The 117,589-nt window shown below is 47.6% G+C and overlaps 4 protein-coding genes across 14 annotated transcripts; all 4 read left to right on the top strand.

Annotated features, from left to right (window-relative positions):
• The first annotated feature begins 492 nt into the window (after nt 1–492).
• DDRGK1 (DDRGK domain containing 1) lies at nt 493–30,004 on the top strand. 2 transcript variants are annotated; one of them, XM_031588153.2, is made up of 9 exons: nt 493–633; nt 5,954–6,106; nt 12,587–12,693; nt 13,698–13,799; nt 21,264–21,386; nt 23,443–23,481; nt 26,226–26,282; nt 27,290–27,338; nt 28,633–30,004. In XM_031588153.2, exons 1-9 carry the CDS (start codon nt 546–548, stop codon nt 28,803–28,805), a joined length of 891 nt encoding a protein of 296 aa, XP_031444013.2. In that variant the 5' UTR covers nt 493–545; the 3' UTR covers nt 28,806–30,004. The 2 variants fall into 2 exon arrangements, with proteins under 2 accessions (XP_031444013.2, XP_031444014.2); XM_031588154.2 differs by lacking the exon at nt 493–633 and adding an exon at nt 731–927.
• Nucleotides 30,005–54,149: 24,145 nt separating this feature from the next.
• Nucleotides 54,150–98,991, top strand: LZTS3 (leucine zipper tumor suppressor family member 3). Of its 7 annotated transcripts, none has more exons than XM_090139897.1 (4): nt 54,150–54,279; nt 85,649–86,137; nt 87,730–88,560; nt 91,333–98,991. In XM_090139897.1, exons 2-4 carry the CDS (start codon nt 85,688–85,690, stop codon nt 92,044–92,046), a joined length of 1,995 nt encoding a protein of 664 aa, XP_089996023.1. In that variant the 5' UTR covers nt 54,150–54,279; nt 85,649–85,687; the 3' UTR covers nt 92,047–98,991. The 7 variants fall into 7 exon arrangements, with proteins under 7 accessions (XP_089996023.1, XP_089996021.1, XP_089996026.1 ...); XM_090139895.1 differs by lacking the exon at nt 54,150–54,279 and adding an exon at nt 54,509–54,696; XM_090139900.1 differs by lacking the exon at nt 54,150–54,279 and adding an exon at nt 54,509–54,732 and having other exon boundaries at nt 87,799–88,560.
• Nucleotides 98,992–101,449: 2,458 nt separating this feature from the next.
• On the top strand, nt 101,450–108,090 carry FASTKD5 (FASTK mitochondrial RNA regulator 5). 2 transcript variants are annotated; one of them, XM_031588161.2, is made up of 2 exons: nt 101,450–101,537; nt 105,370–108,090. In XM_031588161.2, the coding sequence occupies exon 2, from the start codon at nt 105,408–105,410 to the stop codon at nt 107,859–107,861; it is 2,454 nt and encodes an 817-aa protein (XP_031444021.2). In that variant the 5' UTR covers nt 101,450–101,537; nt 105,370–105,407; the 3' UTR covers nt 107,862–108,090. The 2 variants fall into 2 exon arrangements, with proteins under 2 accessions (XP_031444021.2, XP_031444020.2); XM_031588160.2 differs by lacking the exon at nt 101,450–101,537 and adding an exon at nt 102,295–102,378.
• Nucleotides 101,457–116,553, top strand: UBOX5 (U-box domain containing 5). Of its 3 annotated transcripts, none has more exons than XM_031588164.2 (5): nt 101,457–101,537; nt 110,244–110,340; nt 111,267–112,446; nt 114,366–114,518; nt 115,714–116,553. In XM_031588164.2, the coding sequence occupies exons 2-5, from the start codon at nt 110,287–110,289 to the stop codon at nt 115,920–115,922; spliced, it is 1,596 nt and encodes a 531-aa protein (XP_031444024.2). In that variant the 5' UTR covers nt 101,457–101,537; nt 110,244–110,286; the 3' UTR covers nt 115,923–116,553. The 3 variants fall into 3 exon arrangements, with proteins under 3 accessions (XP_031444024.2, XP_031444023.2, XP_031444022.2); XM_031588163.2 differs by lacking the exon at nt 101,457–101,537 and adding an exon at nt 102,296–102,378; XM_031588162.2 differs by lacking the exon at nt 101,457–101,537 and adding an exon at nt 108,709–108,819.
• Nucleotides 116,554–117,589: the final 1,036 nt, after the last annotated feature.

Below are 117,589 nucleotides of genomic sequence, written 5' to 3'. Positions count from 1 at the left end.
GAGGTGCTGCAGCCCCCTCATCATCTCCATGGCCCTCATCTGGACCCTCTCCAACAGCTCCCTGTCTGATAAGGGCTAGATAGAAATAAGACAAGCGGGGAATGGTTTTAAGCTTTAAGGAGGGAAGGTTTCGATTGGATATCAGGGCAAAATTCTTCACAGAAAGCAGTGAGGTGCTGGAACAGCTGCCCTGAGAAGCTATGGGTGCTCCATCCCATTGCGCTGCTCAATCACCAGGTTGGATGGAGCATTAGGCAGCCTGGGCGAGTGCCAGATGCGGAGGTTGGTGGCCCTGCATATGGAAATTCATGATCCTTGGGGTCTATTCCAACCCAAGGCACGGTTAGCTTAGAACAGAGCAACGATCGCCACACGCAGCCTCACGACCGCGCGCCCGCCCTCCGCCTGAGGCGCCTCCCCCCCTCGCGGGGCGGGGCGGGGCGGGGCGGAACGTACCAAGAGCCGCCCCCCCCCCCTTCCCTTCTCCCTCCCCCCTCTGCCCGGACGCAGTGGTTGCGGCGGGGCGGGCCGTGCCGGCGCTCGGGATGGACGCGGTGCTTCTCGCCGTTGCGGCCGCGTTTCTCGCCGTCCTTCTCTTCTTCGCCACCCGCTTCAGCCGCTCGGCTCCTGCAGGTGGGTTGGCGGCGGTACGGTCGGGATCGCAGCCCCGAGTTCTGCTTCTCCTCTGCGCTGGGGGCGAGGGGCATCTCTATGGTTACGGTGTGTGTATGGGGGGGTGAGGCCTCGCCTCGGGCCTTCCCCTGCAATAGGCACGGTTCCTCTCCCGGCCATCCCAGCGCTGAGCACGCAGCTCCGTTTGGGGATGGGATGATGCAGCATTTCCACCTCGGTGTGGCTGGAGATACCCTCGGTCCAACCCCCCCATACAGCACTTCCCCATAGCAGGGCGCACAGGAAAGCATCCAGGTGGGTTTGGGTACCTCCCCACCGCCCCCTTCGTAGCGAGGAAGCTCTTCCTCGTACTTCTGTAGAGCTTCCTGGGCTTTGTTTTGTGCCCGCTGCCCCCTGTCCTGATGCTGGGCACTGCTGAGAACAGCCTGGCCCCATCTGCTTGGCAGCCACTCGTTTATTATTGATAAGCACGGATCAGATCCCTCTCAGCCTTCTCTTCTCCAGGTGAACGCCCCCAGGGCTCTCAGCTTTTTCCCTGTTCCAGCTGCCCATCATCACAGTCAGCGCTGTGCTGGGCTCTCTCCAGTGGTTTTCTGCCTGCCTGCACTGGGGAGCCTGGCACTGTGGCATTGGTTGTTTGTCTTTCTGCTGTGGGCAGTAAGGTAGCTTTACTATTGTTGCTTGTTTTTTTCCATAGGGAGAAAATACCTTTAGTGCAAGCACAGAGTCATAAGAGTCTATACTGATCAGTTAAAAGCAGGGTCACCAACCAGCAGACCAGGCTGCCCAAAGCCACATCCAGCCTGGCCTTGGATGCCTCCAGGGATGGGGCATCCACAACTTCCTTGGGCAACCTGTTCCAGTGCTTCACCGCCCTCTGAGTGAAAAAATTCCTCCTAATATCTAACCTAAACCTCCCCTGTCTCAGTTTAAAACCATTCCCTCTTGTCTTATCACTATCCACCTCATAAACAGCCGTTCCCCCTCCTGTTTATACACTCCCTTCAAATACTGGAAGGCCACAATGAGGTCTTCCCAGAGCCTTCTCTTTTCCAAGCTAAACAAGCCCAGTTCCTTCAATCTTTCCTCACAGGAGAGGTGCTCACACCCCTGATCATTTTGATTCCTCATTGCTTAGAGCTGATCTTCTGGGAAAACTGTGTGATTCCTGCCCCAGAGAGATGAGACTGCTGGAAATGAATTATTTCCTGAGCTTGACTTGTGTAGTAACTTACACGAATCATAAGCTGTGAGGCTGGGGAGGATTTCTCTTTCTCTCCCTCTCAAGCCTATAAAATCCTAACTAAATTGAAGCCCAAATTGTTGTTTTAAATTATCTGGCTCCTCAGGAAGCTTCCATGCTATTTTTGAGCAGTCTGGTTACAATTAGTTTATACTGAGAATAATGTAATTGTTTTGAAGTCACTTCTTCAGCGTCATCTCTGTGACACTTCCTTATTGGTCTCGCCTCATTTTACTGTCTGCCTGAAGAAAATGGACAGCCTGTTTTCTATCAGTAAGAACTCCTCTATGGCATTTCAGTGTGTGGGGATGATTTCATTCTCCTTGCACAACAGAAATTATTTCTCACAACTGCTGAGGTTACAGTGTATTTGGATTTCTGCTAGATTAAGTCTTCAAGGGGAATTTGTTTTCCTTTGTCTTAGATAGAAAAGGAAGCTGCTGTGGTCCTGCTACTGAATGTATCCTATTACATGGAAAGAACTTGAAACAAGGGAAGCTTGACCTTAGGGAAGTGGTGGTAGCCCTCCTTAGAATGTTTGAGACTTGGGGAATGACAGCTCTTTGTGCTCTCACTCGCGGAATTACCCTTTAACATCATCAAAAATAGGCTGCTCATCATTTCAGGGGCCAGTGACCAGGTAACTGCTGTGACTTTGTATTTCCTGAGAAAGGTCACTTCAAGCAGCAAGGTTCCAGCAAGCTCATGCCTGGGCTTGTTCTGCTGAGGGTAGAAAAAAGGCAGCCTTGCTGGGTTTGACACACGTGTGGCATATCTGTTTGGAAACGGGCCCTTGTAGGATAAGCAGCACCGTGCAAAAGTGCTGCTTCAGGAACACCAAGTCAACTTCCACCTGTTGCATTTTGAGTCACTTTCACATTGAATTTCACAGGATGGGTTTGCAGGAAGGTGAAGGATGCTGTAAACGTCGAGGAAAGCATAGCTGGTGCTTAAGGGTGCAGCAGGTGGAGCTCTGCTCTCCCTGCTGTCTTGAGGACTGCCTCGAAACTTGTCAGCCCAGGTGTTACACTGATGGACTTGCTTATCTGATAGAACTGAATATAACGTGCTGTGATAGGCAAAAGATTGCTTATCAGGGAGAAATTATTTGCTCTGAGCAAGTGGAAATTTGCATAGTTTCAGAAAGGAGCAGGTTTCTACTTGGAGGTTGTAAAATTAGGTCCTAGAAAGCCGAGGTGCTGAAAGATTTCACAGTATTCATTGTAATGATATGATAGTGGTGCTTCATATCCAGATTAGGAAAGAGTTCTGTTTTCTGAGCAAAGTTCTGCTCTGTTTCTCTGAGAGCTCTGATAGCATAAGTGCAGACTCACAGCTACTGTGTGAAATTATTTTACTGCCTCTGCACTGTGCTGATGTCTCTGAAAATGCAGAGCTTTAAGTGTGGCAGCAAACCTGTCCCCTGAAATGAGGTTTTTGCTCCTGTTTTTTGGTTCCTTGGCCTTTTGGAAAGCTGAGAGCAGAGATCTTGAAGCTTGGAATAAAAGCTAAACCAAGCTTTGAAGCCTCATCCGTTTTCCAGACGTCTCTTTAATTTTTTGTTTGTATTGCCTGTTAATTGAAGGCTTTATCTAATTAATTTCTTCTGGCCTGCCATTCTGCAAACCATCAAGCAACTCCCGGATCAATTTGTCTGACCTATATAATGTTGGTCATTGAGTTTCACTTGGATGGCTCTGTATCAAGCCTAATTAGTTCTTGTGTGACTAATCTATGCATGAACTGGCTAGCCTGGGGTGCCGCTCAGTCTGAGACCTCTGCAGCTACAGGAAAATGAACTGAGATATATCCAGATAATCACAGCAGCTGAACCACACCCTGTGCTGCAGAAGGGGGTGAAAAACACCCTGACCTGACAGAAAATCATGCTTGACCCCAAATCTGACAGTCAATCCGGTTCTGAGAATATGAGTAAGGTGGTTTTTAAGTGTATTCTCTGTGCTGTTTGCAACCACCAGTCATAGCCCTGCTCAGTCTGTTATTTCCAGAGCAGGGGGGAGTGAAAAGAGAAGGAGAGCACATTAAATTCCTAGATCTTGGAAGGAGCAGGTGAGTCCTGAGCTGCACAGACACTTCTTTGACCCCTGACAAACTGCAGGTATAGGCACGTTGCACATAGATGATTCTTTTCTCCTCCCTTTCATGAAGGATGGATGGATTTGCAAGGAATAAACATCACGTTTCCCAGATGATTTCCAGCTGAACGCTTTGCAAAGCAAAGCTGAGGGCAGTGGGAAAGAAAGAGATGCAGTAAAGTGTATCTTTTTCTGCTGAATTACAACCTATTATGTCTAAGTGTCTTCTGTTGCTTGCCTGAATACTTTGGAGATCTGAAAAGATAAGTATTGTCCAACAGCTGCCTCATGGATTTGACCATTGTATAGGTCAGGTTTTGGGTTTTTTCTTTACTATTTTCTGAGCCCCATTAAAAGCGGTCAGCTTTTGAGATATTGCCGTGTCACTCGGAGAGAATTAATCTGAGGAAACAGGATAGCTTCATTCACACGTGCTTCTCTGTGAAGGGTTAAAAATGTCAGCTTGAAATGAATACGTGGCTCATAAATAGATTCCTCTTTCATAAAATGCAAAGCAGTCTCTGTTTCACAGGACGATAGAAACCAAAACCAAGCCTCAGAATGAATGGACATTAGAGCTTCACAGGTGATGTGCTGTGCAGAACCACCTCTGGAAAATACTGAGGTAGACACATCGAAGCTTGCAGCTGGACAGATGCCAAGGTTTGAATTGCAGGGTATCTCAATAATTTATGGAGAGGAATATTGCATCTGTATAAAAAGTCTTTTTGCAGATTAAGAATATTTCTGGCACTTAGTAACGTTCTCAGTAAGTGAACTGCTATTGTGCAGTACAGTGCTTCCCTCTCTGCTGAATAGCCTTCAGAATAAGCATCATCATGCTACAAATAAGCCTGAGCAAGTCCTGAAGCAGTTATCTGATTGCTAGAGCCTATGTGCTGTCATTTATTACAGCTCTGGTTTGGTCCCCAGTCAGAAGGAGTGGATGAGAACAGGAGGGTGACAGCAGTGACTCAATTCAAAATGTCACTGTGTGTGTTTGTGCTCAGAGCTTCCTGGGGGTCTGCTAACAGCATTGTTGCAGCAGGCCTGAACTGCAAATAGCTTTGCTGGTCTAATACTTCCCCTGCTCGCTCTGAGCTCGGTGCTGTTGCAGCTACGTTGTTATTAGCACTGAAGTTGGCTGCTTTGTAGCTAATTGAAGTATATTGGGATGAGCTGCAAGCACACCTTTGATCGTCATGTAGATGTAGTCATAATGAATGTTATTTTCTGATGACAGATATGCTAATGGTAGTTTTATTTAGGAAGGCATTGTTTGGATCAGAGGCTGCTGGAGGTTTGGCAGAGTGTAGAAAGCACTTTGTGCTCCTGCTGGGACACCACATAATCCAGCAAAGCCCAAAAATGTGGCCTCAGTTTAAATAAATGAGGAGTTCTGTGGTTTTCAGAGACATTTTGAATACTGAGCTGTATGAGGGTCAGAGCGTTCAGTACTTTGCAGGATTGAGCAAGTAACAACATACACAAATACAAGTTTCTCTTATCAACAGAATGTGCAATTATCAACGGAATACGCAAAGCAGCTGTCAAGGATAATCTGGGATTATCACTGTTCTGGCATGACTGCTGTAGTTAATAACAGTGGGATCGTGGAGGTCTCAAGGAGAAACTGGGGGGAGGGGAGTTCTGAGAAGAACTTCTGAACCAGGCCTACAGTCCATTGTTTTCTCTTGTACCATCTTTCAACTCTTCCTGTTATATTGCTCCAGTCTTAATTAACAGCAAGTATATGCAGAGAGTTTGGCAATGAGTGACCTTTGAAGATGTAGACAGACTTCTGCTCTCTTTCTGTATGCAGATTTATTGGCAGACCTGTAGTCTGAATCAATGTGGTAGAACAGAGACAACGCCGTATATATCATGTCATTAGTACTATGCTTCTGATTGCAAAAACTGACTGGACAACTGTAGCAAGCAAGGATAACAGCTCTCATTGGTTTTATTTCCCTTTTTGCAGCTGATGAGGAGCACCAGCAAGATGTGGCTGCAGCGGTCAGACCTCGGCCCTATGTTGAAGAGCGGGGCGATGGGATGCCGAGGCGCCGGAGGAACCTGGGAAACCGGATGATGGCCCAGAGGAGAGCACAACAGGCAGAGGAATGGGTGGAAGGTAATCCTTGGTGCAGTTCAGCTTCCAGGCATTAGACTGGGCCTCAGCAGCAGAATGCTGTTGTACAATTGGCTCCTGAAGAAAAGCGTTCATTTTAATGGATTGGGAACCATATGCAGCTTGACTGTGTTCTGTTTGTCTTTGCAGCTTCTCTTTTTGCTTCGTAGAAGCTGCCTTTTGTATTTCCTCTTAGACGTGCAGGTTAAATTGAGGTAAATAGAATCGTCACCTTGCTTTACAATATCAGTGTTTATTGTAAATTGGTGGGAAGCATTAATTCCGTAATGTAACCTTTGCAAAATCTGGAGTTTAGTTTCTGAGAAACCATCTGGTTAGTGATCAGGATCAAACCCAATTAGCTGAGATCGCTGCTGACTGCAGCATTTTTCTGCCTGCCAGCAGATTGTTGGCAACGAGTCCATTGGTCCTGTGCAGGATCTACAGTTAATAGCTGTACTTCTTTAGTGTGGTTATAGGCAAGAAAATGGTGACGAATAACACTTTTCTATACCACACGCATCCCACTCACTCTTCTGGTGAAACTTCACACATCTGTTACTCCACAAAGATGGTATCACCATGATTCTAACTGAATTCCTTTTGTGTCAGATAGCAAGTTAAATTTTTAAGGTTTCTACTCAAGTATTAATAGAAGTGGACCTTGCTTCACTTGAGTTTGGAGAGGGGATCCAGGTAATGGCTTTGGCCCAGACTGGTGAGAAGTGGTGAGCACTCATCTGAGCAATGCCATAATTGGGGGATAATTGCACTTTCTCTTGGTTTTCTTGTCATGCAGTTTATAGGAAGCATTTTCCACTTATGTTAGCAGGTAAACATGCTCTCCAAGTTAATTATGTCCAACAATTGTGCAAATGGAAAACTGACAGGCCTGAACTCTTCAACTTTGGTTCTTTCTTTCCATGTGATAACATCCTGCAAAGAAAATGAAATTGAAAAAGCTTTTTCCTTAAACTCCAGACATCAAAAGTTTTGATGCCAAAGGCTGAAAGTGAGCTGTCAAAGCAAATGACTTCTCTTACTTTTGTCACTGTGAGGCTGTCTCATTGGGCTTTATAATTGATTCTTTTGCGGCCTTCTGTATATCAGATGCAAGTGTTGCAGCCCTTGCATGAAGTTTTCTTTGAAATGACATTTCTTCTATTTTTTAATCTTTTTCATATTGAAACAACTTCTTGCTCTTCTGTTTTGTACTTCCACATATTTTTGGCTTGTTTTCCATTCATATGCTGGGATGGCTTTTCCAAGTACCTGAGCACTACTATGAAGCAGTAACAGCCATTGGAGACTGCATAAAGGCATTAATAGTATAGCTGTGGAAAGAAGCATCTGTCCCTAGTTCCCCCCTAGCTGCTTCTTCCCTTGAAGAAGAATGAATGACATGTTTTGAAGCCCACTCTGTGGCCATGTGGCATAAGTCTGGAATATCCTCTAGGATTTGTCTCGTAGAGGCCACGTGCTTTTTAGCTGTGTCACTGCTGCCTCCCTTTAACCTACTGAAATAGCAGATTGTCCCAACAACCACAGCTCAGTCTTGTGTTACAAAAATGAGTTGACTCGCATGAGAAAAGTGCCCAGAATGCATGCAGAGCTGTGCATTGCAGGACCAGTTGTGGCACTCGTGGCTGAAGAGTGAAGTTACTTGGTGGTGTAGAGAGACATACTGAGAACAAGCCAGTCTGGTTTCTTCACTCTTGACTTGTAAGTGTTCTTGTTGCTTTAGAAGTCTTCTAGACATCTACAGCTGAAGAGGTTTTTTTTCACTGCCAGTGTTACTGCCACAGACATAGAAATGGTGTCAGGTAGGAACTGCTGTTACCACTGAAGTACTTTGCCTGCCAGGAGCCAGTTCTGCTGACGTTAAGAAATGGGCTCAAAGCAAGCTTTGCAGGCTTTGGAGCTGTGGTTAGCATGAAGGTTTTCTGTTTTCCATCTAACCTGAGCTTCAAGGGTAAAATAGTAGCCCACAATTTGTGCTGCCTGTGCTGAGTTGTCATATTGTGCCAGTATCGAAATCTCTTACAGAGTAATGGGGGGAGGAAGGAGGGAAGCAAAAACTGTGGCACTAGGTTCAGAACCTTGGTAGCCTTTAATTATCCTTTCTGTAGTTGTTAGGCTTAGCTTTATTTCCTTGCATGTCCAAGTAGGGAGGAGGCATTTAATATAGACAGGGATAGTAACTGATTGAATATTCAAATCTCCACCCATTGCAAGTGGATCTAAGTCAGACTAATTTCTTCCTATAGCTTGGGTGGGGTAATGCACCTAAATTACTAAATTACTTGCAGGTTGGTACAGACAGAAAGTAAAGAGGAAAGCAATAAATGCCTTGACTTTCCTACCAGAATTGCAGCCCACGCTGTGTATGTAGGTCCTTTATTCATGGGTTCCATGTGGGCTGCACTGCACTGTGGGGACAGAGCTGCTAGCCGGCTGCCTACGCTGGCTCGGTTTGGCTGAGTAATGATTCTCAGTGGTTAGTGGAATACTCAAAGGAGGTCATCTCCTTTGAGAAAGTCAACATCTATTAATATTTTCTGATGACCAAAGATTGCTGGGGAGATAATTTTCATGGGTTACAAAGTAATTCTCCAAATGACTGAAGCCCCCGAACTGTGTTCCTTCGACGTGACTTAGAACAGAAGAGTTTGGCTTGTGATGCACAACTTCAAACTAGTCATAATGCTGCTGTCTTGCAGCCCACTGCAATGGAGGCAGCTGCCATTCAAACCTGCGTGCCTCAAAATGTATCTGTGCTGCATGCTTGTAGCTCAGTGCATGTGCCTTTCCCAATGGAAAATGAGTCTGGAAGGAGAGTTCTGTATTTGTGTGATTAGCTTGCTCCTGATAGCCCAGTTTGATAGCAGATTTGACTGCCTCTGTTGCATCTTAATTTAAACTAAACCCAAACAGAGGTGGCTTTGTGGGGCTAGCTATGGCAAAGACAGCAATTTACTGCAAGAGATGAATGTGTAGATTTCCAATATTAATAATTGGAGCAGGAGAGGCCAAGCAGTGGAATGAAGGGAAGGAAAAGGGACAAATTAGAGTCAGGTTGTGGATTGTTTGTGGCATGGAATAATGAGAATAAGTAGTGTTAATTTCAGATCCCATTTGTTTGTTGTCAGAGGGCAATGATGGGGCGTCCACAGCCTCTTTGGACAGGTTATTCTTTGCCTTTCTCAGTAGTTAGTCCAATATTCTTTGCCTTTCTCTCAGTAGTTAGGCTTGTAAATCTGAGAACAGATATTGGAATGTGCAGTGAAAGCTTGGTTAAATGTAAATGACTTCTACACAATGGATATTGATAAAGCCAAGAGCTTTTAATAATCCTGTTGTAGCCTCTAGCTTATAAATTAAAATATAAGGTAAAGCTAATGGTTACAACATAAATTAAATCATAGATTCCTCTCTTCCTTTGCATGGCAAGACATTGAGGGGGTTAGGATTGCATGTTTTCCTCTACAAGTATTAATCACAACTGAGAAACAAAGCACAAAATCAAATTTATGTATGTTTATAATCTGTAGTAATTGGCCATGTTAAAATGCCCATTATTGCTTTTTAAATCCAGCATTCAAATCTTACATGAAAAAATCTTACGTAAAAAGGTCTTGCATGAGTATCTGGGGGGGAGGAATAATATCTAAAATGGATTGCAATCGTTATCTCCACTTCGTGGTGCATAAATGCTGATGTGATCCCATGGTGTTCTTGTGAAACAGTTGGAAATAGAGTAATATTAATACACATAATTGGAATAATTTTAGAGCTTAATCAGTAGGAAAACCTTTTTAGTACAGTTAAATTTTGACTACTAATATCTTAACTAGTGAATCAGAAGTGACTTTTGACTTGCTACTCTTCATATAGAGACTCAGTGATATCAAAGTATCCACAGTGTTCTTCCTGCCCTTGAGACAAGTGCAGATGGTGTGTAGAAGAGGTAGGTGTGTGGTTTCTCAGTTATGCCATATGGCTTGGTTCAAGGAAGAGCATGAAGTTGTTTGACTTCTGCTCAAAGGGGCTCATGTCCTTTGTTTGCTGTCCTTTTTCTATCCGTAGCAGAGGCTGATCTTGTGGCTACAGATTAATAAGCATAATGTCTCATTTATTTCCTAAACTGGGTAGCTACCAGACTTCAAAAATAAAAAATAAAAAAGTCATTATTATGCCATTGCAGTGCTGTGTTGCTCATGAATGCCCACACCTTTCCATATGGTGGACTGATTCCTTTCCAGTAGCTGGTGTCATATTCAGTCTCGATAGCATGCATATGTCTGCTGTCTTCAGGATTAATTTTGTTTTGCCTGGCACCTTCCCTTCTTTTTCCTACCCTTTTTGTGAGGTGCTGTGTAAATAGTAAATCAAGCAGCAGTGTGAGTAGCCATATCTACTGCTTGCACTTTTTTGGGGGGGGGATGGGAATAATCGAATTATGGTATTTAATTTAATGACATTGGAAGATATTTTTAAAATGAACCGTTTAAATTTCAAGGGGTTCAAACATCTGCATGACTACTAAATGCTGCTTTGCTTCTAAAACACTAAGGGAAAGCTGAGGTTCTCTGAAAGCCATATTTGTGTAAACCAGATTGTCACATCACATCTGAAGCACACCAGCAGTTACGGTGCGTGGTACAGTGGACTGTTGTCAGCTACATATAAGTATGTGAAAAGCACTTTCATGTGGCTGAAATTATAGCTTCCAGTAGCTTCTTTCTATTGAAGAAAACAAAACAATCTGCTTTTGTGCAACATCCTCTCTGCTTTTGGTGCAGCTATTCTTGCACTGTAATAACTGATTGATTCAGCAAACTCTCATACCAAGTGCTTATCCTCTTGTCAGCGTATTCAAGTTTATTTAGCAGATGTTAATTGCACCCAGGTTGAGTGCATTGTTGACCTTTAATGCTTTGCTGAATCACGGGTTGCATCTGCATCACTGTCTCTTGGCTTTTGTTAGATGTAACTCCATGCGCTAGAAGAAGCTTGGAAGGAAGCAGGACTTAAGGGATCGCATCAGGTGCTTTAAATTGAAGGAAAGTAGACATTACTGAACATAGACATGCTTGATGCAGGACTGGAAAAATGCTTTAAAAGCTTCTGCCTGACCTCTGGCTCAGGTATCTTCAGTGTAGATGAAATCCAGGAAGCACTCAGAGCTTCCAGTTGAATTGTCTTAGAGGTGGTGTTTCATGTTTGTGGTTTTTTCCAGAAATAATCTTCTAGGGGATAATGCCAACATGAGAATCATAGAATGGCCTGGGTTGTGAAAAGGACCACAATGATCATCTAGTTTCAACCCCCTGCTATGTGCAGGGTCACCAACCAGCAGACCAGGCTGCCCAGAGCCACATCCAGCCTGGCCTTGAATGCCTCCAGGGATGGGGCATCCACAGCCTCCTTGGTTAAACTGTGAATTGGGAGTAGTCACTGCTAATGCTGTGCTGCTCACCTATTGCATTTGGACCTCCTCTTGGCATAGGGTTAAAAATTAATATTTTTTTTAAGGTTCAGTAAAATTATAGAAGCAACTGTGTGTTGGGGACACTCAGATTAGGCGATGTTTCTTTGAGATGGAGGAAAGGCATCAGTGATCACATGCCAGAGTTTCTGAAGACCAAACTAGCAAGCCTGTCTCATCTTTACTTCCATATCCTGAAAACAGCTAAATTACTTGAGAGCCACCTACACAGATCTCAATTACATTTGGTTCTGTTGATGTGTCTCAGTGGCTTAACCATAGTACCATACTGTGTATTGAAATTAGTAAAACAAGTGTTTCAGAGGTAGGTCTGTATATAAAAGAAGGGTGAGCACTTTTCATCCACGTGCTTCTTAAACAGCCATTTCCTTGGGTTCCTTCAAAGCAATAGAAAGGAATCACTTTCTCTGGAGAGAGTTCTCTATGGGGGAATATCCTGCTGCCACGCTGCCAAACTCACTTTGGCAATTGCCACACCACAGTCATCTCCAGGTGAGGTTTGATGGAGTGAGCTGATGACCTCTCTTTTAAGGCCATAGTCAGTCTGTGTTAAGATGGAGGGCTAACTTTGTTTAGGAAATAAATTGGCCAAATACTTGTGAAATACGTGAAGGAGGAGGAGGGAAAGGAAATGACAATCTTTAAAAGCTCTTCTTTCATATTCCACATTTACAGAGATCATCTTTATAAACAACCATTTGTCATACAACAGTGAAATACTTATGTGTGGTTTTGTTGCAATTAAACCCAGGATTTAAATATCAACTACATTTTCACCTCTGAGTTGAGTTTGTGTTGCCTTGTTACTCCTGCTTTGTGGAGGTTTTTTGCTTTTTTCCATCCATCTTGTCTGAAATACACGTCTGTATCCTTTCCATGTGCTGCTGCTTTCCTAGGAAGCAGTCATGTTTCCTGAATGGACTTTTTACATACGATTTACAACTTGTTGTTTGCCCTTTAATACAATCTTACAGAGGAAGATGATGCTGAGGAGGTGCCAGAAGTTCAGGTGACAGGGAAAATCGGAGCAAAAAAGCAGAGGAAATTAGAAGAGAAACAAGCCAGAAAAGCTCAGAGAGAGGTAAGCATTCCTGCCTCGTACAAAGCTCAGAGCAAAACCTAAACAGTCATACTCAGCAAAAACTGATGGTGACAGATACCCAGGAGAATTTTGAGGTACCTGAGGTGTGCATGCATGCAGTTCCTGCTTTACACCATCCTATAGAAAGGATGGCTGGTTAGCAACAAATCTGATTAGTGTTGTATACATTTACCATCCTTTTCTCACTTGCTCCCTTTGAAGCATTTTATCGTTGCTTTCCATAGTCATTCTGTTTAATTAGCTTTTTTTTTTTGGTGGAAAATGTGAGCAAAGTTGAATGATAAGCATCACTTGGTTGAGCGAGGAATCTTTTTGTTTCATTTTAAAACATGCTGATTTTTATTTTCCCGTGTAGACAAATAAATTTTTCGGTTAAGTCATCTTTGCTGAAACATTCAAAACCACAAATCCACTAAAGCACAACTTAAGAAACAAAAGAATTCTAAACAATACACAAAATATCTTTATTTTTACTGTTCTGGGAAACCTCCCTTTGCTGAGTTTGGTTAGATACAATAGGAATTTGTAGATTTGAAGAGACAAGTACAACATTCTCTTAAAGAGATTCTCCCCACGTTAATATTCATCTATTTGCTTTTAGAGATTTTTTCTCCTTTTTTTTTCCTTTTCTCCCTTTACCTTAGAGTAATTATGATATTCCATAATATCACTCTAATTATAAGGTATGTGCACATACAAAGCTTGCTTTGTCTGCTTCTCAATAAGCATTTTCAAGTCAGAAGAGTAATTTTTAAACTTACCACGATGTTAAGTATTCTGAAGGTTTTGGGGGATGAAAAAGTTGAATCATAATGACTTGTTGTATTAGGTTATTATTTCTGAACATGCATACAGGAAGGTAGTAAGGAACGTCCCCCTTAGTCTTTACAATATAAAGGTAAAAGATGCATATTGAGGGAGATTAAAGCCTGTCTTGCATTTCTTTTGTTGGTTGTTGAAGGGTTTCTTTGTTTGTGTTTAAGGCTGAGGAAGCAGAGCGAGAAGAACGGAAAAAACTTGAGTCAAAGAGAGAGGAGGAGAGGAGGAAAGAAGAGGAGAGAATCCGCCTTGAAGAAGAACGACAGGTTTGGTTGCACTTATAGGTGGAAATTTTGAACCAAGTTTATCTTGGAGATTGCTTCTCTGTAAGTTCTGTGATAGCAAAACTCTTTGGTATTCAATGCTATTACATCTTTTGTTTGTTTTGTTGCTCCATTTCTATATGAATTACAGCAATACTCAGTGCAGGACCCAGTTTTGTTTCCCCAGGTGCTTGGCAGAAGTGAAAGCTCTTGCTCCAAACATCAGCATACGTCTTAGCAGCAAGCACCAACCCACAGCTGAGGCCAGGGCTAAATGAAACCTCTCCTGCAGTGGATTCAGTAGTCTGTCTGTGAGCCTTCTATTCCATAGTGACAGATTGTTTGGTCAGTTTATGTTAATAAACATAGCTTTTAAATTTGGCCCTTAGTCTGATGGAGTCTATTTCAGTGCAAGTTTATGAAGGAGTTGTACTCAACTGCAGGAGAAGTTGGCTTGATGTCTGATAGAAGTTTAGTTCTCAGAACCATAGAATGGCATAGGTTAGAAGGGATCTCTGGAGGTTGCTCAAAACCTTGTCCAGATAAGCTTTCAGTGTCTCCAGGGGTAGCAAATGTTTCAATTGTGCTGAGATCCAGTTCCAATAGTTGATCATTTTTCATGTTGCAACTTGTGTCTCTTGCTGATGCTCATTAGGTCTGCCTGCCTGACAGCTGTAACCAGCAGGGCAGAAAGCGAAAGACATTATCAACCACTTCTGCAACTGCATGTAAATTTGTGTAATTAGAACAAAATAGCATAATTTTACATGTGCTTTATAATTAAAGATTTTCAACCTGTATATAGGAAGGTGCACGTTAGGAGTGACCCAGAAAAACAGATCCTGTGCAACTGAAGTGTCTTTGTGAAAAACCTTTCGTCAGTGGAGGTGGCAAACTGATTTCAAAGCTGCTTTGTGTGTTCCAGGAGTCGGTGCTACTAGCTAAGAACTGGAGCTTCGTGCTCTTTGGTGCTTGAGGAATTTGTGTGGTAGCTTTGCAGTGTGCTTTGAGAGGCAAGGAGCAAGGTGTTTTGTGCAATCCTGTGTTGAGTAATTGCAGTCCCAGGGGAGTGTAGCCCCCAGCATTCAGCATGAATTTTCCATGATGCTTAAATGTGCAAATCTGTGCATTGTGGTGAGCAAATATATTTTAATTCGTTGTAAGCACAGATTGTGCAAGTGAGGTGTTCTGCTGATAACGTCTTGAAAGAAGAAAAGACATTTCTCCCTTCTTCTGTTGAGAGTATGAAGTCTAATTTTGGCTAGTCAGAGCTGTTTCACAGCAGCAAAACTATCAGACCTGGCTTCCTATGGATCTCTGACTAAAGCTTTCCCCCTGCCCATGCACTTTAATAGCACCAGCTTCTGCCTTGCAGTTCGCTCCCCTTCTAAACATTTCTCATTTCTCTTCCTATACTTCCAGCTCAGAAAGAAGCCAGATGAACTGTGGCTGCCTTTAAAGCACACATCTGTTGTCCGTCCTGCTTACTGGGGGACTTCTCCACCCTTCAGGTCAAAGCATAAGAGAGAACGCAGATGGCATGTTTTCTTCTAGTTGTGTATTCTTTTAATAAGTGTATTGTCTGCACCCAGTTCCTTGACTTTTCAAATACTTCTTTCTTAAGATTTTTAGAAATGTAATATCCTTGAAACCCTGAGGAGTTGGTTGAAATGTACTAGAACAGTTTGTTACTCTAAGGGAGATAAGGAGGGCACCCTGGCTGGATGATAGCATTGCTTTGGTGTCAGTTCCTTTAGACAAGGCTAAGAGCAGTTCAGTTCTGGAGTGGCAGTCCGTAAGACATGTGGATTGCTGATCAGCAGCTGAGCTGGGCCAACTTGCTCAAAGTGAGCTATAACCCAGGACAAAGCTGTTGTCCTATTGGTTACCTCCAACTTTGTCCTGGGGCTTAGCAGTACAGCTGGCTAATAAGGATCACCAGCACACAGTTGAAGACCTGGGTAGCAAATAAGGGTATAATTCCACCCAGACAGAGATCTCTTTCACGAAGAAAGTGCTTATTAACATGTTTAACTTTTTTTTAATCATCACCTTCTTTTCAATTTAGAGCTGAATAATTTATTTTGGTTGAATGAGGGAAATCTCATTTGGTTTCATTTTGATCTTCGGTATACCTAATGAAGACTGTACTACAATGCTTTCACCTTCATTTTGCAAGGCCAAATGAAAATGAGGAATGTGAATTAAGGCTTTGATTTACCTCAATTTTGTGCCTGGCAATCCAAAGGACAGCTAGAAGCTCGAGTATTACTCAGATGCATAAATCTATCTTGCTATTCATATTTGCTTTAGTCATGCCTGAGCAATAGTAGGGGAGACTTCAGTTGCATGTTTTTTCTTTTTTTTTCCCCTGCTCCCTTTTCCAAGAAGTGCTCCCAGAATTGTGCTGACTTCCATGAATGCTGAGACTGGCTCTGTGTCAAGGAGAGCTGCTTTGCAGCCTTTCAACAGCTGAGTCCTATTCAACAGCTCTGGATGATTCCTGCTCTGTTAAATGCTCTCTGAAAGTCCCTCAAATAATGGGGGAAGCCAAACAGAAGAAGATACAAAATTGTGTTGTGGATCCTGTAGAAATCATAGAATCATAGAATGGGCTGGGTTGAAAAGGACCACAATGATCATTTAGTTTCAACTTCCCTGCTGTGTGCAGGGTCACCAACCAGCAGACCAGGCTGCCCAGAGCCACATCCAGCCTGGCCTTGAATGCCTGCAGGGATGGGGCATCCACAACCTCCTTGGGCAACCTGTTCCAGTGCTTCACCACCTGTTCCTGATCTTTACTAAAGTCACTGGGGCTGCTAAGCCTTTCACACGCATCCCTGCAAGTAGTTTGAGACAGGGAGACTAGTGGAAACGATGAATTTTGAGTCACATGAAAACCCTCTTTCTTCTATAGGCAAAGATAGCTCTCTGCAGTTATTTTTGGGCAGCTCTGTACTGTGATTCAGTATAAGTGGGAACTCTCCCTTCCAGGGGGACTGCAAGGGCTAAAATCTTTTATATTCTTGAGAAAAACACCCCCCTGGTTCTGTCTAAACATATTTGTATGCACGTATAAATAAAATGTGGTTGCCCCTTGGCTCCTGTGTTGCAAACCAAATAATATATATTTTTAAATTCAAGTTTCCTTTCCAGAGTTCAGATGACCTGATTGGCTACGCATGTGAGGAAGCTCCTTTATAACTGGCATTTGCTTCGGCTCTGCTTTACCCTGGGGATTTCCCTTTCACTCTTGGAGTTTTTTAGTGGTGAGATGGTTTACCAACCGACACCTTATCAATGAGAGCGAACTTCCTCTGATGTTGCAAAACAGTGTCTTCATCAAAAAGTCTTGCAGGTTGCTAGCCAGAAAGTTTTTTTTCACCCTGCACAGGGATTTTTGTAGATTTTAGTTCCTTAGCCTACCTCTGCTGTGCTAAGGAAACTGCGTATGGTTTTTCTTTTTGCAGATGCAGAGCTCACAGTGATTCTCTCTCTCTTCTATACTAAAATGCAGGGTTGAACAGCGTGTGTTGCCTGCAAATCCACTGCAGTGTGAGCTGCTCTTAAAACATAGTTTGATGTAGTAGAGAAACTACTGATCTTCAACTGAGCGAGCTTTCAGTGGTTGTGAAATAAAAAGCCACAGTGGGAGTGGGGGCTGGCATTTGTTCACTGCTATATTAGAACAAGGTTTGTATTGCTCAAGGACAGCTGTGCCCAAAGTTTCCAAAGTCAGGAAATGTCACTTAGGCTTTTGGCTTTGCATTTCAGTACCTGAGTTTGATGGTCTGGATCTTTAAAACTTCAGGAGTGAAGGAGTGGCTCATGGTCCTCAGGGTGTTATTGAACTTGTTGTAAACTGAGACCCTAAAGTTTTGGTTATTTGATATTTAACTGTGCAATACATGCTTTCCCAAAAGTTAACTTTAAGGAAGTACAGTTGAAAAGGTTGCAGAAGGCTCATCCTACTCAGATCTTGGTGAGATGAGAACTGGTAGGAAACACTACGTCTTCCTAAAGGTTTTATTTCTATCTGAACAGTGATGGGGAAGGAACGTCTACTCTAATTCATAATAGAATCATACAAAGGCTTGGCTTGAAAAGGACCACAATGATCATCTAGTTTGAACCCCCCTGCTATGTGCAGGGTCACCAGAAACCAGACCAGGCTGCCCAGAGCCACATCCAGCCTAGATTCAGTCTACTCTGTGTCATATTAGTTATTTGAGAAGTCCCTATTTGGTTCCTGCAGATGCTGTACTAACAGCACAAAAGCTGGGTGTGGTATCATAGGATGGTTATGAGGAGGATTTCTTTGGTCTGTGAACCTCAAAGTGTTTGGCATAGGAACTGCCATACTTTTCCTACAAGCTACAGGCAAGGAATGACTGCAAGCAGGTTGGTGGTTGTAGAGAGCCTGGTCTTTGCTCTCCTTTCCTCTTGCAGTGAGATCTCTTCCACTGCACAGTGCAATAAGCTGCCTATAAATGATTTGTTTGTCAGCAAGTTGGTCCTTTATCTGATTTGGAGGAGAGATGGCAGAGCACACAACTAGCAGTTTGCTCTCTGGGAAAGCTGCTTAGGCAAAGCTCCCACAAGAGCTGCTTAGTGTATAGGCCAATACTACCCTGTGTCAGTGTCACCTTAAATGGGTTACTGCATGGAAAGCTAGGAACAGTAGCTTGCTGTCTTCTGGCTAAATGGTGCTGTAAGTGTCCTCACCCTTTGTTAAAAGTAGTGATGCATGATAAGCCTTCAAAGACTGTAATCTCTCAGTTACTCAGCAGCATCTCAGGGCTCCAGAAGGCTCTGTAGTTCCAAGAGTCAAGGTCTGCTTCCAGCTATAAATCTGAGAGAGTTTTCAGGTCCCTCTGGGTTTGAGCTGATGAAAGATTGGGATTTTGTGCTGTTGACACAATTAATGTTTTTGATGGCATGGAAATAATCATTGCATTCAAGGTAAGCAATGAGCAGTGGAAAGGTACATTCATAGGTACGGCCTGGGTTGAAAAGGACCATAATGATCATCTAGTTTCAACCCCCCTGCCATGGGCAGGGTTGCCAACCACCAGACCAGGCTGTCCAGATCCACATTCCTCAAGTGTGGTGTAGAAAGCTGTTAGAAAACAAATGTATATGCTGTATCAAGCCCCTGGTTTTGGTAAGGTTGAAGTGGGTGAGGAGAGCAGGGGACCCATTACAAAGTTTAGGGAAAAAAAAAAGCAGTTGAAGGTGAACATCAGCACTTAGCAAATTTCCATAGAGCTGGGATTTCCCCACCACCACACCCATTGCTGAAGGGAGGTGGCCCAACTATTCTCTCTCCTCTAAGCAGACATGCATTACCACTTAACTCCACAGCAGTTAATGTGAAATTAGAATGGGGATAGGCAAAAAAAAACATAAATCCTGACTGATAAAAAATACAGGCTTCATAAAAATCATGTTTGAGCTATGTGCCCTCTGTGTGACTCGTAGGCAGTGAGTATTGGGCTTTGTTTAATTAGTAGTCCCTGGGGTGCTGAGAGTGTTTCCATGTGTGGGTTATGCATAACTCACAGGGTGTTTTTCATGGGAACCTGACTACGTCTGACTCTGCACCTTCCATGCAGCTGCTGCATGACTTGGGCATGTGAAAGAGTGTTGGTGTGGTGGTGGAACACCAGCTGAAAATGAGTGTTAACAAACAAGGTGACTTCAGCAGGGCTCCCCCCTGCCCAGCTTCTCCTGCTGTTGCTGGTTCTTTTTACTCTGAATCACTTTGCAGCTTCCCTAAATCCTTTTCCTGTAGCTTAAATTGTGGTTGAATTTAGGTGGGTGAAGCGTGTGCAACGAGTGGCTACATTGTTTTTTTTTTCTTCTAGGTGGTTGATGAAAAAGCTTCTGGAAATGCTTAGCTAAGTGCCTTACTCTTGTATTTCCAGGATCAAGATTAAATTTGATGTACTTTCATGCAAAGACCAGTTGAACACTTCTGAATGATCTATGGCTGTGTTGTTCTTGGCACCTGTAACTCAAGGACAGAAATTACTGCTGAGCTTTTGTTAATAATCGTTATGGTGATGAATGACCTAGAAAATGGTCTCATTTTGTCTCAAGTGCTTCCTCAGATCTGCAGGATTTCTTCATGAGATAATGGTTAAAAATGGCTTTGACTCTTCACATGCAGTAAGATCCTTTCAGCTCTGGTTTTCTGATGTTTGAATGTCACTATGGAAAATGCTTCCTCCTTGGGACTTGCTCAGAGTTTGGCTGAATGCAATTAAGGCTGAATAGACTTTTTCTGTGATTTTAATTAAGAGCAATACTGCTGCACCTGTTTCTGGCAGCTCAGTACCTTACATGATGTCTTTACTGAAAACCATTCATATTATACTTAATGACTTGTTCCTGTCTCCCCCTGTTTTAATAGAACAAGTGTTTGCTTTCGAGCCATTTAAGGAAGCAATTACCATATTAGTGCTGAAGATGTAGCATGGCAAGCATGTAAGAATCAATAGAGTTGTTCTTTAGGAGATCGATTCCTGTGCTAATAGTAAAGGAAAAGGACAGAGGCTGACAATAAAATCCGAAGAACTCATGTTTCTAAGTACTAATCAATCCTTTGTGTTGTAATAGCAAGCAGAGGTTTGTGAAGTTGGAATCTCATTATATCAGGTGCTATACAAGCATAGTTTCTCTGCCCCACTGATGCTGGGCTCAGGGTTTTCTGGGTCAGCAATTTTTCATTGCTTTTTGGCACGTGGTTTTGAAAACCATTTCTTTCAGCATAGGTAACTGATGCTATTCTTGTTGTGCTTAACTAAGAGTGGAACTTTCGTTTGACCATTCATCAAAACCTACAAAATAAACTCCTTTTAATGTAATAATACATTTTCCCTAAGCATAAAGCAGTTTGCACAGTTCTTTACATTCAGCGTGGATGTATTTTGCTGTATGACAAAAGTGATTTACTTGAGGCTCTTGCAGTCCAGCTTACTCACATACGCAGATGGAGACCAGTGTAATTCCAGTTCTCTTTGTCTTCATTCCCATTGGACACAAGTGCATGTCAGAGCAGAATTGGGGCTGGATACAGAAATGTGGGTGTTGCATCTAAGTGCAGTTAGGGGCAGGAACTTCCTGTCGCTTGGTCTTCAGAAGAAGCACATTCATGCAAATTACAAAAGCAGCTTGCTATATAAGAGTGGTTTTCTCCCCTGTGTCAGACCTGTTAAGAACCAGCCTAGGTGTCTTGTGCAGGCTTAGAACACCATGTTAGGATGACTGCGATCTTAAGAGCATCAGAGCAGCTTCTGAAATGAATGATACCATCAAGGGAGAACTCAGACATGTTTTAGAAGCTTTTTATCTGCAGTCTGCCACAGTAGGACCAGACTGCAGATAGAGAAAATCCAACTGTACTTAAAACTAAACCCCCTTTGGGGAGGAGCATACTGACCACATGTCATCTTTTCTCTCTAGGAAGAGGAGAAAAGGAAGGCAAAGGAAGAAGAGGAGAAGAGAGAGTATGAAGAGTACCTGAAGCTGAAGGAGAGTTTTGTAGTTGAAGAGGAAGGGGTTGAAGAATCATTGACAGAGGAAGAGGTATGTACATTAGTCTGTTATTGTAGCTTCCTTGATCACTGTTAAATTCAGATTGTCCTTACTGCGTTCTGTCTCTTGTAAAATGGACTTCAAAATGGGATCCAGACAAATGGTTTTGCTTTGAAGAGATGTGTATGTAGTGTGTATTAACTTGAGTAATTTCTTGGGGAATGCTACAGACTCTCTCACTTAGTTCAGAGTGCTCAGGCAAGTGCACGTCTCTGAGAACGAGTTCTGTATTCCCTATGTTAAGGACTGAAATAAAACTAATTTGAGGAGGCAGATTCTCTTCTACTGTCCCCAACTCTACCCTGCTCTGGTCCCGTGTGGTTGCAAGACAGATGAAAGCAAGTCTAGATTTGGAGTTATGTGGTGTGAAATCAAATGAAAAATCGAGCTGAGAGAAAGCTTGAGAAATCACAGGACACAATCAAGGTGCTTGTGGACTTTCCACTGGAAAACTGTTCAGTGTTGTAAATGACTACAAGTCACTGATAGGGTTTCAAACTCTGTAATATTCTAGTGTGCTCCTCCTGTGGCTGCCTCCAGGCAAGCTGCTGGGGATGGTGGTTGAAATGTGATGCTGACATAATAGCACAGCAAACTTGAAAAGGTTCTCTTGTGGGAGGTAGAACCCTTAATTTGCTGAGGAGAAAGCATGTTAAATTAATTTTAATTGCTGTCAAATGTTGAAATGGCTCTGGAGTTTCAGCTGCCAAATTTGGGCTGTCCAGTAGATTACATGATAGGTACTTTTTTGGGGAGAGCCATGTAGATTTGTTCCACCTTAAGTTCCTTGCTTAAGTGACCCTCTTGAAATAAATTTGCACTCAGCATCACTGAGCGTGGGCTGAGGGGCTTGCAATTAGTCAGTATACACTGACCTTGGGTACAGATTCTCACCATGGAACCCTTTCTATTAACAGAAATTCCTCTACTGTGCCAGGGTTAGCACCAAGAGAAGTTGTATGTGATGATGGGAAACTTCTTAAGATGCAGAGAAGAATGAAACAAGTACTTGCTTTTGAAAACCCATTTTATATTGTCTGTTCTGTTAGAAGATCATATAGCTAAAACATTATATTCTCCACTTCAGACTCCCTTGAAAGGTAGAGAGTATTTATTGACAGACAGCAGTGGAAACACAGATGAAGAGAAATTAATTTTTCTGTATGTGGGAAGAGGGAAGGGTGTTCCTCACTCAAAAAGAGCCTGGGAGGCAATGGATGGTGCATGGATCTCAACACAGATATCTTTGGTAGGGGTGGGGAAGTAAAACTTTAATTGCAGGCAATTTGAAAGTCATGTTCAGAAATGATCACAGGTATGTAGTTATTTGGAGGCATCAGCCTTGCAAAAATGCCAAGCCATCCTTCTGTCTCAGGGTGGGTAATGCACTTGAAGCATTTTGGTATCCTGGTACAATGGTATCCTGCCATGTGGTGTTGAGAGCAGCGTGCTGAAACTCCTGCTTGAAGTTAAGGGTGCAGAGTTAAGCAGTTAATTAAGGCTGATTGATTTTCAGGGTTGCAGAGTAACTCGACCTCCTGTTCACTTCAATGCATGTTTTTTGCATGGCCTTTGAAAACTGAGCTGCTTACATTAAAATGCAGGATTTCAGGTGCATAGCTTTGAGAAGGGCTTGAGCTGCCACATGTGTTGTGCAGCTGTGTGCTGCACTTCACCATCTGCACGAGCTGCCTCCTGAATCACTCTGTACTTTCCCTCCATACAAAATGTCCTCAGTGAACGTACTTAATACACAGACTCACCCAGATGTGATTGTTTCAGGGTACGTATGATTTGAAGAAAAAGAAAAGATTCAACCATCTCCTTTCAGAAAACAAATTGTGCTTGAGCCATATTCTGACTTAGAAAATACCTATTGGAAATTCCTAGTTAAGATTAAATCTAGATGCTTATTTTCCCCACTTCAGAGTCTTCTCTATGCGTGTATATAAATTTCAGGGGTGGACAGGCTAAATGCTTATACTGTGCAAGTTTGTGATGCATTTAATATTTATAAATTTAAAATAACATTTGTTTTCCTTTCCAGACTCGCAGCTTTCTGAAGGAATTTATCGAATACATTCAGGTAAGTTATCATTTTATTCTCCTCTTTCCATGTTGTTAGAGTAAATAACTTTGAGTGATAGAAAGAAGGGAAATCTTTTCTACTTCAATTTACTTAAATACTCAGCAAGTAAAAAAAAGGAATACCTGAGATGAAGTCCGCATTATTTACTTGATTGTGCATGAATATGTTAATCATTGCTGAAGTTATTTGTAGTTACAGCTTTATCTTAGCTACTGGGGGGTGAAATTGTAGCCCATAGCCTAATTCATAAGGATAGACGTGTGAAACTCATCGTCAGGGCTTCTGATCAGAAATGTTGGCTGCAGTGTGGGATTTGGGACATTTGAGCTTTTTGTTTGTTGCCTAAATCGTAGCTGATATTCACAGTCTCTGCATCTGAGCTCAGCACGAATGAGAAATGCTGTACCAGCATGTGGCCTGCCATGCAGGGTGTGTGTGTTTGAAACATGGGCGTTGTAAAGATCATTCAGACTTCGTGTGATTTCTTTCATTTGTGCCATTTACAGCACTGATGTTTTATAGGGATATTTAAAGAAAAAATCACATTTTTAACAGGGGATATTTGCCTTTCATGATGTGCTTGGCTACCTAAATCCTGTGGCGTGTTCATGAAGATTTCTACTTGTGATCTGGAACAACAAATGCTTCTTTAACCACTGTTGTTATATCAAAGTTGAAATGTAATTTCTTACCCTTAGCCTAAAACATACCTATGTGGTGATTTTTTTTGTCCTAATTTAATCCCTTTTGGCCTTTATTGGAAATTGGACTCTGTGAACATACTGTATGTGTGTGAAAGGCTTCATTAGTAAGCACATCTTCCACACATTTAGTGACTTTCTAATCATTTTCTTAGTTCAGAATGTCAAATTCTGGACTCATTTTGCATCTCCACTACCCCACCAAGAGCTTAGAGATGCACACACTTCTGGCTCTTTGGTAGCTCTCCGTAAGGAATCAAGTTGCTAATTGCTGTCTAGTTCTGGAAAACAGGAACAGCATTCCAGGGTTACTGCAAAGCTGCACTGCAAGCATCTTTTGCTGTGCTCTTCTCTGTCTCGTGTGCCACTGGGACTTGATGCATCCAGTTGCCATTGGGCTGCAGTGAGGCTACGTTCACTTTTGTCAAGTGCTTTCAGATCATATGGGCTCTCTGGAGGTAATTTGGAAATGTTTGAGCTGGTAGTGGGCTGTATATTCTTTGTTGCAGCCCAAGCAAAAATATTTCTTGATCACTGAGTCGTCAGCTTAAGGCAATCAATTTGGATCAGAAACACCACCCAAGGCAGATGAAACAGCTGAGACTAGATTGGAAGAGCAATAGGTAACATGTTTGAAGAGCTTAAGAAAAGCCATAGAGTGAAGACAAACCATCAGGTGGCACATCTTATTTTGGAGTCATGCAGAGATTTCAATATTCTGCTTTCCATAGAACCAGAGAGGTTTTCTTGGAAAAAGGGAGGACTTTACTGTCACTGTGTCTGTTAAGACCATCCTCTGTTTTGATTGCTAACTGCACATTCCTATCTATAGCACTGTCTTGAAAGCCAAGTTCTGGACTCAGGAAAATATGCTGCTCTTTATTAATAAACATGACTTATATCAGTGTCCCTTGAGATCTTCCACTAAAATTGGAAGGGTTTCCAAGGGCTGATACAATAGGCTCTGGTTCTGCACGTTGCCCTGGTGGTTGTGGTGGACGGAACAGATTAGTCACACAATCTCAGTTCAGTGTTTAAGCACATATATAGTTGTATATTAGTCACTTTGACTTGACGTCAGAGAAATTAAGCACAGGCTGAAGAACCAAATTCAGAAGTGCTTTGACACCTGGCTTCCTATGTAGAAATAAGAGAAAAGGTTCTGTTTGTCTTAATTCTGGGAGCTCTTGCTCTGTTTAAAGCCTTGTTGGAGACAGCTGCAGAAAAAAATATGTGAAGTGAAATGAATTTGGTAAAGTGTGAATGTATGTATATTGCTCTGTGAGAGTTAAGCCTGTCTTTAAAACATGAAATCTGTGGTGTTTTGCTGAGCTGGGACCTCACAGTGTTGCTATATTTCAGAGTGGGTGGAGACTGGATCCCCATTCCATCCCATTCTCTGGTCTGCTATCCACAGCAGGAGCTGTATTAGAAAGCTTCCACTAAGGGCAAACATCTTGAAGCAAAGGTGTAAAGCCTGGTTTTCTCATGTAATGACTTTGCATCCCCTCTCCTTTTAAAAGAAGATGTGACGAATCTTGGCAGTTCCCAGCTCTGAGAACTGAATTCCATGGACTGGTTTCAATTCCATGCGTTCAGTCCATGGTATTCAGTTCTCTAGCTTGGCTGCATCAAACTTCACAACTGCTAAGTCTGTGTGGCTTTTGATTTTGCTGATGAAAAAGATTCTTCTGTTGCAGCCTCTGTTAATTCTTCAGTGTACTCTCAAGATCAGAAACAAATGCGTTTATCACTTGTAGTATGACATCCAATAATGTAAATATGGCCATACATGTAAGGCTTTTGGGGATGTACTCAAGGATGTTAGCTCATGTTATTTGAGCCTTCACTTAAATGGGTCAGAGCATCTGGTCTTTCCACTGAGCAGATTGGTTTAAGTAATGTAAATTAAAGGGTGTTTTTTTTTTTTTAACACAGAAAAGTGCCTATCAGGATAAGTTGGAAGGGCAGGTTCTATTTTGTATGTTTTGCTAACCCTCTAATTCATCAGCTGCACGTAACTGTTGTTTGTTTCCATAGAAAACAAAGGTAATTCAGCTGGAGGACTTAGCTTCACATATGGGCTTAAGAACTCAGGTAAGTGCTACCTTTTGGGGTACAGTACAAACAATGACTTTAAAAGGGTAAGAGAGAGAAAGTAGTTAGTTAAGGGTACTTTTGTGTTACTATTCTGGCATTACTTTGGTGGAGTTCAGTGGATTCAGCCCTAGAAAGTGGATATTCATCAGAGAGCCATAGAAGATTGCTGGCTCACAGGGATGTTAGTGAAAAGGGCACAGTCTGGCTCTTGAGTGGCTGCTTGTTGGCTAATGGATTGTACAGATTTTTGCAAATCTTTTAATAGAACAATTCATGATAATTGGGAATCAAGAGCTGTACATCCAGGCTGTGCTGCCCCCTGCCTCTCTGCTTTGCTAGAACTTAATTTGCATGCAGTGAGCCCAGTTAAAGTTGAAATCCAAGCCCTAGCTTGTTTCTGCAGTCCTGTAAATGCTGGTGGGAGAGAGAGGCAGAACTGCAGAAACCAAAGTTATTGGCACACAGATACCAGTTGTAGGTGCAGCAGAACAACGTGCTTGGAGTAACCATAGAGTTAACTCAGCAATAAATTCAACAAGCTGCTCTTTGGCTCGGTAAGAAGCTCTTTGCTCAGAAATGGAGCAGGAAAAACTAAAAAGCTCTGCAATGTGTTGAGTGTAGCCAGATTCTTGGAGAAGTGCATCACAGTATTTCATGGAACTGGTGTGTTGCATTGGCACAGTACAGCCTTTTCTTGGGAAAATGTGTTTAGCTCCCCCTCCATGATTCAGTCAGATAATTTAATAATGAAAACTCCTCGCTGGCAAGGAAGTTATTTGAACACCCCAAGCTGCAGAAGCTCACTTTGACTTTCTAAGACCAAACCATTTCTAAAAAGGGCTTACTACATCCATCTGTGTGGAACCACCAATGTATATCCTTCACTGAAGTGTTTAACACTGAGGATTTAAATGTAAGCATCATCCTGTTGTTTGTCTGAGCATGCAGAATGTTCTGTACCTTCCTCTTGATGGGTTTGTTATTCTTTTTTCCTTTTTGAACAGGATGCAATTAACAGAATCCAGGACCTGATGGCAGATGGCACTCTAACAGGTGACAGCCATAACACCTATTCTTCAGCTGGTGCAGAAAATGTCTCTCTCCTCTGTGGTAGAGAGACATCCAGTCTAATTTTCATTTTAAACTGGAGAGGACCCTTGTAGGATTTGAATAAAAGCTGTATTATTTCTGTTTTGGCAGATGTGAAACTGCTGTTGAAAGCAATATAATTGCTTCAGTGATATATTTTACAGAAGTTGGGGGGTAAATGCTCCCAATGGTTCAGTGGCCAGCACGAGGCTTCAGCATGTTGTTAACCCTGCTGGAGGCCTTTGGGTTGACTAGCAAGTTACATCCTCTGAAATCTGAATTTGAAGGAGTTGTTTGGGTATCTTGGGGCTTGTTTGCACACCTGTTTTAAAATTGCAGTGGCTAAAGCTAATATGGGGTGTCATAGAGTCATAGAATATCCTGAGATAAAAGGGACCCAGAAGGATTGAGGTATGGCACACTCTGGGAGGAGCAAACATCCCAGAGCACTCCAAAACTAGGAGCTGGAGTAAGTGAAGTGCTTGTTTCTAGCTATGTACCCATGCACTCGAGGTTGGAATGTAAGCAGAGACTGAGCAATTAGGTAGCTCCCTGTCTGAACAAGGCTGTTTTATTGCTGGTCAGTCTTTTTCTTTCCAAGGATGAAGCAGGGGAAGGTGCCAGTGCAAACATTTGCTGACCTGATAGTTGTTTGCCAACCGTGACAGCTGTGTCTGAATGGGTACATGTGGATACCCACTTGAATGACCTAAAAGTGATCTGAATCAAAAATGTGTACTGTCCTAGCTAAAAGATGTGCTAGTAAGGCTCCCTGCTTTACATTTGATCCTATAAGACACTGAGAACAAAGAGGTCAGTTCTCACTCCTGTTGGAGCTACTAAAATGTGCAAGTTGAGCTTCATTATCTGCCAGAGGGGCTCCAGATTTCATTGCCTGGGTCCTTCTGCTCTTCCTTTCTCAGCTGGCTGTCTGACCCTGGAATATCAACACTAATGCAACGTACCTGAATGCACTGCTGTGATACTCCCAACTAGCTACACACAGTGGGGGGAAAAAATGCATTACTTGTTGAACAAAATTAGTCTTACCCAGGCACTCAGGTATTGTCAAAACCTTATTCAGAAGCTCAACAGTAGAGATGTTACCTGACTGCTAGCACATTATTCTGCCTGCCCTAGATACGAGATGCAGCCTCAGCAGTTCAAACGTCCCTTCCAAAAAGAAGTAACTAATGTCTGTTGGGAAGTGAGAGGAGCCAAAGTGCTGACTTGAAGGTCCTTTCTTTTTCCCCTGTAGGTGTAATTGATGACAGAGGAAAGTTCATCTATATCACACCAGAGGAGATGGCTGCCGTGGCTCAGTTTATCAAACAGAGAGGACGAGTATCCATTACAGAGCTGGTCCAAGCAAGCAATTCCCTGATCAACCTCCAGCCTGACAGCCAAGCTGTTGCTCCATCTGTGGCATGAAATTGTGGCGTGAGAAAATGCAGGAGTTTAACTTCTTAATGAATAAACCACATAACGAAAAGCAAACAAGAACCCTTCCTGTCTCTGTGCAGTGTTTGGAGATAGGACACTTTGTTTAAGCATTAACTGCAAGAATTGATCAGAAGTTTTGCTTTTGGCTCTTTTAGGGCTGATAAAAAATTTGTACAAGATAAGCTAGTCAAGAACACAGAGCTTAAGCACTCTGATGTATGTGTACACCAGGAATATCAGTAATTGGCACCCAGTTACTTTATCTAGGCAGGCACTCTCACGTGACTGTACCTGTACTTCTTGTTTCCAAATTCTAATCTGTATCAAATAAATTTGGTTCAGACCCCGTTCTGAATTTGCCAGGCTTGCTCTGCACTTGCAGAGTATCATGATGTGGCAGTGATAAATACAGCCTGGAACAGTAGGTCTTAGGGAATGAGGCTTTTGGGTTTTGTCTTCTGTCAAGGGACAACACACCCCTCCAGGGAAAGGCTAGCTTGCTTCATGTATTGTGCAGGACAATTCTACTGATAGCAACCAGGTTCTGATGATTCATCCTGTGAAGTACGATCTGGCTCAGTGTGTCTGGGGACCCCAAACACCTCCACTTCATGGCCTTTGTTTTTTTTGATGTATTAAAAAAGTCTGGCAGTATGAATCATGCAATTAAAGTTGCAAGTAAATGATTACTAATATCTTAATTCTAGGGGGTCAGTGTGTTTCCTGCATAAGAATATTTATTTTTAATAACCTAATTGATGCTTGCTAATTCTCTTTTCTGAATTCAACTGAATCTCTGTATCCACACAATAATTGGGGAGGACAAGGAGTTGGTTTTGTCTGTGCTAAAGTTAGAGATAAATTAAGTAGGCTGAAAGCTGTGTTATGAGTGAGATGAGATAGCAAAAAAACAATGGAAGAACGCATATTTCCTGTCTAATCTCTGCACTGCTGCTCAATGTGATGCTATGCAGGAGTGCTGGGTTACAGCACGGCACCATGCATTGGTATGAAAGATCAGCAAGTCATTATTACTGGGTTGCACCACTTAGCTCAACGAGGTTACTTGATGGGAGGCTTCTGAAGTCTCTTAATTACTCAAAATTTGGTTTTGCCATGATGTTTTTTGTTCTGTCCTAAACTATTTTTGCAGTAAAATAAATTCTGTTGAAAGAATTGGAGAAATGTGCATTTGTTTCAGTGTGTTTGTGTGTGTGTGTGTGTTAAAGGAGCCAGCCACCATAGACTTCAGTGTGCTGGTGGAGGGCTGGAGGATTCCATTAAATCCCCTGGAATCACTCCAAAGTGCACTCAGTTTCTTTGAGTGCAACAGAAGAAAGTTTGTAGCTTTTTCTTCATTAAATCTAATATGCTGTCTGGGATTGTGGGAGATGAGTTTGGACTTGTGTGTCCCTTAAGTACTGTGCTTATGTCTCTTGAGATTCTGTACTTGAATGTAGCTGTGATTCCCTGGTAGTGACTACTCTTCCATTGTTGTATCTGCATGCTGGACCCTAACCCTTTCCATCTCGTTTCTAAGGTTGTGGAGTTGTACAGAAACTGGAGCACAGGTCTTGGGATGGTCTGTGAAAGAGCTGGTGCCATTTAGCTTGACCATATTATCTCAGATGAATCATCGGGGTAAGATGTCACTCTGTGCCAGCTGCCAATCTGTCTTGCAGTTCTTATCCACTATTTCTATTTTGTAGTTTTTTGGACCTAAGCACATCATATCAGCATTCAGTCTCACTCTCTTTGTTGTTTTTTTGTGTGTGTGTGTGCAATTTGATCTTTACTGCGTGTGAATTGAGAGGCCAACCACTTGGATGAGCCAGGGCAAAGAAATCCAGTTGATGTCAGCATGTCTGTGCTGTGCTGGCAGCAAGGCACCCTCTGTGCTTTCCTCTCCTTCCTTGGCATTCAGAACAAGCCCCGACCTCTGCTGTCCTGCAGGAGAACCTGAGGCTGACTCATCCAGACCATTTCTGACTCACCTGGAGCACTGATCTTGAATCCTGTTCGTGTACATGGAAAATTTTATGGGGTCAAGCACAGAACCCAGCCACCGCACTCATCTGTGTCGACCTGGTCCTCCTGTCGTGTCTGGTACAGTAAGCAGTAAAATACCATTAACAGGAAAATTCAGGTGTTCAAATAATTCATTCTCCAATTTCCTGTTACTGTTAGGAGGTGTTGGAACATTATTTCTTTCTGCAGAAAATATTCCTCTTTTCTGTTAAACTTCAGCCATGCATTATGCAGCATTTGTCACCATGCTCCTTTCTGAATTAGTACAAGAGCTCCAAGGTACTTTGGTTGTACATGGAAGGAATAATAATAATTACTAGCTCATTTGAGCTTGTCCTAATTTTGCCATTCCACCTGAAGGCAAAGGCCAAAAAAATTCAATTCAGAACCTGTTTTCATTTCACATTATGAGAGATCTAATCAAGGAGAACTCTTCTTTTTCATGCATCTCAATGTAAGAACAGAGCAGCTGCCCACAATACAGGTTATGTGAAGCATCATAAAAATTTAAAAGCAACAAATGTCACAACTTTCTGTTTAGTTTGTTTATGATGTGAGTTTTAGAGCCCGTCAGCCTCGTAGCTTCCAACTGTTCTCTGTAACTATGGATATCAGGGAGATTCTGGGGGATTTTGGCTGATGTTTTTAATTGATACTTTGTGTTGTTCCTTTTAGGAAAATGCTAACTATCACAAGCTGGCAGTGAGTCACAATGCTGCAATATTCCCCTCTGCACAGAAGCAGCCACGTTCTGGGCTCTCAGATCTATTATTTTTTTAACCCCAGAAGCAAACTACTAAGCATTACTGCCAATCTTAGGCTTGAATGCAGGGATTCCCACCAGCAGACCAGAATAGCTGCTATCCAGGCAAGTTTTGTGCTTGAGGTACTTCAGAGTTTATTCTTATCATCTTTTCTGAATTCTCTTAAAATAAGGGACAGTTATCCTGCCCCAATGCTTTATAACCCCTATGAATGCATCTGTATCCATAGAAGAGTCTGTGCCCCAGCACTTCTCAGCCTTCCCAGTCCATATTTATCTGTGTCATCACAGATAAGCCTTCAAAAGACTTCTCACTACAAAGCAGAGACAGAGGAACAAACACAGATCCATGGGTTGTGCTCAGGACTGCTCCTATGGATCTGATCCAGCAACTTGAGCAGCCTCAAGTTGCACCAGGAGAGGTTTAGATTGGATATCAGAAGAACTTGTTCATGGAGGGGGTGGACAAGCATTGGAACGTGCTGCCCAGAGCAGTGGTGGAATCACCATTCCTGTCCTTGCAGGTATCTAAGAGATGTGTGGACATGGCACTAATGGACATGATTTAGTGGTGGGACTCAGCAGGTCAAGTTGATGATTGGGTTTGATGATCCTGAAGCTTGGATCTGATGGAGATTCAGGGCTCAGACCTTATTTTTGCTGCATGGTTCTGCAATGTGGGCCTCAGACTTCCCCTTGGTCACCCATGTCAGTGGCCTGACACTGCACAGTGACAAATCAGACCAGAGCTGCAGGAGGGACTGATGTCTCTTCCCAGTCACCTGCATCCAGGGCCACCACAGATGACAGATTTCTGCTTTGTCCACCAGGAAAACTTCTGCCAGCATCAAATGAAGGTCAGAGAATGGAGCAGAGAGATGGCCTCATTTCAGCCTGGCAAGGGGATCTGCAGCCAGGAGCGTGGGTGCATTTTGCAGGACATGGGTGCTCTGCTTCTGCTGGTACCTTTGGGCTATCTCCTGCACCAGAAGAACTAGGGAAGGGTTTGCATTATTATTATTATTTTCTCTAACTCTTCCTGCTAACAAGATATTCCTCTGGACAATCTGAAAGCTCACGCTCCATCTCTGGAGGTTTTCAAGGCTAGGCTGGGTGGGGTGTGGATGGTCTGATCTGGTCAGGGGCAAGCAGCCACAGCAGGGGCTTAGGATCAGATGGGATTTAAGGTCCTTGCCAACCAAAGGCATTCTATGATCCCACTTTGTCTCAGCTCTTTGAGGAAGGCACAGTGGGAGTAGGGCACTGGTGGAGATGGAAGGAAGGCTGTGAGCATAGAGAGCCTGCAGTAAGGCAACCACTGGAGAAAATCCAAGCTTTTCTCATCTCCTTCCAGTGACCTGGTGCAGTCAGTGTGTCACGTTCCTCCATTCAGGCATTTAACATTGCCACCATGACTTTGGCCGTTGGCACGAGCCACATGAACCCATAAGGTTGGCCACAGAACACCAACGTTATGAGTTCATATGGTTGGGCTAAAGGCAGGCACACCCAAAGCAGGATGCCAACGCTCAGGTGGCTTTTGGAGGGTTCCACAGCCCCTCTCTGTGAGTTTCTATCCCTTTACAAGGAGTAAAGGATGAGTGGTAGAAATGCTTATGGGTTCCATCCAGGAGATGGCAGCAGCATCCCTCACACATTCCTATGGCAACGGGAGCGGTGCATCCCTGGGCTGGGGGGGGTTGATCGTAAGGGTTGGGAAAGGCATCACCTCCCAGCAAGTAGCCCTTCTCCCTGCTTGTCTTTGCTCTGCTCCTCGCCTGGCAGCACGGTGACGTGATGGAGGTGACAAGCAGGGTGTTTCTGCTGAATCAGTCTCTTTTCTTTTTGCAGGAGGGAAAAGCTGCTGCAAAACTTGCAAGCCGTAGCTTGGATCCCTTCGTGCTGCTCGCAGACAGCTGATGTGCAGAGCTCGGTAAGCTGGCTGCTTTCTCTGCTCCCTGCTTCCCCGAGAGCTGCCACCCAAACTAAGCTGCTTAGTGCATATGGCATAATCCATCCTCCAGCTTGTGGCAGGAGCAGCGGTGGGAGCTAATTAGCGTTCACTAATAGGCATGTTAACAACATCTTGCTGCTACAGCATCGTGGCCGTTGCCGGAGATTTGCACGCTGAATTTTTGGCAGTTAGCACCATGAAATGCTGGCTGTCACTAGGGACCTGTCCTTCAGTGGCTGAGGGCACACGCATCGGGGTGAAGCTCTGGGACCTCAGCCTGCACCAAGAGGCTGCAATGAAATCATCTTGAGAGTAACCAAGTCACCGTGGGCATGGCCCAAAGAGTTCCTCCAGGAAGGCAAAGGAGCATTGGGAAGATGTTCTTAAAGTTGGTTGCTCTCTTAATGCTTTACGTTTGGCCATTCAACCTGATGCTCTCTAAAGCCCTTTTCTAATGTTATTTAGCAAATTGCTCTCTGAGCTGTTTGCCAGCTCTAAGCCTGGAGCCGATGAGTGACACAGGTCCCGCCCCAGCTCTTCTCTCTGGATCATTCCCTTTGGGATTGCAGCTCCAGCAAGAGGTGCTGACAGTGCTGTGATACCCCACGACCTGATGCAGCACAACCCTATGTTTCCCTTCTGCTGAGCTGCTCTGGCTGCTGAATTGCTGTGCTTTCACGTCCCAACTATGGCCTAGCACAGCAAATACAGCTCTGTAGGGAAAAAAAAACAGCACATCATGAGCTATGGGGATCTATGGATATCTTTCAGGTGACTCCAACTCTTTATAGGTTTGAGTTCCTTCAGTACAAGCATTTTATTCCTTGGAGAGGAAGCATTGGGGAGGTCCCACCTTATTTCCTTTTATAATTACAAAAGCTTTTGTCAGCAGTGATTTGCCCTATCCCTAAGGAGTGGGAGAGGGTGCCTGTCAAACACAGCCCTGGGGAAAGCTGCTCCTCAGCCCCACGTGGGATCCAGTGCAAAGCTGTGCCAACCTCTGCTCTGGCTGTGGGGAGACGGTGGTGATGGGTTGAGGGTCGGACTTGATGATCTTAGCACTCTTTTCCAACCTTAATGATTTGATAGGAGCTGGAGCCAGCATTTCATGCTCACAGCTCTCACCTCAGAGACCTCACAACACGGTGGGCACGTGGCCCAAATGACCCCATAACTCCAGGCCCATTCCTGTGAGATGCTGCATGGCTTCACGTTTTTTCCTCTTCTCATTTTCCCCACTGTTATTATTTGCCTGACTGGCAGAAAGGACTCATGCTGAGTTTATGCAGTCATCCCAGAGAACTGTCTCTCTCCTGCATACCAAGGCATTTTGGATAAATAGAAAGCTAGAATAAAAAGTAAACTGCTTATGCAGGCAGCAGAAAACAATATTTGCAGAACACAATGACATCACTGTGGAACATTAAGGTTGGAATAGGCCTCTGAGATCCACGTTTCCAACCCCAACCCATCCCACTGTGTCTACGTCCCTCAGTGCCACATCCCCATAGTCCTGGAACAGCCCTAGGGATGGTGATCCCACCACTCCCTGGGCAGCTGTGCCAGTGCCTGATCACTTTTGGAGAACAAATGTTGCCTAATATCCAACCTCAACCTCTTCTGGCTCAACTTAACCTCTTCTCCTATCACTGTTACGTGGGTGAAGAGGTGAGGAGAAGTAATAGTCCATGCTGCTGTCTGAAGCAACGTAAGAGAGAGCCTGAGTGTCTAAACTGTGACAGGCTGCATGAAAGACCCCAGGTCATAGAACTATAGAGTCATAGGTCATATGATCATATTATAGGTCAGCCCAGCATTTCCAAGAACACGATGCTGTTCCTGAACCCCAGGCACTGCTCCACTGATCCAGGGCTACTGGGATCCAGATCCCTCTCTCATGTTATGCTGTGTTGAAGGACAACATTTTGGCTTGGATTCAGGAAGCCTGTTAAGGATTGCAGCCTGGAGAGGTTGGAGGCTGGTATGGGCGAGATGGAGCTGGGCTGGGAACAGCACTGTGGTGAGGTTGCAGGAGGCTGCAGGACCTTCCCAGCAGGACAACCACCGTGTCTGTCCAGTCTTCCATCCAGCCCCGCCGTGTCCCGAGGGCTGCAGGAGACATGAGCTCACTGCTGAGACGTGCCAAACCAAGCCTGCTGGGTGAGGCTGCTCCCAGCTCCACGCTGACATCTGCCAGAGATTTCCAGCACTGCTGTCTCGCTGCTTCTCTGCAGAGCGCAGCCCCTGAGCATCCCAACATCCCAGTCCTCCTCTGGACCGGAGGCATCCACATCCCCATCCCCATCGTGTCCCCATCCCCACCCACATCAGCATCCTAACACCTGAATTGGTTGCCATAGAAACCACAGGTCTGTCTGTCTGCCCGTGCCAGTGGATGATGCTCTGCTACCCCTGGCACAGCTATTTGTGGTCCACGAGGGAAACAAGGGCAGATTGGAGGCATGAAACATCCCCACAAGGAGGATGGTGCGTGCTGGGAGGGGATGGGAAAGTGTAGCTCTGATAGAAGTTATAGCATTTGGGACATCAACGTGAGCAGAGGATGAAAGCTGGGAATCATTACATGGCACGACAGAAGGCAAAATGTTCACCTGGAGAACACAATTAGCTCAGCAGGTCTTTTAGTACCATTAAGGGATTATTGTCCTGTTATTACGTGCCCCATCATTAAGGGATTATTGTCTCAGTGGTCCCTTGACCTCCTGGACTTGGCTGGATGGTGCCACATCAGACCTCAAAGAAGGTGTTGTTAGGGTGGGTGGGGTGGTGAGAGTTGTCCTCTCCTCCAGGGACCACCAGCAGCACTGGGAGGCATTTTTAGGAGGCAAACCTTCCTGTCCAGCTGGAGAAGTGGAAATCTTTTCTCATCACCCCTCCTAAATGAGGCTTTTTTGGCTGTGCTTTAATGAAAAGCTGAAACTTCATGCAGCAAGAAAACGCCTCCTCCTAACTATCTATTCTTCTTCCCATCTGAGTTGTTTCTGCACATTTTTCAGCGTGCCTTATTTCAAAGCAGGGGAAACTGAGGCACACAGCAGCTCTGAGAAACTCCCATGAGACCTCTCCTGTGCTGAGATTCCCACAAAGAGAAATCAAGTTAAATCATTAGGGATGTGATCGACTGATTTGGTGTTCAAGGCCAAAGTTGAATGGGGGGCTCTAGGAGGCCTCATCCAGTGCTTGATCTAGCAGTCTGCAACCCTGCCTACAGCATGGAGATTGGAAGTGGACAACCTTTGGGGTCCCTTCCAACACAAGCCATTCTATGATTTCCTGCCCGCATGGTCCTATGGGCACCCTGGTGACCATATATAGCCAACTCTCTGCTCTCAACCTCCTATAAAAGATGCTGGCTGCTGGTTTCCTTGCTGCCAGCCCTCCTGCAGCTACACGTTCTGCATTTCCCTTTTAGGAAGCAAGATTCCTGGACATAGGGCAGTAAAAAGAAAACATCTCTCAGCTCTTATTTATCACCTCTCTTTATAACTGACCACTCTCCAAATAGAGGGACAGCTTGCAGCCCGGGAGTGCTGCACAACAAAGCCAGAGGTGCCTTTGGCCCCTGCTATCCTGGATGGATTTCCATGCAGATCTCCCCACCTCACTGCTATTTATGGGGTCAGCTCCAGGCAAGCAACCCAGCTGAAGTCCTGGTGCTTACTGCTCACTGGCCAAGCCAAACAGCGGAGTGATGCAATATTGCACAAACTTTCCAGCCAGGGAAATTAATCTTTGCAATAGGAAAAAAAAAAAAGAAAAGAAAAGAAAAAGACAGCTCAGGGTGTCTGTCTTGGAGGTTATGTCTGCTAAATGGGCTCAGCACATGTTGTTCTGGCTGCTTCCGCTGAACTCTGCTGCTGGTGAGATCAGTGTTGCTGTGGGTTTGCTCAAGTCCTGGTGCTTCTCCCTGAGCTGCAGGAGCTCAGGCATTGCTCTGGGACATTGCTCTCAGCCATGGGGTTTGGGTGGTGCTGTGTGGAGCCAGGGATTGGACTCTGATCCTTGTGGGTCCCTTCCAATTTGGGATATTCTGTGGTTGTGTGTTTCTATTGTTCTATGATTCTAAGGTAGAGGTGGGATCTTCAGGTGGAAGAGTCTTTTTTGGACAATCGTGTGCTACAGTTTTGGGATCCATGTGAACTCCTTTTGTACTGCAGCAGTGATTCCTCAGTTTAATCTCAGTGTACGTGATGAGGATCTGCTCCCTTTTCAGCCTGGACCTGCCCTACTCTCACCCCTCTTGGTGGAGCATTGGGTTCCTAGCTCTGGCTGTCTCAGTGGATGGACGGGATACTGAAGAGATGTCCCTGCAGGTTGGATGGGACCCTGGGCAACCTGATCTGGTGGCTGACAGCCCTTCTTGCAGCAGGAGGTTGGAGCTCAATGATTTTCAAGGTCCTTTCCAACCCAAGCCGTTCTATGACTCCCAACCAAACCATTCTATAATTCCAACCACTCCTAATTTTGTAGCTCCATTCAAGCCCCACTCTGTCATCACTCTAACACGAGCTGTCACCTATCTTTAAACCTTCTTTCACCCTTCTCTGCATCTTCCCCTAAATCCTTAATGGGCCAAAAGAGCACTCGTGCGTTATCAGCACTTTGGAAAACCCCGGGCAGCGCACGTGGCTGCCGGCTGACGCTTCAGTGCCTCTCTGATCCCTTACGTAACCAGTGACACTGTTTGTTTTTCCTTGCTGACTTTTTTTTTGTGTGTGTGTGTGACTCCCCTAAGAGCGTTCACTGCTCTTAAAGCCGCTTATAATCCCTCTAAAGCCCCAGCTCAGCCAGGCACCGCTCTGGGTCCTGAGCGACTTGCTGAGCTGCCTCCTTCACTCCCTTGCATGAAGGTTTCTTTCCCTCTTGCTGGTTCCAGGTCCAGCATTTTTATGGCTTCTCCCCTATACAGCAGTTCTGATTTGGGATCTGCTGCTCATAAGGTGGCCCAAAGCCTCTTCAGTGGGTTGGCCAATGTCTTGCTCATCTTCTGGTGGGGCGCCTGACTTATTACGTGATCTGACAGCGATAGGACAAAGGGAAATGGCTTTAAGCTAAAAGAGGGGAGATTTAGATTAGATGTTATGAAGAAATTCTTTACTCAGAGGGCGGTGAGGCCGTGGCACTGCTGATCAGATAGCTGTGGGTACTCCATCCCTGGAGGTGCCCAAGTTCTGGTTAGATGGGGCCCTGGGCAACCTGTGCTGACGAGAGGCAACCAGCCCACTCATCTTCATAGTGTTATTTTGATAAGGAATAACCTGTGCTGTTCTTGTTTTGTACAGCATTGTTCTCTAAAACCTCTGTTGCATTCTGTATGTACACACACACTCAACAGATGCACACATCTGCCATCAGATTTCCTGCTGAAATACCCCCAGCTAAAATCCCAGCTATTTCTCAGTCTGATTTCACTCTTGCTAAGCCAGATTAGGAGTTTATGGGTCTTGTTGAAACTTCTTCACTTCACGGGGTGAATTTTTATCCCTGGCAGAAGACTGCCCTGCTCTCTGTGTTGATTCTGGCGTCTGCACTGGAAAGCAAATAAAGTAAGTCAGGTTGGATATTAGGAAAAACGTCTTCCCTGAATGAGTGATATTGGAACAGACAACCCCAGGGCAGTGGTGGAGTCACTGTCCATGGAGGTTTTCTAGAAAAGGGCAGATGGAACTTAGGGATATGGTGGGTATGGTGGTGGTTGCTTGATGGTTGGGCTTAATGATCTTAGTGGCCTTTTCCAGCCTTAATGATCCTATGAACTTCCATCAGCCCTGAGGCAAAAGTCGTGCCTGGGCTTTGCATTTTCTCCAGAAGAGCCCAACCTCTTTGTTTCAGGGGCAGCACATCTGGGATCCAGCAACAGCCATTGATTGTTCTCTAGTGAGTGAGGACCAACACAGTTTATGGCAGCTGAGGTGTTCTTTCAGTGCCCTGCTGCTCCTGAACATCTCCAACAGCACTGATTGGAGGAGCCATCCAAATTTGCTTTGTTTTCTCATTGATTGGTGGTAAGGACAGGCTGGTAAGCCTCTGTGCAGCCTTCAGGTGGTCCAGGTTGATGCCCACACTGTGCCACAAGCAACCCAAGTTTATCCCTATATAATTCAACAAAGCACGAGGTGAAACAAGGGAAGCTTTTTTCCCCAGACCACTCTGACAGTGGTGGCTCCACAGGCTCATCTTGGAGGGCAGCTTTCCCCTTTGTGATGCTAAACAACTAGGAAGGGATAATCAAATTATATCCACACAATTACCTGAATGAGGCCATCAAGTATCCCGTAGAGAGTTGTCCCTTGCTGCTTTGTGAAGGCCATCACATTCATTCAGGCTGGCAAAACTCCTCTCTGGGTTTCAGACAAAGCCATATGAGGACTGGTGATGCTTGGGCACAGGATGCCCAGAGAAGTGATGGATGCCCCATCCCTGGAGACATTCAGGTCAGACTGGAAGGGGCTCTGAGCACTGATGGAGCTGTGGGTGTCCCTGTTCATTGCAGGGAATGGGAACAGATGGCCTTTAAGGGTCCCTTCCAACTGAATGATTCTATGACTTTTGGGAGATGGGATGGGGTGCTCCTTCCCCACAATGCTATCCTGAGGAGCGCATCTCCCCAGTGCCACTGCAGCTGAACACAAATAGAGCAACAAGAAGGAAACAGATGCTTCCCCGCTGGATGAATCAGCAGCACATCTGGGCTCTGATGAGGCTGCACTGTAAGATTTTCCCCTCTATCCCATGCCGGTGGAAAGGCAGCGGGCCAACCTCGCTGCTTGGCTGGAAGCAGGAGGGAGAGGAAGCTGGGTTGACTCTCCTTGCAGGGGAAATATTAAATTTTGCCATTGAAAACTAGGTCATGTCCCTTGCCCTGTGTCTTCTTGATTCGGGGGTGAGAAATCAGGTCTGTTTTCTGCAGCTGGCGTTTTCAGACCCTGCACTGAACTTGGGTATGAAGTGGAAACATAGAGGCTTTGCTTTTTTCACAGACCTTGGTGTCTCACAGAGCTGGGATGTATGCAGCCAAATCAAGCTCATGGAAAATGAGTAGAGTGAGGTAGCTAACAGTCTTTCCCAAGCACAGGGTTAACAGAAGGAACCAGGAGGCTGACACTGAGGAATAAGAGGCTATGGCTAGAGAAGAAAAGGTCTGGGGATGAAAAAGGGGAGGCTGAGAATGGGGAAATGGAGGATGGGGATGGAAAAGGAGAGGCTGAGAATGAAGAAGAGGAGGCTGAGGATGGAGAAATTGAGGTTGGCAATGGAGAGGGGAAGGATGGGGATGGAGAAGGCAAGGATGGGGATGGAGAAGGGGAGACTGAGGATGGAGGAAGGGAGAACAGGGATGGAGAAGAGGAGGATGGAATGGGGAATGGATGGCGGGTGTGGATAAAAAGAGGCTGGGGATGGAGGCTGGGTCACCTTTAGCCCTCAGCTGTTGGCTACATCTCCCATAGCCCATCACCCAAATCTGCAAGCCACGTCAGCCCAAGCCTCAGGAGTCCTTCTGCCCTCCAGCACCTCAAAGGATGATCTTCACCAGCAGATGCGCAGGAGCATTTTCCCAGCCCTACTCCTTCCCCCTCTGCCATGCCCCACATCTTGGGGACCCCACTGGGGGCAGTGAGGTGCCGACCACCACCCTGCCAAGGGGTCAGCTCCCCAAGCAATGTTGGCTGCAGGAGGGGGAGCGCTGGCAGGGGCTGCCCTCTCCCTGCATGGCGCGGTCGAGTGTCACTCCACATCAGCATCACCCTGCACAGCGAAGGGATCGGCCACAAGCAGACACGACCGGAGGCAGGAGAGGCGGCGCGGAGAGCATCCCTTCCCCCACAACCCTGAAATTCAGACCTTTCTCAACAAGCCAGGGGAAGGGCAAGCAGGGGGGGGTGAAGGAAAACATTCGCCAGCCGAAACAAAGCCTGGGGGAGTTCCTGACTTAGTAATTCCCATCCTGGGGTATGTCATTTCCTCTTGTTTCCCCTCGAAAAGAATTGGGAGATCAGCTGTAAAATCGTGGGATCTTGCCCGAAAGGGGAAAGAAGCGTGTCCATCTTGTGCTACTGCAGCACAGCCTGGCTCTTCTGCCAAAAAACGGGCAGCTGGGGCAGCACAGGGAGATGTGTCTGGAAATGAAGATCTGGTTCCTCCAGGCTGTGCAACCCGATGGTGGGTACCGCATCCTTCCTTCTGCCAAATGGCATCAGCCCATGGCAGCAGCCCAAATGGGGCCCTCTGACCTCCCCAGCAGAATGCAGCCCCATGGCAGCACACAGGCTGCCACTCGTGTCTCCCAGGGCCACCATGACCATGGGTAGTGGTGGGGAAAGGAGCACCTGCAGGACCCTCACACTCATCCTGTTATTAATCCTTATTGCCCTCCTGCAAAACCCGGGCTTGGAGAGGGCAGGAGGGTTTCTGTGGCCAGCTGCGGTTGTGAGTGCCCTGATTTTTCCTTGCACAGATGCCTTTTCCAGATTATTATCTTTGAAGTTTAGTGGCAGGCAAAAGGGACAGACCTTATGCACAGAGTGGGGAGCGTGGTGTTAGTCTCATTAACAACCACATCGAGATAAAGCAAGTAATTTTTGTTAGCCTTGTTGCAATGAGGCCAACGTGTAGCATTCAAATTATCCAATTAGTGCAAATTCCCATTAATAATGCAATTACAACCGTTATACTCAGACTTCCTGCCATCCATCCCTTCCTGCATCACTGTGCTTACCCCTCCTTTGTTGTCACAGCAAGTCACCAGCACCCCAAAATTTTAGGAATTGTCACCCTTGGTGCTGGGATCACTGCTGATAACTTCACACCAGCGCTGACACTTCTTTCCAATCAGCCAGTAGACTGGGTTATAATATGATCACTTATTTCTGCTTTACCTTTGCCATCTGGCAGGGTATTTTAGGGTGAAACCACCCTGTTGCAAAAAAACTTGGCTAAAGCTGCATGCAAGCAAGATGCCAGTAGCATGACCGCATTGACAGCACTCATCTGAGCATTGGGCAATGTGCTGGTGGGGCTGAGAGCATTGAAAGGACTCCGACTTCACAAGACCTTTGGCCTTGTCTTACTAAAATCAATAAGGCTTCTAACCTGAGGCAATGTCCATACCTTATTTTCTACACTACGAGGTTCCCCAAACAAGAATCACAGAATCACTGAGGTTGGAAAAGACCTCTAAGTCCAAAAGTCGTTCACCATCGTGCCCACGAACCATGATCCTGGAAATGTTCAAGGAGAAGGTAGATGTGGCACTGAGGAGCACGGTCTAGTGGCATGCTGGGGATGGATTGGTGTTGGACTTGATCTCAGAGGTCTTTCCACCTTTAATGACTCTTTGATTCATGCAGAACTTTGGTGTTTAACAGTTCATGGTTGGATTAAATACGGGTTCAGCTAGCAAAAAATCCTGGAACAACATGGAACACGGTAGTGTTTTGTTACCTGCATTCTTTTGGAGCCAAGAGGAACATAGAGGACTCAGCCCCCAAGAAGATCTTCCTCTTAAGGACACTTAAGGACACAGAATCATAGAGTCATTAAGGTTAGAAAAGACCATTCAGATCATCAAGCCCAACCATCAACCCATCACTACCATGCCCAGTAAGCAATGTCCCCCAGTACAACACTGACCCTTTTCTTGAACACCTCCAAGGACAGGAACTCCACCACCTCTCTGTTCACAAATGCTTTGTGCAGGGTGTGAATGCCCACCCATCTTCTCACCAGCAGAGCTCAGTGCGCCCTCAGCCAGCCCTGCTGAGGTAGAGGCTACAGGTTCAGAGTACAGCCAAGCACGGATGGTTGGGGAGGAAGGGCAGAAGAGTTTGGTCCCAGTGTTGAGTTGGAGGAGGATAAAACACCATAAGCAGTGTGAGCTAATGGCAAGGAGAGATTTTTTTTTTTGAGCTTTTCAGTAGGAAGCATATGGCTGCCACTGAGCTCTCAGGCTTATTTAGGATTTAGTGCCTATTTGATCTATTTTAATCCAGATGTTCAGTTCATCACATAATGAGATCCCACCAGAGGAACAACATTAGGATGCCTCCCAGACAGCCAAGGCCTTCAAAATGCATCGAGGAAGAGGAGCAGTTCCATCAAGGCCATGCATAGCTGAGCATCCCAGAGGGGGGAAGGTGAGGACACTGGGTGAGACCATAGCTTCCCCAAGGTCAGACCAACCTGTGAGCTTTCCATGTCCTTCTGGCATCCTACCAAAGCAACGCATAAAAATCTCAAATGTCTGTGCATCTCAAAGGCAGAGATGCACAAACATTTTGAAGCGTTCCACCACAGTTTGGATGTTCTTCTCTTTGGTTTTCTTTTCCAAGGGTCCAGACAGAAGCACTGTTCTCCCTATTTTGTTGAAGGGAGTGACTAAGTCCTCCTCCTGCCTCCTGCCCACAAAGTGGGCTATCACTCTTGTCACTGGCATCAAAAAATGTCACTTGGCATCAAAAATAGAATGGGACTGTGAATTGAAGAGCTCTGGGAGGGAGGGTGAGAAGCACCAGAAACTGTGGTGCAATAGGAAAATGTCCCCATTGCCGCACATAACAGAATCCAGCCTCTCCTATCCTCAGGTTCATGCTGGAATGATGGGGCCATGATTGAGGGCTTTGATGGGCAGAGGAGATGACAGAGATGTCATGGAGATCACCTCCCCTGGGTTCTGGGCTAGGTGCAGATGGGTCATAGAAACAGAATCATTAAGGTTGGAAAAGACCTCTAAGATCCCCAACCCCAACCCCAACCCATCCCTTATCATGCCCACTGACCACATCCCTCTGTGCCACAACTCCATGGTTCTTCAGCTTCTCCAGGGACAGTGACTCCAACACTTCCTCCCACTGCAACCTAGGGATGGAGAGGAGTTCAGCCTGCAGTAAATTGCCTGCTCAAAGGGACCAAGTGCTAGCCAAAAAGTGCTAGCTCGCTAAGTGATTTTCAGGAGAAATTATGATTGTTTTGGAACACTGAATTTCCCTGTCTTCCAACTTGGCTCATATTTTGGGCTCCCAAGAAGCTGGCAAAAAGGTGTCACATCCCATCAGGGCACTTCCACAATCCCATTGTCATCACTGCAAGATTTATGTTGGGATCGGAAAGTTTATCAAGATTAAAGAGGCTTTTCCCACCTTTTGTGCTCTGCAAAAACCAGATCAAGCTCACAGCTCTGCCACCAAAAACAAGACATTACACAGGCACTGAGAGATTCTTCATTGGGGAAAAGCTATTGAGGGCATCCTCTGACCCAAGGCAGCAGCCCTGGGGCAGAAGTTGGCTACATGTAGCATTAGCAATGGCCTATGGGAAGATGATGGATGTGTCCTACCTTCAATCCTCCATCCTGTCTGCCTGTCTCCTGTGCCACCTCCAGGTCTCCTTGGGAGAACAAATTGTCCTGAAACGTCTGAAACTCCTTTGGGAGTGCCAGCACTTGGCATTCAGCTCTGCATAAGCTGCAAGAAAGCTCATCTGGCATCTCTCCAAATCAGTCAGTGCACCTTTTATGGCCCAACCTTAATGGGGAGGTAGTCAAGACAGGGAGGAGATTTCAGTGGACTTGGCATGGAGAAAATGCAAGACTGGTGGCACCTACCCACACCTCTAAGGGTCGTGCATTAGGAAGCACTCCCACATTCCTCAGTTTTCCTGTTCCAGGGGTGGGAAACACAGAACAGAACTGAATACAGTGAATTTCACCACCATCACTTCCCCCCTGCCCACCTCCTCCTTGCGCCATAATTGAGCTCTCCATGAATCTTTCTGATCACAGGGCTCTTAAAAACCCTGCATAACTTGACATTTAATTAAAGGCATGTGAGCAGTTCTCTTGGGATACAGAATGCACAGCATGGGGCCAGGAAAGCAGTTAGCCAGGTGCCCTTGAACAAGCTGATGGGCATGGCAGGAGAATGGAAAACCCATTTACAACATACAGTGATAACATTTGGAAGCCCACTGGGTCCTGTGCCCTGCACCAAAGCTTCCCCACTGCTCCCATGCAAACAGATGTGGTTGATCCTAGAGCACATCTGGAACCCCAAGAGCTATGAGCATGTTGGCCATTCATCTCCTCCACGTATCCAAACACATGGCAGCCCACAACAACCACACTCATTGGGATTCCCAAGGCTGATTTGTCTGCATGCTCACCCACACACAGCAGAGATCATAGAATCATAGAATGGTTGGGTTGGAAGGGACCTTAAAGCCCATCCAGCCCCAAACCCTGCTGTGGGCTGGTTGTCCTCCACCAGATCAGGATCCCTCATCCATGGCCTGGGGCACCTTCAACTGTCCTCACTGAGCTTTTAAAAGATGTAGGATTGGCTGGGGTTATCTCATTTGGCAGAGGTGATGCTACAAGTGAAGTCCTGCTGGACCAGCCCTGGGGCTCTGCAGGAGATGCCATGTGCCTTATATCCTCAGCCTCCTTCCCACAGCCGCCCCCAAGCATGGCACGTGCAGCTCATCAGCTAAAAGCCTGGTGTGGGCAGGCAGCCCACGGTTGTTTCTCTAAATAAACTTTCCCCTCCCTGGCTGATTCTCCATCTCCCTCTGCAGTGAGATGGATTTATTTCTTAAGTTCATATCAGGGCCTTGGTGTCTCTTGGAGCTCTCTCAGCACCAGCGCGCCCTAAAATACATCATAGGGCCTTTGTCAGTGAGATCATGGAAGCACAGGATCTTTAAGGTTGGAAGAAACCACTAAGAACACCCAGTCCAACTGCCAACTATATGTTGTATGGCCACTATACGTTGCACATGAGATAATGCACGTACCAAGGACGTACATTGCTCTGCACCCTTACAACATAGGATCACGCACCACACAGCACCCCTCACCCTGGCATTTTTGCACTCAGAGCCCTTGGTGCTTTTGGGAACAAGGGATCCAACCCCAAGGAAATGCCCCAGGCTACGAGATACAGGCGTGATGCTGCTCCCAAAGCCTTATTTACCCATGGCCCCCCAAAACCAGCCATGGGTGATGCAGCCAGGTGATGCCAGGAGACCTCATTTGCAAGAGCCTTTCAGCACAGTGATCTCCTTGCCAGCAGCATTAAAGCAATTTACCGCCTGGCCCCAGCTTGAAAATGAAATCTATCACGCTTGACCTGTTGGCCAAATCATCATTATGTGGGGAACAGTTTGGTTTTTTTTCTGCCACGTAAAAAGGAAAAAAAAAAAGAGGGAGAGGGAGAAAGGGAGCACGAGGCAGAGGGAGGAGAGATACAGTGCCTGGGAATTCCCTGTTCTCACGTATCCCTCACTGTGGTCACTCTGCAAAGAGCACATGGGATCTGGTGAGCACCAGTGAGTGCTCTATGGAGGGCACTGCTGCGAGGGATCCTGATGTCTGTCTGTCTGCCCTTTCTTGTTGTTTTCTTGTCTCTCAGCCTGTCCTCATAGAAGAGCTGTAACCTATACGTTTGCTGAGGATGCACTCAATCCCACGTCAATGTCATTGATAAAGATGCTAAAGAGCACTGGTCCCAGTACTGACCCTGAGGGACACCACACGTCACTGATGTCCATCTGGACATTGAGCCATTGCCCACCACTCTCTGGGTACAATCTTGAAACCAGTTTCTCAATCCATTGAACAGCGCAATTGCTTCCTATTGCTGCACTCTAGCAGAGGCTCTGAATGTGTCTCAGGTGCCCTACATGGACCGTGCTTTTTTTTTCCCCACCCCAGACTCATGTAGGGCTGAGTTTCCTTAAGAAAGCACAACCCAAGAATGATCCCTTCAGCCTCCCTAGCACACATTTATTACAGTCCTTTTTGCCAAATTCACTCATTTTTGTGACTTTCTCTGCCTTCTGGCCGTGCCATCTGCCCACATACCAGCTCCAGCATCAGTGAGAGAGGGCACAGGACCAGCACTGGGCTGGACATGAGCAGCACTGCCCCAAACTAATTAGGCTGATGATGCTTCTCCAGAAAGGGCTGGATTAAGGGCTGAGATAACTCAGCCCTGCTATGAAAACATCTGCAATAGCATTTAGTGAGTCCCTATCATCTGGCTTGAGCCAAAGCTGTCCCAAGTGTTTTCCAAAGGAAAGGGACAGAGAAATACCAGCAAGAGCTTTCCCAAGAGCCCTTTGTTCAGCCAGGGTTTCTGGCACAGCTGGGGATGTCAGGAGTTATTTATGAGTTGTTTCTTTTTTAGCCTGCTGTGATCAATAGGTGTGACCCATTGCACAATCCAATAGCATATCAGCAATCATAGCAGGAGGGGAAAGATTTTCCTCCCCATGGTTATAATGCCACGCACAGGGCTGTCTTTCAAGGAGGGGAAGAAGCAGTTATAGCTGCAGAGCAGCACTGGCATCCTCCTGATCAAATTGTCATGAGAGTTGGAAAGGATCCTTAAAGGTCACCTCGTCCAACTCCCCTGCACTGAACAGGGGGAGCGTGGCACTGGGAGGAAGCAGGATGATGTCCTGGGACAGGATGTGATGCTGCTGCTCTCAATGGGAAGGCAGACACGGTCTGGGTCCTTGCACAGATGGAGGTGAGAGGCTCTCTGGCTCTCATCCAGCAATGATGCCTGAAGATTTACAGCCAACATCCCTCTCAGATTGCTTTCCTTAAGTAAATACCATGGGTTATCTTCAGCACCAAGCAATGAAAGGGAAGGTCTCGTCTCCTCTCCAAGGCTACCTTGATGCGTTGCTTCAGGAACAGCAGGTGTTGAGGCGGCCTTCCCTAGCAAGGACCTCCACCAACATTCATCCAGGCAGCTGGGATCAAGCTCATGTGTTATTCCCCTCCATTTTTGCTGTGATTTCTGTGGTTCCTCCATCATAGTTCCCCATTCTCTCCTACTTTCAGGTCAACTTTCAGGTTGCTGAAGACCTCCCAGAGCCATCGTTCTGGCAGAGACCAAAGATGCAGCATCAACTGCTCCAGAGCCTGAAGACCTCACCGTAGACCAGCCATAAACACCAGGAAGGCAAAGGGCTGGCCGCAAGGGGTTGATGGGTGGCACAAAAGCTCCTTGACTCAGGGATTTGGCCATCTCTAGAAAAAAACTCCAACAATGTGTTGTCAGACTCTATGGACACAAATGCCTACAGCACATCAGAGAGCCCCAGTCACCCCATCCAATGGGAGCACTGATGTGCACACATGGGAAGCAGGGTCATTATAAGTCACTCTTAAGGAGTTCGCTTTTTATGGGTGAAAACTTTCCTTTTTGGGTAAATGATTTAAGCCCCACTGGAGAGCGTTTGCATTCCAAAGGTGGCTCTCACACATCCAACTCTTCTTGAGAAACAGCAAAATTAGGAGCAGAGTTGCAACCTCCCTGCACACACAGTATCGTCTTACACTCCTGCAATGACAAGGGTTGCTTTTTCTCTACTGCAGAGGCAATGTGCAGGATCCCATTCCCCTGTCCCAGATGGCATCCCCAAGAGCAATGGCTCCGGATGGACATGTCACAATAAAATCTCCTTTCTATTTATACAGCGCTTATGACCTTCAGCTGTTGCTACATGATGCGAGGCGTAGCACAAACAGATTTTCAAACATCCTGGAGTTTGTTTCGGAGATGTGCATAGGTTGGATGTTGTTTCTGGGGGGTCGTTATGTGCATCTCATCTGAACCTTGTCAGAACGCGGCTCGCAGCTCAATGTTTTTCCATCCAGATCATAATTTCTGGGGTTAAACTCAGTACTTAAAAACACAGATGGGCTCAGTTTAAAGACTGGGAGAGATTCCAATTGCAAGTTGTCCAGCTGGTGAAACACCCTCACTGTTGAAAAATGGGTGAACTTGGGAATTCAGGCAGCTACAGCTCCTCGCTGCCTTTCTCTGTGCCTTTTCCCAGCTATGCTGATGAGCTCTGAACCCCAGAAAAGCCTTCACAGTGCAATATGTGCAAAGTGACCCACTCACCTTCCACCCCTCTCGCATGAACCGGACTGAGTTCTGCCATCTCTGGCCATGAACCACATTTCTCAGGGTTTCTTTTTCAGGTTTTTTGGAACGCTTGATGATCGTAGAGGTCTTTTCCAGCCTTAATTGGTTCTATGGGGGCTTCATATGGCCCAGATTAGATTAGAGCAGGACCCCCTCAGCCTACCTCTCCCATGTGCTATGAGAGTTGGCATCACATAGGATCTTTTATTATTTGCCCAACTTTCCCATAACAGGATTTCAGCATTCCAGAGGCCAGGAGAAGAGAGGGACAAATGTGATCAGCCAGCACGAACCCAACCCTCCCCTTGCAATGAGTCAGGGCTGATCCTTTGCAGGCTGCCTGAATCCAGAACCCTCATTTAGGGACCTTGTTTGCTTTCAGAAGAGAAAAATAACCAAATAGAATGGCTTAGATCAAGCCAAAGTCCTGCTGACTGTTAGAAGCACTCAGCTATTGATTCCTGGGGACTGTGGATCTCCCTGGAGGCTGGAAGGAGCCCAAGGCGGTTGCCTAGGCTGCCAGCAAACTCTGGCTCTGAGAGCTGCCTTGCTTCACCAGGACCTTTCTTAATGCAATTTGAGTCTAAGGTCATTCCCTGGGGCTGCTCTCAGGCGAGCAGGCAGCGAGGGGATGGAGGATTTGCTAGCCCTGGCTAAGGATGCAGAGCTAAAAATGCAATGGTGTTTTCTTCTGAAATGCAGCCATCCAAACCCAGTATGGATCTGGGCATGAACAATGCAGGTGTTTCTGGCATAGGTTGCTTGGGAGCACCTCAGTTTCCCATCTCAAGCAGCTGGATGTGAACGGGGGCCTGTGGCACTTGTCACCACAGACGTCAACCTACATGAGAAAATAGCTTTTGGTCTCCACCAAGGATCTCCACTGAGTTATCCCACAGTGATGCCAACACAGAAACTATATTCCATCTCTTTGTCTGGAATAACCTGGGACACCTACAGTGCTTTCAGACACGTGCATGGGCAACTGAAGGGGGCTCCTATCAATACAGTGTAGGGCGATGCATCAATTCAGACACCAAGATGTGGCTGAACTACATCTGGCTAATGAAGCACTGGCATAGGTTTTCCAGAGATGTGATGGATGCCCCTGGACCTGGAGACATTCAAGGTCAGGCTGGACCACAACTTGATCAAGCAATAGATGTCCCCATTCATTTCACAGGAGTTGGAGTAGATGACCTCTAAAAATCCCATCCATCTCAAACCATTCTACGATTCTGTGATTCTATGATCCAGACACCACCAACAGAGTGCACTCATCCTTCTGGATGCAGATGCCAGTGAAGCCTGCTCTTATTTACTTTCATGCTGTACCGAGGTCCCCAGGCTGTTTTATTCAGTGGAAACCCAATATCTCAGTGATACCTCCCCACTGAGTGACCCAGCCCGTGGGGACAGACCCCATCCATCCTTCCCCTGTAGTGGGCGGTCTGAATACAGCACTTGTTACCCAGGTCTTGGCTATATTTAATGACTGCAAGCCTCCCACTGACTCCAGTGTGAGCCATTTCAAGGATGGCCCTGTAGTTTTGTAGCCTGCGTGCCCCTTGCAACGCGTTCACAAAAAAGGTCCCTGCTTGTTTTGCACCAAACGTGAACCAAAATGTGTAGAAAGCTGCCAAAAGCGAGCTGTGCCTGCGGGTTGGCGTGATGGATGGCAGAGCTCAGCTGAGAGCTGTTTAATTTGGGTGAAAGACACTGAGTGGGAAGCAGCCCTGCCTGAGCTCCCAAGGTGTGTAGGAGCTGCTCCGTTTCATCTCGGCTGATTTCAGAGCATTGCTTTGGAGAAAGCAAAATGCCAGGAGCTGTGGAGGGGACAGAGATCAGGAGAAAGTCATTCTCCATTCACTTCTGTGGGGATGTGAGTAGCAGTGAGGCTTTCAATGGGAGCCTGGGAGTTTCTGTGGTAGATCTTGTGTTGTACTCGAAGGTGTGTGGTTGTATGGAGCATTCCAGCATTCATCCACTATCCAGGTTTCCACCCTTGGATTCTCACCTGGACAAAGCCTTTTTTTTCACAGCAAAACTGCTCAGCAGGGGCTCTCCATCCTCTCAGTGTTGGCGGGTTAAATTTTCTTGGGTGCGAGTAGGGAAGTTCTCCAAAGATTCAAAGATCTCCATTTCTGTTCCTTCTCAAAATCCAACCAAGAGCTGATGCCCAGAGAGGCAGTGGATGCCCCGTTCTTGGAGACACTGAAGGCCAGGCTGGACAGGGCTCTGAGCATCTGATCAAGCTTCAGGTGTCCCTATTCAGTACAGGAAAGTTGGACTAGATGAACTTTAAATGTCCTTCCCAACTCAAACAATTCTGATTCTATGATGTCTCCAGGATCTTCTGGCATGCCCCCCCCCATGTCCCCACTTCCTTGGAGAGACCTCCTTGGTCTCAAGCACATTCAGCACACCGTGGAGCTGGAGCTGGTGATGAGACAGCCCTTGGCAGTGGTATTTCTGAGCACCCCCAAACCATCTGCTCCAGTTCCAACCCTCTTCTGGGTCCCTGTGAGGAGGAGGAGACTCCAGCTGAGAGAAAGGGACAGGCCGCCCACGAGTGCTGAGTAACCATTGCCAAATTGGATGCCAGCACACACATACATACACACACAAAAATATTTCCACTGAGGTTGCTACGAACAATGGTCTCTTGATTATTTGCTGCCTCAAACACATATGCCTTTGGCAGTGCTCTGTGCAGAATGGGCCATTCAGAACTGACCCTCTGCTCTTGGACTGACTCATCAGTTGCCCACATCCAACCCTATAGCTGCTCAGGGTGTTCCACCAGCAAAGAACGAGGCGTAATTTTTGCCCCAGGGAGCTGAAGGGCATAGAAGCAATGGTAGAGCCAGGTCCTGAAGGGTGGTGCTGACAAACCATCTCTGCCTCATCAGACCCAGCAGGCTTCATTGCCTGCTTGGCAAGCTTGGACACAATTTCAAACCCACCTTGGTATCATAGAATCATAAAATCCTTAAGGTTGGAAACACCACTAAGGTCATCTAGTCCAACCATCAACCCATCAATCAACCAACCATGTTCCATGATGGTGAAGGCATCTGAACCTAGGAGGTGTGAGGAGCCGAGCAAAGTCCTGCTTGATAGGGAATGTCCTTAAATCATCCCAGAGGAGGTTCAGGTTGGATATCAGGAAAAATTTCTTCTCTGAAAGAGTGGTAATGCAGTGGCACAGGCTGCCATGGGAGGTGGTGAAGTCACCATCCTTGGAGGTCTTCAAGAACTGTGAAGATGTGGCACTGAGGGATCTGGTCGGTAGGCATGGTGAGGTTGGACTTGATGGTCTAAGAGGTGTTTTCCAACCTTAATGATTCTATGATTCCAAATCCTTGTAGAGAAACCAGTCACTCTCCAGTGTTGGCCACTTCCTAGAGTAGAGAGAGGCAAAGGGAAGAGGAACTGAGGTTCCTGGAGGCAGAGCTGCATTTTTCTGAGAACTATTTGCAATACGCATGGAAGTCTTCACTCATCCTCACACTCTCTTCCCCATTAGCTCACCCATGCCTGGAGAGAGACTTCCAGAGAGCCCCTCAGATCGCAGCTATCCAAGATTCTGCACTGTCTACACATAGCTGCTACTTGCTGAAAAGAGCAGATCTGAAACCACAGTTGGCAAATTGCATCAACAAGCATATTCTCAGCGAGGCATTGTTCCAGTTTGTATATGTCTGAAAAGAACTGTTCAGGCATATGTTAAAGTTGGCACCTTCTCCCTGGGACTCGCTGCAATCTGACGGATGGAGCACGATAACCGCATCGAGATGCACAAAACATTCAGAGGATGAGGGAAAACAAAGTCCACTCGAGATGCTGGCAGGGCCCTGATGGTGACAAACAGCAGAGGAAGAGCGATGTCCCCCGGACAGAGCACTCAACTTAGGCTGCTATATGAGCCAACTTCGTCATCAAGCACTTTTAGAAAGAGATCAACAGCTGCAAAACCTGCTGCTCCAGTGCTAGCTTGGGGTAATCCTTCAACAGAGGCTGTCAGCCCACCCCCACCATGTGAACTAACTGTGCCCCCGAGTGCCACATCTCCGTGATTCTGGAATACCTGCAGGGATGGTGACTCCACAACCACCCTGGACAGCTGTGCCAGTGCCCCATCACTCTTTTGGAGAAGAAATGGTTCCTAATATCCAACCTGGACATCTCACTGAGCCCTGGACCCTGCAAAACCCATCCTTTTGTAACAGTGTGGAAGAGGAGCTGGGAACTGCTGATGCTCCAAACATGGGGTACAGTGAGAGCTTCATTCTGCTTGGTTGTCTTGGTAGAATGCTCACCCACTGGAATATCCTAAACTGAAGATGACTGGAGAGTGCAGGGGGGAAATATTGTCCTGGTTTTGCTTTCTCTCGGGTGTCCATCTACAGTTGTACTGCAGATAGGTTGGTGGTGGAGCTGCACTGAGCATCCTGTGAGCATGTCCCATCACTGGGTGGGGGGCACCTAGGGGTGCTTCTCTGTCCCTTCCCACTTGGGGTACCCAGGAGTGCCCCCTTCGAGAGGGGACTTGGAGCCCATCTCACCGTGGTGCAGCTGTCTAAGTACTTCTGGATGGAGTGACCAGCCTGGGTGGCTGGGTGACACGTGGGCACGGTGGGGATGGATTGGCAATTGGACTTGGTGATCTCAGAGGTCATTTCCCACCTCAGTGATTTGGTGATTCCTCCGTGCTGGGACCCAGCAATGGATACAGCACTCCAGATGCAGCCCGAGGTAAGGAAGATTTGGGGGAATCAGCTCAGATCTTTGCCCGATTTCTGGGCACCGTGAGACGAGCGAGGCACAGCAGGAGGCTATGGGTGGAGGGGGGTCCCCAGGCTGCACCCCAGCGGATTCAGAGAAGAAAGGGTTAAAGGGCCGGCGAGCAGCTCTGCCTCCATCCTTCCTCCCTCCCTCCCTCGCTGTTAGGCTGAAGCTTTGACAGGGGGTGGGGTCGGGGCCGGCCGCCGTTTTGCCGCAAGAAGGGGGGGAACGTGGCTGCGAGAGGCGTGTGTGTGTGTGTGTGCGTGTGCGTGGGGTGACACGCGCGACGAAATGAGATGAGAGCTCTCCGACGGGGCCGGAGGGGCCCCCCAGGCTCCAACCCTACCCCCGCCCCGCAGCTCTGCCCGGCGAGCGTCCCCGCCACCAGTAAGGCAAAGGGTGGGGAGGAACTGGGAGATACTGGTGAGAAGGCTGAGGGAGGACTGGGGGACTACTGGGGATGGGGGGGAGGTGGGGGTGGGTCCCCCTTATCTCTGCCCGCATCTCCCAAATGGCTTTGAGATTAGAGGGGAGATGTGTGGGGAGAAGGGGGGACATCACCCCAAGCACCCACCCATGGGGAATTTGCTGGGGGGGGGAAGGGGAGCTCTATGATGGAAAATGTTTGGGGTTGTTTGGTTTATTATTATTATTATATTTTTTTTTTGGGGGGGGGGGGAGAGGAAGGAGGAGGGTTGGGGGTGCTGCTTGTTTGTGCCTAAAGTCACAGCTGCTTGGAAATGACAGCACCCAAAAATAGAGTGCGAGGAGGGGAGGGGCGGTGAGGGGTGGGGGATTACAAACCTATTGGTACCCCCCCCCCCCCCAAATCCCCATCCTCTCCCCCCACCCCCCCTTTCCCAGCTTCCATCGTTTGTGAGCTTATTTTGGAGGGGAAGGGGCTGGGGTGGGATTCGGCGAAGGGGCCGAGCGATCTCCGTGTGCAGCTGCTGGGAATTATGTCATCTGCCTCGGCGCTGGGTGGCCCAGCGGTGGCAGCAGGGAGGGACGAAGGGGGAGAGATTGGGGGGTCATGGGGGGGACACGGGGCTCCCAGCTTGGGACCTCACCCGGGGGATGTGGGTATGGCTGTGCTGCTCGCTGCAGACCCCCAGGGGTGGGTGCACGCTGGCAGAGATGTGGGTGCTCCCCAACCCCGTGGGCTCCATCCGTCCCTGTGAGCATCCCCGTTGCACAGCCCCATGGCAAAGCCAGGGCAAGACCTGGGCTGTGCTGCAGTGCAGCACCGAGCCCCATCTGGGTGTGCCAACCCCTATATATCCCTCCATCTGCCAGTGGGTCCAAACCTGGGGACCCCGTGGCAGCGTCATGCTACGGGGAGGGGATGCTCAGAAGGATGCTGAGCTCTCAGCACGATCCCATCCTGGGGATGCCTCTGCCCCACGGGATAACCCTTGGTGCCTCCTTTAGCTCTTCTCCCAACACCCTCCGGCACATCCTTCATCTTCAAACCCACATTACACCAGCAGCAGAGCGATGCAGGCATTAATACAGGGGCTCAGGACCTTTGCTGTGGGGTCTGGGGGCTCCTCCATCACACGCTGGTCGCTCACCATCCCCTCTCCATGGAGGTATCCGTGCGCTGCCGTTTGTTTATGTGTGGCCCCGCTTGGATGGAGCGGCGATCCGCTGTCGCTATATATAGCATGCAATGCTGTCATCAGAGTTCAGCCCGGCTGGGGAATGGATTTGCTTGCAATGGTTTGAAAGGAGATGGAGAGCGGCGTAGGGACGGCGTGGTTCCCCCGTGTCCCATGCATGGGGTCGTGGGAACCTTGGGAGGGATTTGTGTAGGGGATGAAAATCTCCCCATAGCTCTGTGGGGCATTTAAAGAGCAGCACAGGGGTGTGTGTGGCTTCACAGAGGGGATCCCCCAATCCCGAGACAATATTTGCTGGGTCAGCAGGCTGATGTGCTCAGGAGCATCGCCCAGATCCAAAAAGTGCAGGGAAGCCCAAAATCCCCAGTGTCCCCAGCATCCTCAGTGTCCCCAAAGTCTGCAAAACTGCCAGCTTCCCCAACATCTCCAACATCCCCAACATCCCCAACATCCCATAAAGCCTTGCAGTGTCCCCAGTGTCCCCAGCATCCCCAACTCCATCATCTTCTGCAACACCCCCAACATCCTAAATGTCCCCAAAGTCCCTGACACTGCTAGCTTCCCTAAAATCCTCAACATCCCCAGAGTTCCCAGTTCTGTCAGTTTCCCCAGCATCCCCAATGTCCCCAACATCTCCAACATTGCCATCCCCCAATCCTGAGACAGTATTTGCTGGGTCAGCAGGCTGATGTCCTCAGGAGCATCCCCCAGATCCAAAAAGTGCAGAAAAGCCCCAAATCCCCAGTGTCCCCAACATCCCCGATGTCCCCAAAGTCCCCAGCATTGCCAGTTTCCCCAACATCCCAGCATCCCCCAACACGGCCATCTTCCCCAACATTCCCAATGTCCTCAACATCCCCAGCATCCCCAACAACCCTAAAGTCCCCAGCGTTGCCAGCATTCCCAACGTTGCCATCTTCCCCAACATCTCCAATGTCCCCAACACTGCTGTAGCAGAAATGCTGTCACAGTTTGAAAAAGTGCTTGAGCATCTGGTAGGAAGGCAAGGCCAACCCAGGGGAGCTCAAGTGCATTGCATGCACCTGAGCAACTGGAAAGGGTGGAGCCAGGATCCACCCCTTCCCAGACCTCATTTAAGGGTTGGCAGTGGAGGCAAGGTTATCTTGCTGGAGATCCCTGCCTACCTGAGGCTTTCTGAAGGTAAGCAGTGTCTTTCCTTTATTTCTGTGGCTGTTGTATTGGAGCAGATCCTCTCTTGCTGCAGCTGAGGACCTTGTTGCTCTGCTGCCATTGCTGAGCTTTCCATCGCATTACCTCTGCCATCTCCCCCAACATCCCCAGCATTCCTGATGTTGCCAGTGTCCCCAACCTCTGCAGGTTCTGCAGCATCACCACAGGGTCCAGGCCACGATGTGGTGTGTGGGGAGGGCAGCTCTCCATTCCCTTGCAGAAAGGCAAATGAATAGAGTGGTTTCCAAATGCACGGTGAAAATCATGGCATTATAGCTTACTGTGGAGCAGGAATTTGGATAAATCAGGCTGCAAAAAGTTTATCGAATGGATTCCTGTCCCTTTGAGGAAGCTGATGTGTGACAAGGGTATAGCTGGAAATATCCTAAGGCTTTTGAAACCCATAGGATTGCACCAGGGAAATCCCAGATGTGCCTAGAGCTGTCAGAGACATCCAGCAAACGAAGGGTGAAAAGAGGAAATCTTTCTTTTTTTTTTTTTTTTCCCTTCTCGGCAGATCTTTCCCTATTAGTCATTCTTGTCACAGGAGCTGGCAAACACAGTTATTATTATTTGAGGGATCTGAAAGTGAAATGGAGGCACATGCCTGGGAACCCAGGTGCCCTGGTGCCTCCAGGTCCCCTTAGGGCTGGGGCAATGGGACAGGATCGCCTTCCCTCGTGGTCCTATGCCTCCTTAAGCAGCAAAAATATGAGTATTAAAGCAGCCATTGGGAAGGATGTCCTTATAATCAAGTTAGGTGGTAGGAGGGAGATGGAAGTCCCCCCACATCCCATGTGGGAGCCTCCAAGCCCCTGTTTCATCTCAGGAAACCTGAATTTTGCCCTCCCAATGTGGTCTTGTTAGTGAACCTGTGGGTTTTATCTCATCTTGCTGCTTTGCTTGCATGAAGTCTCTTTGTAGTGACCACACTTTCCACCCTTCTCATACACATGCGTTAAGCTTTGGGACAGCCCAGAGAGCTGCGAATGGTTTGGATTCCCCTTTGGAAGAAAGCATTCCATCCTCCAGCAGTAGTAGCTCAGGGATTTATTTAATGAGCTGAGCTGGACTTTTTGCTCTGTTATTTTCTATTATTATTATTATTATTATTTTTCCTTCAGTTGCTTTCTAACCCTTGAGCATCTCCTGCATCCTCTGCATCAGCCTGGCTGGTCCCCGCACCACTCTGGGACTGCACAGATGCAATGGGGCCAGGGAGCTCAGGAGAAAGCTGATCATCTCATTAACACATGCACACAATCTCCCAAATATTTATCAGCTGGAGAAATACTCAGGCTCAGAAGTTGCCAAGTAACATAACAAGAGGCGCTTTTAAATAAATATATGTGCGTCTGCGGGTGACGAATTAACCAAATCCGTTGGTATGTGGCCCAAAGACATGTTTTTCCTCTGGAAGCACAGCACCAGGAACAATAATAATGATTTGAGCCAGGAAAAATGTGTGATAAGCAATTTCTGACTGCACGTCCACCAGCTGGGGAAAGGCAGGAGGGCATGGGGCCATGCAGGGATGTCCGTGTGTGCCATAGGGGGACTGGGATGTGCAAAACAGATGTGCAGGTTGGATATCAGGAAAAAAATATCTGAAAGAGCAGGCAGGTACTGGTGCAGCTGCCCAATGAAGTGGTGGAGTCACTGTCCCTGGAGGTGTTGAAGAACCATGGAGATGTGGCACTGAGGGACGTGGTCAATGGGCATGGTGGGGGTGGGTTGGGCTTGGATTTGTGGTGATCATAGAGGTCTTTCCCAACCTGTATGATTCTATTCAATGATGTGCATGTGAAGGTCGCAGCTTTTATTAGCCCAATTGCTGGAGATGGGAAAAATAGACCAGCCGTAGGCACAGGAGCTCATCTCCTTGTCCCTGCTTTCTAATTATATCAGTTGATCTAGTACAAGCTCTTTGTGCTCCCTATGGACCTTGCCTTAATTATATCCCCAGCATTGCCCTTCACAAGCATTTGGAGTGTTATCAAAGCCATCCCACCCAAGACATAAGGATGGGAGGACTAGCTATCCCACCACTGACATTGCCCTCTCTTGCTCTTGGGAACATAGTCCTCTGCCCCAGTGATGCAAGGAATTGTAAGAGGACAAGGAATGGGGATATGTTTCAGGCTGTCCAGGGAAATGATGGAGTTGCCATCCTGCAAATGTTCCAGAACCATGGAGATGTGCTGAGGGACGTGGTCAGTGGGCATGGAGGGGGTGGGCTGGGGTTGGACTTGATGGTCTTAGAGGACTTTCACAGAATCGTAGGGGTTGGAAGGGACCTCCAGAGATCATCGAGTCCAACCCCCCAACCTTGATTTTTCCAACCTTGATGATATTCTGTGATTCAGTAGGTCAGGTCGATGGTTGGATTTGGTGATATTGAAGGTCTTTTCCAACTCAGATACATCTATCATTCTATGTTGATTGTCATTCAAGGCAGACAATGCACCTTGCCTTACTGTTGTGGGATGAAAGCCAGGAAGGGCCATCCCTGCAGCAGAGGCACTAAGGCAGGCACAGACCCACCACCCATCTCTGCTTCTCCATAATGCTCTCCAGTACTTCACTTTTGATAGGCTGTGGTGTTTTAGGGCCAGGCTGACATGGCAGAGCGATGGTACCCAGAAGGTTGTGCAAGGAGGTGGGCATGTGGGATGTGGGGAAAGCCAGCTGCTGTCTGGATGGTGGAAAGGATGACTGGGGGTGACATGGTTAGTGGGCATGGTGGGGATGGCCTGACAGTTGGACTCGATGGTCTTAGAAGTTTTTTTCCAACCTTAATGATTCCATGATTCTATGTTAATACCCTATCAGTTAATTTATGAGCCACATGTGTTTGGGGGCAGGCGATGTCCTGCAGCCAAAGGATCACTTCTGTTTTCCAGCACAGCCCAACCAAACTCATCTCATCCATGGCAAACACATTCCCTAGGGGCAACCAGCATTTCGTCTTCCCTCTGCGCTCTCAGGGACCTGAAGTAGCTTTTAATAATAATTAAAAAAAAAAAAAAAAAATCAATAAAACCACAACCCTAGGCAAACAAGGCAGCCCATGGACTGCAAACACTCCTGGAGGGAATGCAGCACAGTGTTTGTTCTCAGAACAAGTCTTGCAGGTCACCAAGCTGTCCCCCAGCATGACCACGTGTGCCCTGTGCAGCCCTACCAGCATTGCTCCCCGGGGCTACATGGATGTGCAGGTCATTCCTCCTTGCTGGAATTTAATTGCTCCCTCTTTAATGAACTCCTCCATCAATCTGTTGATGGCTTTCCCCCTCTTCCTTAACCCTTGTAGAGGCAGTAGTGTGTTGGTGGCTTGAGGAGAGCCATTGGGTGAATGAATGAGCAGCAGAGGGGGGGATGTGGGGACCGTGGCACTAGGCAGGATGGGCACTTTTGCTGCAGTTCCCCACCCTTGGCTTGGGGATGGAAGCACTGTTGCACCCTGAAGGGCTTGCATGGCTCAGCCTCATAGAGACAGGCAGGGATTTGGGCCAGCATCCCTCTCCAACAAGGCAGAGCATGCAAAACATAACCCGCTCCCCCCACACACCCCCCTGGAGCTGTGTCTCTGTTTCATGCCTGGCCTTGAGAACTCAAATCCTTTCATTTCCTTCGGACACTTATCCCTTAAGGATCTTGATCCTGGGGCACCGACACAAACACCCTTTAAATCCGTCACAGACGGCTTAGGGAAGGATTATCCCATGTCTCTGTGGGCTTTGTGCCTGCCTCTGGCTCTGGTCCCCCATGTCCCACACCCACTAGGCAGGATGGGCTGATGTGCTCAGCCTGGATGACCTCCACATTGGGGACCCTTTGTGGTGATAGGACAAGGGGAAGTGGATTCAAACTAGAAGAGGGGATATTTAGGTTGGATAGAAGGAAAAAGTCTTTTACAGTGAGGGTGGTGAGGCACTGGCACAGGTTGCATGGAGAGGTGATGGATGGACCATCCCTGGAGGCACCTGAGGTCAGGGTGGATGGGGTTCTGAGCACCTGATGGAGTTGTAGATATCCCTCTTCACTGTGGGGTAGTTGGACTAAATAGCCCTTAAAGGTCCCTTCCAACTGTAAGGATTCTATGATACAGGCTGCCCAGGGAATGGTGGAGTCACCATCCCCGAAGGTGTTGAAGAACCATAGGGATGTGGCACTGAGGGACGTGGTCAGTGGGTATGGTGGGGGTGGGTTGAGAATCTCAGTCCAACCACCCAGCTCTTCCCACTTCACTTTCAGAATGGCTTTTGGGCCCTGACAGCTTTCACAGCTTTATTCCAGTATGGCAAGCTTTCATAATAGCAGTTGACACCTAACTTCATTTAGATCGATCTTGTGTGATAATTAGCTGATAGCAGCAATTGGCATAAATTACTGTGCTGATTGGAGGGTCTGCAATGGACAGTGACTTGTGCTGCAAGGAGAAGGCTTCTGCTCTAGGTCCACCTTGCAGGGACCCCTGTGACCTGCAGAGATGTTGTGAAAGGGCAATGAGAGCATCCCTCCTTTTGCAAAATTAGCTGTTAGGCCAAAATGCCAATGGGTTGAGTGAGGAGGAACTGGACAGCATCATTGTTACCCCAAGTAGGAAGGGATCCATAAAGGATCATTGAGTCCAACTCCTGGCTCTATGCAGAACCAAGCAAAAATCAGACCATGATCAGACCTCATACAAGTGTATTCCCATCTGTGTAGCTACTTGGGTCATCTAATGCAGCCTGCCCCAAATGGAGCTGAATGGTTCTGCTAAGACTTATTCAGCATGAGCCATCCATTTACATTTGCCCGTGCTTCATCCCTCCAGTCTCACATCCATTCTGCTGGGCTGGGATGCACCCCTCCAGCTCTTCTTTTCCTCTTTTCTTGAACATTGCCCTGCATTTAGCATCCTTCTAGTCTGCTGGAGTCAGAGAGAAATCCCAGGACTTCTTAGATAGGATTAGCAGCAGTCCACGGCACTCCTCACCCTGCTTCTATGGGACCCTTGGGAGCACATTATGAGAGCTCGCTGTTTAAAAATGTTTATCCCTAGGCCATGCCATTGAGTGTTTTCCTAGGATACTAATGGACTGGAAAGCACTTTGTCGCCCCTGTGCAATATGAGAACATCAGCCTGCTTTTTGCAAAGCCAGAAGAGAAATTATTGAGTGCTTCTGCCTTTTCTCCATTGTTACCAGCTAGTTCTGATCGCCAGCCAAGTCCTGGGAAGGCTGTTGCAGCTCAGTTGTTTTGTGTTCTTCATTTTGCAGAATAAAAGGAGGGTTCCTTCTGGTTGTCTGTGAACATCTGAGAGAGATCTGATACGGGACTGGGAGAGGGGTTGGCTACAAACTGGATTGCAGAGTGAATGCTGTAACTTTCTCGAGGCAGAATAATGACACGTTCTGCTCTGGCAGTTCTGGCCCCCAGAATGGGGCTACGGAGCTGTTGGAGGAGATCATGAGGATGCTCAGAGGCTGGAGCACTTCTGCTATGGAGATTTGCCCCCACCAATGGAGGGATGCCTGTTTTTTTTATGCTGAGCATGCATGGAGTGGGCTGTTGGACTTAAGGCAGGAGCTGGGTGAGGATGTGGGACCCAGGCAGGGAGCAGTGGGAGAAGCAGACAGGTTTCCTCACTGCTAAGTTGAACACAATGAAAAATCCCTCCTTTGCCCAAAAGAGCCCCATCCTGAGAGGCATTCAATGCTGCGTTTGAATCTATTCAAAACATTTCTTTTTAATGAAAGAGAGAAAGAAACCCAGAGACAAAAGGCTTTTCTGGAAGAGAGGAGGGGGAAGGAAGTGGCTTCCAAAGTATCAATGATGACCCTTCCTCTAGCCACAGCTGTGGCTGTAGGTTGGATGTCTCTGTACCAGCAGGACCTCACAGGGCAGAAGATGAGAGCACACACTTCTGCATCTCTGTGTTGGTGGGATATGGCCCCAGTGATGAAACCAGAGATTCAGATTGGATTAAAAATGTGAAGATGCAGCTGCTGGAGAGGAGACATCTCTTGGGCAGAAGGCTGAAAAAGAGCTGAGTGGGACCGGATTGGCACCAAAGATCATGGAGCTGTCTGCATCTGCTTTATACAGGATTAAACACAACATGAAGCCTCTCTTCTGCCTCTTCTCCTGTGGCCACTGCCCCTCTGGGCAATGGGACCCCATGGCTGTGGGCTCTCAGGGTCACATGGTGGCTTTTGGAGGCTGTGATCCCAGCTGGGGTGGCCACAGTTACATGGATACATCTCTAAAATCATCAGGGCAATGTCTTTCCTAGAGTTGAAGAGGTGCTTTCAAGCCATTCCCATGGAAGGATAAGTGCTAGCACTTGGAAGAGATGAGAGTGGACTGGAGAAGGAGAAGGGTTGGAATGAGAGACAGCTGAAATTCAGTTTGGTGGGAACAGATATGCATGTGGTCCTGTTATCTGCTGCAGTGGAGATGGGTGTAAATGATGGGTTGGACTAGGTGAATGATCTCAGTGGTCTTTTTCAGCCTTAATGATTCCCTGATTCTCAGTGCTCCATCTCACTGTGATGGAGAAGGGCATCTTTAGGGATAGAAAACCCCACTGGTAGGGATGAACCCAAAATTGGGCTCCTACCAAAGCCCTGGAGGAGTGAGGAAGGGTGCTCACCCCCTTGGTAAGGATCCAAGCCCAGTTATGCTGGGATGCTGACACATCTCCTTTGGTCCCTCTTAACCCCATCTCCTTTCCTCATGCTTGTGGTGTTGGAGCTGTCCCTCACAGAAGGGCATTCAGCAGACAGAGGGTCAGCACAGAGAGGCAATTTCCCCACAGTGACATCTCTGGAATTTGTGGTCTGTGAAGGCTGAGTCAATGTGAGCAGGAAAAGGCTGCCTATTTTTAAGACCGCTGCTATTTGGGGGTGACTGACCTCTCTCCCTCCTCCCACATCCAGCATCTCAGCCATGCAGAGCTTGTGGTGCACCTGCCTTGCACGGGGTGGGAACTCAAAGGCACTGCTCAACAGCCATCCCCAGTGCCATACTGACACAAGCAAAAATTGGCTCCTTGGAGGCTGTGCAAGCCTTGTAGCAGGTAACAGAGACCCTTCCCTGGGCGAATAGGTACTGTAGAATGTTGCCTGCTAGGATGAGCAGGTGGAGGAGTCAAGGTGACTGGGAAGAGAAGAGAATGATCATACAGTCATTAAGGTTGGAAGATCATCAAGTCCAATCCCAACCCATACCCACTAACCACATCCCTCAGTGCCACATCTCCACAGTTCTGAAACATCTCCAGGGATGGTGACCCCACCACTTCCCTGAGCAGCCTGTGTCAATGCCTGACTTCTCTATAATAGCTTCTCTAGAGTCCAATCCCTTGGCCATGTCGACCTGGCCTGGATGCCCGTGTACCTGCATGACCCACGGAGCTCTGCCTGGTGCCACAGTTTGTGTGCTGGTGAGCTGCCAGTTCCTGCATTTCTTGGCATCCTCTCCCCAGGAGTCAACACAGCTTGGCATAGCTACTCGCTGGCGTGGCATCACGGGACTTGTCCAGCTGCCAGGGCTCTGGGACAGCGTCACCCTCAGAGTCAAGCCACCCTTTGTATGCCAGCCATGGAGAATGGATGGCCTATGGTCTACTGAGCTACTCAAGATGTGACGTTGAGCCCCAAAAAAGCTTGAAGTCAGCCAGCAAGCTGCACTGAGAATGCAACGAAAGGTGTCCAGTCATCTCTTCATATGGACCCAGCACCCCAGTGCTTTGTCTTGTTGTGGCACAATAGCTCCTACTCTGAAGATGTCTCTAGGAGCCACCACCTTCTGCAGAGGATGGCACGCCAAGGTTTCCCCAATAGGGTTTGCATGGAGTCCTGTGTGCAGGATGGTCCTATCCAAAAATTCCTCTCTATTTTTCAGTCTGTAAGCAAGTGCAGCCCTCTGCCCTCTTACCATGTAGTCTACCCTAGGTCTGGAAAATTTGGTGTTCATTTTTCACTTAGCAAAATATTAGGGTTTATTAGTATTATTTTCATACCATGCACATGGATCATGATCAGTTGGGTTTTCCCAGACCTTTCTCCACCCTTTTACCTTCCTGGAGCAGTGTGCACTCCCTTTTTCTTCTGATTTCTTCCCTTCTCTGGCTCCTGATGGCATTTGGCTACATGCTCCTCCTTCCCACCCTAAAAAGAAGTCAGGGATCGATTCGTGTGCATCATTTGACTGTGGTCCTGTCTGAAGCAGTGCCCTAAAGCATGCTTGTAAACCCTCCCAGAGTGCTTTTCCAGCACGGATTCACTTAAAAACCTACAGAGGAATGATGCTGAAAGTACATCTGGTGTTGTAGCAGCAGATCCCGCGGCAGCTGCTGTCAGCAGCACAGGTGAGATGAGAGGCGTGGGATTGCTGTTGTCTGCTCACAGCCCAGGCAAATTAATAAGGATGTTGTGCTGGAAGGAATTCCGCCCCAAAGATAGGAAGTGCAAGCTTTCAACACGTGCCACGCTCCTCTGGAACGTGTTTCACAAGAGCTTCCCAGCTTACCTGCAGGTCTGGAGCATCCTGCTGCCCCGTGCTGAGAACCAAAGCCTCAGGAGTACTGGGAGCTGGTGAGGGCTCAGCCCCAAGCAGTATTTTCCCTTTGCACATCTTGGTTCTATCCTAGCACAAAGCACTAGGTAAAAAATAAATGGTTTAGGAGGAGGTCTATGTATGAGGTTCTATGAAATCGTCACTGTCAGGAGGAATAATCCTCATAATGTAAGAATAAGGTCTCTCAAATAATCATTTAGATGTCTTTACATTTGCCATCGAAGGGCATCAGTGAAAGTGGAGAATGCATTTTGATGCCTGGTGTGGAAGCAGGAGCAGAGGCATTTGGGACCTGATCCTGGTGCAGCTCAGGGTGATCACAAAGTTGCACACAGGGGAGATGGGGACAGGAGGACATCATCTGTGATGGGAACGGGATGGGACATTAAGATGGGTGTGGCTTCTCCATAAGGAACAGGTCGGAACTCTTCATCTTGGAAAAGCAATGGCTAAGGGGGCTAAGGTGGAACTCTGGGCTCAGTGGGTGTTACTCCAACTTGCTTTTCTTCATGTAGGTAGGGGAACAAAACACAATGTGATGACATGCTATAGAGTACCTCAAACACCACTGATCCACTGGTTATTTGTTCAGTGATGCAGGGCTTTGTGTCTCCATTAGATCTGGTCCTTACGACAGCTCTTCTTGGTAGTTCTTCTCTTCCTTCATCCCTCGTGTCTCCATCATCCTTCATCCCTCATGTAGGGGGGTTGGAGCTTGATGATCCTTGAGGCCCCTTCCAACCCAAGCCATTCTATGATTCTGTGATTCTCGAGTCTTCCAGATGGAAGATAGTAAAAAGGAGAAATGGGGACAAAACCCATCCTAAGAGCCTAGGGTAGAAATGAGTTTTCTGCAGCTGATGATGGTGTTGGGAATACAGCTGGCTTAGACAAATGTGCCATTTTGCTGGAGGAGACTCTTTGGCATGATTTCATAGAATCATAGAAAGGCCTGGATTGAAAAGGACCGCAATGATCATCTAGTTTGGACAAATCTTTTGCATTTGCTACAGAGGTGATGGTATTTCCCAGTGCTCTGAAACCAATTATTGGCAAATGGAAAGCAAGGAGGAAACCAGAACTGTAGACGAACTGTGTTTCACTGGTCCTCCTTCCTTGGCCTGAAGTGCTGTTTCTGCTGTGTCCATCATGCTGTTGGATCCAGAGAGAAGAAAATTGTCATGTGCTGTTTCTGGCTCCTTTTCACCCAAATTCTGCACGAGCAAGACAAAGCACACGAGAAAGACTACATCAGACCAAGTCATTTGCAAGCCCTGTAGTGATTTCAAAGCCTTATTTTCCTTTTGCAGTGGATCTGGAGGGAAGGGAGAAGTGTTCAAAGCCCAAATCTTGCTGTGAAGTCCAAAGCTGGGCAAGCAGAAGTGTTTGTTTAATGAGACTGAGCAGACACCTCAGGAACCCATGAGAGCAACACCACCCTGCAAATCAGGTCATTTTCTTAGCAAGTGAAAAATGGCTTCCTGAGGTTTGTAGCACAGGGGTAGAAATCAAAGACCATTTGAAGGATTGAAAACCAAGGCCCTGGCTTTGCCTTTCCATCCCACCAGGGTCCCCATCAGCCTAGCTGGCACTGGGGGAGGTGGCTAAAATATTTCACCATCCCGTTCACAAGGATGACACTCATCACATCCCTTTCCACGGGGAGCTGGGTCAGCTGCCACACTGAACTCCAAAAACTCTCCTAGCTGGTGAAAAAAGATGGAATCCATGTATCAACGTCAAGCTCTACAGTCCACGTATACAAAATAACAAAACCCCTGGCACATATCTTGTGAGGTCTAATGATAGGATATGGAAGCTAACGTGATGATATTTTCTTTAGATGTGTGGTGTAGATGTAATTACTTCTCCAGAGATGCCAACCACAGATGATGCAAGATGCCCTTATGTAATCTGCTGTTATTATTATGCACTTATGGAAATTTTCTCTCTCTGCCCATCCATGGCTTTCTCCTCAACACCTTTCTTTTTTTTTTTCACTTTAAAATCTCTATGGATTATTCAGAAAGCAATGGGTGAATCAGTCAGGCAAGCAGTATGTAAGCAGAAGGGCAGTATGGTGGAAGCTTTGCTTGCTCCAAAGGTTGCATCTCCCTGCTCCTGCTCTCCTTCCTGCACAGCAAAGTCTGGGTCAATAGCTGGGCTACATTATCTCAGTGTTTTTTTGCAGCTTTAATGATTCTGTATTATCCTAGGAATCTTTCTTGCTGTGTTTTTTTATTAGTAGGTGATAGGAAGGGGAGCAGGGAGTGGAGACAAAACCACTGGTTTCCAGTTAGAACTATAGAATTATTAAGATTGGAAAAGACCACTGAAATCGAGTCCAACAGTCATCCCATCCCCACCATGCCCCTAACCATGTGTCCCGATATCCAACCTCTCCTGGTGCAACTTGAGGCCATTACTGGAGAGACTGGTTTGCAGTCATGCTTCAGTGCCAGCCACTGCACAGGAATTTGTGTTTAGGGCAGGGAATCCCCACATTTCTCTGAGTACAAAGAAGCCATCTATGGGGAAACCAATAGCTGAGGGATGTTTGTTACACTCGTGTCATTCATTAACTGTAAACTAACTCCTGCCAGAGCCCAGTGCTGTCAGGCACATCAGTCATGAGTGTAGATGGCATTTCAACTCCCACTCACCTTCAGCCGAATCCCTCTCTGTGATCTGTGCCTGGATCCTCAGGGACTAGAAAGAAAGCATAGACCTCAGGGCAAGCACACAGGCTTGGGGCCACTGAGATGCTCCAGGCTTCCTGCACCCCCAGCAGATCCCACTGTTCCTGCTCCTGCTGAAGCCCAGGTGAGGATTTAACCTTTCTCCTCCCTTGTGATGCCAAAAAAGTGCCATCCATCCTCATCCAAGGGTCTCCAATTCCTGAATCCCAATATGGATAGAAACAGGCCTTTTAAACAGGATGCATGCTGACCTGCTCATTTCATTGGAAAGCTAGTTCTTCTGGTGGCAATTTGTTTTGCTCCAATTAATTTTTACCGGATTTGACCTTCAGATCTGGGATTATGAATGGGCCTGGGAACTCTCTAGGAGGTTTGCTTCCTTTCTTCTGGATAAGCACTCAGGGCTGGATGCTGAGACAAGCTTCTCCAGCCTAAAAATTAGCTGGGAAAGCTGCTAGCCCCAACTTTCTCTAGGCATATTGACTCCTCTTTTTGGAGACTTTGTCACCATCTCCTGATCCTGGGATAGCTCCACCAAAGCATGAAGGAAAAGAAGGGAAAAGGGATAGCATTGCTTGCTTACACCATTTCTTCAGCTCAAAAGATGGGGACCTTTGTCCAGCTTTTATATGGTTCTAGCTCCCATGAGAGAAACAGGAGCTCTCTTCCCAGGCAAAGGATGTGTGGTGTGAAGGGCTGATGACAAGAAAACTCTCCAGTTTTTCCTTTCATTAGCTGAAGGAAGGAAGATGACCATTTAAAGTGCATTTCTTCTTGCCTAAGAGCAGCTACGATTAGCAGGCATGAGTGGGAGTGCCATATGGCCAGGACAAGCATCACATGCTCCCCCACGCAGCTCAGACTGACCTACATAGCATGGCCAAGCCACCATGCTGGAGCATCACAGCACACACACCAGGCTTTCATCATCTGCAGCTGGAGTTGCAGGAGCTGTGATTTACAGGAAGACCTGGGCTATGCACCAGCTCCAGGCTTGCCAGCACTGCATAAGCTTGTCTGCTCAGTGTGGAGCCAACACAACCCTCTCAGGAAGAGACAGCTTATACCAGCAGGGCTGCTTTGCCAGAATAGGAAACCATCTCTCTGGACGACAGGAACCAGAGTCTTTTGGCTTGTTCTCGTTGCCTCAAGCTGAGCAAGCAGATGCTGTCATGGGTTGGAGACGGAAAGCATCCCCCTTGCAACAAATGGCACCAACCCAGCTCTGCAGTGGTCAGGACCCCCCCCACCAGTCCTCCACTGTGACTTGGAGAGGGTCCCCTCCAATCCACACTTCTGGGGCAGCATGGAAATGCCTCAATTTATTCCCTTTATTGAGCATGAACAAATTTGTCAGCATTTTAGCTTTCAGACCGGCGCAGGGATGACATCTCAGGGGTTAGACTTGGTGATTCTTGTGGTTCCCTTCCAGCTCAGGATATTCTGTGATTCTATAGTGGAGAATATCTTCAAACGATAGCCACAGATTCAAGGGCAGCTACAACAAGGCACAGCAAGACATGAAGCTGCAAACACTCAAGGAGAGGTAATGGCCTCAAGTTCCGCCATGGGAGGTTCTGGTTGGATATTAGGAAAGATTTGTTATCCAAAAGAGTGGTCAGGCACTGGCACAGCTGCCCAGGGAGGTGGTGAGTCACCATCCCTGGAGGTGTTCCAGAACCCTGAGGATGTGGCACTGAGGTCAGTGAGCATGGTGAGAATGGGTTGGGGTTGGACTTGGTGATCTTTTCCATCTTTAATGATTCTCTGATCGTATAAAACCCCTCCACAAGCTGTAGCCCTCCTGTAGCTCACCCCAAGGGGTGATTTGGAGTTATAGCATGAGATTGACCTTCTTGATGTAGACTGTTGGACGCCATTCACTTACTTTGCTGGATGCTATCTGCTTACTTTCCCCATTCATTGCAGGGGTGTTGGACTAGATGACCTTTAAGTGTCCCTTCCAACTCAAATGATTCTATGATTCTATAACAAGTGGAGTTGGCTCCCAGCTGAGGGCTGGAACTGAATTTAAGCTGTAGTGATGCTGGCTGGAAAACTCTGGAGATTTACAACCCTGCTCCACAGTCAGGGCAGGGTGCCCATTTGGGAGGTTTGGGGTTTTCATCTCCTCAAGACTTTGAAAATGATTACTTCTGTAAATAAAGGAGTCTGAGGATGGCTCTAGCCTACATTAGGGTGTTTTGACTGAGCATTTCTTTAAGGAAGAAATCCCAATGCGGGGAGCCAGGCGTCTGCTCCCATTTCCATCTCTCCCCAAGCACATCGATGCTTTCTGCCCACAAACCCCAGGGGAAAATCCCAACCCGGTGACGTTCTTTGCTGCTGACATTTTTGCTCCTGCTCTGATCGGCGCAGAAAACACTTAACCACTTTTATAGCCACAGTCCGGGGACCTCAAAGTGCTTAGAGATCTTGAACCGAAATGGCTCCAGCAGGAGTGAGATCACCCCGCCAGGGAGCTGCTCAGAGCCACTGCTGCAAGAGAAAGGAAAAGGGAAACAAAGGATCCAAGGAACAAAGCGTTTGGTTTTGAGTCGAGTTTATTTTGCTTTGCCTCAAGAGGAAGAAGGCATTGAAAAGAAAAAGAGGGGGGGAGGGTTGGGGGGTAAAGCGGTACATTTTCTTTCTGAAAACTGAATTTTATTTTATTCAAGAGAAGGAGAGGGCATTGGAAAAGAAAACAACACACACCCTATTTCATTGAAGAGAAAAAAAAAAAAAGGGAGAGAGAAAAACACTAGAACATTTCCATAGAAATAATTCTCAAACAAGAGAATTTCTCTGCAGAAGAGAAAAAATGAATAGGAGTCCCTAGGGTCCCATTTGATAGCAGTCAGTCCAGGAGATTCATTGAGCGGAGAAAGGAGATCTGCTTCTTTCCTTTTGCCTTTCTTCTTCCTTTCTTTCTGTTTTTGAACAGCTACAGGTGCTCTTTTTGTTGTGGCTCCCTCCCCAAATCTGCAAACCCCTCTAATTTTAACCTCTTCTGCACTGCTAGACGCTTTGCAGCCTTATGCATGGTGGAAATCCACGCTGTTCTTGGCATGGGCATCCTTTGCAGGATGAACTTTGGGGTTTTGGTGGGTGTTCAAAGTATCTTCCCCCAGGCAGGAAGATACAGTCCATCATAGCTGGGTAGGCAGGTGGATAATTCCTAACCCCTAACACAAGGCTGAAAGTTACCCCTATTGACGAGCTCTGTAGAATGCTAATTAGAGTTCAAGCTGTGTTGTTAATTAGGGTGCAATCTGTGTTGATAACCGCGATCTGGTTGAATTTAAACAGCATTTAAAAGCACATTGGCAGACTCGTGGTCTGACCCATGGCAGAGAAGGGTGGTCACTACCTGGAGACTGACCGTAGCTGACCAAAAAGGGCAGTGTAGATCCAGATAAAACCCAAAATCAAAGGGGCTTGGTGGTTATGTCCTTTGGGGACTGGGAAACATGATGGTGTAGATGCAAGTGGATGTGCAAGAGCCCCTGCAAGATAGAATACAGAGCTGGGGGCTCTCTGAGGCTGTGGAGAGGCTTTGGTGGAGGTGGTCCTGGTGGGATGGGAGGTTTTACACTCATCGTCCTTGGTTAGAAATGGGAGTTCAGGGTTCAGAAGTTTATGGCTTGTCTGAGAGTGCTGGGAGCATGGATCATGGTGGAGATCCTGGTGTTCTCCAAAGCCTCCATTGTGATTTATTCATCTTCAGGAAGTGCTTAGATATAGCAAAGCTCCAAAGAAAGAACAAGCGTAACCTCAAACAACGTCAACCTGCACAACCCCAGCTGTTCTCCCTGGGGTGGGAAGGGCTTTCTGTATTTTTCCAGTATTTCTATTTCCAAGGTGCAAGCCATGAATCCTGCTGCTGGGGGGTCTTCTAGTAAAGCCCAAAGCAGCCACTGCCTCTTGGGAATCCCCCATTTCTGAAGTCAAAGGGCAAAATTAAGAGCTTGAGGCTCTGTAGGAATCTATTTCTGCATAATTTACACCTTTTCCATGCACTCCAGCAGTGTGTGTTGCCACAGTTGTAATACACATGTAACCCATATTAGGTTATTGTTAGCATTATTGCTATTTTACCACTCTTGCAGCGATTAGCATGTGGTGGATGATGCTATGTTTTCAAGGCTGCAACCAACAGCTCTTTTGACACGCAGCCATCCTGCTGACAGCAAATTCCCTTGAGCAAATAAGTCCAAATTAACGTCAGCTTTGTGTGGCTGTATAACTACAAATAATCCCACGTGAGTGCTGGGGGCTGGTTGGCCCCCCAGGAGAAGTTTGATTGCTCTTTGGCCACAGCTGAGAGCTTTTTCTGCTTGGGCTTGAGGCCACTTTGTGCAAGTTGATCGGTTGGCAACCAAACCTGGATGCTTAGAGCATCCCACATAGAGCATCTCACGTAGAGCATCCCACATTGAGCATCCTACATAGAGCATCCCACATTGAGCATCCCACACTGAGCATTCCACTTACAGCACCTCCCCCATCCGTGTGCACAGGGAAACCTCTCAAACCTATTTGTCCAAATGGGCTGAAATGAAGCCAGAATATGCCACAATTATGGACAGATGGGCAGCGTGACCGCTTACTGCTCGCTTCCATGGGAGACAGCAACTGCCCCTTCCATTTCCTCTGTGCTGAAATGTGAAATGTGCAAATGGGCTGCAGGGATCATACCTAACATAAGTAAGGGGTTTTTTTCTTTTTTCAATTATTGTTTTAATTGATGTGTGGCTTTATCAGAGATTTTGGGGTTGAGGTAGGGCAGCGTTGGCACAGAGAAAAGACAGCCAGAATCTGCCTCCTCCATGCTTGTCAATGAGATGTAAAATATGAATTAACCCAAATCTTTGCGTGCATTGTAAGATATAAAATATGAATTAACCCAAATCTTGAAGAGCTGAGACTCTCTCAAAGCTATTGGGCTGGAACCTCTCTCCCAGTGCCAATAGACCAGCACCTGAAACAGCACACATCCCTTTGTGCTGTGAGAACCCCCAGCACCTTTCCATAGCAGATGTGGAGATGCTAGATGGTCTCTGGGTGCCTCCCTCCTCCTCACACTGTTGGCCTCTGGGTGCAAAGATGCAAAGAAAGAGTTAAGGCACGGCACGGGCTGGCGGAGGCCAATCAGGCAGAGCAAAGTGCGGCGGGTTGTTTACGCCAGGTAGGATTTGGGAGTTTTTCCTGGGGGTGCTGAGCAGGTGGATGATGAGCAGAGAGCCCACGGCAGGACGGGGAGTGCGGGAGGACAGAGCATTGGCTGTGCCAGGTAAACCCCAAAGAGTTCGGGGAGGTTTTTTTGGGGGAGGGGTTTCGTTTCCTTCTCCCTCTTGCAGCAGCTTTTGGGGTCATTGTTAGAGCTTGGGGTGGCACCGGGGTGGAACGTGCTTTGTCCCCAAGCTGTGTGTGGTGGGATGTAAGCTGTGGGCTGCTCCAGGGGGAAATGCTATCCCCCCCCCATACATGCTCATCTTGGATCTAGCTGGCATCCACCAACACTTTGCTCCCCTTCATTCTGGGGATGCAGAATCCCCACATCTCAGGGTGTGGTGTACCAGTGGTGGGGGGCTCCCAGCTCAAGATGTGAGCACATCTCAGGCTCCCCCCAGCAGCACGAGGCAGCTGCTCCACGCCCTTGAAATTCCTGTGAGTGAGTTAATTATAAATCACAGCCGGGCTCATGGTGATGGAATCTGGCTGGCACAAGGTTTGTTCACAGCCAACCCTGGCTCAATGGGGCACCCATGGTTCTTCCCCTCTGAATTTTGCTTGGATGCTCAGGAGATCCCACTGGGGTCAGGGAGTGGGGATGATCGGGGGATGCTGCAGGTGGAGGAGGGTGCCCCAAAAGCACATGGGTCCCCATTGGGGTCTTCCAAGGACAGGTTGCCCTCATTGGAAGGGAGCTTGAAAACCTCCATGGATGGAGACTGCAAAACCTGTAGCAACTGCACAGTCTGGATGTAATCCTGGGCAAGCAGCTCTTGAGCAGAGGGTTGGACATTATGTCCCACTGATCCGTTTCAACACAGGTTTCGGTTTGTGTTGCAGTGATTTCCCTCCTGCCACTTCCTGGTGGCAGCAGAGTGTGTACCTTCAGCACAGCGACAAGCTGGGAGGAAAACTGATAGCAAAGCAGGAGGATTAGCTGGAGAAGGTGGAGCAGGCTGCACTATTCAGGCTTTGTGGAGAAAGAACAATAGGGCCTTTATTGGGGAAGGGAGGTGGTGGGGTTGGCATGCTGGGGATAAGTTGGTGTACAGTGTCCTTTAGGCGTCTGGGGGGACAGCATGTAGGGGTGTGGGATGGAAAATGTTGGTTCCCAAAGTGTCCCTTGGACAACTGGAAGGACAGGGAACTGAGATGTGGGACATGGGATGGGACAGGCTGGTATCCAGTGCTAACCCTTGGCTAGCTTGGGGAAAAAGGACATGACATGGAACAGGTTGGAACTCAGAGCATCTCTTGGCCAACTAAGGGGACAGGGAACTTGGCCATAGGATGTGGGATGGGACATTTTGGTACTTAATCTGTCTCTTGGCCAGTTGTAGTGACAGGGAAGTAGGACATGGGGCATGGGATCCGATATTTGACAACCCAGCATGTCCCTTGGCTGGCTGGGGGATTAGATACTGGGACATGGGATGGGACACACTGGTATCTAGTGTGTTCCTTGGCTGGCTGGGGCACAAGGAACTGGGACATGGGATGTGGGAGGGGATATTTTGGTATCCACTGTGTCCTTTGGCTAGATGTGGGGAGAGAGAACTAGGACATGGGACATGGGATGGGACAGGCTTGAATCCAGTATGTCCCTGGCCAACTGAAGAGATAGAGAAATATGACATGGGATATGGGATGGGGCATGTTCCTTGGCCAGCTGGCAAGATGAAGAATCTGGGACATGGGGATGGGAGAGTTTGGTACCCATTGCACCCCCAGTGGTGGGACTCCTGGGACACCTAGGGCCCCTTGCAGCTGAGAGCAAAGAGCATCCCATGCTGGGAATGTCCCACACTGGGCACTGCCACCCACTCCTGACCTCAGCAAAGGGATGGATGGGGATGGAGGAAGCCACCATCTGTGGGCTCCCCCTTGGCAGCAGTGCAGCTCTCCCTGAATTGCTGCCTGGGTCTTTTCATCTCTTCTCTTTTGTTTCAGGCTTATTATGTAAATAGCTGATGCGGCCCCTGTAATGAGAAAGTAGTTTCCCAGAATACAAAAGGCTGTAATTATCTCATTAGCAGGCAGAAAGGAAAAGGAAGCGTTTCTGAGCCACTTGCTTTTATTTCCCACAGAAGCTCAAGAAAGTGCAGCTCCCAACGGTGACCTCAGTGTCCCATCTCCTGCCACCCTGACCCCATGCACAGAGAGGCACAGTGGCTCCTTGTGTTTTCTATCCTGGGGGCTGATGGCTTCTAACTGAGAGCAGTAACTTCAGGACTGCTGTGGGTCCCCTGTTCCCAAAAGCAGTATTTCCCAGCAGGATTCCCAAGCTGGGAAGATAGTGTAGGTATGGTGCAGATGGCAGAGATGAGTGGCCTGGAGAAAGGAGAAGGAGAGCTCCAGGTCCTTGGAAAGCACAGGGAGTTCTCCTGACGTTGTCTGGATTCTGGCAGTGGAAAAAGCTTGTGGGAGGGAAGTCAGCAATTTGCACACTCCGCAGACAGGTTCACGTCCAGCAGGGCTGTGCTTCTGTGCCATGTTTCAGTGGTGGAAGAAAACCTGGCAGCCACCAAGTCAGGAGAGGGGAGAAGGAGTTGGGGGAGGTGCAGCAAGAATGATTTGAGGGATGGAAAGAATGCCTGGGAGTGAGCAGTTGGGAAACCTCATTCTATTTTCCTCTTCAAAGCGAGTCAGTTTGAGAAGGGTGAAGGAGAAGAGGAGATGCTGGCATGCTGGAGCCAGGTCAGAGCAGAGCAGAGGTGTCTCTGCTTCTTGCATCCACTCATGTGGACATGCTGTTGGCATGGTGGTAGAAGTGGTGGAGTCACCATCCCTGGAGGTGTTCAGGAAACATGGAGATGTGACAGTAAGGGACGTGGTTTAGTGGGCATGATGAGGATGGATTGACAAGTTGGACTAGGTGAACTTAGTGGTCTTAATGATTCCATGATTGGCCTGCTTTGGGCCCAGCATGGCCATAAGAAGGTAGTACATGAGCAGAAGTAACAAAGAAAACCTTGCTGGAGAAATGAAGCAGGTCCATCCAACCTCTGCAGCAGTCCTCCATGCCCACCACACCAATCCATGCAGGGACAGGAGGTGGGCTCCCGTCTCATTACTGCTTCTGGAGGTGTTACCTGGGAATGCAAGGTGTTCATGCCAACCCCAGCAGCAACCTTTGAGGTTGTGGGGCTTTTCTGAGACTCAGGCTCAAACACCAGGTTGGATATTAGGAAAAAATTCTTCTCAGAAGGAGTGGTGGGGTATTAGAAAAGGCTGCCCAGGGAGGTGGTGGAATCAGCATTGCTGGAGGTGTTCAAGAAAAGGGTAGATATTGCACTAAGTGACGTGAGTTGGTGGCTGAACTAAATGATCCTTCAAACCTTAATGATTCTATGGTCTTCCAAGGAGGTACTTGCCCAGCCTAACTGCAGGTTTTGCATTTTAGTGCTAGTTCTCCTCCAGGGCTTGTTAACCTCCAAACACAGGTGGTTTTGCTCCCCACAGTCTGCTGGCATCCCACAACTAGCCTATTAGTGGTCCTCCCTTCTTCATCCATACATCTTTCTGGAAGAAGCTGATATGATCACAGCACTTTCATCCTGTGACACTTTTCCTATCCTGTTCCATCACCCTGGACCAAGATGACTCAAGACCAGGATGGATGGTGCTTTGGGCAGCCTGGTCTAGTGGAAGGCATTCCTGCCCGTGGCAGCTGGAGCCAGATGGTTTATTAAGATTCCTTCCAACCCAAACCATTCCATTGTTCTAAGAATTGTGTTACGTTGTTCTCCAGATACCTCTCTGGCACCAGTGCCAACAAACTGGAAAACCAACAGAACCCTAGGCACTGTGCAGGTGTAGGTCCTACAGAAACGAGTGTTTACACCCTTCCACTAATTGCATGCTCATTAAAACCCAAGCAAACCAACTTGACAGCTCAAGGTCGTGGGCACACCTGTTACGAGGTGCGTGGGGGGGATTTTTGACCTTTGGGTGCCTTTGCAGGAGGAGGAAAGTAGGAACCACACGTGAGCATTCCAACACACTGCATTGCTCTCAGGCTGTTTGCTGTCACCTGCCCTGCCTGTGAGCAGCGATTGATTTCCCTCCCACGTGGCACAGTGCCTAGGTATGTCTCCCAAAGGCCTTTGTTACTAGAGTGTTAACAATTAACCTGCTCAGGCAGAAATGGAGCCAGGCCTTCATAATCTAGGCTTAGTTAACTATTCAGCTGCTTATCTGAGAGCAATTTTTCTTCTGCTTAACTGGAAGGCGTTTGCTAACTCGTTTGGATAAGGCAAAGTGTGAAAGCAGTGGAGCTGTAGCCTAGGAATCTATGAAAACTATGCTAAGAGGCAGCCGTGAAGGACTCACCCACCACGTCCAAGAGAAAGGAAATCTCACCCCAGGTTTTCTCCATTAGATGCAAAATTGTCACCGTGCACAAGGCATGGCTCCTCAGGGAAAGGCTGCATAACCCTGCAGTGAGATGGAACGAGCAAGTCATGCAATGTGGAGAAGGGTGTGGAAGGAGAGGGAACCTGCTTGGACCCATGGACATGTGCTGTTGGGAAAATGCCTACAAGCATCAATCCAGGCAGATAAAGAAACCCTTTTCAGCTTTTCTGAACACGCAAACGCTTGGAAGTGGGAAATTAGATCAGGAATTATTTTAGAAAGGTTCAGTTCTCCTCCTGCAGAAAGTCTTTTTCTTTGGTTCTGCTGTAGCCAAGGGGCTTTGGGGAGTGACAGGCAGGGCAAGGGCTGAGGGCTGGCTCTTAGGTGGCTGCAGCTGCAATGGGCATTGGGATGGTGGAATGGAACAGGTGTGCTTTCCAGGGCCCAGTGAGGACAGGAAGGCAGCCCTGGTGCTCCCAAGGTGATTCCTGCAGATCCACTTCCACCCTACTTGCATGGCTTGGGGATCTCTTCACCACCCAGCCATGCTAAGTGGGGATTTTCTTCTCCAAAAGAGTGGTGATGCACTGGCACAGCTGCCCAGGGAGTGGTGGGGTCATCGACCCTGGAGGTGTTCCAGAACCGTGGAAATGTGGCACTGAGGGACGTGGTCAGTGGGCATGGTGGGGTGGGTTGGGGTTGGACTTGGTGATCCTAGAGGTCTTCTCCAACTTTCATGATTCTATGCTTCTCATTCCTTCATCAACTAAAGAAAGAACTTGGGAACGAAACGCTTCTCAAGGTTTGCTGCTTGGTTTGTGCCAAGGAGATCTGGGTTGTGCAGAGCTAACTGGGTTAAGGTAACCAACCAGTTCTCATAGGCTCCCCAGGGGTGGGTGAAAGTCAAAGCTCTTTGCAGAGAAAAAATAAAAAAATAAAAAAAATAGCTTGGGAGGCCAAACTAGATGGGCTGTAGCCCTGCCAAAAAGCAGACGCCAGCCTGATGCTCCATCTTTAATTTGCTAATGCAGTGTAAGAACAGCTGCGTCTCCAGAGAGCCAGCACAGCCCCAGTTCTGCATCAGCCTTACAGGTGCTGGAGGGCAGAGTGGGAATTTTCCAGTCCCGAGGTCCCACCATGGATGGAGCAGCAGGACAGATGTCTGCGTTGTTTGCTACCTCATCTCGTCCGCCTCACGCTTTAATTAGGCTGGTTGTGTTTAATGAGGCTTCCTAGGGAGCACAGGACCGTAAATCTAATGAAATCTGGGGGTGTTGGGTTGCGGTTCATAAATACTGTGGCTGCTGTTGCACAGTGTGCTGAGGTCCTTGGGGATGAACACAGGGTGAAAAGCTCTGCAGGACCACGAAAGAAGAAATCAGACATGGAGGCAGTGAGCCACAGCCCCAGCTTGGCTCTGGCTTGCTTCTTTCATTGGGAATTATCCATAAACCCAATTTTAGTTAGCGTTCCCATGGCACCCATCCCTCACCCCAGCCATGCTCAAAACCTGATTTCACAGTTCAGTTAAGGGGTGAGCAAGGCAAAATCTGGCTAAGAACTGGTGCTGGCCAAAAGAAACAAAAGTTTCTCCCCCCATCCCCCTACCCCCCCCCCCAAAAAAAAAAAAAAATCCCTTTTTGGCAAAGAAAGCTGTACTGCTGGGGATCTGTTGGCACTTCTGGAATCCCCTTGAAAACATATTTGAAATGCTTGCCCGTATGCTCTGCTTATCAGCTCCTGGGTTTACAGTAAACATAAGCTAATAGCCAGTTTTTTGGGTTTTTTTTTTTCAGCATATTTTCTTGGATTCCTTCCAGTTAAAAGGGAGGGGGGAAAAAAATCATGCAAAAAAAGTTCCATTTGCAGAGACTGCCTCTGTGACACAGCTTTGATCCCATACCATGAGACAGCAGTTGAAGCATCTGCCCTTGGGTCGCTGGGGCTGAATGGGAATGTCAGCACAGTGTCTCAGTGTTGTAAGGACGTGATCCTAAGCAAAAGCCTCTTGATGTGAAAACCATTCCCTGGGATCCTTGGGGTCCCTGAGGGCTGAGAAAGGCTGTGATGAGGACCGTTGATGGTGGAGCTGATAAGGCACCTTCCTTCATGGTGGCCTAGAGGTCACTGTCGTCTCTCTGTCCAGACCGAAGCTCTTTCCTGAGACAAGAGCATTTCTCTTTTCTAGCTCACACTGCTTGCTTTTGTGCTGGCTTTTCTGTTTTGTTTTGAAGAATCAGACTTTCCAATGATCTCATTCTGCCCTCAGAATCACAGCACGGTTTGATTTGGAAGGGATTTTAAAGCCCAACCAGTTCCAACCCCTGCCATGAGCAGGGCCACCTCCTACCAGACCAGGAGCCCAAAGCTCTATCCAGCCTGACCTTGAGCCACATCCATGGACAGAGCAGAAATCAGGCACAAGTATGTAAACGTAAATGTGTTCCGTTATAAATAACTGCCTCTTGTAGCAATTTCTCTGATTGCAGTGTTGGATGGAGATACTAAGAACCAATCAGGGGATCACGCAGAAAAAGCATCAGTGCCAGACCAGTGTTGCAGGGTGGATTTAGGATGTCCTTTCAGGATGGAGAAGGTTACACCACCAGTCGCATCCTATTACGGACAGGTGGACACATCTGGTGTGTCTCAGGTCACAGAGGCTCCTTCAGGTCCACTCAGGACTCGAGCTTGGCTTTCCCTCATCCTACCCACCTGGCACAGCTTTTTCTCCCTTCCCTAATTTTGGCCCAGAGGAGCTCTGCATCATCTCCCTTCAGCACCGCACTGCCAGCCCCACCATACTCAGACCACATTTCAGAAGCAGTTTTCTTTAAGGTCTGGGCTCTGGAGAAATAGAGGAGGCTACAAGCAGTAACCCTGAAGGAAGTCTGTAGATATGTGTGTGATTTTTTCCATTAGTACAAGTTTCCCATTATTAGTATAAATACCAATATTACATAGGAGCTGAGCTCTACAGCTAAGTAACCTCTCCAAAGAAATAAGCTCAGCTCTTCTGCTGGAGCTGGGGAAGAGCTGATTTAACAACTCCACCTCAAAAAGAAGGAAAACCCCACTGAAATACTCTCCTGATCTCCCTTTCCTGCCAGCCCTGTCTAAGCCTCCCTATCACCAATGTTCCATCCAAAGGGCAATACTTTCTCAGTGTCTTTTTCATCCAGAGGGAAACCTGCATCCCCTACTGCTCCTAAGTCCTGCTTTAGTACCCATCCTGGCAGGAGATTCACCTTGGAAATTTTGAAATTGAGAGCTTCTAGGACAAAAAGTAAAAATAAAAATAAATAAGTCATTCTGTCCATGGGGACCTAGTCAATAAGTTCAGTAGGGGTGGGTGAGATGATAAGCTAAGTGTCTACAGCTGCCTATGTACCACTGACTCTGCACCTGCAGGCTTGGTTCAGCTGTGCCCAGTTTGAATTGAAACACCTGAAGGCATCAGAGACCTCTGCACAGGCTGGTAGATAAAAGATGGGACTCCAGATAGACCAAAGCTCTTCTGGAGCAGCACTGGGAAGAGCATGCAGACCCTACAAGGCAACTTAGAAATAAGAAGTGTATTGTTTTTCACAAAATATAGAGACTGTAGGGTTTATTACAATCATCCAAACTTAGCAATGTGTCTTCTCCCTTCCCTTGCAACGTATGAGGTAATAGGATCCTGCATCAAAGGTACAGTGTAATAAGATATAGTGTCAAATTCTTCATTATCTAATCAGGCAATCAGAAAAAGTTTGTTGTGAGCTTTATTTCTTGAAATGGGATAAGACCCAATGCAGTGCAGAGTAGATCCTGAAGGCTGGGTGCAAGAGTGCACAGACAGCTTTATTTTCAGAAGGAACTTTCAAGAATCACAGAATCACAGAATCACAGAATCACTAAGGTTGGAAAAGACCTATAAGATCATCCAGTCCAACCATCCACCTGTCACCAATGGTTCTCATTAAACCATATCCCTCAACACAACATCCAAACGTTCTTTGAACACCTCCAGGGTCGGTGACTCCACCACCTCCCTGGGCAGCCCATTCCAGTGCCTGACCACCCTTTCAGAGAAGTAGTATTTCCTAATATCCAGCCTGAATCTTCCCTGGCGAAGCTTGAAACCATTCCCTCTAGTCCTATCACCAGTTACACGAGAGAAGAGGCCGACCCCCAGCTCGTTACAACCTCCCTTCAGGTAGTTATAGAGAGCAATAAGGTCTCCCCTGAGCCTCCTCTTCTCCAGACTGAACAATCCCAGCTCCCTCAGCCGCTCCTCATAAGGCCTGTGCTCCAGACCCCTCACCAGCTTTGTTGCCCTTCTTTGAACACGCTCCAGGGCCTCAATGTCTTTCTTGCAGTGAGGGGCCCAGAACTGGACACAATACTCAAGGTGCGGCCTCACCAGAGCTGAGTACAGGGGAACAATTACTTCCCTACTCCTGCTGGTCACACTGCTTCTGATACAAGCCAGAATGCCATTGGCCTTCTTGGCCACCCGGGCACACTGCTGGCTCATGTTTAGCCGAGCGTCAACCAACACCCCCAGGTCCATTTCCTCTACACAGTCTTCAAGCCATTCCACCCCAAGCCTGTAGCGTTGCTTGGGGTTGCTGTGGCCAAAGTGTAGAACCCGGCATTTGGTCTTATTAAACCTCATCCCATTGGCTTCAGCCCAGCTCTCCAGCCTGTCCAGATCTCTCTGTAGGGCCTCGCTACCCCCAGGCAGATCGACACTTCCAGCCAACTTGGTGTCATCTGCAAACTTACTGAGGGTGCACTCAATGCCCTCATCCAGGTCATCAATAAAAATATTGAAAAGGACAGGCCCCAGCACCGACCCCTGGGGAACACCACTCGTGACCGGTCGCCAGCTGGATTTAGCTCCATTGACCACCACTCTCTGGGCTCAACCCTCCAGCCAGTTCCTTACCCAGCCAAGAGTGTACCTGTCCAAGCCACGGGCTGCCAGCTTCTGCAGGAGAATACTGTGGGAGACAGTGTCAAAGGCCTTGCTGAAGTCTAGGTAGACTACATCAACAGCCTTTCCCTCATCCACCAGGCGGGTCACTAGATCATAGAAGGAGATCAGGTTGGTCAAGCAGGACCTACCCTTCGTGAACCCATGCTGGCTAGACCTGATGCTCCAGTTGTCCCGCACTTGCCGCGTGATCTCCCTCAAGACAATCTGCTCCATAACCTTCCCTGGCACCGAGGTCAGGCTAACAGGCCTGTAGTTCCCCGGGTCCTCCTTACAGCCCTTCTTGTAGATGGGAGTCACATTGGCAAGCCTCCAGTCTTCTGGTACCTCACCAGTCAACAAGGAGCGCTGATAGATGATGGAAAGCGGCTCGGCTATCACCTCCGCCAGTTCCCTCAGCACTCTCGGGTGAATCTCATCCGGCCCCATGGACTTGTGACAGTCCAGTTGGAGTAGAAGGTCTCTGACCGTTTCCTTCTGAATCATGGGTGGTTTAGTCTGGTCTCCAGCCGAGACCACCTGGTCGAAAAGTGGAATATCCTGAGGATAACTGGTCTGACCTTTAAAGACAGACGTAAAGAAGGCATTCAGGACCTCTGCCTTTTCTTTATCCTCAGTAGTCACATTCCCGGCTTCATCCAGTAAAGAATGGAGATTCTCCTTAGTCCTCCTCTTACTGTTGATATATTTGTAAAAGGATTTCTTGTTTCTTTTTATTCCAGTGGCCAGGTCGAGCTCGAGCTGGGCTTTCGCCTTTCTGATTTTCTCCCTGCATATCTTAACAACTTCTCTGTATTCTTTCTGAGTTGCCCGTCCCTTCTTCCACAGGAGGTAGATTCTCTTTTTCTCCCGGAGCTTCAAGAATAGTTGCTTATTCATCCACGCCGGTCTCCTTCCCCGCCGGCTCATTTTGCAGCTCAGGGGGACAGCCCGCTCCTGCGCCTGTAAGACTACCTTCTTGAAGAGCAACCAGTTGTCTTGGACCCCTTTACCCTCTAAGACTGAATCCCAGGGGACTCCCCCTACTAGTCTTCTAAACAGTTCAAAGTCCGCCCTCCGGAAGTCCAAGGTAACAGTTTTGCTGTTCTTCCTCCTGGCTCCACCAAGAATTGAGAACTCTACCATCTCATGGTCACTCTGTCCAAGACAGCCCCCAACCTCCACATCTTCCACCAGACCTTCTCTGTTTGTGAACAGCAGGTCTAGCGGGGCAGCTCCTCTCGTAGGCTCTCTCACCAGCTGCATCAGAAAGTTATCCTCTATACACTCCAGAAACCTCCTAGACTGCTTCTTCTGCGCTGCGTTGAATTCCCAGCATATGTCAGGGAAGTTGAAGTCCCCCATGAGGACAAGGGCTGGCGACCTCGCAGCTTCTGCCAGCTGCTCATAGAACACCTCATCTGTCTCCTCATCCTGGTTCGGCGGTCTATAGCAGACACCCACCAATACATCTGCCTTGTCAGCCCTTCCCCTGATCTTTACCCATAGGGATTCAACCTTATCATCCCCAGCCACAAGCTCAGTAACATCAAAACACTCCCTAACATACAGAGCCACACCACCACCCCTTCTTTCTTGCCTATCCTTCCTGAAGAGCTTGTAGCCATCCATTGCAGCACTCCAGTCATGGGAGCAGTCCCACCATGTTTCCGTAATGGCGACTAGGTCATAGTTTGCCTGCCGCACCATGGCTTCCAACTCTTCTTGTTTGTTGCCCATGCTGCGTGCATTGGTGTAGATGCACTTCAGCCGAGCCCCTCGCCTCATCCCTAATCCCATTGCCGCTCCCCCAGGCTCATCTCTAGCAGGCCTGGTTTTATCCCCTACCCCCTTCATATCTAGTTTAAAGCCCTCTCTACAAGTCCTGCCAGCTCTTGGGCAAGGATCCGTTTCCCCCTTCGAGACAGGTGAGACCCATCAGCAGACCCCAGGCCAGGAGCCGAGTAGACCGCCCCATGATCAAAGAACCCAAAATTCTTACTTTTGCACCATCCTTTCAGCCATGTGTTTATAAGGTGTGTTCTTCTGGTCGTCTCAGCGTCCTTCCCTGCCACTGTAAGAGAAGAGGCCTGAATTTTTTAGGAAGTGATAAACTGTACCCCTGTAAGACTTGTCTAGGCATCAGTAGCTAGGGACCTTGACCCCCTTAGTTGTTAGCAAGTTCAACACTAATGTAACCACCACTATTTAGGGAATTTCCCTAAAACACAAACATTTCAGGTGTTTCCCCAAATCACAGATGTTCATAGAGCTCATAGAGTCTTTGAAACCAGGACTGATAACACAGGACTGGAGTTTCAGGTGGTGACAGAGCTTTGGGACAGTAACCAATCGTGTGAAGGCTGGTTCCAATGGAAGAGGAAAAGAAATAGGTGTTATGGGGCTGCGACCAGGTCAAAAAAACTGTTATAGCCATTATCAGCATGTTATCTGTTTCCTTCGGCCTTGTTTTGGTCAGTCCAAGGCACAGACTGAGCGCTGCTCCTCCTAGGAGGGTTGAAAGTCACAGAGAGGAGGGCAGCCCCATCACCTCCTGCATGCCACACACTGAGCTACGACAGCTCCTGCCCTTGTGCCACCCAGCCCATGGATCTGCTCATCTCTGCATGATGCCGATCTATAAAAGGGTGTGGTGGCAAAAAGGCATCTCTTTAAAATTCCTTCACTTTTCCTCCTTCTTCCAGTGCCACTGACCTGTGCCTCCACCTCACCTCTGAGCTGCCATGGCCACGCTAGAGACGCTGCCAGTTCTTAGTGACCCAACGTACCCCAATCCAGAAAACTTCCACGGGTTTGCTCCTCGGCCATCCCAAAACACCTCCCGCAGCATCATGGGGAGCGTGGGGAGCGGGGTGGCCAACGACCAGGAGTTCGCCATGAAGAGCGTGGGGACCCGAACGCAGAGCAGCGGCCGGCAGATGGAGGGGTCTCGCAATGGGTTCTCCACAAGGGAGATCTCCAACCGCTACTCTGGTGAGGAGAAGACATACAAGTCAGAGAAGGTCTCCAATTCCCTCTATATCAACGGCGACCTGCGTAAGAGTGAGAAGGTGAAGATGGACATCTGTGGGAACGTGACCACCAACAACGAGAAGAACATGCCACCTCCTCCCCAGTACCGAGAGCCCAGTAACCCACCAAAGATATTGCCAATCTCCGGCAAACTAGACCAGGTGAGAACTCCTGCCTCCTGGAGCAGTGTGGTGGTTGTGGCTTGGCTCTAAAAGCACAACCCAGGCAATGGAGTAATCCTGACAAATAGTCTCATTCTTACTATGTAGATGGTGCCATTTTTATTTACAATGAATGCAGTACTACTTTCATAGGGCTGAGCAAAGGAGAATGCTAGTTCTGGAGGAATCCAAGGGCATGATAACAACTCTTTCACAGCTAAGCTTCCAGTTCTTTGAATTACTTAACCTACCTCGGTTACTGTGCATCTCTCTCCTACTGACAGAAGGGAGAACTGGAGCTGGTTCTCTTTTCAGTCAGCCCAGCATCAGTCAAATTCTTATTTTGGGGCCATTTACAAGCCATCTTCTACAGCCCACTGCCACAGAAAGGTCTTACTTGAATGAAGCTGTGTGTATCTGTTCAAAATCCTAGTGCTCCTGGTGAGGGACAATCTGATGAGGCTTGTAAACTACCTCTGCAAACATTATTCCCTGTCCAAGCACAGTTCTCATGGTTCATATCAGTTTAGAGGATGCCCAGAGCCCAGATGTTTTATGCAGCCTGCTGCTCTGCTCCAGCAGATCCCATAATTTGTGTCCTGGGGATGCTGCCAGAAGCAGTGTTGTTTCTGCAGCATTTGGTGGCCTTGTCTCATGGGCCATTAACCTGATGGCTCCCATAGTCCATCTCAATCCCACGTGGCAGATGCCAGATTTTTGGTATCCAGCCTTGCCTGCTCACCAGGGCTCTTTTTGTTTCTTCTGCAAGGCATTTTCAAATACAAGGCTGGTTCCTCTGGGCTAATTTTCACCTGAAGCCCAACCCACAGTAGGGAAGACTCGATTCTATTTAGAGGAAGATTTTATTTCTGTAGATGCACTCATGGGGAGAGGAATGTGCAAGGCTTCAGAGGTTCTAAAATCCTCTGTAAATCCTTTGCAGCTGCAGTCCATTTTCCCTCCAGCATTGTGTCTGCTCACAGCAAACAAAAAAATTAAATCAGGAGCAGCTTCAGCATGTTACTTGCCCAGCATCACCATGGTGGGGCCATAGATCCCATCTACTCCTGCCTAGTGCATGAAGGATATGATATTCACGTAGAGGAGAGCTGACTGCCTTGTGCTTCTAGAGCAGGACAGTTGCTCATCCATGGGGTTAATTCAGTTTTCAGCAGAAGGGAAATGCGCCCTCCAATCTAGGTGTCCTTCAGAATGTAATCTGCCAAAATTGAAGTTGTTTTCATCAGGTCTGGTAAACAGGTGGCAACTGTTCTTTTAGCAAAGAGCAATGGTAAGAGGACCAATGGACTATTCTGGGAAAAAATCATGCAGATTTGGGACACGTCAAGATCTTTTTTCACTTGGGACAAAGGAATATGTAGTGTTAACTTACGTGTGGCTGACTCCTCTCAGGTTTCACATGTTAAATCCCAAATTTAAATCCCAGGGTGTGTTAAGGCTGAGAAATATGGAACTAGCTAGTTGGAAAGACCTCAGCTCCACCAGACCCAGCCTGTGTTGATGTATCTCTTGTGTGTGTCATTATCAAACATCCTGCTGTCTTTGATGCGTGATCCTTTTTCCTTTTGCAGAGCAATGAGCCCTTAGTTAGACCCTCAGCCTTTAAACCAGTAGTTCCTAAAAACTTCCATTCCATGCAGAACCTCTGCCCGCCGCAGAGCAACGGGGTGACAGAGAACAGAAAGAGCTTGAACCATGCCAACAGCAATAGCCCATCTGCACCCAAAAGTGGACTCGACAAGAGCAGCCTTAACAGGACTACAAACCAAGTGGGAGGCCTTTCGGATTCGGGTCGTAACTCGTTAACGAGTCTGCCCACGTATGGGACAGGCTACAGCCAGCACGTGGGCCCGATGAGCGCCTCGACGAGCCACATCAACCGCATCGGCACGACCTACACGGACAAGAACATCGTGGGATACAACGGGATATCTACCTCAGACAGCGGCCGGTCTTCGAGCAAGAGCACCTCTTCGTTCAACAGACTGAACCATCTCAATGAAACGATGCCTTTCCACTCTCCTTCCACGGACGACATCATCCAAGACTTGGAAGACAGGCTGTGGGAGAAGGAGCAGGAGGTCCTCCAGATGAGAAGGAACTTGGACAAAAGCGAGGCAGCCATCTTCCAAGTGTTTGAGGAGAAGCAGAAGATCTGGGAGCGGGAAATGGAGGATCTCAGGCAAAACTACGCCAACAAATTGCAGCAGGTCTCCAAAAAGGCACAGCGGGCACAACAGGCCTTGCAGCTCCAGATATTCAAGCTGCAGCAGGAGAAAAAAAAACTCCAAGATGACATGGGGCAACTCCTCCAGCAGCGAGAGGAGCTGGAGAAGAAATTTGTGGCTTTCAAGAAGGAACAAGCTGAGTTTCTCCCAAAGATTGAAGAGACCAAGTGGGAGGTAAGAGCATTATTGTAAGAAATCTTGAGCAAGGTTTTCATTGATGACCCAAAGTACATCCATTGGTCCCACCAGCAGCCCAAGACAAGGGCTGTGGGTGCGTGGCCTCTAGATAACAGGAGATACTTTGGCCACTTCTCCGTGTCTGAGCTTCAAACCTACAGTTTTCAATTAAAATAAAATGAGTGCAGTAATTTTTTGCGTGCACGTCCTGTGAGCTGGTTAATAATTAGGCTTCACAGTCAGGTCACTGCAATGTGGGACATTTGAATCCAGTTTCAGTGAATAAAGCTTTCTCCATACAGGTATTTGTGCCTCCCAAAATTGGGTTTAAGCCTATTTTAATTAAATTCTTCTAACACCTGCGTTTGGGCAAAGCTTGAAATGGCTTTTCAAATATTTGATTTTTGTGCTTGTTGAAGATCTAAAGCAAATGAGCTAAGGATGATACCAATAGCCAAGCCGACTTCATGCTTTCCATTGCAATGCCCTGTTTTCGGTTGCTAATAAGTTGATCTCTTTCAAAAGGCTGAAAGGCAAATTCCTCTTTCCAGGTCTTACATATTTTTTTACTTCTGTTTTCTATTTTTGGAACATTTTATCAAACCCCATTTGAATAGCCAGTGCTAACACAGTTTTGGTGGCTTTTTTTCAGCTTGATCATGCAAAGAATTTTAATCCTTCCATGGACTGGCTAGAAACTTCAAATTTATTAAGGCTGCAGTGGAAAAAAAAAAAAAAAAAAAAAAAAAAAAAAAAAAAGTAGCTCTAGAATCATGAAGGCCCTATTCTACTAATCCTGATGGAAAGTCAGTGGAAGTGGGATTAATTAGGGCTCTGCAACACACTGTTTGGAGATATTCAGCAGAGCTTATTAGAGGCTTGCTCTAAAATCTCTGCAAGTTACATGCAGGACAAGCAAGGCTGCCTTGTCCAACATGATGCCTCCTTTGACCAGGTGCTCTGCCCACGTTTTGTGTGTCTTCCATTAAGTTAGGTCTGGAAAGATTCCTGATTTTGCACTGGTAAAACCACCAAATGATTTTTGATTATTTACTACTCTAGTTCAGTCTGCAGCAGCTAACCCAGTGGTAGAGATGCAAAGAGATGGGATTCAGCTGATGGATCATGACACCTAAAATTTGTAGACACCTAAAATTTGTAGACACCTATTCTCATTGACTGAGATACACTCCAAACTCCAGAGACTGTATTGCCTAAATTTCCCCAGCACGCTACTAAAGACCAAAATTTAAGTGTTTTAATCTGTTAGTTGCTTCTTATCCAAGCTGTTCTTCATCATGTATTTCTCTGCCTTTTGGGAAGAGCTAGCCCACGGAGAGCACTTCCAGTAAACCCACGATTGGGATTGTGCACTTTTTTAGCTAAGCAGTAACTGTGTCACTGTAACTACAGCTAACCCAGCGTGATGTTGTTCTGCATCTGCTGCAGAGAAACACTGGGGTGGATGTGAGTACTCAGATTTATGTCTTTGAGCTCCAGAAAAAGCTGCTATCTGTAGGAACTGACTGTGGGTATGTCTCCTAGCTCTTCAGCTGCTGACAATGGACCATACAGATTGCTAAGCTTAAAGGCTTTGCTCAGTATTATGCACCAGAGTAGTCTTCTACAGCTGAGAAAAACTGAGGTTGCAATGAAGGCAGTGGAGATTTTATTTGAGGAGCATCCTTCCCAACAGGAAGGGTTCTTGCAGATGCTGATAAATGGAGAAAAGGACAAATATATCATGCGTGACAAGAGACAGGGACTTCAGGAAGGCAGGATATCCAGCCTTGGAGGTGGCTACCAAGTCTGTTTTTTAATTATGTTCATCCTCTCTGATCACTTGGTGCTGCTTCCCTGCCCAGATTCCTGCCAGCACAGATTTTCTCTGCAATCATCCAGAGACAGATCTGCTAATACAAAGACATGGAAACCCCCAAGTCCATGGGAAAATAAGGGTTCGGTCATTTTTACAGATCCTTTTCAACACTTTTGTTGACATTTGCTGGATTAAGCAGAACTAGAGATGTGTCATATAATAACTGTGCCACCTACACAGCACATACACACACTGCAGCAGGGGTATTTCCACTAGGTGTTTGCATAGGACTTCTGTTCCTAACCATCTGGGTGAGACTGGAGGCAGTCAGGATGAAACCTGTGCATGATAGCCCCAGTTCAGCAAGAGTCAGCTGCATCTCTCACCTTGATATTTAGCAGAGAGGGCTGTCTCTCCTCATGCACTAATCCAAAGGAATTAAATAGCTACCAGTCCCTGGACTGTCCCCAGTGCAGTGAACACTAAAAGCTTGCCAACTGGGTTCTTTAGGAATATTTGGGAAGGAGAGCATCATACAGCAAATAGGTAATATCCACTGTCTTTGCATCCTGTCCTACACCCTTAGTGTTTGGGGAGAGCCTGGCTGGTCTCTGGGTCTGAGATGTTTCCATCTCAGGCTTGCTCAAAGTCCAGCACCCACTGAGGTCAGTGGGATAACTCCTGCAGAGTGCAGAGGGTTTTAAGGTCAGACACCACAGGCTTGTTGTTATATGTGGAATGTGAACGGAGGGAAACACTGGTGTCAGCTCACCACTGGTGTGGGCCACAGCACTTAGCTCAGCTTTTTGGTTAACTCTGGGAACACCATCAAATCCCTGAGATCCAAATGTCCCCCACTACTACAGAAACAACCTGTGGGTCCTATAGGACAAGCAAAGGTGGTGCCTCCTTGCTGCTTTCCCCCTGCCTCATTAAAGCTCTCCCCACAGGTGTGCCAGAAGGCGGGTGAGATCTCCCTGCTTAAGCAGCAACTGAAGGATTCCCAAGCGGACGTCTCCCAAAAGCTGAACGAGATTGTGGGGCTGCGGACACAGCTTAAAGAAGGTAAGAACTTCCTCCGGGAGAAGGAGGAACAAATCCTCACCTTGAAGGACTCCTACAGCTCCAAGAGCGTCAACCTGGAGATCTGCGAGAGCGAGCTGCAGCGGAAGATGAGCGAGGTCCAGGTGCTGAGGGAAAAACTGAACCACTGTGAGCTGGAGGTGTCAGGACTGAAGCGGACACTTGCCAGCATGGGACCTCCGGGGTCTTTTGGTGGGGACCTGGCTGAGAAGCTGCAGGACCCGCTGGCCTGTGAAAGCGACGAAGCCAAGATGCAGCGGCAGAGCAGCGAGGACAGCGTCAACGCGCTGCGGAAGGAGGTGGAGAGGCTGCAGACGGAGCTGAAGCTGGAGCGGCAGCAACGGGAGCAGCAGGTGATGGATTTCGAGGAGGAACGGCGCACGTGGCAAGAAGAGAAGGAGAAAGTCATCAAGTACCAGAAGCAGCTGCAGCTGAACTACGTGGAGATGTACCAGAAGAACCAACTCTTGGAGCACAAGGTGAACGAGATGAACACAAAGACCACCAGCCCACCGCACACCGAGGAGAAAAAAACGTGGACTCCTTCCAGGCTGGAGCGAATAGAGTCCACTGAGATCTGAGGTGGGACCAAGACAATACCCATAATTTTTTTTATTGCTGTGCATGTACTACCTACTCAAGCCAGTGGTCTTCTGAAGGATAACACGATACCATAGGAGCGGTGTGAGGTGGCTTGCACTCAGCTCCATCACCCTTACTCTATTCTTCTGTGCTCTGTAGGTAAATAACTGTGGACGTGCGTTGTTTTTCTATCGATAATGCGACATCTCTTTGTTTGTTTTTTTTTTTTTTCCTAGTACAGCTGGTGAGGGTCAATTGGCTCATTTGTAATCTGCCGTGACTGTTACTTCACTAGAGGCTGCCATCCCCTCTCCTACAATTCACCCCTCTTTGGTTGGTTGTTTTGGAGGGTTGTACTTGGTTTCTTTGTTTTTTCCAAGCACTTATGTGCAGCAAAACAGTGCAAATTTGGCAGGTTTTTTTTTGTTTTTTGTTTTTTTTTCAGGGCATTTTTAGCCACATTGGCTAATGGAGCAAAGCTCTTGGGATCATGAGCAAACTCACTGTTTTGCATCAAGTATCTTGTCTAGACAACGGTCTTAGTGAAATCAGTGAGAGATTGGCCACTGATTTCAGTGAAACCAGACATATCTCCACCAGATGACTCTCTCTCGCAGCCCATGGCTAGCATGGTTGCAAGAGGTTAGGACCTACTTGTGAAGCAGTGTGAGCTTGTCCTGGTAACATAAGCCAACAAGGAGTGGTTACCCAGTAGGAGCCTTGTTTGAGGCTCAACAGAGCTTGGTACATGCTGTGTTTTCGTTTTGTTGTGGTTTCTGTCTTCATTTCCACTTGCCTCCTGGGTTGTGACCCAATCCTGGGAGCATAAATACCCTCCCACCTCTGCCTTGATCCCTCTGTTCTTAAATATATTCATGCTGGATACAGAAAGGAAAAAAAAAAAAAAAAATTAGATCCAAGCTAGTTCCCTTTCTCCAGAGTCCTCTGAATTCCCACAGTCAATGGAACAAGGTTTGGGGAAGCCTTCAAACTTGTGGGTTGTTTATGCAAACAGAAGCTTTAGCAGTTTCCCAATAGTGGACAATTGTACTAACCCATTCCCAAAAGAGAGACAGTTTGGTGCATTCTCTCTGCCCAGGGTCTATTTACAAATGGCATCTAAGCCTCACTCAGGAGCTGCAGGGAGCACATATCAGCACTACCACTAGATTGCAGTGAGGGAAGTGAGCATCAGCCTTCAGCACAACCATTTGGAATAGTGCCCATCGTGATCCCACATGGCATCATATATTCCAGGATTATAGATAATGCAGGGCCAGCTTAAGAAAATTGTCAGCTACTAATTCTGAGTATGAGAGCATTCATAAAAAGAGACAATACTTAAGATCATACAAGTGCTTATGCCCTGGCAGAATAATAACCAAATCCTACATGTGCACTCACTGAAAATGATGCAGGCATCAAAACACAGCATTTCACTTCAAAAGGCGGGCAAAATTCTTCCTTTCACAGACACTTTTCTACCATGATCCGCAGCAAAGAGTAAAAAGTGCTGTAAAGTGGGATTTGCACTGACTGGGCAGTGGCCAAAGGATCAATGCAAGTAGAAATTTAGGCTCTTTTCCCTAAGGAGCAGCTAGAAGAACAAAGGCAGAATTTACATTTTGGGATGCCTGTACGACGTGACTTCAGGGAGAGTTTGGCCAGATAACACCTGCACAATAAGGAAGAACCTCAGAGTGTTGAGAGGCTGAAGACCTTTCAAACAAAAGTCCAGAAGCCACTTTCCTTCCACATTCCCTTCCCTCTGAGCACTCCCCTTTCTGTCACCAGATCTGACCTTCAAGCTGGAGTCACGTGCTGTTGTGGTGAGCTCCAGACTGAGCAAAGAGGCTGAGCAGGACAGAAGGGACTCCACTGATTTCACCAACCTCCAGCCAAGGTCAACAGACAGTATTACAGGGAGGAACTGCTGGTAGCTGGCAGTGATCCCTGGAGCTGTAAAAAAATGGAGATGTGCAATGAGACCAGGGTATTTCAAGACTCCAGTCCTCCAGCAAGGACCTGGCAGAAGGTCATTGGCACAGAACTGCTTCAACCTGCTGGAATCAATGGAGCCGGGCCTTGGTCCCCATGCCAGCCCTCCTCTTTGCTTTGGTGTTTCAGAGGCTGCAGCCTGAGCCAGAGGCTCCAAAGACATCCTACATATGCTGCATACACCCTTAGCAGGTAGATCCTTGGGCTTCCTCCATTTCATACACTGAGCTTTCTAGATGGAGCAGAACATTTCACAATGTCAGGCTTGAAGATATGGTGTCTTGTGTTATTTCAGCTTTCTGTGCTTCTCTTTCCACATCAGATAAACCTGTATCTTCTTCCATCCCAAAGCAGCGGACAGGGCCTTGTGCTTGTGAAGGGCTTTTCAGTCCTTGGACAAAAGGGCAAAGCATAGAGAAACTGTAAGAAATGCAAGAAGTTTCAAGTCTCAAATGCCTGTCTCTTGATGATTTTGATGCCACCACACAAAAAGCAAACAATCCATCAACAAAAATCTTACCCTGGTAATAAGATGGGTCCAATGATCTATTTCATTGTTGAGTCATTGTTCCTCCCAGCCCTGCTGAATTTGAGGTTTGTTTCCCATTAACCATCGCAAGAACCAGGCTTTCAATCAGTGGCTCAAGAACACCTACACTGATTGAATTTTGAGTATCTGATGTTTAGGAGGTATACGTTATAATTCTCCACTGTGTTAACATCCAAGAGGAACTGGCACCAGCATCATCCAAGGGCAGGAAAAACAGACTCATCTGGCCTCCCCACATACCTGAATCCCCCCAGCAGCAATCAGGCAAGCCCTCCACTTGCAAGGCTTGCTCTGTCATTATTTTCCCAGATGTTTAGGGGTTTGGTTTTTTTTTGCAAGGGTGAATGTGTCTTGACAGTCCCAGTGAAACCTGGAAGCAACAGGGTTGTCTGATTGCTGCCCAGGTGCCAAAATAGTGTTTTGATGACATATCCTAAGAACAGCCAAGAAGAGTCACATCTTGTCCTCCTTTGAAGTTCAGACAGGGTTGGTAAAAAGTTTCTGTCCTAGAGAGTTTGGGCTTGACCATATCCCAGGTATCCCGTCCATCTTTGCTCATCCAGCTCTAGAGCTGATGGGAATCCATGTGATGTACTTTCAGGTTCTGGTATTGCCCTCAAAATCTTGCATGTGATCAGTGTCTTTACTGAAACAATTTATCTCTAACTTGCCTATAACTCATCTCTAACAGTAAGAGCTTTGAGTCAGAAGGGGCTCGGGTCAGTTGCCCACACAGATGGGATTTAGAGCCACTAGAGATGGTCTGGGATACCTGATACATGGGGCAGGCCAGTATTATCCAAGCCTTGTGGAAGAACCAGCCAGTGGTGGGAAGAGCTGGAGCATTCTTAGTGGCATACCACCCATATGCAGGAAACTGAGTCATGCTGCATGCACACAGCTATTAGATGAACAAATGCAGGGCACTGATTAACTCCAGCAAATTCCACCCATGAAGACTTAGGCTGACCAGCTCTCCTGGTGCAAGCAGAGGTGCAAGCAGCCCTTCTTACCAGTTCCTGTGAGTGAAGTTGATTTGCTCCACCATCAGGGTGAAGCTGCTGTGACCTTGTTGCTACAAGGTGCCCACCCAACTGAGGTAGCACCCTTTGCACAGCCAGCATTTCTGTCTCTCCCTGGCTGTGAACGCAGCAACCATCACATGTTGTGCTTCACACACTCCCACTTAGGTTCTGCCAGTGTCTCGTGGCAGCCAGCTGGAGTTCCAGCTGTCACTGGTGTAATGCCACAGGGAGATCACCTCTGGGTTTCCACTCAAGATAGAAGTTCAGTCATTGTTCTTAGACTGCTGTGTTTTATGGAGACAAGCGTACTTGGATGTTAATAACAGCCCAGCTCTATATAAGAATGATTAAATGAAGAGACAAGAAAGTTTTGTGGCTTCTATACCAGTGAATGGGTTGGAAGTAGCAGCAGATGTTGCATTTGGGCACTGAGCATTATCTAGAGGGTGCTCAGCACCCTCTGAGCTTCTATTGGCTGCAATGGAAATGGATAAGGCTCAGCAAATCCCAGGAAAGCAATCTGCTTGGGATCAGCTCCAAGAGAGCAGCCTGGTGTCACTTTGTCCTGCCTCCATGCTTGCTTTCACCCTGAGCCAGGACTTACAATTGCGCCCAGATTAAGGCTGAAGTCCCCCTGCCCATCTTGTATCCCCAGGAAACCTCCTGCACTGGGGCTCCCAGTGGTGTCCCCCCAAGCCCCATGGGAAGGACCAACCCACCCCACTCCTGTCCCTCACTGTGGCACTTTACAGCTTGCTTGAGACAGCGAGCTCTGAAAAATGTGACCAAAGATCTCTGGAAAGCACTGGACAGTGTGCTTGGAGCTGACTCCCAGCCTTCCCAGGAAGGAAGAGACTGATGTGGGCTGGGAGAGAGGACAGGGTAGAAAGGAGGGTACTTTTCACAGTTCCAGGGTGAGGTGATTGTCCCCAGCTGGTGATGCCAGTGTCCTCCTTGGTGCCAAGTAGCTCCATGTGTCACCCAGGGTGAGTAGGGACTCAGGAGGCAGGATGGATCTGATTCCCCTTTTTTCTTGAGCAGTAAGGAGTTCATCTGTAAGGAGGCATGCCAAGCCATTACACTTGTCTTCAGAGCCACAGGTCTTCTATAGTTCAGCAGTCAAAGGCCTGTTCTGGTTCAGTGTGAATGGGCCAGGAAAATGTTAGAGCCAGTTCTTCTGACTGTCCCCTTGTCCCTTCCCCAGATCACCACTGAGCATCCTCAGCCCCTGCCATATGCCCCTGCACCATGCTTCTGCCCCATGGCTGTGCTGAGCTCTGCTCCATTTCTGTCAGGAATAACAGCCTGCTGATGGGCAGTGGCAGCCCTCTTCTGTCTTGGAACGTGTCCTGCTTGCTGTTACTATAACCCTATCTTTCAGTCAAAGCCTTAAAGGGCAGAGTTACCTTTCACCAAGATCCCTCATTGAGGATCTGCTCATGATATTGCCTGTGTCCTGCTGCCCCTCTGCATCAGCTCTCCAGACTCTCCTGCCTGATTTCAGTTCATTGGTGTAACACTGTCCCAGGAACACTCACTGCCTTTCCCAGTTCTCTCCCAGATACTTCCATTAACAAGCAGGAGCTTACACTGAGAGCAGCTTGCCCTGACCCTGCCCTTAGAGGAACTTTCTAGACTACTGATCCTCACATCTCCATCATTCCCATGTCAGCTACATCAGCCCTGTTTTACCTCCATGAGAGATCTTGCTTCTTGCTGAAGGACATCTCCATGGCCTTTAATCCTTTGAGATCACTGCATGGGGCTTCACACCATCACAATACTAAACCCAGCCAGCTCTGAGGCTTCCCCGGTCCTTCCACCTTTTGCAAAGGCAGGGGTGTAAGGGACACAAAAATAACCTTGATCACACAGCTCCCGTGCCACTGGGTCCCCATGGGGGCAGTGAGGTATTGGGATCACATTCATCAGTTTTCAGATGTCAGCTTCCCAATCAGATGTTCCACATTGGCAGCACAACTGTCAGCAAAACAGAAATAAGCCTGTGCACTTTCAGGATAAGCCTGTTCCCAGTTTCTCTCCATTAAGGGGGATTGCATCAGATCTGGATCCTGGGACAACCTCTGGCATGTACGGTTGTGTTTTCAGGGCTCCTCTACAGATCTGTTTTCTAAGCAGAAAGTCTCTGCTTTCTGTCACAAAGCAATAGGTTTTTTAGGGAGATTTAAAAAGGACTCTTCCCAACTCTGATACTTGCAGGCAATCCAGTGTTCTCTTGAATACCATCATAACTCCAGTTCTGGGCTGTCCTTCAAAAAGCAATGTGAGGCCAGGTCTGGCTCGGTATAAGGAATGTGAAAAATATGTGAGCCTGGTGGTCCCCATTCCTTCAGAGAGCCCATGTCCAGCAGGCAATCAGTGTGGGTCCCTGGGATGTGTGGTCCATCCTCCTTTGGTGCCCATCCCATGACTGTTACTGTGTGCCTGCAGCCAGTCAGCTCACTGCAGATCACTGACATGGGAACCACTGGATCCCCAGAGGTGTCTGAACCCAAAAGTCATATTTGATGACAGCCACACACCAATGGGAAACAAAGCTTTCCCATTCCTGGGAGCCAGGCTGTCCTAGGAACTCTCTCAGAGAAGAAAATGCCCATGGTGGCACACGGGTTCCCTTCCAGTAGCTGAAGGGAGCAAACATGTCCAGGTAGAGCTCAGACACCGGTGCAAAAACGCACTGCCACCGGTGCCAAAATGCTGCACAACTGGCCAATGAGTCTATGCAGTCCTTTCCCACACAGCAGTGTCCCTGCAGAGCCCAGCCCAAGGAGGCTGGGTCTCCCTCCGAGATGTCTTTGTTTGCACTCATGTGGACCCGATAAATGCTGTGAGCTGAGAGGTGGCCCTTCAGGACTCACTCTCAGCCTTCACCTTGCACAGGGCAGTAAGGTTGCGAGGGTTTCCTCATCCAAAATAGATGCACATTCTTAGTCACCGGTTTCTGTGTCTCTTTTCCAGGAGAATAGGCCCCTAAAACCCAGCTCCCCAATAGTGGGATGTCAGGTTGGGCGAGCCTGTGCCCCAAGCAAGCCTGTTGTCTGATCTCACCAGCAATAAAAGCCCCGTGGGGGAGCAGCCAGAGCTTTCCAGGCTGTGTGTGTGTGTGTAGGATCTCTGCATCAGACCCTTTGTCCGACGTTTTGGACCTGCCTGACTGTAAATTCCACCCCAGCCTTGTGCTTCCCCTCCTCTGTTTGTTTCTTGAAGCCTCGATCTCTCTCTGCTCTTACTGTGAATTCAAACCAGAAGTGTTCTGAACTCGACTCTGTTACTGTTTGTTCTGCGTTGACTGTTGCTGGTTCTCTGAACTGCGTTTAATGAGACTTTGCAAAAAAAAGAATAAAGAAAAAAAAAAAAGAAAAAGAAAAAGAAAAAGAAAAAAAAATTATATATATATATCTATATATAAACTTAAAAAAAAATAAAAATAAAAATAAAGTATTTAAAAAGAATTCCATAAGGTTGGGTGTTTCTCCTGTCCACCGATCACTTCCAAACACTGTTGTCTTGACTTTGCCTCTGGTCAGTGTATTTAAAGAGAAGAGGTTGAAAAATGAAGAGATAAAATGCAGCATTCTGGGATTTTTGTACAGCGAAGGTGTATCCATTTAGAAAACTCTTGTTAAAACTATACCACATTTCACAATCTACTGCTAGTCTGTTGTATGTTTCCATGGGGTTATAAAGATGTGAAGAGCTACTGCCTTTGCGATTTTCTACAGTGAATATATATATATCTGTACAGAGGTATGTATATATATAAATATATATGAAGATCTATATGTATACGTATCTCTCACTCTCCTATCTCTATCTGACTGTGAAGGATTTTTATTGAGCAAAATAAAATGGAGAAAGGCCCCTTTTAAAAACCTGACTGTGTGGCTTGCCTGGTTGTGTTGCAAATGGGAGAAGAAGCAAGACCATGAGGGATTTTGGGAGGGACGTGGGCTGGGGAATGGTGCTTGGGGGCTACCTGGAGATGGCCCATGAAGAAAAGCCACACCAGCACAGCCAGACACCTACTTCCTTGTAGCCCATTAGATGGAAGCATGGCCCAGAGGATGAGGAGGTGGCTGGCATCATGGAGGAGAAGGGGATAAGTGGAGCAGAGTGGAGCAACACACGTGTACATGACTTTCCCTTCAAGCAGATGGTCATCTCCAGTCCTGCATTCACAATCATAGAATAGTAGGATGGTTTGGATGGGAAAGGGCCTTAAAGCTCACCCAGTCCCAACCCCTCCCTTGAGCTGGTTGCCCCACACCAGATCAGGTTGCCCCATCCAACCCAGCCCTAAGCATCTCCAGGGATGGGGTGCTTCCTAGGCACAAGGGCTGCTCAGGCTCTGCATGCATTTGAGAGCAAGCATCACAAGCTGGTGGGCAGCACAAAGCCACAGTGGTGGCAGCAGTGGTGAGACAGGAACATCTGATGGACATTGTTTAATGAGCATGGTGGTGATGTGTTGATGCTTGGACTAGAAGATCTTAATGCTCTTTTCCAACTTCAATGATTTTATGATTCGTTTGAGGTCTAACCTTGGCTCAGTCTAGATGGGGATGTTCCACAGCTGACTGAGCAACACCTCTCACAGATGTGCTGTCTCTCAGCCCCACAGCACTCAGATGAACCCAGTCCTCTACACGTGGGCAACTGATTCACTCCCAAATCAATGAAGAGGTCCAGAGGAGGGCCACAAAGATGAGCAGGGGGCTGGAGCACCTCCCCTATGAAGACAGGCTGAGGGAGCTGGGCTTGTTCAGCCTGGAGAAAAGAAGGCTGTGGGGTGACCTCATTGCAGCCTTCCAGTACCTAAAGAGAGCCTACAAACAGGAGGGGAATCAACTCTTTGAAAGGGTAGATAACAGCAGGACAAGGGGAAACGATTTTAAGTTAAGGGAGGGAAGATTGAGGTTGGATGTCAGGGGGAAATTATTTACAGAGAGGTGCTGGAACAGCTGCCCAGAGAGGCTGTGGATGCCTCATCCATTCCTGGAGGTGTTCAAGGCCAGGTTGGATGGGGCCCTGGGCAGCCTGGGCTGGTATTAAATGTGGAGGTTGGTGGCCCTGCATGTGGCGGGGGGTTGGAGCTTCATGATCCTTGAGGTTCCTTCCAACCCTGGTCATTCTGTGATTCTGTGAATTCCTCCCACATCAAGCTCCCAGAGTCACATTCAAGGCTGATCCAAAGCCACTGGAACAACACGCATTACTGAGACAGACAAAACTGGAGTGATGTGTTCCTTCATACTGAGCTGAATGCAAACAGCCCGTCCAAACTTGAGTCAGACCTGAGGTGGGGACACAGTGGGGATGACAAAACCCAGACAACGATGTCAGCCATGGCCCTGCAGAGGTGCCTGAGCCAGCCCAAGCACTGTGCACCCAACACGAGCTAATTCTACCCCATTCCCATGCCAAGATCCCACTCAGCCCCATCTCCTTCCACAGGTGTGTCATCGGTCGGACCTGCTGATCCTATTAGTCTTTTCCAATGAGAGAGCTCAGCACGGAGCAGGGGAGGCTCAGGGAGATCCTATCCACGGCCACGTTGCACGGGAGGTGCAACGGGACGGAGCCTGGCTCAGTTCATGCGGTGACACAACCCGGAGCCCAGGAGCCCCCCCTCAAGGCAGCCCTGAGGAGCCCCAACATGGCGGCACCCCGCTGAGGTAGCTCCGGGCCCTTGTCACGTGCCTCTAGCAGCGCACCACGTGACTCTGGTACAGCGCTCCGCCGCCGCCATCTGCCGGCACCCCGAGTCTCTCGCCATGCTTTCACCCCTCCCCTCTCGGCTCCCGTACGACCGGAAGTGCGTCACTATCAGGTGGCCGGAAGTGGCGGTGGGGCTGGCGGGCGGCAGGGCCACAGCCGGCGACGGCGCCGGGCCCCGGTGAGTGCGAGCGGGCCCCGGCCTCGGTGGGGCTGTGCAGGTCTCAGCCACGAGCGGGCTGGAGCTCGGGGTGAGGCGGTGAGTGGGGCTTCGTGGCCCCAGCTGCGGCCACGGCTGTCCTCAGGCCTGGAGGCGTCCGGGGTGGGCAGGGGCGTGGGGGAGCTGGTGAGCGGGTCGGGGTGCAGAGGCGGAGAGAAAACGTCGCTGCTCCCTGTAAAATGGGAATGGGGGCGAGGTGCGGTCTCTGCTGCTGGAAACCGATGGAACCCGAGGGAACGGCGTGGAGCTGCGTCAGGGGAGTGGGCAGGAGGGGGTTACAGAAAGGCTGTGTCCCACAGCATGTAACAGGCTGCACGTGGCAATGGGCACGGCCCGGAGCTGGGACACGGAACCGCCCACTGGTTTGAGTGGTGCTGTGTGGAGCCTGGGGCTGTACATGGTGATCCTTGTGGGTCCCGGCCAGCCCTGGATATTTCATGGTTGTGTTATCACTGAAGGTCCGTTCGAGCTGAACGATCCTATCCTAATCCATTCTCATCTGAGCATATCTCATGGGGGAAAATAGAAAGAAAGGGAGCCACAATGATTTTTTTCAATTACCTGGGCTGCTGGGCAGGAGGAACACAGAATGGGGCCTTGGGATCAGGGACACAGTGAGCCTGGATCACTCACAGACTTTCCAGTGCTACAATGTGTCTGTTTGGGTGTTTCCAAAGAATGTATTTCAGACTCAGATTCACTTATATCCCCTCTCACAGAGCTGGAACCCAGAAGCATGTGGCATCTCTCCAGGAATGTCGTTGTCCTGGTGTTCAGCTCCCTGTTGGCCAGGAACTCAGCTGTAAGCATGGCACAAGCACAAACACAAAAATGTTTCCATCCCAAAAGACCTCCACAAAGAGCATTCACAGCTTGCAGGGCCTATCTCTAAGGCTTTGCAGCCTTTTTGGAGATGAGTCACTGGGAGTGAATTTTCTGGTTAGTGGCAGAGATGGAAGGGAGTTTGGACACTATTAAATAAGAAGTGTAGTGGTGGGAGAAAAAGAGGCTGATTACTGTAAGTAGCAAGAAGAGAGGAAAAATGAGCAGAGATGTAGGTTGAGTTTGAAACGCTATAGAAATGTAGATCATAACAAGTTTGGGATCTTGAAGATGGGCAAAAAGCCACGTGGACATGCTTTTTTCTAAGGTGCTTCAAGTATCTTGACCCATCTAGCTTCATTCCTGCTTTGTTTTCTTCATGGTCTTTTCCACGGCAGTTTTGCTGAATGTGGGACAGAAGAAGGAAAAAATATACTTACTGAATGTCTTCCTGAAGACATCACAGAGCTTAATGCTAAGCTGTGCGGATGATATTCTTAGCTACATGCAACGTTTGCCTTTGGTGTGCAGACACCGCGACTTTGATTCTCTGTCTCTGAAGCAGGGCTGTCATTGCTGAGAGGGGGTGGTTTTGGTAACAGTGCAGTGCTGGGTTTTGTAGGTGGCGTCACTTTTTAACAGCAAATAGAACATGTTTTAAAGAAGTGGCTGTCTTAGTACTGCTTGCCTGTCAGTAGTAGAAAACTGAATAGAAAACGTGCAAAGCAGAGTCATACAAGAAAGCACATTTTAATCTGACATTTATATGCAATAAGCTGGAGAGCTTTGAAATCCAGTGCTTTCTTGCTGCTGCTTACAGCATTGGGAGTGGCATTGCTCTAGGCTGGGGTTTTAGTGCCCCAGTTCTGAGCGAGCTTCTTATTTCCCATGCTCACCAGGCAGTGGTATGGAAGGGACAGAATCTCTCCTGCTTGTCACAGTGTCACTTCTTATGCCAGAAGGGAATGTTTCCATTCTTCTGCCTGACTCTTTACACAGGCTGGTGGAGAGGATCTCAGAAAACTAAAATGATCCACTCTGCTGTGTGCTAGGAGAGTAGATCTGGAGCTCTTGCTTGCCTGTCCTGCTCCTTTCTTCTCTGCAGACAGTGGCTGTGATGCTGCATGTCTGCTGAACCTTTGCAAAGCAAATGTGTATGTGCCCTTACCCTCAGTCTTCTTCCTCACCCCACTGTTGTTCTTCCAGGGGCAGGGTGTTACATGCTGTGCCATGGCATGAAGGAAAGGAGAAGTTGAGGACTCCAGGAGCTCGTCCTTAAGCACTTCCAGCCTTTTCTATGCTTTTTCATTTTTTTTCAATTCTGTGTGGAAATGCTTGGAGAAAAGCACAGCCATGTTGAGGCTACGTGAGAGAACAGCCTTCAGAGAGCAGCAGGCTGCTTGTGCCTGTTCCAGAGCATAGATGTGCTTCCTGTCTATTGCTGTTGCTGCCTTTGCCACCATGCTCATGGCATGGGAGTGACAGCAGCAGCTACTGCAGGGAACTCCCAAGCAGGCAGCACTCTGCATCTGGCACTAACAAGGAACAAAGTCTGTTGCTTAGACTCTCCCCGGCTCAGACTCTCCCCTCCCTCTTTTCTTACCTTCATTCCCTTTATTCTCTTTGGAAGGAACTGATGCTTTGCCACTGTGCTGGAATAAATCACCTGGTGGCTCATGGGAGCCTTGTACTTGAAACTAAATCTAGTTCATGTTCAGCCAGATCCCACTGCAGTGTCTCTCCTACTCTGCAAAAACAGTGTTCATCATACCTCTTCCTCATTGTGTTGCTGTAGGATTGGGTTTGCCTGCTGTCACAGGGCATCTCAATCCACCTCTAACTCAAGGAGTGTCTGTGTTTGATTTATTTCCCCAGTGTTGGGAGAACAGAAGCTAATGCATATTGCTGTTGCCGTGTCTCTGCCGGGCTTTGGTTTTCCTGGTTACTTGACACCCTGTGGTTCTAGCATGTGCCCTCTGTGCAGTGAGAGCACAAGTGATTTTAAAGGTGAAAACTCCTGCTGTGCTGCATCCTTGGTGTTGGCCACCCGAGATGGGATAAGGGTGTGTTACACAGAGAGCTGACCCGGTGCTTTTTTTCTGCCTTGTCTGAATCATCGTAAACAGGCTCATTTGGCAGCTTGTGCATGCTGGCAACACAAAGCTTAACTCCTGACAGATGTCTCATCCTCGCCCTTTCTGCTGTAACTGTTGTAGACAGGAGTTGGGAATGCACCCCCTAACACTGGGAAAAGCTTCCGTGCCTGAAGAGTAAAGCGTTTAACCCCTCCAGTTCTCACCTCGAGATGCAACATCTTGTTCTAATCTGTGTTTCTTCTTCCATGCTCTTTCCCCACGTTGTTCTGGGGCTGTTTCTCCTTCCTGCTGCAGGTTATAGGCAACCTCCCTTCTGTGAGCTGGTCTTGGAGGCTCTTTGCTCACAGCCCTCATGCTGACTCCAGGTGCTCTTGTGCAAGGAGCAGAGTGGCACCACAGATACTTATACAGCTTCTTGGGTGGTGGTCGGTGCTTCGTACTGTTGACTGAAGCAGCAGAATGCTCTATTTGAATACATAAAGCTGCAGCCTTTAAAGACTTTGCTACAGAAATACGTTTTCATTGTTGAAAATGAAAGAAAAGCAGTTTGGTCTCTTACAGAATGACAGAGAGATGACTTTTTCCCCCCGAAGTCCTACAGTCTCTGCCAGATTACTTGCTATGTAGCTGGTGATACCTGCCTGCTAAGTACCACGTCTCCAGGTGTGTCAGGCCACCTGCGTGCTTGTCTTGAGCTGCCTTTGCATGATGTGATGTGATGCTCGATAGTGACTGCATTATGGCCTTGCAGGGAAACAGCTGCTCTCACTAGGGGAAGCACTGCCATCTCTTAACTTTCAGTAATGAGAAGGATAGGTTAGAAAGTGCTCCGTGTTAGGTGGAAGCCACTCATTCTTCGTCTGCCCTTTTTTCAGTACCTGGAAGCAATTGTGACCCCAGTAAATTGTGATCCATGGCTACGGTGTTAATATGCCGAAGATTTCCAAGGCTGAGCAGGGTGACTACATTTTTGACTACTGCTAAATGCAAGGCCGAGAGCGGAAGCAACAAAAGTAAGCAGGAGAAAGAGAACCCAGAAACATCCAACAGCAGATCCGAATCCACAGCCACAATCCAGTTGCTGGATCCTTTGGACTACAGAGTATCGTATAATCCCTCTGCCTATGGCAAGAGCAGAGCAGCCTCCCAGCCGAGTGCTGCTAGAAGCTGCAGCCAGGCTCTCACTGATGATTCCACCAGCACTGGCATCTCACAGGTTCAGCGTACATTCACTGCCACCTCTGCTCGAGCTTTGCCACCTGTCAGAAATGCCCTGCCGAAACCCAAACCGCATCTTAAGCAGACCATACCAGCACAACTCTCTGCAGCACAGACTAAGAAGAAGGAGGCAGAAATGGAAAAAGCAGAGATGCATGACTCCAAGGAGGACCCTCGCATATTCCAGCAAGGGAGGCCTGAGTACAGATCTCTCAGCTATGATAAATTTGAGCCAATAGAGACTCTTCCTTCAGAAGAAGGTGACTCGATATTGCACAGCATACCTATATCCAAGGGCAGCCACAGCCCAGGAACTATCACAGATTATTTTTGCAAGCTGAGTCGTTTGCCAGTGGAACGACACGCAGAATTGATGATTGACCATAGATTTAATACACTGTGTTGCTGTGCTATTGAGAATATCCAGTCGTTCAGCACTTCAGAACTCATTGATATCTTAAAGGCCTGCGTTCGTTTGGTTGTTCCACCCACCCACCCTGTGCTGAACGCCTGTGAGAATGAATTCTGCCGGCGCGTGTGGGACATGAACCTCGACCAGCTGCTGCTGGTGGCAGATTGCTGGCGCTGCCTGGGGCGCAGCGTGCCTTCCTATCTGAGCATTTTGTTCAGCTATGCCAACATGCATTGGAAAGAGCTCACTTTGCCTCAGTTCGTTCAGCTTGTTTATATCATTGGCGAAGGCCGCAAGTCACCCGCGGACTTGATGCAGAAGCTGGAAAGTGTGATTTTGAAGTACTTGGATTCCTGCACCTTGGAGGAGGTGGGTGCTATTTGCTTAGGGCTCTTCAAATCCATCAGTGGTATCTCTGACCATGTCATGAGAAAGATTGCAGACAGAGTCTCCCTGGACATGGAAGATATGGGCACTTATGCTTTAGTGAACGTGCTTAAAATGCTCCGCTACACTCGCATGGATCACCTGCCCCTCTTGAGGAAACTTGGGAAGGTTGTCCCTGCTCGAATTCCTACAACAAACATTCAGGGTATCATGCACATAACTCTTAGCTGTTCATCCCTACACTACTATGATGAAGGTATTTTGGCTGCTGTCGCCACGTCTTTGCCTTCCAAAGTGACTTACTGCCGCAGCAAGGATGCTGCCAAGTTCTTATGGTCATTTGGATGCCTGGACTACGAACCTCCAAACGAAGAAGAGTTTTACTCCAGCCTGATAGAGCAGATGCTTAGAAAACGCCATGAATTTGAGAAGTTTCCAGAGCATCTTCTTACTGGCTTGCTTGGCCTGGCATTTGTCAAACGCTTTCCAGAGGAGCTGATAGATTATGCTTTGAGGGATGAGTTTGTCCATAAGGTGAGAGGTAGTAAATATGAACTCAGAAAGGACCTGTTCACGCTTGGTAAGAGTGTTGAAATTGAGTGCCCAGGCTACCAAGGCAGCCGTCTTTCACCTCAGCTTTATGAAGAGATGACTGAGATTGTTCTGAATTTTGCAGAGCAGGAAATCTTTGTCAGGCCTGAAATTGTGGAAGCCGTGTCTCTTCTCAGGAGCATGTTAGGTGGTCCTGAGTATGTGAAAAACCACATGATTTTGCCTCACACCAGATCGAGTGACTTGGAGGTTCACTTGGCCATGGATGGGCATCCCATCCCTTTCAACTCAAGCAACACTGTTGCAGATAAGAAGCTCAAAGACATAGGAGTTAGTCTGACAGATGACCTAATGGCTCAGCTTATCAAAGGGAAATCTAACAGCCAGACCCCTGCAGAGGTGGAAACTGAAGCTGCAGCTCCTAGACAGGAGTGGAACAAAGCACCAACGCCATGTGCATCATTTTTGGGTGGACCCATTATCACAGACACCAGATTGCAAATCACTACTCCATCAGGGAGCTGCCCTGGTGCCTCCCCTTCTCTTGTGCCCCTCCAGCAGCCCCAAGGGGTAAAGCTGGCCATTCAGGTGTCCAACCGCAACCATTACTGCTACTTGTCCAAGAGGCTCTTGGGGCTGCATTGCCTGAAGAGGCGGCAGCTGAAGCAGCTGGGCTACGTTGTGGTGGAGCTTCCCTTCTGGGAATGGTTCCCCCTGCTCAAACGCACACGCTTGGAGAAACTGAGCTACCTTCATTACAAGGTGTTCAACCCAGTGCTGCTCAGCAAGGCTGGCTGACAGCCCAGGGTATGCTTGCTTGGGGGGCTGCTGCAGCCTCCCAGGTACTGGTTAGAAATGATCTTTTGAGTGCTGGTGAAGCTATTGTAGGTGCTTTATATCCTGAATCTGCTTTGTCGTCTTAGATAATTCTGCTCTGTTCATTATCATGTGTTCCATGCTCTTTGTTGTTACATCGATCTGCAAATGCTGCCATGACAAATAAAACCTACCTTCATATTAATTTTCTTCCATTATTACCTTTTTTCCCACTCTGTTCTTAATGAAAGTCGATAGATTTGTTTGCTCTGAGAGCAGAACAGCGTCATGATATTTAGGAAACAGTTGGAATAGATGTTAGGGATTGGTCTGTTCTCCCAGGTAACCAATGATAGGACAAGAGGTAATGGCCTCAAGTTGTGCTCCAGGGGGTCAGATTGGATATTAGGAGAAATTTCTTCCCTGAAAGAGAGGTCAGGCATTGGAATGAGCTGCCTGGGGAGGTGATGGAGTCACTGTCCCAAGAAACATAGAGATGTGGCACTGAGGGACATGGTCAGTGAGCATGGTGGGGATGGGTTGGGGTCTTTGAGTCCTTCGTAATCTTCAAGCTGTTTCTTTTGCTGGGTGATGCTGTTCAGTGGGTGTTGTGCTTTAACAGCATTCATAAATTCAGAACCTCCTTATGTCACAGCTGCCTGGACTGTCACTGACAATTGTTTTAATTGACAGAGGTTATGGAGAGCTTGGTAGAAAAAGAATAACAGTTTAGGATGTAACCTCAGTAACAGCCTCAGGCTTGGATGGAGCTTTCCCATGTTGCTAGGTCACAATGTGACTCTGTTCCAAGGAGTGCCTTCTATCACCTGCTTGGCAGCAGCACACTTGCAGGACCCCCAGGGATTTGGGATCCCCCACAAGCAGAATTTCAATAGCGACTTGTGAGAATGAGGTCTCAAAATGATGGGTTTGCAGCAAGGTAGGGGTGGAGGTGCCTCTCTGATCATTTTCCTTTAAAGAAGGTATCACCATGGCTTCTCACATGCAAATGCAGTGATCTGCTCTGTTGGAAGGGGATGTGGGAAAGGGCTAAACTGACAACAGGTTCAAAATGAACTTCAGAGCAGTCGCTTTGTCACACAGCAAGTAGTCATTCTTACTCCCATTAGATGTGAGTGCCAAAAGTCAAAGCAGTTCAAAGGCCTATTTGAGAAAATTCCTCGCTGCTTCCCTCGTAGCAATGGGGAACACATCAGGCTCAGAAAGGCAGGAAGGTGATGCTGGAGGAGAGTTGGTTCATGCTTGCCCAGCACCTGTGTTACTGCAAACTGCTGTCAGAGAAGATTCTGGGGTAGAGGGCTGATACGAGTGTGGAGTCACCATCCCCTTGAGGGGACTCAAGAACCATGGTGATGTGGCACTGAGGGATGTGGTTCAGTGGGCACAGTGGGGATGGGTTGGGGTTGCACTTGGTGATCTTAGAGCTCCTTCCCGACATTAATGATTCCGTGTTTATTTGAACACTGCAACTCAGTCTACAACAGGGGAATGGAAACAGGTGGTCTTTAAGGTCCCTTCCAATCCAAGCCAATCTACGCTTCCTTCTGCGATTCTGAGCTGTACCTTAGATGCTGAACTAACAACAGCACTTGAGAACCATTAAAAGGCTGTGAAGCATTAAAAAGCAGCTCAGTCCTTGAAGGAAGCAGGAAGTTCCTGAGGTGGCCCAAGGCAGTGACATATTAAAACTGAGGTTAATGTAAGGTTAAAGCTCCTACCTCATAGATAATTTCATTCTTAAAAGAAGTTGGATGCAAATGCAAGTCATGTTCTTTCAATGAAGATGGTGCATTCACTTGAACGCTGTCAGAAGAATCATCTCAGTGTCCAGAATGCAGATAATCTCCCTTAGAACTATTAAATGCTCCCTTGGAGCAACCAATAGTGGTTATTAATATTGGTGTTTCATCTTTGCCTATATCCAAGGCTCCCTGAGACTTTGGGAGAGCCACATCTCCTTGTGGCAGCACTGGGAATGCTGGCTTCTCTTACCCTCATTGGGACCTTGGCACGCAAGTGGTCTGCTTGACTATGGCTACCAAACCTCCTGCAGTTAGCATTCAGACCTAATCTAAGCACCTTCTTTAAGCATAGGTAAGAGGTTTTCAGTAAAAAGAGCCATTTTCCAGCTTTTGATGTTTCTCCATGGGTTCACGACTTAATATTTTTAATGTGTTTTTCTTCCAATTCCATCTCTCCACAGTTAACATTGGCCTCACCTCCCAGACTCGGATCTGAGCTGTGTTTTAGAAGCTCCTGAGCTTGCAATTCATGCAGGTGCTGTAACAGAAGATCCTTTTACAGATCATTGATGCTTTTTGCCTTTTATTTCTTTTTTTAAAGCTGAATCCGATGCTCACAAACTGAGCTCTCTCCAACTGCAAAGATGGTAATAAACGTCTGTCTCCCACAGTTCAAGCCAAGAATTCACTGCAACAAGGTAAAACTGGAAACCGTGGTGCTTTGGGGAACCCCTTGGTTTGCTTTTCTGTGCTTTTATTGATTAACACTAACTCTGCTAGTTAGTGGTAGAACACTGTGTGGCCTTTTGTGAGCGCTTTGTTGTGGCACACAGTAATTATTGGAAGATATATGCCCTAATTTTGCAGGATCTCGTAACGAGACGATATTATGTGCTTACAGATGTGCGTGCTTTGACTCTAGATGTTCTTCCCTGCAATGTCACAGCTTTTCCTTTGCCAAGTAGACTGTGCATCGCTTGACAATGTTTGTTGAATGGTCTTTACTCATTAATATGAGGACTGACACAGAGTTTTCTCAGTATTGGGCAGGGTGACCCCAAGCAGGATGAGGCATTCTGCTAGCTAAGTCCAGAGGTTTTGCAGGGATCCTGAAGCTGGCTGATTCAGAGTACATTTTTACAGGGCACGATGAGCTGACATAACTATTCAGCTCTGTTGAAACAGGGACAAGATATCAGGGGGACATTCATTACGATGAGAGTGGTGACAGGCTGGAACAGCTGCCCAGAGAAGCTGTGGATGCCTGGATGCCCCATTCCTGGAGGTGTTCAAGGCCAGGTTGGATGGGGCCCTGGGCAGCCTAGTCTAGTATTAAATGTGGAGGTTGGTGGCCTTGAATGCAGCAGGGGGTTGCAGCTTGATGATCCTTGAGATCCCTTACAATCTGGGCCATTCTGTGATTGTGGATAGTAGAGGGTGCAAAGAAGAGTGTGTGACACCATGTGGTTGGGAGGAGGACAGGAGTAAATCTGCAGGGATCTCCAGTCTTGTGTGTGCAACCACAACCACGGTTTCGTGCTTATGTCATCTGAATTGCTTGTGAAATTAGTTTACTCTTTACATTCATTCTTCAATTTAAATTTGGGTTTTTCTTGCAACACAGATTTCTGCTGATGGTTACGAAGTGGAGAACCTGATCTCTGAAGACCTTGCCAGGAGGAATCGTGGCTTCCGCAGCGAATACTTTATCAAGCCTCCAGTCCATGTCACTATCTCTTTTCCCTTCAACATTGAGATCTGCAGGATTAATATCGATATCTCATCCGGAGGATACCAAGCCTTCTCCGGGCTCGAAGTTTACACCTCTACCTCATGCAATAAAACCTCTTGGCAGAGCCCCGAGGGTCAGTTCTCAGGTCTGGCCGGTCAGCCTGTGTCGGACAAAGATGCTTTCACACTGGTGGGCAAAGCTGTCTTAAAAAATCAAAGCAAAGTGACATTTGGCCACAGAGGCTTCAAGCCGAGGCCTCCCTTCCTTCAGATGGAAAATGTCCTCTCCTACCCTGGCGCCGTGTCTCAAGACCTTTGGAACAAAGGGCCTTCCTCACTGAGCAACGTGTCGCACTTAAAAATCTGCATCACCCACGTGGCCGGAGGTGGCCTGCCTGGTATCAAGAGGCTGGAAGTGTGGGGACAGCCTGCCAAGTCGTGCCCACAGGAGGTAATTGAGGGCATCTTTCAGGTGGCCTCGCAATACGTCGCCCAGGATGTTGGCACCCTCAAACCTGAGCTCTGGACACCCATGGAGAGTGACTGCGTGCCCTTCAGCACCAATGACAGCGAGCAGCAGGCTCTCCGCAAGCTGGTGGACGTTGTCCAAGACATCCCTGAAGAGTTCCTGGACCCCATCACTCTGGAGATCATGACTTTCCCCATGCTCCTGCCCTCTGGGAAGGTCATTGACCAGAGCACCTTGGAAAAATGCAACCGGAGTGAGGCTTCTTGGGGCAGGGTGCCCAGTGATCCTTTTACTGGGGTGGCCTTCAGCCAGCACTCACAGCCCCTACCTCACCCCACTCTCAAGGCCAGGATAGATCACTTCCTCTTACAGCACAGCATTCCTGGCACCAACCTACTCGGCAGGGCTCACGCCTCTGAAATGCTCATACCTTCCTCTGTAACGTCTTCTCTGAAAAGGAAGATGGACTGTATGGATCCGAGTTCTGTGCAGCCACTTTATTTTTCTTCTACAAACTTACTTGTCACATCTACCTCAGAGAACAGTGCTAAAAAAATGAAAACTGACAGTGACTCGCATTTGATCCAGATGGACTGTTCTACAGGTACCTTGGCTCCCTAAATCACTTGTGTTTCTTGAGTGTCTTGACAGCCCAGGGCCAGCTTTCCAAGTCAGGAAGCTCCCACACAGATTCCCCTGCCGCCTCCAGAAAGCTTTGAGGCTGTTGTATCGATATCACAGGAGTGGGTTCATCATCTCATTCACATCCCCTCTCCTCAGCCCAGCCAGCTGTCACTGGGTGATGGTTACTCCCATTCTCTCTTCTCCCCGTTGGGCTTGTTGTTTTTTCTGTATTATCTGTGCAGTCCATTTCACAGCCCTCTTGTTAGCTCAGGTTGCTTTGTTTCCCTTCAGGGTTTTATTTCTCCTTGCTAAGAAGACAACCTTTTTCGCATAATGTGCTGGCTTGATTTGAAGATGTCTCTTTTTATCATAAATGATTTGTTAGCACGTATTGGGTGCTTGAGCTTGCAAGAAAACATGCAGTAACTGGGAAAAATAAGTGCTTGGGATTGACAGGATGGGAAGACCCAATTGGGGTGGGGATTGAAGTGAGGAGAAAAACAGGAATGGGGCAGCAGGCTGTGCTGATCCTGCTCCCTTTTCCCTGGTTGAAGAGCCTGGCTCCCAAGCACTTGCTTCTCTTGACTCCCTGCCAGATCATTTGCTAGAATCCACATCTGTTTTTGCACGGCTGCTTTCTCCCGTGTTTGTGCAGGAATATCTGAAATGTGTTGGAGTTGCTGTGTGCAGCTGTTCTGTAGGTATAACTGTTCTTTGTACAGCAACGCTTGCATCTTCCCTCAGGTATTGTTAAACACAGTTACTGCCGCAGGCAGAAGCCCCACTGATTGCTGTCTCACGTTTGTGTGAGGCTGGAGGGAGCAGTAGGGCTGTGTTGCAGGCAGTCAGGTGTGTGCAGGGTGGTCACAAGAGGGCCATCCCTCTGGGCAGGTAAGTTGAGTTTCCTAGGAAGCAGTGGTCTGTAACACACCAAACAATGGTCCACAGCTTCTGAAAGCTGCTATATCCTGCAGGTATGCAGCACTCCATTCCTTTTCCTCCCAAAACTGCTGAAGGGTAATGCTTCAAGAAAGCTTAGGTAGGTATTTGACTTAAAACAAGTTCATTAAATACTTAAAGTAATTAATTTTCATCAGTACTAGCAATAGCAGAGGCTGGAGTGTGCTTTCCTGCTCTGATCCATCATTCCATGCTGTAGGAGGAGGTGTGGATTGCTGAAGACTGGGTCCTGGTGCTCCCAGGGAGTCGTGCCTGCATGTGAACACAGGCACAGCCTCATGGGATAGTTCCTTGTCAGCCTTGATCACTGCAGCAAATGTGAGGGGATAATGCACACAGGATCCCTGTGGGAGCTGGGTTTAGCAGAATTAGTGATGCAGACACTGTGCTCTTAATGCATAGTCTCAGTTAACAGCAGGGCTTTGGGACTGCATCAGACAAAACACTGTTGTGCCCCTCAGGAAGGATCCAGCCCTGTACCTTTGGCTTTATCCATTGATGCAACCTTGGCTTTCCAGAGCCAAGAGTAAAAAGAGTTGTGCCTCTGATTTTGTTAGCAGCCTCAGGGCTTACGAAGAATGTTTATGAATTGTTTGTCTTTTGACCTCATTCAGACTTTGAGATATAAGGAGGTGCCTGAATGTTGGTTGGCACTGAGGGACACAGGTTAGTGGGCATGGCAGCAATGGGTTGACAGTTGGGCTTCATGGGCTTTGTGGTCTTTTTGACTTTATGACGTTGTTGTGTGAATCTGGAGGACTTTTCCTCTCAAGGGTTCAAAGTTGAAGCATTGCATCCCCATTTTGACACCGTGATGGGGACAAGGCTTCTTCAGAAAACAAGTGGCAAAGCTTTGAGAGTTGTAACCACAGCGTTTTTGTTGTATACCAACAGCCTTTTCCCAGCACAAGCCTCTCAAACTTGTGCTTCTTGTTGCAGATCTGCTCTCTCACGAACAGAAGCTGTCTGAGAGCTTGGACACCGCCTTGAACTCGGCACTCAGTTCCATGCCATCATTCACAGCCAAGCTGATGAAGAGCCAGCAGGGCGAGGGAGGCTGCAGCACTTCCTGGAACACGGACTCCATCCTTGGTGAGCAGCAAATGGGAGAGGAGAACAGGGACCAGGTTTATAGGGAGGGTTGTGCTGCTGCTCAGCATGCCTCTTTGGCCATTGAGCCAGGGTTGTTCTCAGAGCCCCATCAGATTTTAATGTATATATGCCAGGTGTTAAGCTAGACTTGCTGATCAATGGCACCATCCAAAAGGATGTCTTTGGGATTCAGAGAAGCTGTGTTGGAAGCCCTGGACCTTTAGATGCCCCTCCACAAGGTGATGTGCTCATTGCTGGCTGCTTCTTTCCCTGAAGGAGGCTCCTGTGTCCCTGAGGCAGGGCTGGGCTGGGCAGCTCCTACTGGCTGCCTGTCTCTCTGAATAGCTTTTGATGTTTCACAGTGGCATTAAGCCATTAAGCTTTTTACTGTCCCCTTTTAAATTGCTGCTGTTGAAGAGTTGACTAAGTAGCCCTTTATAGGCAGCGTGTGACAGGAATGCAAGATGATGCCTACAGTGTTTCACATGGGAATCAGGGATTTTGTTTCAAGTGCTGGAAAAGAGGAAGGGAGGCCAGTTCAGTCTCAGTAAAAGTGAAAAGCTGTATCATCATCTGTTAAAAGCCTAATGGTGCAAAGGCTGATGTGATCCAGCCCATACCTGAGCTCCAACCCTTCCAGAAGCCAGAGCCTTCCCTTTTTTATCATAGAATTCTGATAGCAGCTTTTCAATATGTGCATATGAGAAACAAGGAGACAGGTTCCTGAGCAGGATCTGTTGTGCTAGAACATGGGGAAATGGTTTTAAACTGAAAGAGGGGAGATTTAGATTGGATATAAGGAAAAAGATTTTTATGGTGAGGCTCAACAAGTTGCTCACAGAGGTGGTGGGTGCCCCATCTCTGGAGACATTCAAGGCAGGCAGAATGGGGCTCTGAGCACCTGATGAAGCTGTGGGTCTCATTACAGGAGATGGGAGTTGGACCAAATGACCTTGAAAGGTCCCTTCCAACACAAATGATTCTAAGATTAAGGTTGGAGAAGGCCACTAAGATCATCTTGTCCAATCCTTAACCTGCCACCACCACCATGCCCACCAAACTTTATGGTAGGCTTGGAAAAAAAGAAGAGGCTGTGGTCCTGAGTTATGGGCACCTCCAGCACACTCTGTGCTCAGCTCGGGGTGGCACCTGTCACATGTCCCTGACCACACTGCTTCTCCTCTTGGCTTCGCAGAGCACAGCAGGAGCAGCCAGACCCAGGGATGCACATCCTGTGGCAAAACCTTCTCGTCTTACTTCAAAACAGAGCCCATCTACCAGCTTCCCTGCGGCCACCTCATGTGTCGCCCATGCTTGGCTGAGAAGCAGAAGGCTCTGTCCATCCTGTGTGTGAGCTGCAAGAGGTCGGTGGCCACGCACGACATCAGGAGGGTCCACTTCTAACAATGCCTGGGGAGGAGAACAGGAGCTGCTGCTGTCCCATGTGTCTGTGTGGGTTATGCAAGGACGATGGCCAGATGAGCATCGTGGAGAGGTCTCCTTGTGCTTACAGAGTAGTGGGGGGGTTAGAGCATCGTGCCAGAGCAAAAAGCGATCTTGAGGATAATAAAAGCCATAGCTTCTTTAACAAGGAACATGTATTTATACAGAACTGATTTCCACCTGTCGCACCCGCCCTCTTACCACCATCCCAGTGGCTCAGTGGTTAGCATAGGTGCCTTTTGGACAGTGAGTTTAGCTTCCCTGTGACTTAAAACCATTTAAACATTTGACGAGCAGCCATTCGGCCGTGGACCAGGAAATGTCCTCGTGGTTGGCAACGTGCAAACGACCCAACTTCTCCCCACCCCACTCCCCTCCCCTCACACATCGCTCATCCTTCCCACTGCAGCAAGGCAGGAGAGGAGCAGCCAATGCCTAAATGCTGGCAGGGATCTCATCCTGCTCACATGGACTCATGTAGAAAAGTCATTGCATTACAGAGAACTTCCCTCTCGGTTTCTGTCGTGTGACTGGACCGGCTCCCGTCTGGCTGATAGACATTTAAGCCTTAATAAAATTATGGTTAAAGTCAGGTTCTCTCTCTGACTCGTAATTGGCCTCATTGTGTGTGTTAATGATTTCGTGTGGTGAATCTGTTGGCGGAGTGCTGAATAAATGGGCTGGAAAAAGCCACGTCGACACAAAAGGAAGAGCTTGTAGCCCCGCAGCTTTCAGAGACATTGTGGCACAGCCTTGTGAGATCTCACTGTGGGGTTTTGGGACTGAACCTCGCATATCCCACTCTGAGGAGTTCTGCTCTTTAGAGAGCTGCTTAGAAAAAGGCCAGAAGGAAAATCACTCAGATGCATTCTGTCTGCAGCACATCCTGAATGCAGTGAGGGTGACAGCAGAGGGTTTTGTCACCTGCACACCCCCCCACACACTGCTACCACTTCATTGATAATTTCTCTCTACAGAGCCAACATTTCTCCCTGATGTTCTGTGCCACTTTCTCTGGGGTAATGAGCCTCCAGCTGAACCACCTACATGTAATACCTCTGTTCTCTTAACAGGCACTGCCGTGCTGAGCAGCCCATAAAGTTGGTGGCTTTCTGTTCTGAGCAAATAGCAGCCTCATCAAGCAGTTGGAACACCACTTTGTGCCGGCGCTGAGCTGATCTTTCTCCTTGTCTGCACCAGTGGGCATTTGTCATCCATCTCCATTTGTAGCAAAATTGGAAGCCCCCTATCTTTAAATAATCAGTAATCAGATTCCTCAAAGTCATACGATTTGGAGGCCAGCAGAAATCTTGTTAGTGTGCAGTGCTGCTGGGTTTGCAGTAAGCATCCAGGAGTGATTCAGCTCGCACCTCCTCCGCCCCAAGCTCCCCAGTGAGTGCAAAGCTGTGCAGCCATCTCCTTCCCTTTCCACACTGCTTCCAACAGAACTCGAAGCTGTGGCAGCATCCCTTCTGCCCATGAGTTTCTCACCAAGCCTTGCTGCCAGGCAGTGAGGTTCAGGCTGACGTCTTCTCATTGGGAGCTGGGGAAGAGCCACCGGTGGCCCGCTGCCTGCACAGGCTGTTGTCCCCATCCGTCAGCTGGGCTGATGTCCCCTGCATCCCCTC

This window comes from Phasianus colchicus, chromosome 4, assembly GCF_987193195.1.
Source record: "Phasianus colchicus chromosome 4, bPhaCol1.hap1.1, whole genome shotgun sequence".
In the NCBI taxonomy this organism is placed as follows: Eukaryota; Metazoa; Chordata; class Aves; order Galliformes; family Phasianidae; genus Phasianus; species Phasianus colchicus.
Note: the sequence above shows the minus strand (reverse complement) of the source record. Positions and strands in the feature narration are given on the sequence as shown.

Coding starts and splice junctions, on each gene's coding strand:
- DDRGK1 (XM_031588153.2), top strand. CDS start 546: ATGGACGCGGTGCTTCTCGCCGTTGCGGCCGCGTTTCTCGCCGTCCTT. Junction 6,107..12,586: donor GGCAGAGGAATGGGTGGAAG/GTAATCCTTGGT, acceptor ACAATCTTACAG/AGGAAGATGATGCTGAGGAG. Junction 21,387..23,442: donor AATCATTGACAGAGGAAGAG/GTATGTACATTA, acceptor TTTCCTTTCCAG/ACTCGCAGCTTTCTGAAGGA.
- LZTS3 (XM_090139897.1), top strand. CDS start 85,688: ATGGCCACGCTAGAGACGCTGCCAGTTCTTAGTGACCCAACGTACCCC. Junction 86,138..87,729: donor TCTCCGGCAAACTAGACCAG/GTGAGAACTCCT, acceptor TTCCTTTTGCAG/AGCAATGAGCCCTTAGTTAG. Junction 88,561..91,332: donor TTGAAGAGACCAAGTGGGAG/GTAAGAGCATTA, acceptor CTCTCCCCACAG/GTGTGCCAGAAGGCGGGTGA.
- FASTKD5 (XM_031588161.2), top strand. CDS start 105,408: ATGGCTACGGTGTTAATATGCCGAAGATTTCCAAGGCTGAGCAGGGTG.
- UBOX5 (XM_031588164.2), top strand. CDS start 110,287: ATGGTAATAAACGTCTGTCTCCCACAGTTCAAGCCAAGAATTCACTGC. Junction 110,341..111,266: donor CAAGAATTCACTGCAACAAG/GTAAAACTGGAA, acceptor CTTGCAACACAG/ATTTCTGCTGATGGTTACGA. Junction 114,519..115,713: donor GAACACGGACTCCATCCTTG/GTGAGCAGCAAA, acceptor TTGGCTTCGCAG/AGCACAGCAGGAGCAGCCAG.